This window comes from Spinacia oleracea, chromosome 5, assembly GCF_020520425.1.
Source record: "Spinacia oleracea cultivar Varoflay chromosome 5, BTI_SOV_V1, whole genome shotgun sequence".
In the NCBI taxonomy this organism is placed as follows: Eukaryota; Viridiplantae; Streptophyta; class Magnoliopsida; order Caryophyllales; family Amaranthaceae; genus Spinacia; species Spinacia oleracea.
Window position 1 is genome coordinate 8732598 of NC_079491.1, and position 142465 is coordinate 8875062.

At 35.6% G+C, this 142465-nt stretch overlaps 14 protein-coding genes, 3 long non-coding RNA genes and 2 pseudogenes across 22 annotated transcripts; 9 read left to right on the top strand and 10 right to left on the bottom strand.

The window, feature by feature from the left end:
- Nucleotides 1-3417: 3417 nt before the first annotated feature.
- LOC130461302 (uncharacterized) lies at nt 3418-4314 on the bottom strand. Its single transcript, XM_056829339.1, has one exon. It carries the CDS (start codon nt 4312-4314, stop codon nt 3418-3420), a length of 897 nt encoding a protein of 298 aa, XP_056685317.1.
- Nucleotides 4315-8397: 4083 nt separating this feature from the next.
- Nucleotides 8398-12690, top strand: LOC110794491 (anaphase-promoting complex subunit 8). Its single transcript, XM_021999473.2, has 4 exons — nt 8398-8650; nt 9126-9435; nt 10841-12091; nt 12194-12690. The coding sequence occupies exons 1-4, from the start codon at nt 8565-8567 to the stop codon at nt 12296-12298; spliced, it is 1752 nt and encodes a 583-aa protein (XP_021855165.1). The 5' UTR covers nt 8398-8564; the 3' UTR covers nt 12299-12690.
- Nucleotides 12691-13735: 1045 nt separating this feature from the next.
- LOC110794489 (uncharacterized) lies at nt 13736-14553 on the bottom strand. Its single transcript, XM_021999471.2, has 2 exons — nt 14157-14553; nt 13736-14064 (listed from the first exon to the last, which is right to left on the bottom strand). Exons 1-2 carry the CDS (start codon nt 14276-14278, stop codon nt 13911-13913), a joined length of 276 nt encoding a protein of 91 aa, XP_021855163.1. The 5' UTR covers nt 14279-14553; the 3' UTR covers nt 13736-13910.
- Nucleotides 14554-15208: 655 nt separating this feature from the next.
- Nucleotides 15209-20988, bottom strand: LOC110794490 (uncharacterized). Its single transcript, XM_021999472.2, has 6 exons — nt 20176-20988; nt 18719-18770; nt 16262-16351; nt 15898-15962; nt 15615-15779; nt 15209-15520 (listed from the first exon to the last, which is right to left on the bottom strand). The coding sequence occupies exons 1-6, from the start codon at nt 20911-20913 to the stop codon at nt 15464-15466; spliced, it is 1167 nt and encodes a 388-aa protein (XP_021855164.1). The 5' UTR covers nt 20914-20988; the 3' UTR covers nt 15209-15463.
- A 6490-nt stretch (nt 20989-27478) lies between these two features.
- Nucleotides 27479-30050, top strand: LOC110794488 (two-component response regulator ARR17). Of its 3 annotated transcripts, none has more exons than XM_056830278.1 (5): nt 27479-27773; nt 27923-28002; nt 28094-28171; nt 28783-28856; nt 29781-30050. In XM_056830278.1, exons 1-5 carry the CDS (start codon nt 27665-27667, stop codon nt 30034-30036), a joined length of 597 nt encoding a protein of 198 aa, XP_056686256.1. In that variant the 5' UTR covers nt 27479-27664; the 3' UTR covers nt 30037-30050. The 3 variants fall into 3 exon arrangements, with proteins under 3 accessions (XP_056686256.1, XP_056686257.1, XP_021855162.1); XM_021999470.2 differs by having other exon boundaries at nt 27492-27773; nt 28786-28856; XM_056830279.1 differs by lacking the exon at nt 28094-28171 and having other exon boundaries at nt 27481-27773; nt 28786-28856.
- Nucleotides 30051-30140: 90 nt separating this feature from the next.
- LOC110794487 (ABC transporter C family member 3) lies at nt 30141-38118 on the bottom strand. 2 transcript variants are annotated; one of them, XM_021999469.2, is made up of 11 exons: nt 37378-38118; nt 35937-35998; nt 33300-35134; nt 33121-33207; nt 32391-33020; nt 32130-32294; nt 31735-32026; nt 31137-31657; nt 30984-31047; nt 30644-30883; nt 30141-30547 (listed from the first exon to the last, which is right to left on the bottom strand). In XM_021999469.2, exons 2-11 carry the CDS (start codon nt 35944-35946, stop codon nt 30438-30440), a joined length of 3954 nt encoding a protein of 1317 aa, XP_021855161.1. In that variant the 5' UTR covers nt 35947-35998; nt 37378-38118; the 3' UTR covers nt 30141-30437. The 2 variants fall into 2 exon arrangements, with proteins under 2 accessions (XP_021855161.1, XP_056686253.1); XM_056830275.1 differs by having other exon boundaries at nt 35937-36038.
- Nucleotides 38119-39127: 1009 nt separating this feature from the next.
- On the bottom strand, nt 39128-50936 carry LOC110794449 (ABC transporter C family member 3). The gene is made up of 10 exons (XM_056830276.1): nt 50603-50936; nt 47938-49775; nt 47771-47857; nt 43546-44157; nt 43123-43287; nt 40878-41169; nt 40224-40744; nt 39846-39909; nt 39518-39757; nt 39128-39408 (listed from the first exon to the last, which is right to left on the bottom strand). The coding sequence occupies exons 2-10, from the start codon at nt 49189-49191 to the stop codon at nt 39293-39295; spliced, it is 3351 nt and encodes a 1116-aa protein (XP_056686254.1). The 5' UTR covers nt 49192-49775; nt 50603-50936; the 3' UTR covers nt 39128-39292.
- A 796-nt stretch (nt 50937-51732) lies between these two features.
- LOC130461960 (uncharacterized) lies at nt 51733-56443 on the bottom strand. Its single transcript, XM_056830277.1, has 3 exons — nt 55843-56443; nt 52469-52900; nt 51733-52377 (listed from the first exon to the last, which is right to left on the bottom strand). Exons 2-3 carry the CDS (start codon nt 52898-52900, stop codon nt 51796-51798), a joined length of 1014 nt encoding a protein of 337 aa, XP_056686255.1. The 5' UTR covers nt 55843-56443; the 3' UTR covers nt 51733-51795.
- On the top strand, nt 55464-62113 carry LOC110794448 (ABC transporter C family member 3). Its single transcript, XM_056829340.1, has 11 exons — nt 55464-55586; nt 57004-58923; nt 59013-59099; nt 59187-59244; nt 59332-59819; nt 60029-60193; nt 60276-60567; nt 60650-61170; nt 61275-61338; nt 61440-61679; nt 61798-62113. Exons 1-11 carry the CDS (start codon nt 55464-55466, stop codon nt 61890-61892), a joined length of 4053 nt encoding a protein of 1350 aa, XP_056685318.1. The 3' UTR covers nt 61893-62113.
- A 3919-nt stretch (nt 62114-66032) lies between these two features.
- LOC130462081 (uncharacterized) lies at nt 66033-66829 on the bottom strand. Its single transcript, XR_008922214.1, has 2 exons — nt 66689-66829; nt 66033-66562 (listed from the first exon to the last, which is right to left on the bottom strand). It is a non-coding gene; the product is annotated as an uncharacterized lncRNA (long non-coding RNA).
- On the top strand, nt 66300-68425 carry LOC110794485 (protein EDS1L). The gene is made up of 3 exons (XM_021999467.2): nt 66300-66633; nt 66731-67504; nt 67594-68425. Exons 1-3 carry the CDS (start codon nt 66313-66315, stop codon nt 68308-68310), a joined length of 1812 nt encoding a protein of 603 aa, XP_021855159.1. The 5' UTR covers nt 66300-66312; the 3' UTR covers nt 68311-68425.
- A 5999-nt stretch (nt 68426-74424) lies between these two features.
- Nucleotides 74425-76262, bottom strand: LOC110794484 (uncharacterized). The gene is made up of 3 exons (XM_021999466.2): nt 76012-76262; nt 75826-75892; nt 74425-75679 (listed from the first exon to the last, which is right to left on the bottom strand). Exons 1-3 carry the CDS (start codon nt 76078-76080, stop codon nt 74727-74729), a joined length of 1089 nt encoding a protein of 362 aa, XP_021855158.2. The 5' UTR covers nt 76081-76262; the 3' UTR covers nt 74425-74726.
- Nucleotides 76263-81447: 5185 nt separating this feature from the next.
- On the top strand, nt 81448-95591 carry LOC110794483 (uncharacterized; annotated as a pseudogene).
- An 80-nt stretch (nt 95592-95671) lies between these two features.
- On the top strand, nt 95672-96255 carry LOC110794482 (SKP1-like protein 1A; annotated as a pseudogene).
- Nucleotides 96256-102519: 6264 nt separating this feature from the next.
- On the top strand, nt 102520-105988 carry LOC130460603 (uncharacterized). Its single transcript, XR_008920458.1, has 5 exons — nt 102520-102616; nt 103039-103111; nt 103212-103280; nt 103426-103533; nt 105888-105988. It is a non-coding gene; the product is annotated as an uncharacterized lncRNA (long non-coding RNA).
- A 13786-nt stretch (nt 105989-119774) lies between these two features.
- LOC110794481 (TORTIFOLIA1-like protein 3) lies at nt 119775-124096 on the top strand. Its single transcript, XM_021999464.2, has 5 exons — nt 119775-120747; nt 120842-120950; nt 121455-121999; nt 122172-122645; nt 123506-124096. Exons 1-4 carry the CDS (start codon nt 119950-119952, stop codon nt 122604-122606), a joined length of 1887 nt encoding a protein of 628 aa, XP_021855156.1. The 5' UTR covers nt 119775-119949; the 3' UTR covers nt 122607-122645; nt 123506-124096.
- A 1538-nt stretch (nt 124097-125634) lies between these two features.
- Nucleotides 125635-137905, top strand: LOC110794509 (GDSL esterase/lipase At5g14450). 3 transcript variants are annotated; one of them, XM_056829074.1, is made up of 6 exons: nt 125635-126112; nt 127786-127995; nt 128084-128256; nt 128511-128784; nt 129154-129431; nt 137731-137905. In XM_056829074.1, exons 1-5 carry the CDS (start codon nt 125872-125874, stop codon nt 129402-129404), a joined length of 1149 nt encoding a protein of 382 aa, XP_056685052.1. In that variant the 5' UTR covers nt 125635-125871; the 3' UTR covers nt 129405-129431; nt 137731-137905. The 3 variants fall into 3 exon arrangements, with proteins under 3 accessions (XP_056685052.1, XP_056685053.1, XP_021855177.1); XM_056829075.1 differs by lacking the exon at nt 137731-137905 and adding an exon at nt 132987-133003; XM_021999485.2 differs by lacking the exon at nt 137731-137905 and having other exon boundaries at nt 125636-126112; nt 129154-129631.
- LOC110794480 (uncharacterized) lies at nt 130683-134509 on the bottom strand. The gene is made up of 2 exons (XR_002535027.2): nt 134215-134509; nt 130683-131001 (listed from the first exon to the last, which is right to left on the bottom strand). It is a non-coding gene; the product is annotated as an uncharacterized lncRNA (long non-coding RNA).
- Nucleotides 137906-138168: 263 nt separating the features above from the next.
- On the bottom strand, nt 138169-140312 carry LOC130460855 (uncharacterized). The gene is made up of 2 exons (XM_056828530.1): nt 140144-140312; nt 138169-139870 (listed from the first exon to the last, which is right to left on the bottom strand). Exons 1-2 carry the CDS (start codon nt 140212-140214, stop codon nt 138364-138366), a joined length of 1578 nt encoding a protein of 525 aa, XP_056684508.1. The 5' UTR covers nt 140215-140312; the 3' UTR covers nt 138169-138363.
- Nucleotides 140313-142465: the final 2153 nt, after the last annotated feature.

A 142465-nucleotide genomic window follows, 5' to 3' on the forward strand; every position in this document is an offset into this window, starting at 1 on the left:
TGCTTAAGTAGGAGATGTTATTAAAGAAGTTACCTACTTAATTAGGAGGCATTAATACTGAAACTGTCTTTGGGAAAGTAAATAGCTGTACCTTTCTTTTCTTTGTATTTGCATATAAAAAGGGATTGTACGTAATGAATGAAAGACAACACAAGATTAAGTTGAATCTTATCACAAGCTCATAATTATTTCTTTATATCTCACTTCCGTCAATTTAATCACTTAAGTTGTCTAACACTCCCAATATGGCTTCTTCGTCTACAATATTGTTTTTATTTGGAATCTTAACCGTGATCCGAGTTTGCGGCTCGGCTCACGATCATCCCTCAACATCTCTGGCGGTTGATTTTTCTAAAGGACGACAAATACTTCCCTGTCAATTTTTCGGCATTTTTTTCGAGGTACATACTTATATACTCAAATTGCAACTCTTAATCATACTAGAGTAATTAACATCTCCGATTGCACCCTCAATTTGCCGAGCTACCATATACTTTGTCTTATGGACCACAACTTCAAGAATTTTCAACCATCATCAAAGCCTTCCCACTACGTCTCATCTCTCTCACCATTTGATACCCTTATATTGATCATATGATCATTTGGTTTTTTGTTGGAACTTTTACCATTTTTCAGGTTTGTAAGATATATACTTCCTCCGTTCCTAAATAGTTGCACCATTTTGACTTTTGACACTATTCACTTGTCTTGCTAGCTTTGACCTCAATTTTCTACTAATAAATAAAATTAAAAATTATTATACAAATTAAGTATTATTAGGTTTGTCTTAATATATATTTTAAATATATCAACTTTTTAAAAATTTACTAATGCATAACTATAAGTATTGATGGTCAAACTTATGCGTTGGCAAACGTGAAAGTCAAAACAGTGCAACTATTTAGGAACGGAGGAAGTATAACGCTGACTTACAATTATCATGCAACGTTATTACGTATGTGCTCCGTTTTTTGTATACGACTGAAACGGTGAAAAGTTATTATATATTCTCTTCTTACAAAATAACTGTAATATATGTGCAATATATAAAATATTACAAACTTTTATATAAGGCGGTATTACATAAAAAATCACCTTGATGTCATATAAGTTAAGCAATGAAATCAATTAGTTAAACGCTTGAACTAATTAGTTAAACACTGAAACAAATTAGTTAAACAATGGAAATAATTAGTTAAGCATAGAACTAATTAGTTAACCAATATAACCAATTAGTTAACCAATATAACCAATTAGTTAACCAATATAACCAATTAGTTAAACAATCAAAGTGGTCTTTCCGGTAAGGTGATCTTACACAAAAATTGCCGATAAAATATATACATGTAATAAATATGAAATACTATCTATTTTCAATTTTCATTATACTGGAACATCGTGCAAGAAAATCTACTTGGGACAGGTTGTTCATGATCAACTTTATACGTTGTTTACTAACGCGAAACATGTGAATAATTAAAAATATTTCTAATTTATAAATTGTTATTTACGAGTAATTAATAGGATTACTCCGTACTATGTAAACAAATTTAATAATATGTATTGTACGGGTCCTGAATTAGTTGTGTATTATTTCTGTGTGTTTAATGTCACTCTAATCGTTAATATTCGAATTAATGAGAACAAGTAAATGAATCTAAACAATATCTAACGTATATACTTCATTAAAAAAAAGTGTAAAAAATATATAGAGTATGCACTTATACGATGTATAAATAAATTTATTTAATTTATTTTTCACCGGATGCATGTAATATCTTTCTGTAATATTTGGAATCTTAAAATTTTGGAGTCTTTTAATTTTGTACTCCGTATTTTTGTTAGTGATATATTAGTAGATATGGAGTCCAAGATGGTGACTTATGTTTGCATTGCTGTTATTAATATTCATAAAACATTGACATTTTTTAAAATTATGTCTTTTTCTTTATTACTCCTATCCCTTTCTGAATGCAAAAACTCAATCTTTGATAGATAAATCACAAATTCTTATTTACAATGGGCGTACAATAAATAGTGTACACCGAAGTAAAAGTTAACTCAAAATGCTTAAAAGTTAAGCTTATATATGTAAAAGTTATCTATTTTTAAGTGATTAATTTTTTCATTTTAGTAAAACTTTTTTCTTCAAAATCACTTATAATGTATAAAATTAATCATTTAATCATTTCTATCAACTTTTTTTTAACTAATATAAAAGTTAATCAAAACTAGGTTAAAGTTACGAAAAAAGGGGTAAAAGTTATCTTACAGTACAATAAATTTATTGTACACCTTGTGCGCGCAAGACCTTTTGAAGATAAATACGCTATAGTTAACATTGTACGTAATAGAGAGAGCCTTGATACGCAAAAATGTATCCAAAGCCTCTTTATCCAATTCCGATCCCCGAATGCAGAGAACACAAATTAGATGACCTTATATCCGAATGTCCTTATTATTATTATTATTATTTTTTATTATTATTATTATAAAAAAGAAGAGATTACACAAAGTTGGATGGGAGCCTAGCCACTAATTGGGCTCCGACACCCTTATTCAAAGTAAAACACAATCGTTGAAAAAGAAAAGAACGAATGTTAGCAGTAGCCGTGTTACTCTGAGCAACCCTTGCGACCCTAGCCATGAACTCGAGGGCATCACACCCCAGTTCTCCAAGAGTGGAGAAAGCAAAAGTGATAAAACCATATCCGTGACCTATGCACTTCGCTTCATACTTCTTCTTCTTCCTGGCAACAACATTAGCGACAGCAACCCCAGGAGCAAAAGCATCAACTCCCGGCCAGGTGAATGGAGAGATACCCGTGACATCTAAGCAGACATTTTTTCCTTTGTCCCAAGAGTAGACGAGAAGGTCTGCAGGTCGAAGATCTTTCCCTTCATCAGACAGAAACCCCAAAGGCACCTCCTTCTGCACAACAACCCCAGCCTGCGAACAAATATCCCCTAACACATCTCGAACCAAGTTATGGCGGAATTTCAGGCCAACATCATTACCACAATGCACTGCGTGATCCCCGAAACGATCTATGATTTTGGAAGAGCAACAAGGACAAGTAAAGTCAGGAGGAATTAAAGAAACATAGGAATCGCAAGGCAATAGCACAAAACACACCTGAATTGTCTTGGGTGCATCGTCTGCCCTAACCCCTCAATTGGGAGTGCTCTCAAGAAGTCTAAGGAGTGTGCCGCTCGGTTGCTAATGAGTATAGCCTTTTCTCTGGAACTCGGGTTGTGCTGTCCCATCATCTTCTTCTCTACCACATCAAAGTACATTGTAGCCAACTTTTTCATAAACGGGGGGCTGGTACCACACGGCAGAGATCGAGAGGATCAAAATGACACAAATCCCGAAAGCTATTTAAAGTTAAATCACAAGCAAGGCCCAAAACAGAGTCACCACCATGCCCAAGCAGTGCGCCTGTTCTGGAGATCAAGAGACTGGAGACGCGAGGCAACAAACGCATATACAGAAGAAGCCTGCGCGGTGTAGACCCCGAAACCACCAAACCGAAAAGGTAGAGTGCCACAACGCCACTGCCAATCTCCAAAGCCAGCACCACCATCCACAGTAATATCTTGAAGAACCTTCCTTAAGGCGAGATCAAAGGAAATAGGAGCAGACCCGAGCATATGCGGCGGACAAGTCCGTAAAGAGAAGTACAAACGACTAACACCCACACAACTCCGCAAAAGAAGCAGCTCCGATTGAGGATCATTAAGCCCAGCCACGACCTCCATCAAACCCACAGTCCTAGCGACCCTGTCCTCTATCAAGCGGCTGCAAAAGTCAGCATCCAAGCTAATAGGCCCACCCAGAAGCTTGACTCCATCCCTGGGGCGGGCAATACTAGGAGGAAAAAGTGTGGAATCGTAGCTCCTCGGATCAGGAGTAGGCCAAAAGATTTCCGTTTTCTCAACATTTAAATGCAACCCCATTGTCGGACCCTCAGTAGTGATCACCTGCAAAGCCGAGGAAACCAAAGTAGTGTCCCCAATAATGGTACCGTCGTCGAGGTACCAAGCCATGAAATCAAGATTGCATTTTTCGTGGATCAGATGGACAAGTGGATGCAAGGTGAGCGCAAACAACAAAGGCCCCAAAGGATCACCCTGCTGAACCCCCTGGGAAGATAACAAGATAGAACCCTCATAATACAACCTAGCAGGCCGTGCATAACAGAATTCAACCCAAGGAGCGAGCGAAGGACACCGACGTCGGACTTCTCTAAGCATAGTACTACGATCTATCATGTTAAAGGCATTGCTAAAATCAACCAGAAGCATAGACATGCCGCTCACATCCCCCTTGGCCTCGACCAACCTGTTACGATCTATCATAATATTATTATTATTATTATTATTATTATTATTATTATTGTTTAATACTACTTTAATTTTAAACCCGTGCGATTCAAAAATTTATATTAAATATTTTACTTTATTAATATTAAATAAGATGACAAATTTGTTTTAGTTTTTTTAGTTTTTTTTTAATATATTGTTAGATAAGTGTGTAGAATGGTTGTTAATTTATCATCCTTTGTGGAAGTTGGTTAATTTATTATGACACAAACTCTAGCCTTTTGACCTTAATGTCTATGTTAATTATTATTATTATTATTATTATTATTATTATTATTATTATTATTATTATTATTATTATTATTATTTCTTGTCTTTTAAGCTGCTAATGTGGTAGTAATGCGAATGTATATAAGAAAATTAACTGAATAAATGCATATTCCCTCTGTCCCAGGTTACTTATACCATTTTGACTTTTTATACAATTTACTTTGACCAATTTTTTGCTAGCAACACATAATAAATTTATTATGTAATATGTTGTTGCCTTATCATATACTACCTCCGTTTCTGAAATTTCTTTACGCTTTGGAAAATATGTCTAAAGTATGAAAAGTTTGACCGTAAATTCTCACTATCATATACATCAAAACATTATATGTAAGATCTTGTTAGATTGGTCTCCGTATGTAGTTTAAGAATATCAAATTTTTATAATTTTTTCACATACGAAATTGGATATATTTGTAGTTAAATATTGCATTGGAGTCCATGCAAATAGTAACTGTAAAGAACTTTATGAAACGGAGGTAGTATATATTTTTAAAATATACTTTCCCCGTTTCAAAAAAGTTGCAACACTTTGATTAGGACGTTTGCCAAGACGTAACTTTGACCATAAATATCTCTAATTCTTCTTCTTTCTGAATCTTAAAATTTAATATTATGAAAATACACAATTAAATCTATATATCCACCAATATTTTACTTATAACATTCACTTTTTGTAAATTAGTAAAAATACATGGTCAAAGTTAGTACATGAATAGTGACAAAACTAAAAAAGTTGCAATTTTTACGAAACCGGGGAAGTATAAACTTTTTATATTTTTTGCTAATAGGTACTACCTCCATTTCATTAAGATATTTACGGTTACTATTTACACAAATATTAAAAAAAAATGAAAAAGTTAGTTGAATATAATAAAATATGGATAAAGAAAGAGAAATGGGTAAAAAGATGTGCGAGTGTAAGAGAAAAATGAATAAACTGAGTGAAAATTATAATTTTGTGGAGGTAAAAAGAATAAGATAGTGATCTTTGTACCAAAAAATAGTTCGAATAAAACAAAATGTAAAGAATATTATGAAACAAACTAAACAGAAAACTATAAACATCATTTTAAAATGAGGTAATATATAAAGATATTGAGGATCAAAGTTGTACATAGACAAACGGATCCAATCAAATTACATGGTGCAAGTAATTTGAGACAGAGCGAGTACTACACTCATAAACAATAATATATACAATTATACACATTGTGCGGTAGCAAAATAGAAAGGCCAAAACTTCAAATGAAGTTATGTACGTTCTTGAATTTACATTGGTCCCGTCAAAAAAAAAGAATTTACATTTACATTGGTAATAAATAACATACCTCTAGGTTCTTTTGTTGAATAACTACAAAAACAACATGATAAATTATTAGCATAATACTCTCTCTGTCCCAGAATACTCGCACCGGTTGAAGTCGATATGCTTGTCAATGCACAACTTTGACCACCAATATCTTTAACTACATATTATAAAAACTTATAAAATATTAATATTTTGAAAATATATGTTAAGATGAAGTCAACAATATATTATATGCTAACTTTTGTTTTCATATACTAGAAATAAAATAGGGTCATAGTGAATTATGTGAATAGTGTAAAAAGTCAAACCAGTGCGTGTATTCCGGGACGAAGGGAGTAATGATTTACGTAGTACGTACGTAGTAGTACATAAAATGTAACCAAGTACGTAGAAATGCTTAGTAAATAAAATTTGTATGATCAACGAAGTTACGACTTTGCTGGTTCAAACTACAATCAATGACAAAGTAAACAAATATAGTACGACGTAACTACATACTACTCCCTCCGTCCTTAATACTCGCACCGGTCAAATCAGTGCGGAGTTGAAGACATTTAAATTGACTTATTAACTTAATGGGTGTTAGTTGATAGTGGGGTGTTTTTTAATATAGTTGGTGGGAAATTGGTAAGAGGTGGAGAGTGGTGAGTGGGGGTGTGAATTTTTAAATGATTTTTTGTAGGGAATAGGGGTGTAGCCGTGTAGGTGGGGTTAGTAAGTAAGTGTGAGAAATAATATAATATGGTATAAATTTCCATTTATAGAAGCGGTGCAAGCATTAAGGGACGGCCCAAAAAGGAAAGCGGTGCGAGTATTAAGGGATGGAGGGAGTATAATTGATGTACGTTTCAGCTTTGGTTATCGGATGGTTTATGGTTAATTGTTTGTGAATTTCTTTATATTATGTTTATTTATGTTATGCCAATATATACCCGTTTTTATGTATTCCTTGCAACTAACATGAATATAATTTTGTCCAATTTTACATTACCTAGACATAAATAAATTGAATGAAATTTTTATGTCCATGTGTGCCAACATTGAATCAAAATAAGTTTAATTTTTAAACTTATAAATATATTATAGTCCGTCAATGGACCCTTTTTTTGGGACAATTTTGCCTCTTTTTCCCCCCTTGTGAGATGTAAAAAAGCTTTACGATGTGACAAGCAAAAATTAACTTTAGCTAATAAAAGTCATTTTAATTTAATATTAGGTGAATTGAACAAGGCATAACTTTACAAGTATCCACCCTTGCATACAATAATCATTTTTCATACAACACCAATGAGGCTTTTACGGAATTAGAGGTCAAGGGCAATATTAACCCCTTAAACTCATTCCCAAACTTCAAACTATGCCATCAATTTTCCACTACTTTTTTCTATTCAAATTTATACAAGACTCTTTCTACTTTTACACTTATCCAGTTATTCACATACTCATTCCAAACTCACTTAAACTCCTCAAAACAATTATAAGTCTAGATGATGCGTCATCATGTCTTTGCTTAATAGAATAATCACATGTCACTTTTTTCATCCTCGTGTAATCCATGTGCATGCTCGCTCTACCAAGAACAAACAAGAGTGTTGAAATGAGTTTGTATTTTCAAGACTTAACGCTATTCTTGTATAGACCTAGCCCACAATAATATTAGTAGGGATCTAAAGCTAATAATTTTCTCTAGAAGCCCCTTTACATTCATATTTACTTTTATTGTTCACATGATGAATGTAATAAATTAAACACCAACTTTCTTAGATTCGACCAATAACCATTTTTTGAATCAAAGTTACCTTTTAAAGTGAAACTTGACTTAAAATCACATTATTCAAGCACAACTTGCACTAACAACAAAAATTTGGCACCTTTTTTTTTTTACCCTAATAAACATGCCAAAATAAATTAGAAGCAAGTTGTTGGCTTTCTTCTTTAGGACGGTCCATAATAAATATAGTGTGGACCAATAAATTATTCCCTCCGTATTTTATTCAGTGATACAATTTACTTATCAGGTCAATTTTAATAAGTATTTCACTTTTTATTTTTGGCATGCCATGATCTCCACTCCCAACTATGTTAATCTTTCTCTCTCTTTTATTGGGCAACACTTACTCACATCTCTTTTTTTACTACAATAAATAATTCACTTACAATCAATTTCTTACAATAAATAATACTCTAACTTACTACCTCACTTCCATCTTGTTTTAATACAATCAACTCACCCTCCTAAACCCTCTGATCAAAGTGTATTACTTAATAAGATACGGAGGGAGTATTGTACAAGACCATTAAAATCTTACACCAAGACTCCTTCAAAGACTTGGGATAAACACACCGTAAGAATGATGGCTTGTGTAATAGATCTCGGTTTCGAATATCTCCCTCAAAACAAAAACAAAAAAACCTATAAAAAAATATTCAGCTGTTAAATTTGAATCAAAATAAACCTGACAGACTTTTAAAATTAAAATTCAAAAGCAAGGCGCGGCCGTCACCCGTTGCTCACTCACTTCACTCTCCCTTGTCTTCATCAAATCAAAACTGCAGTTCCATTCAAATTCAATTCCCTTCATTTTCTTCAAAAACAATGGATTCTAAAGAAACTTGTCGAAACGAACTCCGACTTGCAATTCGTCAACTCACCAATCGCGGCCTCTATTCCGCTTCCAGATGGTCAGTCTTCTCTCTAATTTTGTCACCTAAATTCAATAATACTTCTATGCATCTTTGTGGTGAATTTTCTGGGGTTAAGATCTTCATAGGTTCTTACTAATTCAGTGCAAGATTTAATTTTTGGAACAATTTGATTATTGCTAAGTAGTTTTGGTATTTTTCGATTTATTGGGCATGGCGTAAATTTCATAGATCTTATCTCTAATTTCAATATTCTTGCTATTTGATTGCTTGAAAATTGGTGAATTGACTGTTCTTGATTATTCCTGTTGATTTTGTTGTGTAATTTCATGTGGGGTTGGTGAAACTGTGAATTAGTCTTCTCCGTTTGGTTTTGCTCACCAACTGTTTGATGAAATTCCTCTAAAAGGGCTCCTAGCTCTTGTATTTTCTGTCTACATTTGCTTGCATGATCAAATTCAATAAAAAGGAACTAAATTTGGTGATAATGTGGAACTGGGATTATGATTTCCAGGGCAGCTGAACAGTTGATAGGTATTGAGCAAGACCCGGCAAAGTTTACACCGTCTCATACTCGATTTCAACGAGGTAGCTCTAGTATTCGCCGTAGATTTAGAACCAATGACCCGACTTCGACGCCTAGTCCCAGTGTTTCTTTTGCCTCTACACCAATGCCAGAGGAGGATGATGATATTGTGGACAGTGATTTTTACCTTTTGGCTAAGTCATACTTCGATTGTAAGGAGTATAGGAGAGCTGCCCATGTACTTCGAGACCAGGCTGGACGGAAATCTTTGTTCTTGCGATGTTACTCCTTATATTTGGTATGCTTTGCTCCCAGACTTTTAGCTTAATGTTTTCTGTTAGTATAAGCTGCTGAACAAGTATAAAATTGATTTTGGTTTATGAACTTCACTTTTGGGGTTATCATTTCTTTAGTCCTTGGTTGCGAGCTTGTGACTTGGGAGTAGTTGTGTAGCAGGTTGGATACAGGTGTTCAAGTGTCATATCCTTGCTCTAGTATAGTGGTATCTTTAATTCTTTATCCAATATAGTCATTTGAGAAACCTAGAACACTCGAAGTTATCAGCCTATCAGGCACAAATTGCAGTGAAAATATCAGGCATTAAATTAGAGACCTTGCTTTCTCAACTTTGTATGTGTATAGTGTCGTACCAAAGCAAGTATGAGATGAGATATGTAAACAGCCACTTTCCTTTCCTTAAAGTACTAGAAGAGCATTGAGCTGCTGGGACCCTAGTGATTTACAGTATATAATAGGAGTAGGTGACATCTACCCAAATAATGGAATATGTAGATTGTCTTCTTTTTTGCCCATGAAGTCGGATACAAACGGCAGAATATACGGAGTAGAAGAGTAGAGTGTGTAGACCATTTGTGAATCCTTGGTATTAAGAGTGTGATGTTGAAGCTTTAGATTAAACATGTCATCATTCAGGGATGCCATGTTAAGAGCACTGATAGGCATCAGTCTCTATGTTTACGTAGGCAGGATAAATTATGGATTAACGCCTTTCTACATGACATCTATGTCCATTTTCAACGAAGTTGCAAGGATCAATACTCTAAAACCTTTTCTTTCGGTTGCAAGGGAATGAATAACCACAGTGGGCAAAGCTACTGGAGACTCTTAAAATTCACCGGAGTACTGGAATAGTAATTTCCCTGCCATCTCAATTATGTTAGCAAACCTGAGAATGAGTGAAAAAAGTGTCCACTTTGCGATCCACCAATTTGAGTTTGCACTTGCAAGGCTGCAACCAATATTGTATCTTGGACTGATGCTGGACCCGTTGAATAATTTACCACGAAAAGATACATATCTTGTTATTCTTGTGTTCTAAATACTCGAGTATAGTCTATCAGAGCAGGACCATGATGTGAGAAATATCATACTTCGATCCTAGGTTTAGATTACACGGACAAACAAGTATGCCAGTATAATTATGTCCCGTCTCCTGTGGGAAGAAGTTGGATTCTGTCAGTCTGTGTTTGTTATATAATTGCTTTCTGTATTTTGTCTATGATCATCTCACAATTATTATATTGCGTTGAAGAAAATGTGTAAATCAAGACTATTTGTTTTCTCAAATTGGCTAATTAGGGATAAAGCTGTGTCTAGATCTTGCAACAGCAAGATGTTTGTATGTTTGTTGTGTTCATCTCAATTCGCTGACTTCCCAATTTCTTCTTAAATATCATGTAAAGGCTGGGGAGAAGCGGAAGGAGGAAGAGATAATAGAGCTGGACGGGCCTTTAGGGAAAAGTAATGTTGTAAATCGTGAATTGGTTTCTCTTGAAAGGGAACTATCCATGCTGCGAAAAAGAGGTGTTCTGGATCCATTTGGGCTGTACTTGTATGGTCTAGTGCTAAAAGACAAGGGAAATGAGAATCTTGCTCGCGCTATCCTAGTGGAGTCTGTAAATAGCTATCCATGGAATTGGAATGCATGGTCGGCATTGCAAACACTGTGCACCACGGTTGACATGTTGAACAGTCTTAATCTCAATAACCATTGGATGAAAGACTTCTTTCTTGCTAAAGCTTATGAAGAACTTAGGATGCACAAGGAATCCTTGGATAAGTATGAGCAGCTCCAGAAAACTTTTTCGTTTAGCAGCTACATACAGTCCCGGATGGCTAATGTGCAATATCATTTAAGAGAATTTGACCAAGTAGAACTCATCTTTGAGGAATTATTAAGAAATGATCCATACCGAATTGAAGACATGGACATGTATTCTAACGTGCTGTATGCAAAGGAAGCATTCTCTGCTCTTAGTTATCTAGCCCACAATGTATTCCTGACTGACAAATATAGACCTCAATCATGTTGCATCATTGGTAATTATTACAGTTCTAAAGGCCAACATGAGAAATCAGTTTTGTATTTCAGGAGGGCTCTCAAGTTAGACAAAAACTATTTATCTGCCTGGACTCTAATGGGCCATGAGTATGTTGAGATGCAGAACACAGCAGCTGCAGTGGATGCATATCGTAGGGCTGTTGACATAAATCCGTGTGATTACAGAGCATGGTATGGTTTAGGGCAAGCATATGAAATGATGGTAATGCCTCATTATGCTCTGTATTACTTCAAAAAATCAGTGTTCTTGCAGCCAAATGATCCGAGGTTGTGGATTGCAATGGCTCATTGTTATGAGAGTGACCATCTTCGTATGTTTGAGGAGGCAATAAAGTGTTATAAACGAGCCGCGAATCGACAAGACACCGAGGCGATTGCTATTAACAGACTGGCAAAATTATATGATCAGCTAGGGCATCATGCAGAGGCTGCATTTTACTACAAGAAAGATTTAGACAGAATGGAGGCAGACGAAAGGGAAGGACCAAACTTGATTGATGCTTTGATGTTTCTTGCTAAATATTATAGAGCCCAGAAAAGGTTTGAAGAAGCAGAGATCTATTGCACCCGGTTGTTGGATTACACCGGACCTGTGAGTTATCCTAACATTTAAATCCTCTCATTTTCCAATGATTGTTAAATTCTTAAATTAGATCTATAATGTTGATCATGTTTTTGTTCCCTAATGTTGCAGGAAAAAGAAACAGCAAAGGGTCTACTTAGATCTATGAAAATGGCGCAATCTGGTATCCCACCCATGGATGTCGAGCATTTTCCACCATATGACCCTCATTCCTGAATGCTGATTGCAGATATATTTTTGTATCATGGCAAAGCTTCTTTTGCTGTACACATCATTCTGTATATGCATTTAGTAATTTTATTCATGGTAGATGGAATCTTACAATTGAGTTTTGTAATTTGTAGCCGTTAGGAATCTTTTCAAGAACATAATCGAAAGTAGTTTTAGGATCTATACATTATTATTTGAACAGCTTGATTCTGATAATTTCGTGTTCCTCCCAAGAGGCTGAGGATCAAACTTAGTTTTGGGTAACTTTTAACCTGTTCTGGTTAACTTTGTACATTACAAAGTTATGATTGTGCGTGTAACTAGTTAGAATTCCTCCCAAGGCTTAGCCAAGAGATTAGAATTTTCTAATTAAATTGAGTTATGGTTATGTCTCTGAATCTTTTGATAATTTGATGAAAAAACTGGTTTGTTTGTCATTATTTCTGTGGATTTCAGTTAACTGACATGGATCATCAAGCTTCCAAGTCTCAATCTTTCACAGATGATCTCCTGTTGGAAATTTTCTGCAGACTACCATCCTGTGAATCAGTCACCCTGCGCAAATGTGTGTGCAGGCAGTGGTTCAATGTAATATCTGAACCTGGATTCGCTATGTGATTTATTGCTCGTAAAATTAATGATCAGTTGTCCAAGAATTGCGATTAGGGGTGAGAAAAATGAAGAGGAAACTCCATGAAGCAGTTCACCTCCAACAAGACAGTCAGAAATCAGAATACCTAGTTTTAGCTCCCTGCATCATCTAGTAAAAAAAACTGCCTAAGCAAATTGCTAAATGTAAATTGCTACAGAGAACAGTTGAAAGCAGTTTGTAGCATTGACAATCTTCAGCAACATTATGGTGTTTCGTTCCCCTGGTAGCTGTCACCATCACCACTCCCGCAAATTACCTAGTTTGAGCAGTCATGTCCACCGCGAGGCTAATCCAGCGGCGATAGTGTCAATAATTGTACCTTTTCTTGCCCAAATTCCAACTCTGTTATTAAGTTGAATTCAGGACTTCATGATCTTATATTCTTTAGTAGTACGTATTATGTATAAAACTGCAAGTTTTCGTTTATGTTGGTTAGTCTTGGTCATCTTGATCCCGACCTGCTAGCCCAGCCAAAATAAACGACGGGTTTTGTGCTGACTTTTAAGCCCGTTTCCGGCACGACCCATTTTTTGTTTACAGGCAACTCAAAACTGAAATTTTGGTTATAAAATTAGCCATGCGTGAAGTTTGGCCTGATTAGTGGGTACGGGCACTAAAAATGACCCGAAATTTGACTCGACCCGAGATAATGGGCTGAATTTTTAAGCCATGTGTACGGCCCGCCTTTTGATCAGTTCTAAGTTACTTGGTGCAATTGTGCAAAGGATGGAAACATGCTAAGGTTGCTACAATGTGGATTTTTTCAATTATTGTCCAGTATAGAGAAAAAAGAAACCAAAACAAACAGCAAGTGAGTTTAAATTCCAACTTGATTGGATACAATGGAGAAAAGTTTGTTTATCAAATCATGGGGTAACGCTGTAGTCTAATGATCACATATTACAACAGAAAAAAACGGGACTGAACTCTGAAGGCAGCTTAGCTAGCTTTCAAGAATCAGATCAGCTACGATGATTTTGGATCTGCGAAAAAGCTGTTGATAGAAGGCATGATCTCCGGTGTCTTGTTACGAACATATTTCCTGAGGAAATGCTCAGTGTATTTCTCCCCCTCTGAAAAATTATCCAGAACTCCAGCTGCTCTGTTCTCCTTGCTAACTCTGGTTTAACCAAAACAACATCAGCAAAACTGTTACACTACGATCAATTAACAAGAAAATAAAAACGTAGGAATGAATAATATAAAAAGTACCTGACTTCAGGGTTGATGCAGATGTTACGGACGAGCTGAAAACCACAGATACCAACAGCAACTCCAACTGCAGCAAACAGAGGATAAACCTCTGGTTTCAACCACCGATTCACAGAGCCCATTTCCGGGGTTGGAGAATGGCCGCCGATCGGACTAAGTTAAATGCAGGTGATTGTATGAGAGAGAGAATGCAGAGATGGAGTAATACAGTTGAGGGGGGATGAATTTGTAGAGGGAAAGAATACAGTTGGTGCTAAACTGTCAGTCAGAATTTACCAATTTCCGATTTTCGAGGCGGCAAGGATTCTCCCAATCAGTGAGTTACAAGTAAGGAAAAGTAGTTGTACCAGAGCCGCTCATTGGTTGCTACTTGCTACCAAAACATGGGGCGGGCAACTTGCGTTTGAATCCACACGCAAAGCAAAGCAAAGCGCCGCCCATGCCTGAACTTTCCATGAAGATTAAGATAACACATGTATTATGTAGGGTATTTTTGTAAAGTATCACATGGTTAAGTAAATAAAGTGGAACAAATACGGACAATGTGACAACTAAATCTGAAAGGAGGGATAATTGATAATCTTATCAAGGTGCATCAATTAACTTAGATCTCATCACAAGGTGAGTCGGGCACGGGTGGGACCAAAATTTCAACCTATGATGTCAGGACGGGCCAAGTCAATTTTAAATAAAATTTTAGTTTTTCATTGCCTAAAACCACCCAAAAAGTTTTTAAATCATAAGCGCCGGAAAAATGGGACTAAAAAATCTGCCCCAGACCCGGTATTTATCGGGCCGGGCCTCACGGGCATGTCTCAAAATGATTAGGTCTAAATTAACTTCAAGCACACGCAACCAAGAGTGTGCCCCTAGTTTCAGCCAACTACAAAAACATGATACCTTTGCATGCACATTGCTGAAGATGTCAGAATGAATTTGTAAAAGACTAAAACGTAAGCACCATAAATAGCCATATTAGAATGGGTTACTCTCCTATATGATTACCCAATGTCAGAGAGATGAACGCGTCTTGTAAAAGAGAGAGAAAGAGAGAAAGAAAATGACTGGAATTTACCATTAACCAGCTCCTCAAAAGATCAGATGGTATTAACATAACATAGCAGTAAAAATATAACCCATTTCAGAAATCGACTTTACAGTAAAGAATTGACATGTTGAACATTAGCCAATCTGATAGCAAATGATATGTAATCCTCCATAGCAGCACTGAATCAACATCTATATGTGTTCCGCGAAATGTTCCTCAGAGACAGTTTAACAAAAGCTTTTGAGGTAATTGCCGGAAATCATCCAACATTTCTGCGAGCGCGATCTCGCCAAGAACCTTGTTGCTTTGAAAGTACCTGTATGTGATTACAGAATTCATGTTTTTTTCGCCAAAATATCACTTTTCTTTGAATAAAACAACTAGAAAGTGGTTTGACTTGGGAAACCTACCTTCTCATTTATGAGACCGCTAGCTGGGTTGTCATCTTTAATCTCTTCGTTTTCATTCTCACTCCCTCTCTCTTCTCCACTTTCCGCTGCATACGATGGACCGGAAGCTGGGACTCCAAACATGGCCTCATCATGAGCATCCTTGATTTTATCCTCACTTTTTGCCTTCAATGTGACAAGAAATACAGAGGCGACAATACTTTAAATAAAAGTTGGGTTCATCTTCAGATTCAAGATTTTACTGACAAAAAACAACAGAAATATGACCACAATTCAAACATACCTCCAAAGATCTGAACCGGAAGGTTTTACCAATATTCTTGACCAGTGCCACATCATCATCAGCAGCTACAGGCAGGAAACAAATACACTCTTAGACTTAACAAACACAACTTCACATCAAATATATGATAGCACATAACAGGAAGACGAGGATATCATTCCCGCGGAACCTCCTATATGCACAACAAATAATAAGCTCAGAAAACATGTGTTTTACAAGAATAAATTATCCATACAGAGAACGCAAGACAGTAACTATTATATATCAATTTCAATCCTTGGAGCCTGCCTCTGATGCAGAACCAACATCCTTTGTCACTACATCGAGTCCCTGAATTTTGGACGATCAAAGAGTATACATTTACCTTCAATTTCCTCATCATCTACAGGGGCATCTTTGTTAAATTCAAACCGCTCCCATTGTGAACTAGTACCCATCTTAGTATCCTTCTCAGCTGCAGGAAAAATAAAGAAACACAAATCAAATTCTTGTATTCAACTGCAAGCAACTTAGAGACTCAAACAATATGAGGAGATAGCTCAGACCCCTAAGCTATAACTACAAACATTATACCACATACACGATGTTTATAACAATAATTTGATCTCGTTACTAATATTTTCCAAGTCTATCTTTTCCCTACAACTCCAAAACTTTCCTATCCCCTTTTAGCCTTCGAGGCTAGAGGTAAGGTAAACAAGATTAGCATTCAAGACCTGCATGAGTCTTATCCAAGTGTAATCCAAATGTAAGGGTTCAAAATCTCAAGAATGCTTGGGCATCATGGAATTTGGAGTATCAAACTTTATCTTTTGGATAAAACAGATGGTTGTGGAGTCGTGGACCCAATGCTGGGATAAACAAGGGCGCACCAAGGAGTGAGCTATCCGACTTTCAATAGGGTCCGGGAACCCATTAAACCATCATTTCAGATATATGATCTATAATTCTATATGGCCTCAGGGTAAAAAGGATTTTCGATGAACACAAAAGTCAAGGATCAAGGTCTGAGCTTGGATTTCCCAGCCAAAACTGCTTATCAGGATAGGATATGGAAAACAAGGTAGTACTTATGGCCAAGGCCAGGTCTGGAGAAATGCAGATTTATCTTGGTAATCAAGATTCAATACAACTATGTGGCTGACAGACATTCATTACATCTCTTGGCCATTTAATGTCCCAGAACACATGACTTATTACTTATTAGCTTTAGGCTAACAAAACATGTCAATTGCAAATATCTATTGTAGTAAATAATGAACTGGACATTATCCTTCTAGAAAAGAATAGATAGTCTACTCTCGATGCATCTTATAGATCAAGTCCAACAAAACAGTGAAATGTGATCACCCAATATCTGTACTGAGATTATGCAAAATTGAAGTTTCTCCAATGTCAAGATACCAATCTCACTCAAATCATGTAGCAATGCTTTGCTAAGAAAATGAACATGAAATGAGTTTCACAAAGAGCACTACAATTCAAAAAGCAGCTAAGTTGTACCATACAGGGATATGAATCAAAATACAACACCCCAACAGACGCATCCAATCCACTTCACCAAAATGGATAGATGTGAAAAATCTTAAATGGATGCCAAAAGAATATTGATTAGATGATCATTATTATGGTTGAATGGGAAACAATTTCATCATGCATTAACCAGACAGGTATTTGTTTCATGTACGACATTCCTTGCAGCTGAACTCTATAAAACATACCTAAAAGGGGCGAGGAATTGTGTTAAGGGCTGAAGTAATAATCCCTCCTACTGTCCTACAAACTGCCCTCTTTTCTAATTTGGGCTGTCTCTTAATTTAATCCTTTAGGTACAGATATGCATCATCCTGAAGATAAAGAAATACATATCTATCACTAAACCAAGGTCCCACAGCGGACCACATGAGGAATCGGGACCGATCTTCATCAATTCTTCTCTCCCTGTGATTTGTGCAGTCTCTCATCATCCACACGGATGCTGTTGGTTTTCCCACCCAAAGAGACAGTAAAAAAAAGCTAAACCCAGGTTGCAATCCCACCATACTAATTCTAGGGGGATTTATTACTTACTACTTGGGTGAATTTGATGTGATGTCATAGAAAAGAAGAGTCCAACAAGACGGGGGGGGGGGGGGGGGGGGGGGAGGTACAGAAGCTTTCATCAGCATAGAGACCATCGACAAAGGAAAAAAAACCCTTCCTAGATGTCAACTGAAATTGGACTGGATATCTTGCAAGGTTCACTGACAGGTCTTATTCTCAAAAGTGCAATTGCAGCGACAAAGGATAAGAGCAAGAAGGTGAATTTTCATCTTTTGATAAAGAAAAAATCGACTGTTGGTGGTCCTGTTTTTCTTTATATCGATTTGAAAGTTCTAACTAAATATACAGCACACTGTATACAGACACAGCCAACGTTCCGGAGGTCAAAAAAATATTAGGAATGATCTATTAGGAAGAAACATATGAATAGGAAGATATAACGCCATAAGTAACATTCCTTGACATCAAACAATGACAAGTGCCTTAAATAATACAATATGATTACTAACCAACGATAGCTAATAGTAAAATATGTAAAGGCGTATGACATAGACAAAAAAAAAAAAGAGAGAGAATAATTATCAGTGAAGCTTAGATTGGTACATTAGTGCATGTGACTACTGTCTCAGAGTCCCTAGGTAATTGACAGTTCATAATTTCTTTTGAAGTGTAGGAGGAGACAAAATCAACTCTCATGCATACTCCTACACCAGCTAATATCAGGCAAGTAAACTAATCCAGACCAAGATTAAGACAACTAACAGAAGTCAGGTAATACCTGTTTGTGAAAGCTGAAGTTTCATCTTAGCTTTGACTCTTTCTGCAGGTGTCTATTACAATCAAGTGAAGAATGAAGTATATCATTCACACTGCTCAATGACATGAAAAAAATTTCCTAAAGATATTAATGCAAAGAGGCAGAAGATACATATAGAAAATAGCAGGAAGACAATGTAAGATTACCCCGGCCCCCATTCCCTGACCATGCTCATTAATGAAAGAGCAGGCTTACTTATCAGAGATGTTTCAGGAAGACAATTGGCGCTTTAACCCTTTATAAAATCTGATTTATCAAGAAATCTCATGATCTCATCTCGCAGATGTCAAATGGATTGCTCTAGTGCAATCATCCATCAAACAAATAGAACTCATCATTTGACCTAATTCCTGAGAAACCTAATACGTTTGCTTAGTTAATTTCATCCACCATATACCAAAAGTACTGAAGGCTACAGAATGAGGAAGTAACATCATGTAAAAGGTCAATCAAACAAAAGAAAAATGTCGAGAGTATACACTGATTTAGCAAAACAAAGGACCTTATCCTGCTGGCTTAAGAGAGTGGTGCAACATGGAATATAGATAAGCAAATAACTGATAGTTCCAGTCTTATTCCTTCATAAACAAATCTCTCCATAACCAGGCCAAATCCTAGCAACGACTTATAGACAAGCAGAAAACCAGGACCACGTCAAGCCCTGAAAATAGCAACCTAAATAAGGTGATATATAAAAAGAATAGAGTGGAGAATTCGAAATAGAGCTAGGGCGAGTTCATCCTATAAGCTGATTTCATTGTAGGGGAACTCCGGAAGTGACATGCATTGTCTAGCCGTTCATAAAAAAAGGCTTCTTTTCGTTGGTATGTAGTAAGGTAATTGGCCAAAGAAACTTGTTACAAAATGCATACACATCAGACTCAAAAATGGCAGAATCTTAAGTCTTAAACAATGCCCGCATTGAGCAATAGATAAATTTCCATGGATGTCAAATGAGACAAAGATCAAGGCTTTAGAAGGTTGCAAGGATTCAACTGCAATTAGGTGTGAGGTAGAAACCTACTATGAACAAAAGTCACTCAAGCATATTACTGCTTCATGAAGACCTGAAGAAACTGAATTAATACTTCAGACATCAGTAACAGCTGAGAAAACCCTGATAAATCAATCAACAAGGAAGAAAATTAACTCCCGCATTATGCAAAGTTTATTCAAACCCTAAATGGAGTATCACCTTGAACTCCTTGAAGTTCTCAAATAAAAAGAAAGACAACGAAAAACCCAATTGAGCAAAACAAACAATGCAGTAATATCAAAGATCTTAAGTTCTGAATTCAACAAGAACAAGCAGTATTAATAAGCAAATAAATCAACTAATCATGATCACAAAAGACTAACTAATGCAATGTTTCAATCAAAACTGAAAAATGGCTCTTTAAGTATAATAAACCACTTACCATCTTATTATACCCATCAATTAACATAGCATAATCAACTACACCATTACCCTCTTTCTTCATCACTCTCCCTTCTTTTCCACCACCTTCTCTTCCTTTCTCGGACCGTCTTCGATCCCTCGGCGAAGAACTCCTACTCCTCCTCTTCCTAGACCTTCTTTCATCATCAGAGTAACTTCTCTCCCTACTCCTCCTTCTCCCCCTCCTCTCCCTACTCCGCTCGTTACCCGAACCACGGTGCCGCCTTCCTAGCCTCTCTCGCTCCTCATCATCCCCACCACCACCACCCCTCCTCCTTTCCCTGCTCCTGCTCCTACTTCTACTCCTCCCCCTCCTCCTCTCCCTGCTCCTACTTCTACTCCTCCCCTCCCTCGAATCCTTCTCCCTATCTCTCTCTCTGCTCCTGCTTCTCCTTCTATCCCGGCTAACCCTAACCCTAATTTCCTCACTCGGGGCGTCAATTGAGGTTGTGGGAGCCTTCTTTTTGAGCTTATTTTGGATATTCTCGAGCTGGGTTTTCTTGTCAATGTCGTTTTCCTTTGTGGGGCTTGAAGCTCTGACGAAATTGCTCAGAAATGAGGATGAAGAAGGTAAGGCTGAACCCCTTGATGGTGGGTCGTTGGAGGAGGTGGTGGTTGTTGCGGATGAGGAGAAGCCGAGTCCTTGCTTGAATCGGGCTGCGCCACTTCCTTTCTGAGTTAACTCGTCGTAATACGCCGCTGCTTTCTCTTCCTCCATTGTTGAAATTTCTCTGAAGCTTGAAACTTTTTGAGAGGAAAACAGAAGAAGGGAAAAAAAATAACGGTTTCTTTACTAGCAAATAGGATGGTGCAGGGGTGTGCAGTGCTCTTGGTGCACTGGTGTCCAAACGACATGCAATAAATATAAAACACGGATATCTTGTTGAATCCGGAAAAGAAAAGAACAAATGTTGTTTTTTTTGATAAAAAAAGAACAAACGTTGTTCTTTTGTTAAAATAAAGAACAAACGTTGTTCTTTTGTTAAAAAAAAGAACAATGACTGCTCTGTCCCTTTTTTTTCGTTCTTTTATTTTTCACTCCGTTTTTCTGGTATATATACCTTCTTTTTTATAATTTTCGAATCAGAATTTGTGAAGAGGAGAGAGAAAAACTATGGAAATGAGAGAGAAACTGTGAAGAGGAGAGAGAAAGTAATGGAAAATTCTCAGATATTGGTTGATTTTTCTACTTCAATATCAAATTCTATTGATTCTTCTTCTTCAAATTTGAATTCCTCTGCTGATAATCCGATTTGTGAAGGTAATTTTTCAATTTTTTAAAACGAATTACTTATTTATGATGATTTTGATTTCCATGTTCATTATTTTCAGCATTTCAATTTATTTTGATTTTTTTGATCATTTCGATTTCCGCATTTCTCAATAACCCTGATTAATGTATTTTGATTCTATATTTTGATAATTTTGATGATTAATGTATCTTGATTATATATTTCTGATGCTTTTGATTTCTGTTCTTTTTTCGATTTTATATGTTCTTTTAGTCTTATCTTTTGTTCTTTTATATATTGGTTCTCATATATGTATTAAGAGATTGTAATAATACAAAATAATTATTGAACATGTTGTTCTTTTTTGCTTTAGCTTGTTGTTCTTTGTTCTTTTTGCTTTAGCTTGTTGTTCTTTTGATATTACACACTTCAGATCAAATTGTTCTTTTACCATTTTTGTTGTTCTTTTATTTTGTTTGTTGTTCTTTTTTCACATGGTTAAAATAAGTGTTCTACATGATATGTTCTTTTCTGCTATTTTTAATGTTCTTTTTCTTTACTTTATTATGTTCTTTTATGCTCTATTGTTGTTCGTTTTTTTATTGGTAATGTTGTTTTACATGGTTAAAATAAGTGTTCTACGTGATATGTTCTTTTCTGTATTTATAATGTTCTTTTTCTTTATTTATAATGTTCTTGTTCTTTCAGCTGTTTTTGAAGATTTAACATCATTTGTTGCGGGTCAAGTAAAAGCTTCTTTTGCTCTTCAATACTGTACTTTTTGAAAAAAGAACAAACATAAAAGAACATTAAGATTTATATCTAATAAACATAAAAGAACAGAACAACAAAACCCAAAAAAAAAAAAAAACAAGTGTACCGTTCTTATCATGAACGTGGCTTGTATTTCTTCTCCTTCCCCCTCTTTTTTTTTATTTTTTTTTATTTTTCATTTTCTATATATATAATATTTCTCCTATTGGATTCATAACTTCTCATTTTAGAAACACATTCTTGAGAGAGAAAGAGGAGAGCTTTTAGTTTCTCCCAACAAAAGAGAGATTTTATGAGAGAGAAAGTTCAAAACAAATTTTCTCCTCCTTCTTTCTCTGAAATGTGATTTTAAAATTTCGCTATTTTTTGAATTTTTTTATTCATTCAAAGAGGTTTATGTTGTTGATGAAGGTGCATCGGATGATTAAGGTAAATTTCCTCGTTCTTAATTCTATGTTCTTTTTAAATTTTAATGTTCTTTTCTTATAACTTTCTATTTTCGTGGCATCAAAACAGTGTGTTCTTTTTTAGAATCAGCAATTGTTCTTTTTACATATTTATAGTGTTGTTTTCAGATATCTTTTGATAAATAAAATAACGGAATTAGAACATAAATTGGTTGAAAAAGAACATTTCCAGAACTTAAAAGAACAAGAAAAAATATAGATCTGGTTTTAAAGTTCATCAAAGGTTCGTCGTTTTATTTTTTAATTAGAACATAAATTGGTTGGAAAAGAACATTTCCAGAACTTAAAAGAACAAGAAAAATTATAAATCTGGTTTTAAAGTTCATCAAAGGTTCGTCGTTTTATTTTTTAATTAGAACATACTGTAAATTGGTTGGAAAAGAACATTTCCAGAACTTAAAAGAACAAGAAAAAATATAACTGCTTTTTATATTTGTACTTTTTGTCTGATTTGTCAATATTAGTGTTCTTTTTGTTAGTGTTCTTTTTGTTAATGTTCTTTTTGTTAATGTTCTTTTGTTAATGTTCTTTTTTTTTGCGGTTTTTATTTTTGTTGCGTTTTATTGTTATTTATGTGCGTTTTGGGACAGGTGCACCAAGAGCACCATGCACACCCCTGCACAATCTGAGCGTTGTTCTTTACTAACTGGGGTAGTGGGGTGTTCATTTAATCTGAATTGAATTTTGGTTTTAATTATTGAGTCCTATCCGATATTAATTTTTACCAAATTCAAGAGCGATTTCTTACTATAATACTATAAGACATTAAATTTTTCGAAATGTGTCCAACTTTTTAATAAAAATTACGGAGTATTATGTACAATCCACATAATCAACGAAAATTAATCTTTTCCGTCAAATGAATTGGCGAATTACCAAAGTAGTGTGTATATAAAACTGGAGAAACAAAAGGTCAAATGGCGCACCAGGCAACAAGTATACTCAAAAACTTTGTACTCATCTTCTTGTTGTTACAAACCAAAACTTTATTTCTTAAATTCTTTCGTTATTGGAGGATAAACCTCCTTGTAATTCTCTTTAACTTTTTAATTTTAACGTATCATGCTTGCATAAAAAAAAATAAAAAAAATCCTTCATGGCGTTCTGCCACCCATTCCCTTCCCCATCTCTACAACCACTACTCTTCATCGTGAACCAAAAGTCGGCAACACATTCTTATCCAAGTAGAATTCGATAACTCCGAAACCCAAATTAAAAATCAACATTTTTATCCAATTTTTGTTAATAAATGCAATAAAAGAATTACAAATTGACCCAATTTTGACCCGCAATCTTGTACAAAGTATAAGAATCGGAGGTTGATGAATTATAAAAATGGAGGGTGATGAGTAGATTTTTTAAAATACTTGTACTTCGTATATGTTTAGACTAAATCTAACAAGCAAGACTCCACATAACTATCTTCTTATAAAATGGCAAACAAACTGTTTTTGCCAACTTATAAGTTGGAACAATTTGACGACTTTGGGCATATTTTTTCTGGGTGCTAAAGAGGATACAATCCAAATAAAAGACGAAACCAAAAAAACAAGTACAACTAAACTAATGAGGAATGAGGCGTGGGAAAGCCACCCCTCTAATGTCATCGTCTAAAATACTAGCAAGAGCAATAAGAATATCCTCTAGGATCATGATCCTTTGAGGTTGAGCCACTCCTTGATTAGCTAGCCAGTCGGTCGCACGATTAACCTCCCGATAAACATGGACCACCTTGACTTCCCATCCAGCTTTGTTAATCAATGAACGACAATGGTTTATTAGGTGATGAGCACATTATCAGAACTCTTTAATGCTTGCACACATGCTAGATTATCTAGTTGGTTTATTAATTTACTCACTTGAAGCTCACGGGCAAGCTCCAAGCCATGGCCAAGAGCCATCATCTCCGCCCTAAAGCATGACAAATTCCAAAGTTGGAGGGCTTGCTGGTTAGATTATGTCAAAATATATTAATGAGAATTTTTAATTCTTATGTTATCAATCAAGCAACTTGAATAATCCTACAAGTTTAACCAGGGAAATAATTTCCCTTGAAATACAACTTCATATGTAAATTAAATTTATATGTCAACTAAATAAGCCTTTAGTATGAGTGCACTACTATGACTCTAAGAGACTATGAGTTAGAGCATCAATAAGGGGAGACTCTTATTTTGGTGATTCTTAGTTTCTCTCCTATGTCCATATAAGCTTCAACTCCAAATAAGAGCCCCTCTCAAAAATTGTGGAAATGGACCAACTCTTAACACTAGCTCTTATACTCTCTTGCCCTCTTTTTTAATTTTATTTTTATATAAAAACAATGATGTGGCACTAGCTCTTATTTATAAGAGGTAGCTCTTATTTCAGAAATTTCTCTTACAATCTCCAAATAAGAGACTCCCATTACACACCTAAGAGCTAGCTCTTATTTTTTCTATCTCCTTAAGAGTCATCTAAGAGACTCCCCTTATTCATGCTTAAGTACTCCGCAACAATATCATTCAGACCATGATTAGTCAATATCTAAACAAACACGATTGCATCTTGACATATACTATTATAAAACAAGATAATGACTAGTGTTCCACAAGAAAAATTTCACTATCAATATCCAAATCCAACAAAATTGGAGAATTTTCTCTAAACAATACTTGCAAACTTGCACCTTTCTTCACCCAACCTCTCTTAATTAGTAATATTAAATTAGGCTCTGTTATATTCACTTATTTTAGAAAAAATAAGTTCACATAAATAAATAAGATAAATTCAAGAAAAATAAGAGCAAACCTAGTATAATTTATAACTAATATAGGTTTTAATAAGTCCATATAAGATAAGTTTAAGAAAAATAAGTGAAAATCAAATGAATAGAAATCATCTTTAGTGAAGTTGTGCCGTTTCAACTCTTTTGGGGGTTACGAATAAGCAATGAGGCAATACAAGTATACTAGTATTATTTAATAACATGGATCTTTTATATTCAGATGTCATATTTTCATTTTTCTATCTTTTTTTTTGTTTCTTCGAAGGGGTTGCATTTATCCTTTTAATTTATGATATTATATCGTCTTTGACCTTCCAATCATTTTTTTTGGTCGAATGTGTCAATACAATTTGTTTAAATTATAATAAGCATTTCATCAAAATTTAAGGAAAATACGACGCACTTTGTATAAAAATTAAATTTTTATATTTTTTGGCAATTACACGGGCCATAAAGCCCACAATAACTATTTACAATTGCAACTCTGGGAGATCGGAAGAGAGATTCGGACATATGACCAGTAATCCGTGGACTATGGACCGTGGTGCACATAGAACATGGTTATGTGCACCAAAAGAACATATATGCATAAGCAAAAAAAAATGACACTACGGCAAAAGAACATGCGATATAATATTTCACTTTTTTGTTATAAAATAAATATATTATTTTACTATTTATTAAAAATCTAAATAAAAAAAAAGAAAATTTGTAATTATTAATCCAACCTTTGCCCGGTTTTCTTTAATTAAGCCTACCTATGCGATATTTCTAAATAATCCAACCTTTATGACCCAACTACTATTATTAAGCCTGGATGACCGGTTACCTGCTACAAAGTCAAGGAAAATTTGTAATTATTAATCCAACCTTTGCCCGATTTTCTTTAATTAAGCCTACCTATGCGATATTTCTAAATAATCCAACCTTTATGACCCAACTACTATTATTAAGCCTAGATAACCGGTTACCTGCTACAAAGTCAACGTTAAAAACGTTGACAACCTAAAGTTGGCTTTCCTCCTAAAATATTGGACACGTCATCATCACTTGCCACCTAAACAAAGATTTCATTTTTTTTTCAAAAAACCCTTAACCCTTCTCTTCTCTGTACGGTGTTTCAATTCCTCTCTCCTCCATTACTGCTGCTTCAACCACAATTGTACTGGTTCATGACATCATCAACGATTTTCTTATGGAAATAGGTGACTTCATCCACGCGCATTGAAATTTCGTCTCTAAAATCGTACAATTGAAGGTGAACTTACGAACCTTAGCGTTTTTGTTCCTTTTTTGGTAAATTTTGAATTTTGGGCTTCCTTGATGGTCAGTTCGTAAAAATCCGAGCTGTTGCAATAATATAGTTTTTTTTTTATGTTATGGGATATTGGTTATTGTGGTCTTGTTGAAAATTTAGAAAGAAAAAAAAAACCTTGAATTTGAAGAAGATCCAGATCCAACAGGCAATTGCTTTACCCCAGCCATAGCAATTGCTGATTATTTTTGATGAACTTCGAATGGAGAGGTATGACCGTATGAGGGATCGACAATGGTGGAGAAGAGGTAGAAGAGAAATAATGGAGAGGAGTGCAGAGATGAAGCAAAAAATCGCAGAGGAGAGAGGAACGAAAATTAAAATAGCAATTAAAGAAAATAAGGGGAAAAAATATAAAAAATTATAATTGTTATATGCCACGTAAGAGTGAATACCGCCTATAGCAGATTAGTAACTTGTTAGGCTTAATAATAGTAGTTGGGTCATAAAGGTTGGATTATTTAGAAATATCGCATAGGTAGGCTTAATTAAAGAAAATCGGGCAAAGATTGGATTAATAATTACAAATTTTCCTAAAAAAAAATACGCATATTCTTTTCTCATAACCAGATATTTTTTCAATTATATACTAGTGTTCTTAATGGGACAATCTTCTAAATTAGACGGTTAAAAAAAAGTTGGACGACCGTATTAGAGAAAAAATCACAGAAAATCTGATTTTCCGAATCTCCAGTTTTGTCAGTTTATGCCACCCACAAATACTGCAGACTATAAATACTTCAATCCTTCCATTTTTTCTATTTTCTCTCTCTCTTCCTCAAGAAATCAAACAACAGAAATCCCACCAAAAAAAACAAGGCTCATTTTTCTCCAAAAATCCCAACAATTATTTTCCCAAAATTCTGTCTAAAAGTTAATCCATTCTGCAAAGATTAATCACGAAATTTACAAAAATGTCTGAGAAATTTGATGAAGCTTCAGAAATTCATGTTCTAGTTGTAGATGATAGCATTGTAGACAGGAAGCTTGCTGAAAGACTCCTACAGAGTTGTTCTTGCAAAGGTATACCGAAAACACAAACAAGAATTATTTCAAAGTTTTCTTCCATTGTTGATTTTTGGGTTTTAACTTCCTATTTTGGTAAATGGGTTAGTATTGATTTTGTGACAGTTTCTAAAAATGGGTTGTTGTTTTTTGGAAAAATTGTGCAGTGACAGTGATGGAAACTGCGAAAAAGGCATTACAGTTTCTTGGTTTGGATGAAGAGAACAGTTCAGCTGGGTGTACTACTGTATGTGGAATTTCAGCTCAATTTTCCTTCTTCTTTCTCCATTAGTTTTTATTTGATAATTTTATTTGATAATTTTGTTATGATGTATTAGGGTTTGAAGGTGCATTTGATTTTCTCTGATTATTCCATGCCTGAAGTTACTGGATATGATCTGCTGAAAAAGATTAAGGTTATCTTCAATTTCTGTGATTTCCCCTTGCAATTACTTGTTTGTTTGTAGCATAAACTCAATACAATTTCCTGTTATGTGTTACTCGGGTACTCGTGTTCAAATGTCCAACTCGGCTATTTTATGAAAATCACCCTTGATTTTGGCCCAAATTAAGTGTTCAAGTAACACAATTCTAGCTGATTGGTGAAGTTTTTGCTGGATATGATTTGCTCAAAATGATTAAGGCTGTCTTTGCTTCTTTGAATCTTTCTTTCGATTTCCACGATTTCCCTTTGCAGTTACCTGTTTGTTTGTGGCATATTCTCAATATAATTTCTGTTCTACTGTGTCAGACACTTGATTTCCCATAACTTTTGGCCCAAATAAAGTGTTGAAGTGTCATATACTGTTAGAGGATTCCCCACGGGCACTAAGGTGAAATGACGAGTCTGAGTTACACAATTCTGTTTGCTGAAGTTGTTGCTGGAAAATTAACCAGTTTAAGCTTTGGTAATACGCCTTTATGTAGATAATTTGGAACTAATTATACCAAAACTAGCATGAAGCAGCATGAATTATAGTTTCCTGCCTTCCACAGTTTCTTAATGTGATTATTCTTGTTTTTCTAGCAGGAATCATCAACATTTAAGGATGTCCCTGTGGTGATAATGTCTTCTGAGGACATCCCTACTCGAATCACTAGGTATGATTTTACTTGGAACAACTCAATTTGGAAAAAAACATGAATTCAGGGAGTGATTTCGTAAAATCTGATCTGTTCTGTTTCATCAGACAAGAAATGTTATCCTGTCTGACTTAGGACAAGCATGAATGCACGAACATCAGTCGTAACCTTAACTGGCATTTGTTTATCTTTGTCAAATATCGGAAATAGCATACCTAAGATTTGCTAATCTTCTTGATAGTGATGTAAACACTATATAAGATAATATAATAGTGATATGGTCCTATGGTCAATGGCTTTTACACCCACCTTTTCCATTTGTTTATCTTATGTTGTAGCATTTTGTTTCTTGTACCTACCTGATCTGATGTCCTTGCTGATTGTTTTGGTATTAGTTGACTTTAATCCATTCAACGAGATATTTTAGAACTATTATATATAACGATATGCTAAGATCTGGTGACTCTTATAATCAGGTTCCACTAAGTTAAGGTATTAAGTAGCTATTAAGAGCAGGATATTCTATAAGCACAAAGAATAATCCTTAATCTATTCAAGTCAATCACTGATTATCATAAGAAAACAACAAAATCTATATATGAACTTTCTTTATCATATAAGAAAATATCTACAAGGGAAGGTTTCTTCCGTACAATGAATTTTTAAAAAACGTTGATAAACAGAAGAAAACGTGGTTTACACTTTGTTTTTTAGCACTTAATTACCTTGACTTATGCTAAAATTTAGGACGACTCACATTTCCGTTTATGTTTATTTGGATAAGAAAGTCATATCACTTTGCCAATACTCTGCCTCTGATGGACTGTTAGTTATATAGGATTGATGGTTATATATTGATAATAATCGAGTTTTGAGCTTAACTGAACTTAACTGAACTCATCTGCAATCCTTAACAATGTTCTTCTGCTGTGCTTCACTCAGATGCTTGGAGATGGGAGCAAAAGAATATTTACTAAAACCTGTGAAACTGTCAGATGTGAAGCGCATAATAGAATCCATCAGGAGTTCTGGTGATTCAAATGAAGTTAAGGAAAGTGCTATTAACCAAAGATTTCTACTGGGAAAAGATCTGTGTTCATCACCAAAATCATGGCCACCAAGGTGCGTGTGCAGAACAAGGCCTCTCATGTTTCGTAACAGAAGCTCAGAGTATCCTTCAGAGTTGTCGCAGCACTAACCAGTCATTCTCTGTGGTTTTCCTGTGCCTAAAAAGAGAGTTTTTTGTGTGAATATGATCAACTGTAAATGAAGAGAAAAGGAGGAAAATCCCAGGGACAAAACTTCAAAGTCTATCCAGAAAAATTGATGTTTTCTTTTTCTGTACACAAAACATTACTCTGACTGTTTTTTTCTGTATACAAAACAGTAGATGGCAAGTAATTCTTGGCTAAGTACATTTTGAGATATTTCTTGTGAATTTGCTTTATTCTTGTTATTGTAGTTGGTAACATTGACAGCCCAACTTCTAGTGGCCTAACTACGTCTGACTTGTCTGAGAAATATGCAAAAACCAAGTTAACTACTGAATGAAGCACCATTATACAGGCAGCAGTTAATGAAGATGACTGGTTTTGTAACTTATGTATGTGAATTAAAGGATCTTGATGTATACTCTGCTACAAGTTTTGAAAATGAAGATGACTGGTTTTGTAACAACCTCGTAGGAGAATCATGTTCTTCGACAAGCCCTACAAAATGCAGTACAGAGAAATGAACCATCAGATAAAATTAATAAACATAAAAGCTTTTTCATATTTCTGTGGAAAAAATGGATCTGAACTTACCATTGCTGAGAAGCAAGACCATGTCACTGTCAAGAACAGAAGTGATACGGTGGGCAATAGTGATAAGGGTACATTCAAAAAAATGATGTTTCAGAGTTTGTTGAATCAGGTTATCAGTGTTTGTGTCAACTGAAGCGGTTGCTTCATCGAGGATCAACACCTTACTTTTCTTGAGTAGTACTCGTCCAAGACAAACTAGTTGTCTTTGACCCATGCTCCAATTTTCCCCGTCTTCATGAACTGTTGGGAAAAAAACAGTGTAATTACTGATTAGTATGACTTCAGAAACTTATGTTTCATAAATTAAATTGGAAGTTTGATTGGAAGAAAGTTAACAAACCATTCGAGTCCAGTTTACGTTCCATCTTCCTAACTTCACTTCCAAGTTGACACTTATCCAAAGCCTATGAGTATAAATAAAACATTCGAATTAACAAGCTATAGTTATAGTATTTGATCAGAAATCGAAAGGTATAGTAATTAAGACACTTACATCCCATATTTGTGCATCTGAGTACTGCTCAAGCGGATCCAAATTACTCCGTATAGTTCCCTGAAACATGGTTGGATCTTGAGGAATGATGCTTAACCTTGACCTCAAATCTCGGAGTCCAATGGATGAGATATCAATACCATCAATGACAATACTACCAGTTGTAGGTTCAATTACGCGGAAAAGTGCTTGTATTAGAGTTGATTTCCCACTTCCTGTTCTTCCAACAATACCGGTTTTCAACCCACCTGGAAAAGTACATGTCACACCATGTAGCACTAGAGGCAAATGTGGAGCATACTGAATCTGCAAATTATGGATGCTGATTTCTCCTGTTGACGGCCATGAACTATCTGGTCTGTTTTCTTGTATGATAAGAGGAGCTTCACTAGGAATGTTCGTGTACTGAAGAATTCTTTCAACTGATATCATTTTGTTTTCCCAATGGCATAAACACCGTATTACTCCTGCTAGTTTACTGTTTAGAGTGAGTCCATATGTCACAGCTAATCCTGCAATTGCTGTACATGAAAATAAACTTGTAAAGATTTGTGTGTTGCACGAGTTCTAAACTAGTTGTAACAATATAAATACATACCAGGATCTATGCTTTGTCTAAAGTACATAGAGAGAACCAAAAGGAACGCAAAGGTAATACAAGAGATTGCATCAAGCCGTAACATTAGCCATTTCATCGCAGCAGCAAGTTGGAACTCAGGGCAAGAATATGCATCCACTATTTTCATATAATTTGGCTGGAATCTTGACTCTTGATCAAAGCTTCTTATAGTTGTTATTCCAGAAATTGTTTCAGCAAAATATTGTATAACTGGAGCTTCACATACTAGACTCAATCGCGTTAGTTCTCTTGATGCAGGCATATAGTATTGCTGCATATGATTAATATATGTTTCAGAACATGGTTTTAATCAGCTTTGACATTAAACCAAGGGGTTTTAATAGTGGAATCTGGTAAATAGTTGAAAGTATTACCTGATACCAGATTGAGGCAAAAACCAAGGGGATGAATACAACCAAAACTTCCCAGGCAACTATAGACATAACAGCAATAATACCCAGAAGTTGGATTGTCAGGGAAATAAGCCTCTCAAGTAGGGAAGGAATTCGAGTCTCCACAGCGCTTTGATCAGTTGAACACTATAAATATGGGAGAAAATGCATTTAACCAGTCTGTAAAATAAGGTTGAGACAAGTAAACTACTGTTGTAGAGAAGTAGAGGAATGATTACTTACTCGGCTGAGAATTCTTCCAGCAGGTGTAGCATCAAAGAATGACATAGGAGCACGGAAAATGGTCTGAAGCATTTTTCTGAAAAGTATTATTGCAGTTTTATATCCCGTAGCTACAACAAGCGACTCCACAACAAGGGTGCAGAAACAGATTCCAATACCAAGGGATGCATAGACTGTCATTAGTGTAGAACCACTAACAACAGGCTTTACATCCTTTGATGGCGGTGTTGCCCATGCCAACCAATAATTGCTACCTATCTGTAGAATTTGTAACATGATTGAGGCCATAATCACAAGAATCACCAAAGCTCCACCATATGCAGTTGTTATGTATTTCCAATAGACTGAAAACTCGACTCTACCCCTCTCTCTTTCTTCTTCTTTAACAAGCTGTGCTGCAGGAACTGCTAAATCAGCATCTCCCTGTTCATCATCTACTTCACCATTTGTATTTTCTTTATTACTAACGATACTCTTAGTATTTTCTGCAGAAATAGGTGCAGAATTACTGGAATCAAGTGTAGATGACAGAGCTGCATTTTGTGCACCTACAAGTTGTATAAATTCTGACCCTGGGATGAGAAGGTCATCATACTTTCCAGCTTGCACAATCCTTCCATTTTTCATGACCTTGCAAGAAATTCAAAAGATTATCAAACAGTTAACTAGGGGACTTGATGATCCTAAAATAACTAAAATGTAGCAAAGAAGACTATATTACTTAACTCACCATAATCAGATCAGCAGCATTCAGGAATTCGACTTGATGAGTTACATAAATTACAGTTTTCTCGCTCAGAAGACCAAGCAAAACTTCCTGTTATCCAAAATCAGACAGTATTTCCATATCAGAAATCAGAAATCAGAAAGTAGTACTTTTCAAATCAGAACTTCAATAATCTTTTTTACCTTGAATAAATGGGAACCAGTATGAGCATCCACAGCACTAAAAGGATCATCAAATAGATAGATATCCGCATCCTGGTAGAGAGCACGAGCAATCTGTATTCTTTGTTTCTGCCCGCCACTTAAGTTGATACCTCTTGCACCAATAACAGTTTGATCACCAAATGAAAGGATCTCCAAATCCTTCTTAAGACAACATGCTTCAAGTATTTGATCATATCTTTGTCGGTCCATATCTTTCCCAAACAGTATGTTTTCTTGAACCGTACCACTCTGTATCCATGGTGATTGAGCAACATAGGCCTTTTTCCCACACAACTTGACTTCCCCTGAAATCATAGGCATTTCACCCAGAATGCAAGAAAGTAAACTCGATTTCCCTGAACCAACTGTACCACATATGCCAACCTTCATAACATGAGAAATTTTCAAGTTTATGTCTTTTAACGCTGCTGTAGTATTAGCAGATGAAGAAGAAGAAGAAGCAACATCATCCCAAGTGAAGTTCCCATCAACAATCTCAACTGATGTATCAGAACTTTCCAACGGAAGCTTCTGTAAACCATCATGTCGAAGCTCATTGAGAGAAAGAAAAGACGCGATTCTACCAAGGGAAACCTTTGCTTGGACAACCAAGGATACTGTATCAGGGAGTACTAACACAGGCTCTCTAAGAATCCGAAATGTAGCAAGTGCAGACAAGATTTGCCCCATTGAAAGCGGGTTACCCATGTATATACATGAACCAAAAGTGACCAATGCTACTAAAGTTGGACCTATACCAAAGAAAAAATCTATAACAACTGAACTATATAGATATTTCTTAAACCATTGCATCTCCACTTCCCTTAGTTGAAGAATCTTTGACAGAAAACTCATCTCCCAACCTTGAAACCTAAGAACTCTCATCTTACTTAAAGTCTCGATTGTCATCTTCATTCTATTATCCTTGGATTTCATTAGTTGTTTTTGAAACTTCTTCTGCCAAGTCATGAATATAGAGTTCGCCACCATAAAAACCAGTGTGACAACGAAAGCACCAAAAGATGCAAGGAGTCCCAACTTGTTGTATAAAAGTAGTAAGGCTAAACCGATTTGGAGAAAGATTAACCATGGATCATGCAAATATACAACAAAACTCTGTATTTTCTCAACATCAACAGCCACCGCGTTAATTAGTTCTCCACTACTAGACTGTTCCCCTTGCAATTGTGATGAATGAGAGGGAAGGGTTAAACTCTTACTATAAATCATGACAGTAGTCACTGCTCGAAGCCTAATTCCAATCTGTTGCATCCTAAAATTCCAATGTCTGAGTATGAAAACTTCAAGAAAACTCGCGGAACAAAAGGTTAAAGCAAGAATATAGCCTTGATTTCTGAATTCCTCTTTACCATTAAGGCATTGAACGAAGCTGTCAATAAGATAAGGAGCTACATAACGAGCTAGTGTGTGTATTATTGCTACAAGAGCAGTCCAAAGAATTTCTTTCCAAGCTGATAAGAAGTATGCCTTTGCAAGCCCAAACTCAGTAATATTAACAACTCTATTACTATCACCAACATTATCACGATTACCAAGAAGGTTAGTTTGAAACAATGGGAATGCTCCAAACACACTATTAGAAGGGCCTAATTGAGGGATATCATCAAGTTCTAAGGTCTTTTTCTCGACTCCTAATGCAAGTAAAGGAGTTATCCAAGAGAAAAAGACTGTACGGAAAATACCAGCATTTTCGTAAGGAGTTACAGTATCACATCCTTTGGCATTGGCCTTACCATGATTTAGAAGAGGCTTTTCAAGATCAGAGACGAATTCATTCTCAGTTTTTACAGAGCCTACACAACATAACATGAAATCGAACAATCAATATGACAGGAATTATTAGAGGTAGACTACACCCATTTGCATATTTTGCTGTCTCCAATGCAGACAATTGTTTGAACATTGATATTATTAAAATTTACATTGACACGAATCTAATAAAATAACACTTGATTAAAAACATTCTTGTTTATAAGCTACCATAGACGTTAGAGTACGTGACATAATACACTTGACATAATACACTAAACAACGGTCACACAAGGATAACTAAGAAAGTCTGACTGAGTATACTGGATAACTTTTACCCATTTTTTCTCAATTTTTAATATGCTTTGATTAACTTTTACATTATAAAAATAATTGATAGATAAATATTTTAAGGGTTGATTGATTAATTTTATGCATTATTATTAGAGATTTTGAAGAAAATAATTTTTGTTAAAATGAAAATTTTTATCACTAAAAAATAGATAACTGTTACAGTTTTACCTATATAGAAAGCGTAATTTTTATGTAGTTTGAGTAATTGAGTTAACTTTTACTCCGATATACAATATGAGTGATCTTTATTGAATTATACCACACAGGCACACATACGTTGTACACAAAGTGTGAGACAAATGTTTCGAACTCTTTATTATATCACCCTAACTGAGAATTTTAAGTGACTAAAGTTCATGAACTAGACAGTTAACGTACCGAAAATCACACAATTGGAATTAGATAAACATTTAACTCGGCCGTATAAACAAAAGATCCATACGGCTAAAAAAAGAAACAATCAATTTCAATGAATAAAGTGAGAGAAAATACCTTTGACCATGGTAAATTATTTAACGACGGGAATATCAAATAATTTGAGATGTCCTATAACGCTGCATTAGAGTGTAGAGATTGAGTTATGACTTAGGAGTCCTTTCAAAAAAGAAAAAAAAGATGGAGTTCAGACTTAAGAGGGGTAAAAATCAAAACAAGTAAAATTGATTTTTTTTCTTTTTCTTTTTAGAAATAATTATGAAGTTATTATCAGAAATCAACCGTTTAAAAATATTTTGATCATAAACTCTTAATATTGTTAAAAAGAATTCGAACTGTTCAAGACTTCTTAATTCGAATATGCAATCACTAATTAAGATAATTTATTCGTTTATAAATATCGCACCATTTTAATTTTTACACTATTTACGTTGTACTATCTTTCACTGTCTTTTGTACTTGTATCGTAATGTTTAGGTAAGAAATATATAATCATATTGTTATATTCTTATCGATATGTATATACTCCCTCCGTATTTATTTAAGAGATACACTTGGCCGGGGGCACGGGTATTAAGAAGAAGAATTGAATGAAATAAAATAATAAAGCAAGTGGGGTTTCATAGATATTTTAATAAGTAAATAAGTAGGGACCATGTCATTTTGGGGGGTGGGAGGTGGGGTAGGTTTCAAAAATGATTTGTTTAATAGGATGGTAGGTCATAAGGTAAATTAGATGATGGGGTTGATAAGTAACCAAATATGATAAGTGTATCTTTTAAATAAATACGGCCGAAAAAAACAAGTGTATATCTTAAATAAATATGGAGGGAGTATTTTTCAAACATCAAATTTTTTATAATTTTTACTTATATATAATAATCTGCATATGTATAGTCAAAGTATTCGTTAAGAACCAATTGTCTGTTGGGTCAGTGGTGGTTGGGGCTGAACTTGGTAGGGAGAACTCGTGTTCGATCTCCCACAACAACAATTGGGAGGGGACTGGAACCTATCCACCCAGAACTCACCCCGAATCCGGATTAGGCCTAAGGGAGAACGGGTGCTAACACCAAAAAAAAAAAAATCGTTAAGAATAATCAACATACTCCAATATTACTCCCCCGTCTCTTTTTGTTCTTTACGTTTGATATTTTTCACGCATTTGAACGGTTAATTAATTTGCTCGAGATTCCTCAATATTTTTATTTAAACAAGATAAATTACATTTATTTGTAATGTTTACACTTTTATCAAAATTATGATATTGGGAAATGAGAAAAAATTAATGTCTCAATAAAAAAGTGAGAAAGATTAAATGACCCAATGAATTTAATTGATTAAAATGATAATTGGACACACATTTTGATAGAATACTACTCCAATAATTCATTTGTGTGATAATATAAATAGAAATATAAAAAACATTTTTAAATACCAAAAAAAGAAAACGTAAAGAACAAAAAGAGACCAAGGGAATAATATGTTAAGAAAATACCTTGTGACAGCCGGCCACCAACAGTGATCAAATTCCTCCAATATTTAAGGAAATACCTTGTGGTCCGTGGCAGGCGCCCACCAACAGTGATCAAATTCCAAAAAACTGAAAATTTCTCCCGCAAAAGAATTTTATCACTAATTCACTATAAAACAAAAGCTTTACTAACACCCTCCACCACTGGATTTGGTCATTCAACCACCACTCCACCGTCGTGTCTCTTAACCTCTCTTCGCTTTAACCTCGCCGGAATACTCTTCCGTTTTCCTCATCAACCTCCAAAACCTTACTTGATAACGAAAAAGAAATCTCCGATCAAATCAACAAAACACAGCAATTAATCGGCAAACAAAAACCAATAATTTTTTAGATAAAAGACGAGCAGTTCACAGTTCGAACAGAGAGAAAGATAAGTAAGTAGCATCAATGGAACTATGATTTGAGATCTTGAGGAGAGAGACTGAGAGATTCTGATTGTATGGAATAGAAAGCCTATTTGTTAGAATTGGTGGTTCTCATTAGAAAGTAGAAACACCTTTAAGAATCCACTCTCATTAACCCTGCCTTTAACAGCCCTAATCACTTATAAAATTAATTTATAAAATTAAAGAATTGAAGATGTAAGCAATATATTATATATAGCACCAAAAGACAGTATTGTTTTTATTTTTCTTCAATTCTTATTCTTTTTTTGTTAGAGTGAATGATAGAGAGGAGGAGAAGAAGAACAATACTATTCCACAATCTTAGTCAAACTAAGCGTGCTTATTTTTTTCTTATCTTTTAAGTAGCTTTGAATTGTGTTCCGGATAAGGAATGGGAACAACGGACTGTAGAGTATACAGCCTTGAAAGAAGGCTACCTTAACTTCTTGTATTTTTTCAACGGACTGTAGAGTAGCAAGCTTCTGCTGAGATCGCCTACTTGGATCCGTACAATAGAATGGATTAACTAGCCTCGGGGTGGTTTGAGGATCCCCAATGCCTAAATAAGATTACTGAATGTAGTTAAGGGATAATCAATCAGTAAGTAAGAAGTTTGTTTAAGTGTTTTGTACCTCATAGGTTCTTCTTATATAGACAAATCAAGTTGTATGGTCAAGTAAATCCCTCCTCGTAGGATGGTGACTTGCCTGATAGTGACCTATGGGAGATCGAAGATCACGTGGCACTATGAAAATGCCGGTAAGGCTTAACATAGTACGCTGGTAAGGAATGATTACCTATAATGACCGAATTACCTGCAAGTTAGTTTTACTTACGGGGAGTTATGCCGGTATGCATTAATGCCGGTAGAACACCCCGTACGAATTGTCTATGGAATTAATATTGGAGTGAAACTCCAACAATGGTTCGATCTGTGCTGTGCTAGGCTATGCTGATTGACTTCTCGTCAAACTTGATACTTCGCATTTGTTAAGACATCCCGTTGGAAACACAAGTAATGTATTAGGATTTTTGCAAAGTTGTATACTTCGTATATTATTATCTAGAGATCCCCCTTTGGTCTTGTAAGAAGCTATCCTCTAATAAACTGGTCTTCTAATTAAGGATATTTGGATGTTGGTTCTTAAGCAGCCTAGCAAGCCTTGGTCTTACCACAATGTTAATTAGTTTCCCTTTTCTATGTCCTCGTACCTATGTAATACGAAGTATTATTATCAGGTTTATGAAATCAAGGTTGAATTGGTCTATGTTAGCATCAACATGCTCGGTTTCTGCTTGTAAAATGCGGGCGTCCAATAACGATATTGCATTTAAATCTATGTATAATTCGTATAAATGATTGTAACCTGAGTTTCAATGTTACTAATCAAAACAGATTTACACATTGGAATCATGAAGTGTATCTACTTGGCAAAATTGTGGTACATTTAGATAGAGTTGACCAAATTCCTGTGAGTCAACTTTTGTTCTCAAAGGTGTGTATTTGAATCCGAGGACCTTGTTGTATATTCTGCTACCAATTGTGAGAATGAGGATAACTTGTTTTGTAACAACCTCGTCGGAGAATCATACTCCTCAACCACCCCTACAAAAAGGATTGCAAAAACAGGACAATGAATAAATAAATACACATATCGATTTAGGTCGTGTTGTACGTGGAATAAATTAAGGAAAGTATAATTTGATCAATTTACCGTGACTGAGAAGCAAAACCATGTCACTGTCAAGAACTGAAGTGATGCGATGCGCAATGGTAATGACGGTACAATTAGAGAAATGGTGTTTAAGTGTTTGTTGGATGAGATTATCAGTGGTTGTGTCCACTGAAGCAGTTGCTTCATCGAGTACCAGCACCTTACTCTTCTTGAGTATTACGCGTCCTAGACAAACTAGTTGTCTTTGTCCCATGCTCCAATTCTCTCCGTTTTCAGTAACTGCAAAAAGGTTAATCGTAAACAAAGTGTGAAAAAAAAAAAACAATTTCACAATTTATTATCACGATTGAAGGGGACTCAAACAAACCATTGGAGTCCAATTTTCTCTCCATCTTTCGTACTTCATCTCCAAGTTGGCACTTATCCAAGGTCTGCAAGTATATTTAAAAGCAATAAAGTTAGCATTCATGGGTTGTTCTCAAATGGTGTGTGTGTGCGCGCGTGGGAATGTTAAAGGCATGCCATTTATACAAATGTTGACTTTGTACATGTTGAGTTGTTGACTTTACTTAGTTGAGACTTTGGCGCCAAAATCAGAATATTTGTAACTGATTTCTGATTTTGGCGCCAAAGTATTAAATAAGCAAAAACAATATTACAAAGTCAACGATTGTTATATGGCATGCCCTTAAAAGGGGAGGGGGTATATATGCATGTACGGATGCACCTAAGAATTTGTACGAACCTCCCATATTTGTTTATCGGTGTACTGCTCAAGTGGATCCAAATTGCTTCGTATAGTTCCTTGAAACATGGTTGGATCTTGAGGAATGATGCTTAGTTTTGACCTTAAATCTTGGAGTCCAATAGATGAGATATCAATACCATCAATAACAATACGACCGGATGTAGGTTCCACAATCCTAAACAAAGCCTGTACTAGAGTTGATTTACCACTGCCCGTTCGTCCAACAACACCGGTTTTCATTCCTCCCGGAAAAGTGCATGTCACACCATGTAGCACGAGTGGCAAATGTGGAGCATACCGGATTTGTAAATTTTGAATACTTATCTCACCACATGACGGCCAAGAACAATCCGGTCTGTTTGCTTGTATTATAAGAGGACCCTCAGAATCAATAGACATGTACTGAAGAATTCTCTCTACAGATACCATTCTGGTTTCCCAATTGCACACACACCATATCACATCAGATAGCGTACCTTTTAAGGTGAGCCCGTATGTCACAGCTAAGCCAGCAATTGCTGTACATGAAAAACATAATACATACTCAGTCAACTTCCAAAAGCTTCGCTTTAGCGACTACATCTCCTTAATGCAAGCACTAAGCGTACTCTGTTATGAACTACAAAGAAAACAAAAGGTCGCAGTACATACCAGGATGTATCCGTCCTGCAAAGTACAGAGAGAGTACCAAAAGGAAAGCATATGTAATACAAGCGAATGCATCCAACCGTAACATTAGCCATTTCATTGAAGCGGCAGCATAAAATTGAGGGCGAGAATATGCATCAACTATTTTCATATAGTTTGGCTGGAAACTTGACTGTTGATCAAAGCTACGAATAGTTGTTATTCCGGAAATTGTTTCAGAAAAGTTCTGAATAGCCGGAGCTTCACATACTCCGCCTAATCGTGACAGTTCTCTCGAGGAAGGCATACAATATCTCTGCGTAAGAATGAAAAAAAATGAAGAAACTGATGTATCAACAATTGATACTGATAGTTTCATCTCAAAAGTACGAATAATACTCTGTAATAGTTATATAGTTCATATCTTAAACTAAAAACCTTTCAAAGTCTGCTACTGCATAGCATGTATCTTAATTCGTCTATAACAAATTCAAAAAATCAAGTAGTTTTTTCACTGAATGCATTAAGATCAGTACTTCAGAGTACAACAGTCCCATGACAAAACAGTTTTATATGTACACAGATTCTTGAGTCCGTACACAAGGAATGGTATATGTAGGTGCATGGGTGAGGTGTGTTCAAGATTAATGGGTTGTTTGGGTTCACAGTCCATGCACTCTGCTAGAATGCTAGCAGCCAAATGTCTTTTGTGTGTAGAAAAGACCATAGAATTGATGAGTGCAAAGAAGTAGGTGCGCGAAAACTTATATAACAAAACTACAACTCTTAATTCGTACATGTGGAAATTGGAATTGATGGATAACACATTCAACTGTGAAGAAACCTCTTATGGCTCATAGCTTGGATTTTGCAATCTACCTAAAAGGTGATTACGAGCCTTAATTTGCAAGGTTTTTAGGGGGGCCCTGAAGAACATGTGACTCCTTTATAGGGTTGGTTGTATAACCTCACATCAGACGTTAAGGCCTTTATTTTTTCTTCAAGTTATATACCAGGCCAAGAGCTTCTTCTGGCTAGTCCTGATTTATCTGCTCATCGGATTAATCTAAGATTCTAAGCTCATTTGTGAGCGCGTGTATAGTCAAGGGTTTCCTCATGCGGATATTACCTAACTGTGTCCTTTTGACCCTATTGTTAGCTGCAAGCTTTTGTCATGGTGATCAAAAGACGATAGAAGTCATTGGTATTAGTGAATGTGCTGATTGTCAGCAGAACAATAAAGCACAGCCATGCTTTTGAAGGTATAATAAGCTAACGCGTTGTCATTTTAGTTTCTGCTTCTGTTATATATGTCTGTTTCTGATATAAAGAGGTGTTATATATGCAGGGCTTAGAGTTTCCATTGACTGCAACCTTGCGAATGGTGAGGTGAAAACAAGAGGGGAAGGGAAGCTTCATAAAGATGGGAAGTTTAGAGTAGATTTTCCACATGAGCTTGTAGGAAATGGGAAGAAATTGAAGGAAGAATTTTATGCACAACTTTACGGTGCATCGGATATACCATGCCCTGCTCAAAGTTGGCCTTTGTTTCTGAATCTGATGGGAAACCCACATTTAGCCCAATTGGAAAACTGAAATTCTCACCAATAACCTGCACATTTGCCTTCTTGTGGCCTTACTTCAAGTATCTGCCTTTTCACAAGAAGTCTTTCTCAAAGTGGCCATTCACCTTCCCTAAGGTTCCCTGCCCTCCATTTTTCAGGAAATATTTTTCAAGAACCATTCTTCTCCATCCAGAAATTCAAGAAATTGTTCCAACATTTCCCCATATACAAGGAGCATCACCTTTGAGTACTGGAGTGAATATAAGTCATTATTGTTTTTTCTGTTTCGTTCCTAGTACTTGTACCATGTTCCGGCTACAGCATATATATCTTTTGTTCCATCTGTTTTTTGCCAATGAAATTTGTTTGTGATATTATTTGTTGGAATTCGTTTTGTGCTCAAAGATGAATTTTGATCATTGAGTAAAGCTTCAGTACTTAGTTTTTTTTTTTTTTATGTCTCTTTTATTCAAATTTATCCCAAGCAAACAATTAGTGAGAAATGATTGTATGCGTTGTAGCAACTAGCAAGAGATCCTAAAAGAGGATGGTAAGTCTGGACATGTCCTGATGTCAAAACACAGGGTTTTTTCCATATAAAAAAGGCGAGTTTGATCCAAGACAGTTAATAATGTTAGTGTGGATCGAACAATAATATGCTCAAGCTCAACAAGTTAAAACATTCAGTAGAAAAGCGCTATTACCTGATACCAGATGACGGTGAATAATAAGGGGATAAAAATGACTAAAACTTGCCAGGCCACAGTAGACATCACAGCAATGATTCCCAGAAGTTGGATGGAGTGGAAGACGAGGTTTCCTAGTAAGGATGGAATTTCCGTCTCCACAGCAGTTTGATCTGTTGAACACTAAACGGGAGGAAGTGGATCGAATCAGTTAGTAAATAAAAAGATTGAACAACCAAATACTCTGACGATTAAGGCTTTGTTCTCTTCACCTTAGACCAAACAAGAAAAATCAGACCAGATTAGACCACAAAAAACAAAAAACACTCACAGAAACATTCAGATCATACCCCAGAAACTAGAAAAATAAGACCAGGTAAGGTGAAGAGAACAAGGCCTAATAGTCATTAGTTGAGTATGGGTACATGAATGATCACTTACTCTGGTGAGAATCCTTCCAGTAGGCGTAGCATCAAAAAAGGACATAGGAGCATGGAAGATTCTTTGAAGCATATTTCCAAAGAGTATGGTAGCAGTTTTATATCCTGTGACTAGAGTAAGAATGTCTCCAATAATGATTAACAAGCATATACCAATAGCCAAGGATGTATAGACAATCATAAACGTCGACCCACTAACAGTAGGTCTGACAGCCTCTGATGAAGGAGCTGCCCATGTTAACCAGTAGTTGCTTCCAATCTGGAGAATTTGTAAGAGAATTTGGGCCAGAATTGTAAGAAGCACCAGAGCTCCTCCACATACAGTTGTAATGTACTTCCAGTAGACCGGAAAACCAACACTACCTATCTCTCTTTCTTCATCTTTTACGAGCTGTGCTGCAGGTGGCGAACCAGCAGCAACACCTCCGTCATTTGCTGCTGCAGCTTCATGACTTCCAGCAGCAGCATCTGCAGGAACTGATGTTGTCATGGTATTGGAATTGAGTGTCGAGAGAGCTGTATTTTGTGCGCCTACAAGTTGCATTAAATCTGACCCTTGAAACAGAATGTCATCATACTTTCCAACTTGTGAAATCCTTCCGTTTTTCATGACCTTGCAAGAAATTACTTAGGTTATTAGGTGACATAAGATGAGCATAAGTTAAATTGTTCCAGGTATATCAAGTTAAATGATGAGAGTATTCATTGGTGGCAAAATCTAGCTTAGCTCATCACTTTCATCGGGAAAAGAGATTGAGCATATATTGGTGATATATGCCTTACATCTGTTTTATTTGGAGTTATATCACTAGCTTAGGTTATACAACTAACTTATAACCCATAGAGTGTTTCTGCTAGTATTCATATATCAAATATATATATATATCTCCATCCAGGATTAATAATCATGTTTACGAAAATAATGTTGCTTTATACTTGTAAAATGTCACAATGTCGATTATCACTACTTAAAAAAAGTGCTAGAGATATCAATGATAGAATTACACATGCAACAATTAATTAAGGAGCAAATTGTTTGTATTTCTAATATCATACCTTTAGAAATATCTCTAATTTCAAGCTAAGTTCCCCCTCAAAAAAATACTTTTATTTTAAGTATATACGAAATATTTGAGAAAATACACGGCAAACCTATATCGAATGAAGGGAGTATTTTAATTTTTTTTGATGCAAGCTCGAAAGGATATATTAAAGGAAAATTAACATTATTAATCTCAAATATGGGTGGTCTTCCAATATTAATCCCAATTAACGCTTATTCCAGATTAATCCTAATTATGTGCTTCCCCTTCTTTAAACAGTTTAGGGTTAACAGGTTACCTCTAAAACCGGTCACCTACAATTTTCCCTCCTTCCTTCAGTAAATGCGTACCTCTCTCTCCTCTGTCATTTTTGTTTCTTACTTTCTCATTTTTGCTTACCTTTCTTTCCAGTCTATGTTCAGGCACTTGTAACCGCCTATCACCTATTGATAGTCTTTGGTTTTAAAATGTCAGGAATTTAATCATCTGACACCTAATGTGAGGGATTTTGAAGACGGTTACCCAACACTTGGATATAGATCTCCGATATATGGAAAATTCATCTTGGGGTTTACAATGATTTATTTCTTGGTTCTACTAACTCCTCCACCCTGGTGAACCTGGGAGGGTTTGGGTGCTGTGAAGACCTGGCCTGTTTACTGTGAGTATTATGGTCAAAATGATGCTCATTTAAGAACTGAACTTAGTTATGGTTAATTTAGCTTCTTTGGCAATGATATCAGTGTTTCTGGATTGTTATGGGGCACTTTGACAGCGTGTTGAATATAGTTGAGGGTTGAGTTCAAATGTTAGTCTGAGGTACTCTTGAAGCAGTGTTGAAAAAAGCGCAAAGTGCACTAAAGCGATATGAGTCCTAGAGCTTAAGCGTAAAGCGCAAGCGCAAAGCGCGAGCTTCATCGAAGTGAAGCGCACTTTTTAAGAATTCAAGATTTCTTTACCATTATGGATATATATCTTACTAAAATAACCACAAAAACACATAAACATCATATTTTCTTCCCTAGTGCTCCTTGTTTTAACAAAATAAAGCATATAACATAGTGTTTATCATGTAATATCCACTAGGAAACAAATATACTTCTATTTTCAAAAGAATATGTCATCTTCTTTTTTCTTTTCTTTTGGACTCTTTGCCCACTTTCTATTGTTAAGGATTAATAGGCTGTGGTCCAATAGACAATAACAACATATAAAAAAAACTTTTAACGTGATTTTTTTTTTAAAAAGAAGATTTTCAATGAAGCTCAAAAAAGCGCGCTTCTTAAGCTTTTTGCGCTTCATAAGCTTAAGTGCGCTTCGGTGCGCTTTTTCACAAACTCTTTGCTCAGACCTAATTAAGCCCTCTGAGCTTCGAGCTTCAGCGCTTAAGCGCGCTTTTTTAAACACTGTCTTGAAGCTACAGTAAACTTCCTCACAGGGCCCAATAAACAGCTAGGAACTAACAGAATTCACGGCAAAATTGACAGCTTGCTATTGAGCAACGCTTGGGAACAGTCAATTGTTTATTTCTTACTTAGAGGTTGTTTGATCATAAGTTCATAACCCTGGAATTTGTTAATTGTCAGTCGACAACGCTTCCTGGTAAATTCCCATTTTGGTACTTTAATGTGCGTCTTAAGGTCCTGGTTTTCTGGGTAGGGTTAAGGATGTATGGATCAGTGTGGCAAGAACTAGGATGTTTCAATTAGTCCCTAAGTTGAAAGATGTAATAACTATGCTGAAATCTTACAAGAAGGAGCACTTCTCTGATATTCAAAGTCAAGCTAATAATGATTACTGTAAATATAGATATATATTGCATCAGTATAGAGCTTTATCTTTGTTTGGGGAAGTTTTCTGAGGCAGAGATATAAGATTGAGTGGTTAAGAGAAGGGAATCCGAAATACCCGTTACTTTCATGCTATTCTTAAACTCAGAAAGAAATATAGGCAAATTTCAACAATTTATTATGATCCATTGATCCGGTTAATAAATCATTAACCCCAACTCATCCCTCATGCTTTTATTGAGTGTTACAAAAGCTCGCTTGGTGAGGCAGGGTAAATCATTAACCCCAAGGTATCCCTCATTAACCCTGCTAGGCTGCTGTGAATGTGTATTTGGTGAGGCAGGGTAAAGAAACTTCTTAACCCCTCCCTTTTTGCTGGTGAGGTTAAGTAAACAATCTTCTCAACTCTAGAAAATAAGAGGCCAGGGGTGGATGGATTTGGTAGTCAATTCTAAAAGGAGTGTTGGCAAACTGTTGGTGAGGATGTTGTGGTGACATTTGACAACCTTCCCAGTCTCCATATTTCAATGAAGTGGTATAAGGAAGGTCGGAAGGAGAAGGAAGGAGAATGCAGCAAAATAGAGGAATAAGGAAGGAAAAATCTGAAATGGAAGAAGAAGAGAAGTTCGAAAATTTCACAGTAAGAATGAAGAAGAAGAACAATGGGGTGGGACCCACAATTAATGAGGTTTACCGGTTAAAACAGGTTTTTAAATTTTAAAGATTGTTTAAAGAAGGGGAAGCACATAATTAGGATTAATCTGGAATAATTCATTAATTGGAATTAATATTGGAAGACCACTCATAGTTGGGATTAATAATGTTAATTTTTCCTATATTAAAAGATAGAATTAAAGTTTACAAGATAAGTTCAAGGCGGCTTATCCTCCAATAATACATCCGCAACAAACCCCATGGGTTGTTCAAAAATAGCTAATGTATAATCTGTAATATTTAATTTGGTTACTGCATATATTACTCATAACTTTTTAGTATAATTGCACAACTGTACAAGTGCGTGCTTGTTCATATCAACTTATAGTTGATAATTATGGATAATTTTTCGTTTTTGTGTCAAATTTTAATTTAACCTAAATAGTGCAGTAGATATGAATTATGTCAATTTAACAAGTCTATTACGGACTATATAGACTTATCCAAGTACAACATATCATATAACTTTAGAAATCTCCTATTCTATCAAAATTAACAAAATGTGACTAAGAGTCATTGAAACCTTCCATATAGTTGAAAAATGTATAGATGAAGTCAAAGTGCCAAACAATTAGTTTGCAAGTTCTCTTCAATAGATCAACCATGCACCATGTTCATAAATCATAATAGTGTGGAAGACATGAAATGATGCACAATTAGATTGTATTACTGAACTTACCACAATTAGATCAGCAGCGTTTAAGAACTCGACTTGATGAGTAACATAAATAACAGTTTTTCTGCTCAGTAGACCAAGCAAAACTTCCTGTCACCCAAAATCAAAGATCAATATAAACATCAGTTATTCTGCTAGAACACAATACAAGTCAAATGGGATGCCATTACCTTGAATAAATGGGAGCCTGTGTGAGCATCAAGAGCACTAAAAGGGTCATCAAATAAATAGATATCTGCATCATGGTAGAGAGCGCGAGCTATTTGTATCCTTTGTTTTTGTCCACCACTTAAGTTGATACCTTTCTCACCAATAACAGTTTGATCGCCAAATGAGAGTATATCGAGGTCCTCCTTGAGACAACAAGCTTCGAGTACTTGATCATATCTTTCTTGATCCATGTTCTTCCCAAATAGAATATTCTCTCGAACTGTACTACTCTGTATCCAAGGTGACTGAGCAACATAGGCCTTTGTTCCACACAACCTGACTGCCCCTGAGATCTTCGGCATTTCACCCAGAATGCAAGATAACAAGCTCGACTTTCCTGCACCTACAGTACCACATATGCCAACCTTCATCCCATGAGAAACTTCGAAGTTTATGTCTTTTAATACTAATGTAGTAGTAGGCAAAGAAATATCATCCCAAGTGAAGTTCCCATCAACAATATCAACTGCTGTATCAGAACTACCTAATGGAAGCTTTTGTATGACATCGTCTTGGATCTCATCAACGGAAAGGAAAGAGGCAATTCTGCCAAGGGAAACCTTGGCTTGGATTAGCACAGACAGTGTGTCAGGGAGGAGGAAGATTGGCTCTCGAAGGACACGAAAGGTTGCAAGTGCAGATAGAATCTTCCCCATTTCAAGTGGGATACCCATGTATATACAAGAACCAAAAGCAACCAGAGCCACACATGTTGGACCAACTCCAAAGAAAAACTCCATAACCGCGGTACTAAACATACGTTTCTTTAACCATTGCATTTCAACCTTTCTGAGCTGAACAATCTTTGACAGAAAACTCAATTCCCATCCCTGGAATTTAAGAACCCTCATATTCCTCAGAGTTTCCATAGTCACTTTCATTCTGTTGTCCTTAGACTCCATTAGTCTTGTTTGACATTTATCTTGCCAGGCAACAAAAACAGAATTTGATAACATAAAAACTACTGTCACAACGAAAGCACCAACAGATGCAAAGAACCCCAAATTCCTGTATAATAACAGCAAGGCCAAACCAATTTGCAAAAAGATTAACCATATATCATGCATGTACACAGTGAAACTCCGAATTGCCTCCACATCAACAGCCACAGCATTGATAAGTTCTCCTCCACTACCACCACTAGCTTGGCCCTCGCCGCCTTGCAATTGCGATGAGGACCAACAGGGAAGTCTTAAACTCTTGTTGTAGAGCATTACTGTTGTCACTGCACGGAACCTAATTCCAACATGTTGCAATATAAAGATCCAATGTCTCCATATAAAACCCTCAAGATAAGTCGCAGAACAGAAGATCAAAGCAAGAATATAGCCTTGATATTCGAAACTTTCTATCCCATTAAGACATTGAACAAAACTGTCAATGAGATATGGAACAACATAACGAGCTAATGTGCATGCGATCCCCAAAAAAGCCGTCCAAATAATTTCTTTCCAAGCTAACAAGAAATACGCCTTGGCAAGACCATATTCAGTAGTAACAACAACATTATCATCGTGATTAAGGAGCCTATTTTGGAACAAGGGAAATGCTCGAAATACACTATTAGAAATGCCTAGTTGAGGGATGTCGTCGAGGTCTAAAGTTGATTTCTCAACCCCCAATGCAAGTAAAGGAGTTAACCAAGAGAAAGTAAGACGACTCAAAAGACTAGCACTTTCATAAGGAGTCGCGGTATAATTAGAACCTCCGGCGGCCGCCTTAGCCGCCTTATTATTAGTATGCTCTAAAAGTGGTTCTTCAAGATTAGGGATATCTTGGCTCACACTTTCCAAGGTTCCTACACAACATACCAAAGGCAATGAACATATAAAAAACTCATCAAATACATAAAGTTCCGCCCAGAAAGCATATCAAGGGGTATTTTCGTTAATAAATTATCAAAATATATTGTACCGATATTAAGCATAAAGTGTTTTTATAATTAAAAAAATCTACATTTTTCTATTCTTTTTAAATATCAATTAGACTATATATTCAAATTTTAGATTGTACGTAATTCATTTTATATTTACAATAGCATATTTAACCGCTAGGAGATTGTTTAGAAATTTCTCAAATACATACAGATAAAATCAATTAATTAAGTGGCGGAAGAGCATAATTTGGAATCGAAATTAAGTTATTCATGATTTAACACATTTAATCAAGACTGGTCACATGAATTTCAAATAAACATCACAAATTAAAAAAAAAAAAAAAAAAAATCAAAAAGAAATCGAGACAAATACCTTGGGCCATTGTTGGTAGTTAATTGTGTTGGTATGATTAATGATGATTAAGCTATGATGATTAAGCCATGAAGTTCTAGAGTTACCGTAGTGTTCTTGACAAATATTAAGAGAGCCCTGGTGTTAAAATCGGTCCGACAGATAGTTTATATACAAAATAGGAAATCAAGATACACAAGGAAACTAAATCACCAAGATGTATTTATACGAATAATATTAATTCCAATAATATACGAAGTATCTCCCAAATAGGCAACTTGTGCAAAATCACAAATTTCAAAACTCAAATTCAAGCGTTCGAACTTCCAACCCTTAAATTGTAGCTGTAATGGCCTAAAAAATCAGAACGAAGAGAATGGAGTTTTACTTCAATTACCTTTGCCGAGCCATGGAATTCGGTTATTAGAGTTCGCCAAGCCTCCTTCGATGTTTTTCCAGAGGCAATTCGTGAGTCACTCACTGATTGCTCCAGATCTTCAATAATTTCCCATAGCTCTTGCGATTTGAGGAGGGTTTTCATGTTGATTGACCAAAACTCATCAAAAACTGGAATTAGTGGCTGGGAATTGGTGGAAATTCCGTTTGTTGCCATGCTTTCGCTCAATTGTGGTATTGATTACTCACTCACCCCAAAGAAGCTCTCAATACAAACAATGGCTTATGACTGCGGTCTGCCGTGCCGGCTTGTTTCTCTCACAGTCTCTCCCACTTTACACTTTTTTCTTTTCTTTTTTTTTTTTTTTTTGAAAGAGAGAAAGAAGCTGCGGTTTTTTTCCGGTAATTTTTTTGTAAGACCGCTGCTTAACTAATTGGTTTTATTGCTTAACTAATTAGTTTTAGTGCTTGACTAATCATTTTCAGTTCTTAACTAATTAATGTCACTGTTTAACTAATTGATATCATTGCTTAATTTATATGACACTAAAACGGTCTTTTGTGTAAGACCGCCTTATATAATACTATTTTTGGAGTAGTTATAAAGTGAAGTAGTTTGTATCTTTTTTTTGGGTACTCTCTCAAAAAATAAAAAGGTGATACGGAAAATCCAAGACTGTGTTTGATTAATGAAAAGAAAGTGGACAAAGAAATGTGAGCGATTTTCTTCAATATTGCTTAAAGTTGTAATAATATTTAAAATACTCCACTTTATAACTTATTTTTCATTATACCGTGCACGTCAGCTAGGTAACCAAAAAACTATGTTTTCTCTCCAGTTCTTGAACCGCCAATTCGATTGGCGGTTTGGTTTAAGGAGAAACCGCCATTTGAATTGGTAGTTTAATTGGCTAAACCGCCAACTCAAATGGCGGTTTCACCTTAAACCAACCCGCCATTTGAATTGGCGAAAAAATGGGCTGAAATATTCCTGCCAAACAGTAAACCTGCAAACAACTCCAAGACCTCCATCAACCTCTACAAATCAACTCCAACAAACTCCACAAATCATACCAACCAACCAAATCATAACACTTGGGCAACAAAATAGAAACTTGCAAACAAAAAACGTTTCGTTACACATGAGTTTCTAAAAGTTCCAAAAGTTCCAATACAAGCAAAAAGAACAAAAGACTACACATAAGTTTCTAACGGCAATTGGCTCGGGACGATGACTATGAGAGTTATCTTCTTGTCGCCAGTAAGTGATAAGCTGCAAAGGAGGAGATGAAATAACTTGTGGTGTAGTAGGAGATGTAGTACGGCCATGAGGAGGAGTAAATGGTGGAGGGCGTGGAGGAGAAGGTGGTGGAGGGCGTAGAGGAGGAGTAAGTGAAGGAGGGCGTGGATGAGGAGATTGTGGAGGGCGTAGAGGAGGAGTAAGCGATGGAGGGTGTGGAGGAGGTGGGGGAGGTGTGCACGTGGTGGTCGAAAACCACGCCCTCGAGAAACATGATGAGTATGAGGACGCACCGATCGAGTGATCTGTATACTATGTGAGGTGGAGGAGGTGTCGGGTGTAAACTGAGACGAGGCTAAATCATAATGTTGGAGGATATGGTCTTGCCCCACTCTTGATAAGGTGTCAATGCGAGATGAACACAAGTTGTGTAACGTAACACGAGTTTTTTTTAAAAAGGTCAAAGAGGGGGGTAGCTCTCGCGCAGAATCCACAGCTCGAGTGCATCTTGAGGCAAGATCAGCCAATGCATGTGACTACAAAAAGGAATGTGAAGCAACAATAAGTATTCAACATTAGTTATGAATATAAACATTATATATGAAAATGGAATAGGGATTATTTTACCAAAATAATATCAGAGAAAGACGGTTGATAATGAGTGGTGGGGGGTGATCGTGTAACGGGAGTAATGAGGAGTCTAGTGATACTACAATACCAATCCATATACTCCTTCATCCTCTCACGATGACCAGCAAAAGGAGTGCCTTGAACAATCTGACTTTCACGATCACGCCACTCCTCCACATATTTGCGATGCAACTCTTCAAATTTCTTGTTTTTATGTCGTCGATCCACATTATAAAGATTAACACTCGTGTCACACGCAATGGGAAGTGATTGTTCCAATCCATACTGGCGCATAACTAGATTTGGGTAGTGGTACTCAATAATGTCAAAGCAAATCAACGGTAAAACTGAGCGCCATATATCTCTATCACATCTACAAATCTCGGGTAGTAAACCAAGTACCGTCTCTGTATATGACTGCCAAGTCATCTACAATAAGTAAAAAGTGAGTATTAATTAAACAATTTAGGTGAATTTAGGCTATTTTAGGCGAATTTATGTTGTTTTAGGTGAATCGAGGCGATTTTAGCTGAATTTAGGCTATTTAGGTGGATTTAGGCTATTTTAGCCATGTACTATGGGGTTGTTTGGTTGGAGAAGGGAAAAGGGAAAGAGAATGAAAAAGGGAGTCAAGGAGAATGGATGAAAACCCTTTGTTTAAGAATGGTGTTTTCTTTTAGTTAAAATGAGTCACTGCATCTTAAATTAGACCATCAAAATATACAACGTTAGTTTATGATGATATCATCAGCTTACACTCCATGTGGAACAAAAATACAGCCATCCATGGCACAATCACTACTTGAAGATAGAGTTTCCAAAAAAGAAATGTCATTAGTAGATGAGATAAGACTAGACTTGCATGGGGGGTGAATAAATAATACTACGTATAAATAATAAATACTTTGTAATCAATAATACTCCCTCCGTCCCTTAATACTCGCACCGGTTTGACCAGTGCGAAATTTAAGACATTTGAATTAACTTATTAATTTAATGGGTGTTAGTTGATAGTGGGGTATCTTTTTTTTAATATAGTTAGTGGGAAATGTGTAAGAGGTGAGGAGTGGTGAGTGGGGGTGTGAACTTTTAAATGATTTCTTTAGGGAATAGGGGTGTAGTGGGGTTAGTAAGAAAGTGTGAGAAATAATATAAGTATAAATTTCCATTTATAGAAATAGTGCAAGTATTAAGGGACGACCCGAAAAGGAAAGCGGTGCGAGTATTAAGTGACGAAGGGAGTAATAAATAATAAATAATACGTAAAAATAATATATAATAAATATTTAATATAATATTTAATATATAAAATATAAAATATAACAAATAACAAATAATAAATAATTATTAAAAAATAATAAATAAAATATTATGAACCATCTCTAAAGAAGCCTAGAAGACCTAGGTCCCTGGTTAGTGGTTAGTGGTTACTGAACCACAAGCTCAACTGGTTAATTTCCCTTTTCTACGTCCTCATACCTATGAAATATGTTTAAGTTTATGAGATCAACGTTGATTTCATCTAGGTTGGAATGAGCATGCTCGGGTTTTTGCTTGTTCATGAGTTTGTATATTTCATCTATATCCTCCAGAGTCACTAAATCGACATTTTTCAACTTGTCAGTTAGCAGGGTATAAATCATGTTGGCGTTTCTCTGGAACACCGAATCATCATACTTGAGCTTGTTCCCTTGTATGTGGTAAGGGGGTTCATTGACAGAATGGTGCATTGGCGATATTTGGGTGGCATTTAATATTGTAGAGTAGAAATCCAGAAGGGAAGGAGATGGGAGACACTCTGTTGAAATGGCTAAGGAAAACAAGGACAGAAACCAGAAAATCATCGAGATGATGAGTTAATTGGGACTTGGGAGATAATAACTAAGAAAAGTAAATTGTGAATCGGGAGATATTAAGCAAGGCAAGGTAAAAGAGCAGAGAGATAAAGGCTTCTATAAATAGTGTTGAACTTAGATATGTAGTTATATATGCTTAGTTAATTAGCTAGGTTAGTTGCAAATTAAAATATTGTGTTTGATTTTTTAATGGCACTAAAAAGGTAACCTGGAAATGCAAATTGAAATGTTGTGTTTGATTTTCTAATGACACTCAAAGATAGCATGAAAGTGCAAATAGAAAGGTCGTGTTTGATTTTCTAATGACACTAAAAGATTGCATGAAAAAAAAAAAAGAATGTGCTAGTTGGTAAACAAATCAAACAATCTTGATTCATCGATATGATTTAATAATATTTTTTTATACCGCTCCAACACTTTTTTTTCACATGTAAAATCAGAAATTGAGTTTATAGATAAAGATTCACTAAAACAAAGAGATAAATTGAGTATGAGATCAACAACACATGTACACATTAGAAGACAATTAAAATTCTAAATTCATCCTTTTCAGTTGCAAACCACTTGTTTAAAATCTTAATCAAACTAAGAGAACAAAAGAGTGTAAGGAAGCTTAAGGTTCTTTAAGTGTAAAACAAATGAATCATCAAATACCAACGTAACTCATGATAAACTGTGAAAAAAAGGTAGATTGTGACTTTGTGAGGGTTGTCAAATCAATAGGTACCAAATGTAACTAAAGATGGATGAGGGCTAGGCTGGCCCGAGACCCAATCAGGCCCGGCATGGGCACGAATTTGAGGACAGTATTTTTTTGAAAAAAAGCACGATAAGGCACGACATGATAAGACACACTAAATTTTGTAAATTTAGGCTTATATACAACGGCCCGTCACGTGGGTCTGGGTCCCATTTTGAAATTTTCGGCCGGCAACCACGCGACCATCTTTAGCTGCAACTCCCTCGGAAGGGAGTCCAGAAGAGAAACTTAAGATTACATTATACAAACCAGCAACAAAGCCAACAATCCTGATTTATCAACATATTCTTACATAACTTGTACTTGATTTAAGTGGATATATCCATAATCCATTACAATTTCTTAACTTGAGGAAGTCCAATTAAGCACTTTGAATATGGATTACAATCTTCATATCGTGACTAGTTACTCGATCGGGGAGAAGAGTGTGCGCGTAAACGCCACTTTAGGCAGAAACTATGACAATTCTCTATGCTCTGAAGGAAGCTCAACCCTCAAGGTATGTCCACAATATTTTGCTCTTTTCGCATCAATTACTAAAGCATTCGTACATCAAAAAAATCTGAAATCAAACTAACTATTCAATCTAAAAATTGATTCATTGCTTCTTATTCGCCATAATTACATCAATTAAAAATAAGGATGTCTGAGAAATAACTCCAAATTACCCAATCTACGTTTTTGAAACCCTAACTCTAGAAATTAGGGTTTTGGAATGTATCTAATTTCACCCAAATAGCATCAGTCAGACTAACCTCAACAATTGCAATTTGGGATATTTCCCAATATCGTTTTCCGGTGACGACGGCAGTCAGCGCGGTGTTACCCTCCTTCTTCACGCCTCTTCCCTTTCCCTGTTCTCGCGCCAATCTTTTTCCTCTTTTCTTCGATTTTTTTCCCTCCTTTGTTGTTTTTTTTTTGGCGCGAATATTCCTCCTTTCTCTAAAAGACAAAAAAAACAATAAAAAAAAACTTTTATTAATAATGAGGTCTAAAAGTTAAATCAATCATCATTCGCCATACTAAGCCTTTATTTGGTTGGGAGAAATTGGAAAGAGAAAAAAAAGGAAAGGAAAAATAACGTTTCTTATATATGGTTTAAAAAATTATATGGGAAGTGGAAGGAAATGAAGGAAATTGGAAGGAAACCTCCCTGTATAAAAGTTTTACTTTTCTTTCCTTTCAAAATTGGAGGAATTTGGAAGGAAAGAACAAATTAAGTCTGTCAAACAAAATATTAAATCTTAAACTCACGTTTTTTCTTTCCTTTCCTTCCTTTACTAATGTTGTACACTTGTACCAAATATGGGATTCCTATCATTTTCATTTATCGTACCAAACATGGGAAAATATATTTTATTTCCTTTCCTTTCTCACCCTTTCTCACCCTTTCTCTTCTCTTCCCTTCCTTTACCAATATTGAACCAAATAAAGCCTAACACAAACAACTAACAACAATGGCAGAAGGCATTTCTTTTAATTTTTGGGTTTTTTGCGATGTTTAATTGAAATTCATGTGTTGCAAATCGTTTTCCATGCAAACCGTTTGATTTGATTTTACTAGGATTGATGCTTGTAAATCCCCAGAGTTTATGATTTGATGGCATTTTCAAGTGATGCCCATTATTCTCTATTCGGCTGTTCCCTAGGTTTATGTTTAAAGTTCGTTGTACATGATTTTGTAATATATATGATTATATATGTCTTGTCAAACTAGTAACGTGACTACCAAAGTGGGACGAATAGAGAAATCTATAATGCCCGTCTTTATTCCGCCATAGTTTATGATACTTCCTCTGTTTTTTACTTTATTCAGCTATAGAGAAATCTTTAATGTGTGCAAAACTAGTAACTTGACTACCAAGTTGACATATTTTGACTTTAATTTGTGCTGTTGTACATGATTTTATAATAATTTACAATCAGTCCCAAATTTTATATACAGAATCTTTTCTTACACTTTGTTATGTTGTGTAGGATCCTTGAATAGTCCGAATATTGAAGAACCACTTTTGGATCATGGTAATCTTAACCCCAAAATCAGAGGCTGTGATACTGTAACTCCTTACGAAGATGCCGGTATTTTCCGTACAGTCTTTTTCTCTTGGATTACTCCTTTACTCACATTAGCAGCTGAGAAAAAGACCTTAGAACTTGATGATATCCCTCAATTAGGCCCTTCTAATAGTGTTTTTGGAGCATTCCCATTGTTCCAAACTAACCTTCTTGATAATCGTGATAATGTTGGTGATATTAATAGTAATAGTAGTAATAGAGTTGTTAATATTACTGAGTTTGGGCTTGCAAAGGCATACTTCTTGTCAACTTGGAAGGAAATTCTTTGGACAGCTATCCTAGCCTTAATTTACACAGTAGCTCGTTATGTAGCTCCATATCTTATTGACAGCTTTGTTCAATGCCTTACTGGGATAGAGGAATTCAAAAACCAAGGCTATGTTCTTGCTCTGACATTTTGTGCAGCGACTTTTCTTGAGTTTTTTATACGCAGACATTGGATATTTAAGATGCAACAGATTGGAATTAGGCTTCGAGGAGTGACAACTGTAATGCTCTATAACAAGAGTTTGACTCTTCCTTCTTGGTTGCAAGGCGACCAAGGTAGTAGTAGTAGTGGTGGTGGTGGTGGCAAAGGTGGAGAACTTATTAATGCTTTGGCTGTTGATGTTGAAACAATCCAAGGTTTCATTGTGTATTTGCATGATACTTGGTTAATCTTTCTCCAAATCGGTTTAGCTTTACTAATTTTATACAAGAAGTTAGGACTTATTGCCTCTGTTGGTGCATTTGTTGTGACATTGATCTTTATGGGAGCAAACTATGTGTTTATGTCATGGCAGGAGAAGTTTCAAAAGAAACTAATGGAATCTAAGGATAATAGAATGAAGATGACAATCGAGACTTTAAGGAATATGAGAGTTCTTAGGTTTCAAGGATGGGAAATGAGTTTTTTGTCTAAGATTCTTCAGCGAAAAGTGGAGATGCAATGGTTGAAGAAATATCTATATAGTTTAGTAGTCATAGGTTTTTTCTTTGGGATAGGTCCGACTTTAGTAGCCTTGGTCACTTTTGGTTCATGTATATACATGGGTATCCCACTTTCAATGGGCCAAATCTTGTCTGCACTTGCTACCTTTCGTGTTCTTCGAGAGCCAATCTTCCTCCTCCCAGATACAGTATCTTTGTTAGTCCAAGCAAAGGTTTCCCTTGGTAGAATCGCCTCTTTTCTTTCTCTCGATGAGCTCCAAGATGATGGTTTACAGAAGCTTCCATTGGGGAGTTCTGATGCAGCAGTTGAGATAGTTAATGGGAACTTCACTTGGAATGATGTTGATGTTTCTTCATCTGCTACTACTACTAGTACTGCAGCAGCATTAAAAGACATAAACTTGAAAGTTTCTCATGGTATGAAGGTTGGTATATGTGGTACAGTTGGTTCAGGGAAATCAAGTTTACTTTCTTGCATTCTGGGTGAAATGCCTAGGATCTCAGGGGTGGTCAAGTTGTGTGGGTCAAAGGCTTATGTTGCGCAGTCACCATGGATACAGAGTGGTACAGTTCAAGAGAACATACTGTTTGGGAAAGATATGGACCGACAAAGATATGATCAAGTACTCGAAGCATGTTGTCTTAAGAAGGATTTGGAGATCCTTTCATTTGGTGATCAAACTGTTATTGGTGAGAGAGGTATCAACTTAAGTGGCGGACAGAAGCAAAGAATACAGATTGCTCGCGCACTCTACCAGGATGCGGATATCTATCTATTTGATGATCCTTTTAGTGCTCTGGACGCTCATACTGGTTCTCATTTATTCAAGGTAAACAAGACTGTTGAAGTTCTGATTTGAAAAAGTACTACTTTCTGATTCCTGATTCCTGATTTCTGATTTCTGATTTTGGATAACAGGAAGTTTTGCTTGGTCTTCTGAGGGAGAAAACTGTTATTTATGTTACTCATCAAGTCGAATTCCTGAATGCTGCTGATCTGATTATGGTGAGTTCACTAATATAGTCTATTTTTGTTTATTTTAGGATCATCAAATTCCCCAAGTATTTGATAATCTTTTGAATTTCTTGCAAGGTAATGAAAAATGGAAGGACTGTACAAGTTGGAAAGTATGATGACATTCTCGTTCCAGGTTCCGATTTTATGCAACTTGTAGGTGCACAAAATGCAGCTCTGTCGTCTACACTTGATTCTAACAGCACGGCACCTATTTCTGCAGACAATACTAAGAGTATCATCAGTAATAATGAAAATGTGAATGGTGAAGTAGATGATGACAGGGGATCTGCTGGTTTATCAGCACCTGCAGCAGCACAGCTTGTTAAAGAAGAAGAAAGAGAGAGGGGTAGAGTCGGGTTTTCAGTCTATCGGAAATACATCACTACTACCTATGGAGGAGTTCTGGTGATTCTTATGATTATGGCCTCAATCATGTTACAAATTCTACAGATAGGGAGCAATTACTGGTTAGCATGGGGAACGCCGTCATCAAAGGATGTACAGCCTGTTGTCAGTGAATCTACACTAATGACAGTCTATGCATCCTTGGCTTTTGGCATATGTTTCTGCACCCTTGTTGCAGATTCGCTTGTTGTAGCTACAGGATATAAAACTGCAACCATACTTTTCAGAAAAATGCTTGAGACCATTTTCCGCGCTCCTATGTCATTCTTTGATGCTACACCTGCTGGAAGAATTCTCAACAGAGTAAGTGATCAATCATCAACCCTTTTATGTTAGTTTCTGTTCAAACTATGTTATAACATTTCCTGTCTTTTTGGTCCGAAATGAAGTGTCAAAGTGTCCATGCCAAGGGTATAACATACAGATTCAACTGTTTTTTTAACAGAGAACTAAATTCAACTGTTTCAACTGTTTTTTTTACTAACTAGTTTGATTCACCTCCTCCCATATAGTGCTCAACTGATCAAACTGCCCTGGAGACTCGAATCCCAACCCTACTTGATGGCTTTATTTCCCTAACAATCAAACTTGTGGGGACTATTGCTGTGATGTCCACAGTTGCCTGGGAAGTTTTGGTCATTTTCATCCCCTTGATTATCGCCTCCATCTGGTATCAGGTAATTCATTTACACTGCCTTAATTTTCTATGTCTGCAATAACTTGCGATAATGTAACAAATTAACCCTTTATCATATGCAGCAATACTATATGCCTGCTTCGAGAGAACTATCAAGATTGAGCCGAGTATCTGAAGCTCCGGTCATTCAGTATTTTTCTGAAACAATTTCTGGAATAACAACTATAAGGAGCTTTGATCAACAGTCAAGATTCCAGCCAAGTTATATGAAAATAGTGGATGCATATTCTCGCCCTGAGTTCCAAATTGCTGCTGCAATGAAATGGCTTTTGTTACGGCTGGATGCATTTGCTTGTATTACATTTGCCTTCCTTTTGGTTCTCTCTATGTACTTTAGGGAAACAATAGATCCTGGTATGTATTTATATTGTTACAACTAGTTTAGAAATCGTGCAACACACAAATGCTTACAAGTTTATTTTTCCCTTTGTAACAGCAATTGCAGGATTAGCTGTGACATATGGACTCACCTTAAACGGTACACTATCTGGAGTAATATGGTGTTTAAGCCATTTTGAAACCAAAATGATATCAGTGGAGAGAATTCTTCAATACATGTCCATTCCTAGTGAAGCTCCTCTTATCATACAAGAAAACAGGCCAGATAGTTCATGGCCGTCAAGAGGAGAAATCAGTATCCATAATTTGCAGGTTCAGTATGCTCCACATTTACCTCTTGTGTTACATGGTGTGACATGTACTTTTCCGGGTGGGAAGAAAACCGGTATTGTTGGAAGAACAGGAAGTGGGAAATCAACTCTAATACAAGCACTTTTCCGGGTAGTTGAACCTACAACTGGCCGTATTGTCATTGATGGTATTGATATCTCATCTATTGGACTCCAAGATTTGAGGTCGAGGTTAAGCATCATCCCTCAAGATCCAACCATGTTTCAAGGAACTATACGGAGTAATTTGGATCCACTCGAACAGTACACAGATAAACAGATTTGGGAGGTAATTTGTTGTGTTTGTTTCCTTTGCTTTAACTGTAATGGTTTAAGGAGTTATTCATAATCTTTCAACATTTGCTAACTCTGAATATATTTCATTACTTGCAGACTTTGGATAAGTGCCAACTTGGAGATGAAGTCAGGAAGATGGAAAAGAAATTGGATTCAAATGGTCTGTAGATATCTCAGAACTTAGCTCGTGACTTGATTTATACAAACATTATTTTATATCAATCTGTTCAATTGTTTTTTTTGGTGTAAATTTTGATACAGTTCATGAAAATGGAGAGAACTGGAGCGTGGGTCAAAGACAACTAATATGCCTAGGGAGAGTATTACTGAAGAAAACCAAGGTGTTAGTCCTTGATGAAGCAACTGCCTCAGTAGACATAGTTACTGATAATTCAATCCAACAGACTCTTAAACACCACTTTTCTGAATGTACACTTGTTACAATTGCCCATCGCATCACGTCTATCCTTGACAGTGATATGGTCTTGCTTCTGAGTCGTGGTAAACTCTCGATTGATAGCTTTTACTTCGTGTTATTCTTACAGACTAGAAAGTAAAAAATTACCTTTACCTGTTCCTCATATATGCATTGTATTTTCCAAAACTGTTTTTTTTACAGGGGTGGTTGAGGAGTATGATTCTCCTGCGAAGTTGCTACAGAACAAGTCATCCTCATTTGCACAACTGGTAGCAGAGTATAAAACAAGATCCTGATAAAATTTAGATGTTAAAGAGGCTGATGACTAATGATAGGAATATCATTCTTTCCTGGTAGTACTACCAGTGGCATTGTATTGTATCTATATTTTGACAGGAAGAGTATTCATAGTGTTATTAGTATCAGTTCAACGAAAAGTACAAAGTAAAATGAAGTTGAATTTTGACATGATAGCTGAGGTTGGAAATACATGGATTTTTTTTAAAGATTATATAATCCAAAATAGTGTAACAAAATCGTTTAAATGGACTATATTTGCATAATAGGAAGTATGTTCTTTTTTAAAACATTAAGGAAAAGTATTCATAAAATACAATGTTAAAAAACTGGAAAGGATTACCCTTGTACTTTGGTTTCTGACAAGGGCACACTTACTATGAATTGACTTGTCAATAGTACGCTAATTAAACTAATGACTTCCAAATACAGGTAATCATTAGGATTAGAAATAAAAAAATTATGAAAACCAATTAAATGCCAAAAATTATGAAAGTGGTGATACATATGGTTTGTTGAATTTGATATCACTTTAATGGGATTAAATTGTGAAAGACTCATACAAAATCATAGAGAATCGGAATTGAAAACCATCTTCTAACTTAGCTATAACTCATAATAAAACAAAACAATCTCTAACATAATTAGGGACTGAAAACATAAATAAAAATTCCTTAAAAAACTACGAATTGAAATGCATGAAAAGAAAATTCCGACTCAAACACCAGATAAAACCACGAAAACCCATTTAAATAAATGGTATAAAGGAGTCACCTATTTGGCTTACACAACTAACATGTTAATTGACTTTAACATGGACATGATCTTTCAGAAAGCAAGATGGCTAGTAAAGTGTCACAAGTAGGGGTGTCAAATCGGGTCATCGGTTCGGTTTCGGTTCGGGTTCATCGGTTCGGGTTGAAACCGGTTCATTTTACTATCGGTTCGGGTCGGGTCGGGTTGAAAATTAAACGGTTCGGTTCGGGTTCGGGTTATGTAGTGCGGGTTCATATCGGGTCGGGTTCATACCGGGTCGGATTCATATTGGGTCGGTTTCATGCCGGGTCGGTTTCATATCGGGTCGGGTCATATTTGGTCGGGTAAAAAACGGGTTAAGTCGGTTTCATATCGGTTCAGGTTATAATCGGGTCGGGTTCATATCGGGTCGGGTTCATATCGGACCGGGTCAGATCGGGTCGGATTGTAGTCGGGTTGGGTCAATTCGGTTCGGTTCGGTTCGTTAACGGGTTTAGCTGGATTGTAATCGGGTCGGGTTCATATCGGGTCGGGTTTATATCGGGTTGGGTTCGTGTTTAGTCAGATCAATTCGGATACAAATTACAAAAAATGTCGGGTTATTATTAAAATCACAATTTTCAATGCGCTTATATTATAATATCTACATTATTGAAGCAAAGTGAAAAGGTAAAAGAGCCCATACAATTTGATTACGTGATTTATAACTAATGTTATTTTTTTTTTTGACGAACAGCTAATGTAGTAATGTTCGCTATCCAATTAATTTCATAAACTTAATTAAGAAAAGTCAGTCGATGTCTTTTACTATGTCCTGTAGTATTTACCAATCATATTATTCAAATGGAATCAAAATAATCTATGCCCTCCCCTACCATGTAAGAGTATTATGAAACATGTATTGATGAACTAAATACTGATAACGTAGTAATTAATAATGGACAATGATGAAGTAATACGTAATGAATTTGTAAATTTTGTAAATACAAGTTTGTCATACATTCATGCATATTGGTTTAAACAGCAACGAGCCTAACATGTTCAACAACGGAACGAGACAAACAAGTTCAATTGTTAATGAATTAAGTCGATTCAATTAAAACAACATACCTTTTTGATTAGTTCTCGGGTTATAAGCTGGTATTGAATTAGATCAATATAGTTTAATGATCGATTAGACGATTAGTCAGTTGAATACGAGTCAATAAAAGAGTGTAAGACTAATAAAACAATACAAATTCATGAGTTTTATACTTTTATAACATTGTCAAGAATTAAGGAATATAACATTCTATATTTTATTACTCTAATAAGCTAATAACTGATGAATTGATGATTATAATTATTTTGAACTAAAAGTCCACAGAACTATAACTATGTAAGGATATAAATCTGTAACGATATAGTGTACTTATATAAGTATATAACTTTGTGAGATTATTAGTTTAGAACTATCTAATTAATTCTATATATTTATGAGATTATAAGTTTACAAGTATATAACTATGTATGACAGTAATTATATAACTATGTGAATATATAAATAACTTTATGAGACTATAGATCCGTTTACATCTATTTAATTGTACAAGACTATAACTATACAGTTAGGGGTGCTAACGAGCCAGTACGGCTCGCAAACTATTCGGATTTGGCTTGGTCAAAGCTTGGCTCGGAGGGGGTTGATTCGGTTTGTAATCCAACTTGGGCCTTAAATAATACTCCACTACACACTAAAGTCCCACATTGGTTAAGAAAACAAGCACCAATCTTATTTTCTTTATAAATAGCTACTACTCCTCCCCTCAGCATAGAGTTTGATTTTGTACCACATTGGTTGGAAAAAACTCTTGTACTCTATTTTCTTCACAAAAGGAATGAAGTATATTTTAAAATATTTGATTATTCTTGAATTAAACTAATTAATAATTTATTATTTAAATGCACTTAGAGTCTTGTTGTTATAATAATATTTCCTTTCATTGTTTGAATTTTTTTAAATAAACATGAAGTCCCACATTGTAACTTCAGTGAAGTTAAGATTGAAACCAAGTTATATAAGAATATGTAGGGTGAATTTTTCTCTTAAACAAACATGGAGTCCCACATCGAAATTTTAGCCAATGCTAAGAGGGAAACCAAGTTATAAAAACATACGAAATATGTAGGATGACTTAAACAAAACATGGAGTCCCACATTGAAAACATAGCAATGCTAAGAGTGAAACCAAATTATAAAAGCATATGGTGGGTAGCTTTAGTTTTTGACTTGAGCCTAAGCCCAACTTTTTCAAACTAAGTTTTGAGCCCGGACTCAAGCCCAGCTTGGACTCAAGCCGAGTCCAAATATTGGAGGCTTGTCGTGCTTGACATCCACTAGTTTCGAGCCGAGCCGTGCCTTAGCATGTTCGGTGTTGGTTTGGCTTGTTAACATCCCTACCATACAGTAATATATCCTATTGGAAATATATGTTCAGTTACTCGTTTGATTAACAACCGTTCAAACAAAATCTAATAATTTTATTATAACACGTAAAAGAAACAAAATCTAATAATTTTATTATAACACGTAAAAGAAATTTGTAAACTGTAATCTTTTAATTCCAATCATCATAATTTTATTTTTTCCTTGATTTTTAATTTAGTTGATTTTATTAATATAATTATCTCGCATTAGGAATTAAGACATAAATATTCATTCCAAGTGCAGCAACACAATAAAGAGCTTGCAAGTTGGTGACAAAACTCGTAATTAGGACTTCATAATACGGAGTAATTGGCTGATGAATTCGTTTAATTCATTTGATATCTTAGCATTTCGGCTCTGTTTGGTATGGCGGAAAACATTTCAAGTTAAAACTTATTTTCGAGGCGGGTTATAAACGGTTTGAATTAAACGGGTAGTAAACGGGTTACGGTTGTAAACGGTTCGGGTTGAAAAAGTTCGGGTTGTAAACGGTTCGGGTTGAAACAGTCCGGGTTGTAAACGGTTCGGGTTGATACAGTTCGGGTTGTGAACGGGTTTTTCCCGGGTCGAAACGGTTCGGGTTGAAATAAATCGGGTCATTAACGATTTTCGGGTCCATTCGGTTCGGGTAGGAACGGTTCGGGTTGACGCGTGGCGGTTTGTTATCGGGTATCGGGTCTTAATCGGGTTAATGTTTTCGAGACGGTTCGGGTTCGGGTTAAATATTATCGGTTCGGTTTAGTTTCGGGTTCCAATTAACGGGTTATTAACGGTTCGGGTTCTTAACGATACGGATTAACCCAGCGGGTTCAACGGTTCGGGTTGAGAATTGACAGCCCTAGTCACAAGTCCAAGTCAAGCTCTTATAGACCACAAATTTGACTAACTTATACAAGCATGTAAGTGGAAAGTGGGGGATGTGGGTAACCGAAGAATTTTCCACGAAAACAACCATTCTTCTAATCATTTTATGACCACAGCAATAGCACAAAGTCTCTTATCAAGTCAATGCAAGTAAAATGACAAATATACCCTACAAAATCGGCCTTTCCCGTTCTTACAAGAAGAACGTTACAAATTTACAATAATAATTAACATCCCACTACTAAACAAACCAATACCCATCAGTCCATCACCAAAAACGAAAACAGTTTTCTCTACTCTCTTCCTCTTAGAGAAAAACTTCCAGTATAGGTATGGCAGGAGAGCAAATCGGGTTAAGCGGAGAGTTAATCGGAAGAGCTTCCGCCGTAGCCATAAAAGCTCACAAGTCATCTTCTGGTAAGCCTTATATATGTGAGAAATCTAGGAGCTCATCATCAGAAGTGATCTTTGGATTCACAGGAACTTGGGATTTGGGTGACTGGTTTACGCATAAGCCATTTGGAGAGGCAAAGATCAACCTTAATCTCTTCCCTTCTCTCAGAACCATTGGCAGCAACGAAGCTGCGACAGTAAACCAAGCATTTCTTCAAAGATTTGAAGCAATATTGACAAAAACATCACTGAAAAATGAGGTATGATCGTATGAAATTAAGTAGCTTGTATTATCAAGAATTTATTTTATATTACCTGTAAATACACGAACAGTTAACTGAGTGGATTGATTCTCAGGTGGAAAAAGCTGCAGCAGAGAAACAGATAGTGTTTACAGGACATTCCTCAGGTGCAGCAACAGCCATATTCGCAACTCTGTGGTTCTTAGAATCCCGGAACCATATTCCACCTCGTTGTATAACCTTCGGTTCACCTCTTGTGGGTGACAAAATTTTAACTCATGCTATGAACCGAGAACATTGGAGTCAATATTTCACACACTTCATCATGAGATATGACATCGTTCCTCGAATTTCCCTCACTTCCCTTCCTTCTATAGAAGGAGAATTGCAGCCAATTCTACATTACTACAATCCAAAATCTCCCTTTTATGCAAGTGATTCTGTTGGAAGAACGGAAGAAGCTTCCCTGTTTGTACTGAAAGTAATGAGAAATATTTCATTACTGACCAGTCGTCTAGCCTGCAAATTCATGGGGTGTACAAACTTCTTGTTGGAAAACGTGACCAATTTCATTGAACTAAGCCCTTACAAACCTTTTGGAACCTATGTGTTCTGCACTGGAAATGGAAAATTTGTCACTGTAAAAAATCCAGATGCCATTCTCCAAATTTTGTTTTACTGCCTTCAGCTAGGGTCTGAATCTGAGTGGGATGAGGTAGCACAGAGAAGCCTGAAAGAGCATTTAATCTATGAATATGAATTACTCAAGAGCGTGGAAGTGCCAAGTGTAGCTTACTTGGAGCATCTGGTAGATCTGCCTTTATCAACAGAAAACATGGGAGAAAGTGAAAATTTCACCATATCTGGTGCTCTGAATGACCTAGGCTTGGTGAGTCCTAGACTACTCTCTCTTCTCACTTTTTGAATGTTTTCCTCCATTTTATGCAGTTGCTAACTAAAAGCTGGTTGATATTCCAGAGTGAAAGAGCCATACTGTGTCTTCGAGCTGCAGGGGAGCTAGAAAAACAGAAAGCTAGAAACCAAATCAAGATCAATGGCAACAAAACCAAAATCAGAGATGTGCTGAATATGCTTGAAAGATATCAAGCAAGTTGTGAGGTTCGTAAAATAGGATACTATGATGCCTTTAAGATGCAAAAGCACACTGAAGACTTCCAGAACAATATAAGGAGATTGGAACTAGCAGGCATATGGGATGAGATAATAGAGATGTTGAAAAGAAATGAATTACCTGACGAGTTTGAGGGGCAGAAAGAGTGGATTGAGATTGGTACCAGGTACAGGCGCCTTGTTGAGCCTTTGGATATAGCCAACTACTACCGGCATTTGAAAAATGAGGATACTGGGTCTTACATGGGAAAAGGTAGACCATCACGTTACATTTATATACAAAAATGGCGTGAGCATGTGGAGAAAATGGAGGCTGAACCCGTTCCAGAATCCTGCTTCTGGGCTGAGGTTGAGGAGCTTTGCATTAGTACCTGCAATACGCAGTTCTCTGGAGATGTCAGGGAGAGAGTTTACCGTCTTGAAATAAATGTATCATTATGGGCCCGGAATGAGCTGCTAGGCAAAGATGTATTCCTGAATGAATCCTCCTTTGTCCAATGGTGGAAGAGGCTTCCCATCCAGCATAGATTAGTATCATGCATCAGGGATCTATTTCATGAATAATAAGTATTCCTACACCAGTATTCAAATCCTATTCAGTGTCTGCAATATGCAAGAATACAATTTACATGTAATGCTTTAAAAAAAAATTACTTTTTTCTGCCTTCCCTGTAACAAACAGGCAACAAGCTTGGCACTCCAGAGATCCATAGCAATTAGAAATCTGTACCAATAGAAGATAGAGTTCAGATCTGAAAGCAGTCGATGACGTATTTTTAACAGTTTATAGTAACAATAACTAGAGAACTGAATTCAGAATCTGAAAAGTAGCACGCAAAATTAGAACATATATGGACACTGTAGCTTAGGCTATAAATTCCATATGGCAGATTCCTTCTGGCTAAAAAATCTTCGATCTCCAGCAGCATTAAACAAACACTAAAAGAAGAAGCAAAGTATGTTTTCAGCTCGCTTGTTTACGAAAAAGCAACATTCAAGATAAGGCAAATGATACATTGGCACGGTAATGATGAGAATTAAAAGGGGATGTAGCTCCCTTCCCAAGCCATGAGCATGGGGGTTGAACTTTGTGCAGATAACCCCACAACTTAGTAACTTTCCTTGTCTCCCCATCCCCGCTTAACTAATACCCCCAACCCAAAGCCTAGCCTGATCTTCAGGATATATTTTATTTTGGTAAGCTTCAGGTAGGACAGGCCTTGCGCTGCCAGCAGAGAAACAAATAGGCTAAACAAGCCCGTATCAGCACACTATACATCACCATAAAACTGGAAATAAATTTACCTATTTGTGAACCAATCCTTATCAACATCAGAAGATTTTCCTAGGCATAATGTGAGCATCTACTTCAGACATTCCCTTTTATCTTCTGTCACAACCTTTTGGCTCAATAATGCCTAATTTTCGGTTTCCAAGCTGTGTACACAGCAGAAGAAATAACAACTAACCAATTCCTCTCTATGAATCCGCCTACAAGTATCAGATAATGTTGACCACTGACCAGAGGTGCTCAACCTATCTTTTATGCATTTCAAGCACTGAGAGTTGAACTGACACTTAAAGAATAAGTGCTCATGAGATTCTGTCAGCTCTCTGCAAATAACTCAATAATTGTCTTCAGCCACACCAATCTTGGCCAACCTCTCTTCAACCACTTTGTTGCAACCCAAGTAATAAAGTAATAAACTAATGCCTTGTATGGTAATAAACTCGCAGATTTTTCCAGTCAACTCTAACTGAATCACCTCTCAGCAAACAATAAGTTCTCTGGAATGAAAACTTAACTTGATTTTTCAACTGTACTTGAGTATTTCCTTGACTTCACATACTCTTTTCCAATACAAACTGCAGACTTCAGGAGGCTGCAGTTCCCCCATTCCTGTGAGAGTAATATATCCATCTGCTTTATTGCGAGTGCCCATACATGTTTTCCCATATCAGCTTTGTTCCATTGCGAGTGCCAATACATGTTTTCCCATACACCCACACCAAGGCCCCCAAAATTCTTCGGCAAAACAGCACTTCCCCAATATAACTGCACCAGGAATTAAATTCACTGCTTCTGCTGTTGGTATGTACGCATTCACGCAACAGCAGATATTCCCACTTACAGGCTCTGAAAACAGAACTAAGCAACACATTATCACCTTTCACCAGCAAGCAGGATACCACCACAACGAAAACATTAACCCAATAGCAAAACTAAACCAAAATCAAGCACGCATGACTTGGTCACAATCATTGCTGAAAGCCTGTAACATCACAAGCGATCATATGTAGGTGCACAATCAGTCACTAAACGGTGGACGAAAAGTGAGGTGTCAGCTGTCAGCTGTCAGAAGATTGGTATAGCACCAAATATTCCCCAAGGAAAAAAATATCAACAATTATCATACTGTGTTGCTAACCTCAGTTATTTGCTATCCGTTAATAAGAGGAGGTTGGCGTAGTCTCTGCTTTTGTTTACTGGACCAAATTCAAGCGTGACCATACAAACTAATATACTAAAAAGATGACATCAAAACAAGGTAGCACAACTATAACTGTTAGTTTCCTTTCTCTGCAAACTATGATAATATTGCCATAAGCCATTCACAATATGATAACACTCTTCGATCTCATGACATAAATCACTTCTACTATGTAACCACAACGAATCTGACAAGAGTCACAAGATGCATGTTCATGTCTTATGTTGATTTTGGAGCAGTTGCCTTGTGCACAACATTTTAAACAGCTTATCTCATACTCTCATACGCAACATACCAAATCTATTAATCAATTGAAGGTTGACAGGGAAAATCAAAATGGATAAACAATGAAGAAGACCATGTCACTTGTACAAGCACCAGAATTTGCATTGTGATAACGTAATATCACATATATAAAGTGTGAAATAAATAAGGCCACAATGCAGGCAAGTCACCTGTAAAAGAAAGTTTGATTCAACATCTTCACTTCCCAAGTTCTATTCTCTGTAACTCAGAGGTCATAGGCATTTCTTCACACCCAGGTCAGGAACAGGAAAAAGCGCAACCTGGGCCAGGTGTAAATAAGGCCACAATGCAGGCAAGTCACCTCTAAAAGAAAGTTTGATTCAACAACTTCACTTCCCAAGTTCTATTCTCTGTAACTCAGAAGTCATAGGCATTTCTTCACACCCCAGGTCAGAAACAGGAAAAAGCGCAACCAGGGCCAGGTGTAATAAGGTATGGAAACTACCACAGCAATGTTCAGAAAAAAGTTGATAAACTATTTTGGATACACGTTACTGAACTTGTATTTCGCTTCAAATATCCGTGTTAAAAGCTGACATTCACATAAGCTAAATAGTTTGCACTTCATTTGGTCCAAAAGCATGCAGACTTCCATTTTTTAAAAAGGAGTGACACTTAGACATGTGCCCATACACGTCCAACACCAGTAGCTTAGTTTGAGTAAAATATTGGAAACTACAATCAAATTTCTGAATAAACACACAAGGCTACAACAGAAGCAGCATCAATGTCTAGCATGAGGGTACAGGAGCAATAATTCAGAGTCAATAGCTCAATACTTTTGACACAGATTGGAAGGAAGAACGTCAAGTGGTCAGAAGATTACAAAAACAAGTGAGCCAGCAAACTACTTAGGAACTCAAAGAATTAAGATTTCAGAACCATATTCCAAACAAATTTTATTTGGCTATCAAAATGGTCAGCAGAATAGAAGATCAATCCATCATAGCTTTCCAAAACATAAAGTAGTCAAAAGTATCCTTCACTATCCAAGGATCCAACTTCTCAAGGATAATTTCCATGCAAAATATACTACATGTATTAACATTTTCCTACGCTGAAAAAAATCAGCTCGCGAATTATGTAACTTACCTGAATAAAGTAACACAGTTATATATCATGCTTCCCAAATTATATTATGATGCCCCAAAAAGATCTTCAAGCTTTACGACAATTCAAATTGGGAGGAACATCAAAACCACAGTTAGAGAAAAAATAGGATATAAACACCTTTCGGCACCAGTCACTTCTTAAAAATGACAGCTAAAGAAATAATTACTATGAGAGCTATTTTGGTGCACAATCTAGCCATGAAATTTCAACATGAAAGAAAGCTTTACATGCAATAATATCAGCATGTATGTGAGTCTACAGTATATCATGCATATTTGCATTACAAGTTACAAATAATGAAAATATACCTTCATAAGTACTTGGATGCAGGAAAGTGTGACCAGGAAACAACAATCAAAATTCAAGAACTGTTACATTCATGAATCAAGCAGTTCAAGTTTTTCTCAGTCAAAAAAATCTCTTTTTTTTTAATAGAACTGATGTCAAAAATGTATAAACAATCTTTAAAACTACGCAGTGAAGAAACCAAATAAAGAACATAGACAACAATAGCAGCCTTTCAACTTAAATATAAGCTGCTCTAGAAATAAGTTACACTAACTGCCTTTTAGCTGGCAATCTCCAGGACTAAAGTTTCCTACTCTGCCTCATTTATGCTTCTCTGATTCAAGTTCTTCCAATTCATCCTTCTTCTAGTACTAGTATTTGTTTCCTCCAGATCTCCTAATACAAGTAATTCTATTATTGTTGTTCAGCAACATCTTAAAAGATGACATGCTTTTCCAAGCTTAAAATGAAGCCTACATCTTTGACACCCTCAGGTAGTCAGGCCCCAATCTAACAGAATGTTGAATATATTTTTTGAGATAACTACTAGATGCTTCAGGAACAGTTCTTATAACTGGAGAACAACAGTATTACCCTTCATGCTGCAAGGTTCCATACAAGTGACACAACATAAGTAATGGATCAATAATAACTGAAACAATTTCTTCAAAACCAAGGATCAACCTCCATACCAAACCAAACAGTCAAACTGCAGGAATTAATGATGATGATTAAAAAAAATTACTAATAGCAGTAAATTAGTAATAATAACAAATAGCCCGGGAAAAATAAAATCAGACAAATTCCATGATAATTTATATGAGAAAACTCAGATGAATGGCCATAGGCTTTGTGATTGATCCTTCCTTACAGCTCCTAGATTCATAATTTCATCCTCAAGATTCATAAGCCAAACTTCTCTTTTTCAGAGTTCTCACTATATTATGACTAACATCATTGACCTTGCATGTTAAGAACCTAAAGCAAAATCACTGACAATAGACAATAAAAAGCCAGGACAACAAATTTATCTTCTCCAATCCTTAAGTTCAATAAAACCAGAAGTAACACCTTCAAATTCCATCTACTCCATTCACCTATTGCCAGATTTAAGTACTGACTATCTTGATTTTTTTTTTTTAAGATATGATCTCTGCTTTCCTACGACGATTCATGTTAGCCGACCCCAAAACATTTTGGGATTAAGGCTTTGTTAACACCCATACACCTTCCTTAAAATTAGTGCTGCACAATAGCAGTCTCCATTAACCCCATACACCTATTCACAGATTTACAAATGTCATGCTCTCCGCCTTCCTTAAAATTAGTGCTGCACAATAGCAGTCTGATGTAGTAACCGTCAATGAGAAGCCATCATCAATAGCAGAGTAAAAGTGTACATGATCCTGCTTGGCACACAATAGGCACTCAATTTTTAATTGACATACTGACTTTGCAACATAGCAGTGATCATTCATCATTGTGTAGTTACAGCCACAGGCAGGAAATTTTCACAATACGTATCAGTTTTTTTTCTCGTCCCTGTTTTATGAGCAAGAGCAACAGGCCATCTAGATATAAGGGTTCTGAATTTTTCCAAACAGATGCAATCTTCTTCAAGCTGATAGAATATTTCCAGGAAGCTCCACTTAAGTTTCTCTAGAAAACATCTAATCGAGAAGGTAATATAACGCAAAAAATGAGTATTGAAGTTAAATAATAAGTCATGTTATCAAATTTGATATGACAAGCACGAGAAAAAGCTCATTCTATGACAACTTTTTAAGATGGAAGGTTCATGGTCTTAACAAGTTATCCTAGCTGTTCACAGGTCAAATCACTACTTCATAGTTCATAGTAAAGCATTAAACAATAAAAACACCATCCCTTTCAGGTCATGTAATCAAATTTGATATGCCTCAACATGTTCACTGTGGATACAAATCATTATTTACTGAAAGAATGGCAAGGGCAGTTGTCCCTAAGAATAGCACACAGCTTCCAACGAAGTACATAAGTTGTACTTTGTTTTTTTTCTTTTTTCTTTGTTTTTTTGATAAGAAATATAAGTTGTACTTTTGACTCGTGATTTTGAAGATACCAGAACACTCGTGGGGAAAAAGGAAAAAAAATACATCTTCCCACATGTTATGTGCATATACCATTTCTATATTCAACTAGTTGGAGTATTGGAACAAGCCTTCACAAAAATAAACACAAATAGTGTGAAAAGGAGTAAATAAAATACTTCAGAAACAAAATAAAATGAAATACAGAGAAGGAAATCAGCAAATTGAGAAGTAAACGTACTAGGCCGTAGAGAAGGATCTCAACTTCCTGATGTGATGAAACGGACATCAAATTCTCTCCCGGTGAGATGGAACAGGGATCATATTCTCTCCGGCGCGTAAAGAAATAAGTAGCTAACATCAAAACATGGATCAAATAGTATGTTGCTAACATAAAAGGCAAAAACAAATAGAGAATAGACAAGATTGTAATGAACTTTAATGTATTCAATTTCTGTACCCACTTATCTATTCACATACTAGCATCCATTTCCTCTACAATCAGCAAAAGCACCACACAGATTAGGACCAAACTCTCTATATTCAAGCCAGCTCAATAACTCGGTGCTTAAAACCACAAGCTTTTATACCCACATCTACGAACTAGAATCAGGCTAGAAGAACAAAACACTGATAGACATCACAAAGTAAAAACTGAGAGAGTTCCACCATACATAAGCTGAGCCCAAAAAGAAAAAGACAACTTCATCTCCTAAACCCTTGAACATGACATGCTACAAGAGCGAGCCAAACGAATTGTTAGACTACCACCGGACACACTGGCCTCCTTCTCTAGTGGTTCTGAAGCATACTCCTTCCTGCATCCAGGACAACGGGCATCCGCCTCAAGGATCCGCTTGTGACAAAAAAGGCACAAATGGAACCCGCAAGGACAAGGGAGAAAACTTGAGTCTGTCAAGTCCAAATCCTCACAGCATATAGGGCACGATGTAGGCACACGAGGAGTCGTATTACGACCCCAAGGGTTTGTAAACCCTTGAAGCCTCTCTGCACCAGATGGAAAACTCCGCTGTTTCTCCAAATTAGGTAAACTCTGAGGCCTAAAAGCATCATCCGGCCTCCAAGCTCTGCCATTCTCGCTACCCCTGCCCAAAATTCCAACCCTGTCGCTCTTCAATATCTCCACTTGGGCATCCACATTCTCACAGCTGGGATGCTGAGCTCCAGAACTCAACCCAACTGTGGTTTCTCGCTCAGGGAAAAGATTAGCATTCTGATAATGACCCTGATTAGCATCGGGAGCACCTACCAAAGCATCTGCAGCAGCCTCCCAATCATCCAAACACCCATCATCCTCATCCTCATCACCATTACCATCCTCTTCTTCTGAAATGCTCCCCGAAAAGCACCCACCACGGCTACTGAAGCTAGAAGTACTGCTGCTGCTGCTACCAGTATAAGTAGTCCCTGAATCATTCTCCCTAGAAATGCTACTTGTCGGGCTATTTGACGGGGACGATTCAGAGTCACTGTCATGGTGGTTGATCTCCTCCACTCTCGGGCTTTGCACTTTTAAATCATTACAGCATTTGGCCACCTTCTTTCGAGTTTCAATCACCGGCCCATTGAATTGACCACCACCACCACCACCAGATGAAACAACAACAGGAACATTCATTTCCTCCTTGCAATTCTTATTCTTAACTATTGAAACGAAAATCACAAAATCAATCAGCCAATCAATACAAGATAAACATCAAACACTAACCGATAACTAACATATAAAAGAAAAATACAGAAATTGTACAAAATCAAAAAATAAAAATAAAATAAAAAAATGAATGCAGCACCTTGCGAAAGCCACTGTTCACGGCGAGCATCAAGCTTACACTGCTTCAATTTCGCCGACCTATTCGCCTGTTAAATCAAAAACTCCATTGTCAGACCAAAATCAAACCAATTACATGCAATCGAAAACATAAACCGAAAAATAAAAATTCAAATTGAAGAGATAAAAAAAAATAGTAATTAATTACCCTCTTCTTCTTGCCGAAATCCTTAGAAACATTGGGAATCGATGCATTGATGATTGAATCAGACACCATGGTTGAAGATAAACCTCGAATTTGATTGAAATCAAAAACCCTAATTTCCGATTTTATTTTTTGACGACGAAGAAAATTAAAAAAATATCTGATGGAAAAATGTATTGGTGAAGAGAGAGAATGGATAACGGAAACTGCTCTGCTCCTCTCGCTACCCTTTTTGAGTTTTTTCTTACTCGTTTGCAAATTCTTTCAACCATATATATAATATCTTTTATTCCCATTATACCCTCGGTTTTATCTGTATTTACTGCTCACCCTTTGTGGTTAAATAGGGTGTTTTTACAGTTTTGATGGGTTGATTGGGGTGAACGACGTCGTATGTTGATATGGGGGTTTGACTTCTGTGAATGGTGTTAGTTGTGCTTGGTCCCCAAGGTAACTATTGGGTTGAAGGGTATTTTTGGGAAATCATAATTCTGAGTCTTTTTTATTTTGTGGGTAAATTGGATTGAGGACAAAATGTAAATAAATGTTTAATTTGTGAGAATCTTTGTGGATTTCCTCTACAAAATCTAAGTGGATTTGATTTGCATTTTGCAAGGTTGAATTTATTCCACCAAAACTAGAGGAAAAATAAAAGGGAAATGAAATATGAGATGGAGTTCGAAACAACAATTAGCTAATGGTTAATGACATTTAGTTGTCAAAGAAAAATGGTGAATGATTGGCCAGTTATTACACAATCTTATTTTTACATTAATTAGCGATAAAGTTGTACGTTGTCATGTGTCTTTTTATCCACAAAAAACAAAAACAACTCAAAAGTTATAATTTATAATTATCAAAGATACGGAAAGATACGAAAAGTGTAATTTATAAATATCTGTTAAGTTGAGAAATATAATAAATTTATATAGGAAATACCATATTCAGTGAATGAGATAAAATGATAAAAATAAAAAATAAAAACAAAATTTAAAAGGAAAATTATACCAATGAAAATTTGCACTACATATAACATAATATCACATTTTGAATTTTTTTTCTATTGAAATATCGAGTTAACATTATCTTAAAGGACTATAATTATAAAATGTGACATAGCATTTATTTTGCATTATTGGGAAATTAGGGAGAAAAGGGAGAGAGGGAAAGAGAAAGAGAGAACCTAAAAACAGTCAGTTATTGAATAGGCATAATATATACACATACATATATCATACGTAGTATAAGATAAAGGTATAATGGGCATCCACACTAATATATGTTTTATAACATGCATGTATATATGAGTGTCAAAGAACTCAATGAAAAAAATATTATTTTTGTAGTGTTTGCCTTGAAACAATATTACTCCTTATACAAATAGAATGGTTTAAAAATAAGAATATAACTTGATGAAGGATGCCAATAATTTTATCTCAATATTCTATTTCCTCCTCAATGCATATATTATTAGTCGTTGATTTAGGAAATGGGACATTCATTTCTTTAAGGAAATAAGGGAGAATTTATCTTAACTTGTTTTCTACCAAGTACTCCCTCCATTCCTTTTTGTTGTTCCCATTTCCTTTTTTGGCATTTCTTTTTGTTGTACTCATGCTGAATCTTTACTATTTTTAGCTATGATTTTTTTACCAATTTACCCTAAGATTCCCCATTATTTACCAAAAAACCCTAAGATTCTACCCTTTTTCCACCCTCTTTTTCCCCACCACCCTTATTTAATTATTTTCCCACCCCCCATAACCCCACCCACTACCCGTCTCTTTCACTCCTCTCACCTCTTTCGGATGTCTCTCTCTCTCTTCATTTTCTTACTCTCTCTCTTCACTCTCTCTTCATTTTCTTATCTCTCAGTCTCTCTCTTCATTCTCTCTTCATCCGTTTCTCTCCTCCTCTCAACTTTTCACTCTCTCTCCTCCAAAACAACTCTCCATTCTTCAGATCTAAAAACGAGATCACTGCTACCACTGCAACCAAACCTCCGCCGCATGTATTATGGCTTTAGATCGTGAAATTCGACCATAAAAACTCTAGATCTAGAGTTTTCATGGCCGAATTTGACCTCTAAATCCTCAAAATCGTGAGTGATACTAAGGATCAAGTGAGTATTAATTTATTTTTGTGCGTGTTTTTGTCGAATTTTTGGGTGATTTTTGTCGAAAATTTGGGTTGATTTTGGTCGTTATTTTGGCTGATTTTTTGGGTTAAATTTGGTTAAATTTGGTGGTTGATTTTGGGTATAATTTTCTCGAATTTCAAGGTTTAATTTTCTGTTTTTTAGTCGAATGTCTGGGTTTAATTTTCTCGAATTAATTTTGAGATGGCTGATTTCGATATTTTGACGAATTTCTTGGTTAATTTTTATTGAATTTTTGGGTTGATTTTGGTCGGGTTTTTTGGTTGATTTATGTCGAATTTTTTTGGTTGATTTTGGTCGAATTTTGTTGATTTTTTGGGTTGATTGTGGTCGGATTTTTGTCAAATTTTTTTGGTTGATTTTGGTCGAATTTTGTGGGTTGATTGTGGTTGGATTTTTGGGTTGATTTTGGTCGAATTTTTGGGCTGGTTGTTGTCGAATTTCTGGGTTAATTTTGGTTGAATTGCTTGTCGAATTTCTAGGTTGATTAATTCGAATTTTTGGGTTGATTTGGGCGAAATTTTGGGTTGATTTTCTCGAATTTTTGGGTTGTTTTGGTCAAATTTCTGGGTTTAATTTTGGGTTGAATAAATCTAGAATTTCTGGGTTGAATTTTGGGATGAATTTTGGGTGTAATTTTCATCTGGGTTTATTTATGTCGAACTTCTGGGTTCATTGTACCGAAATTTTGGGTTTATTTATGTCAAATTTTCTTGATTGTTTGTTTTGTTTGTTGATTTGTTGATTTCAAATCTGGTTTTTTTGTTCGAATTTAATTTTGGTTTTTTGTTCAAATTTAATCTTGGTTTTTTTGTTCGAAATCTTGATTGTTGATTTGGTCGAATTATTGATTGTTTGTTGAATGTTTTGGTTTGATTTTTCTTGATTTTTTTGGTTTGAATTAAACTGGTTTTTTTGTTGTTGTTAATAATAAAATATCTCCTATTTATCTTATTTCTTTAATATTTTCTCTCTCCTTCCTTTATTTTAAATATATAATCTCTTACACATAATCATTATTCTTACACCCAATCATTACTCATATCCCAATACAAATAAAGATTCAGTTTTCTTAAAAAACCCCCAACATTCCTTATGGGAACAACATAAAGGAATGGAGGGAGTAGTATTTTTTATTGACAGGGAAAAAAAGAATTTATTTAGTACCCAATTTTGGGAGAACCACGCCATTACCGTCATTGTTGAAATTGGAATCTTTATACATATGATTTCATTGCAAACATATCCCATTTATAATAACTTTATTTCTTTTAGCAAATTGGGTAGAGCTTTTGTTTAACACCCTAGTAAATCACTGGAAATATAATTCTTAATGGTTGTTATAGTATATGTACATTTAAAAAAAGTGATATATAAATATAAATTTTTGTGTGTGTAATCAACGTCTTATATGTAGGCTCTATTTGGTTTTGCGGAAAACATTTCCAGCGAAAATTAATTTTCATGTAAAATATTTTTCAAAGAAAAACAAAAATCCAAATTAGTTTTCTTTTTTAGGTTTCTCACAATGAAATTCACAGAGGAAAGGAAAATGGGACTAGATGGGCGAGGGTTGATGGGGAAGAGAGAAGAGAGAAGAGGGGAGTAAGGAGGGAGAACAATTTCTCTTCCTTTAAAACAGAAAATGTTCAAGTCATTTTCTATCGCCGGACATTGTTTTGCTGATTTAACTGTTTGTCAAAATAAACAACATATACTTGAAAAAGGGAAAAATCAATTTTCAAGAAAACATTTACCCCAAACCAAACACTCCCTTAATTAAAACAAATTGCCCTACCCAAACCTAAAGATGATTGTGGGCCGACCCAACCCAAGACGCGACACAAAAAGCCTGGCCTGCCCACGAAGTCGTTGGCTGTATATTTTTTAAAAAGTACAATAAATCACACTAAATTTACTAATTTTAGGCTTAGACACGACATGCCCTCACACCAGAAGACACGTGGATTTGGACCACATTTAGAATTTCTAACCCAACTGACCTGTTGCAAGCGGTCCGACCTAAAGCCTGGCATACAAGCAAGGGCTGTCAAATCGGGTTATCGATCGGTTACATGTTGCGTATAATCGGATAATATAGTTGTGCGAGGTCATTTTATTTATGCGAATTTAACGTGAGATTTTTTTTTTCCAGATCACTTCACTTTTTGTTAAAAATCAGTTAAATCGGATCAGTTCTTTACCCAATGCCAATGCTTTGGGCGGGCCAAAAACTACTCCGTTGTTAAGAAAAACTGAAGAAAGACAGCCAGTAGCACTAGCAACCCAGCTTCAGTGCCGCACTGCTCGACAGTCGAAACTTCAACTGACTCCAAACATCGTTCTCCTTCCTAATCCGCTGCTCATTTTCGCGCTCTTTCTCCTGAACTTTCAATTTCAATGCTCTAATCCCCCGAAATTCTTACATTATTATCCAATAAACCCTAAATTATTTGGCCGAATTGCTTCGCTGCTTTGGTTCGTAGCTATTGGTATCATCAAAAGCTTCTGGTGTCGTATCATCAAAATTGCGCGAGTGCATTTGAAATTTAGCCCAATTGCAAATTACTGGTATCATCGATCTTGTTTGATTATTTCTAGTTTTATTTGCTCAATTTTTTTTATTTTTTGCGTTTTTTTGCTGGAATTTGGTCGATTTTTTTTGACATTATTTGTTTGTTTATGATTTGAAATCGCATGTATTGTAAATAAATACATTATGATGAACTGCCTTTGGAATGCTATTCTGATTTGTGAATAAATTCATGATATTTACCTTAGTTTACTGATTGTTGGATGAATTTTGGGAAATAGTATGCTTTTTTCTAAGTACTTAGATTCACGCTAAAGCTTGATTCTACCGTGTGTATGTTAAAAAGCGCATTAGTTCAGTACTTTTGAAGCAAACAGATCATAAAGTGGAATTCAGAAATTTGTAATTTTGTCGGTATAAGGTGCTTATTACTGTTGTTATGTGATTAGATAGCATGTACAGTGGTAGGAGTTGGATGCCCAAGGGAGCTGTAGGCTACAACTAACTTCCCGAAATGATGTTACCCTGTGTATGTTAAAAAGCGCATTAGTTCAATACTTTCTATTTGCTTTCAAGGACACAGTCTCTAATTCTTGGGGCTAATGAGAGGTGTCCTTGTTTGAAGTGTCAAATTTAATTTGACCATGATTGGGAGACAATACATGCTCATCTTTTCCGAGTAGGAATAGAGTCCGACTACAATCCATGGATATTCCATGGAGAAGAACAATACCTTTACATGGGAGACATGGAAATGTACGAGGAGGAAGGTGATGGGTTTAATGATGAAGGTTCTCTCATATTGGAGGAGATGACCGTTTTGGAGAGTTGTTTTACAAATTTAGTGCCGGAGAATTTGAACGATAGAGATGAAGAGGATAGAGAATTAGAGACAATGCTGTGATTCCTTATAAATTTCATAGATTGATGAAAGATGCATAAAAATACCTATTTCAGGTTGTAAAACCTTTTCAAGGCTAAAATTTCATTTTGACTCTCTTAGACCTTAAGGTTAGTGGACACTGGAGTGATAAGTCATTTAGTAGGCTGCTTAGTGCATTCCAAAAGGTCTTAAAGAGCTCCCATGAAGCCAAGAAGTACACAAAAGATTATGGGTTGAATTATGTGATGATCCATGCTTGTGTAAATCATTGCATTGAACCAAACTATTACTAACTAGCATTCTCATTTTAATATCAACTTTACTACTCATATTAATCACAAGTTTGCAACAACATACATACCCTTTTCAAATTTGTACCAAGCTACCAACAACTTACATACCCAGCTTCTCAAATTTGTCCCAAGCTACCGACTACGTGTTCTTCGTTTATGAAATTGAATAAGTGGTGGTAAGTTGTATGAGTGAGAGGGACAATGGTGCTTGGTGGTGAGGAGAAATATGGGAGAAAAAAGCTGGACGTAGCTACACTATTCCAACCCCCATCATCTCCCAACTATTAACTCATACTTAGCTAGTTTGAATTCCCAATTTCACATTCTTCATTTAGAATGAACTTGAGAAGATATGTTTAATTCAATTTTGATGTCTTCATATTTCAATTTGGAAAATTGAATGTTTTGATTGCACCTTGTTATTGTAACTTGTAAGAGTAAGTCATAAGCCTTAATGTAGTAGGTTTCGTCAAATTTTCACCTAAAAAATGATACTCCCTCAATTTTTGTTCTTGTACCCATTTACTATAGACTCTTGTGTTTGAGGACTGGTGAGTGGGGGTAAGAAAAAGGTGGAAAAAGTTAGGGAGATGTAATTAATTAATGGTAATAGTGGTAAAGTAGGAGAGAGATGATGAAAAAGTGTAATTATTATGGGGAAAGGGTAAGTTGGTACTTTTTTTTGGCAAAAGTAGAATAAAGTTGACATTGGTAGAACAAACAACCACCTCTTTGGAAAGTGGGTACATAAAAGAAAACGGAGGGAGTATTTTTTTTCATTTTACGCGTCTCATGTTTTCACTTTACAACAAAATATTATAGGTGATTTTAGACAGAAGAACTTTTCTGAATTATATTATACTTGACTGTAAAATCTCTTTTGTAAAGGGTTTGAATCATACTTAACTTTACTTTTATAGTTTTCTTATTATATTTAACTTATTATGGTGATGTAATTGATTTTTTTAAAAGTAATTATCAGATTTTTTGTTAAATAAATAAGGAGTATTGAAATAAGTCCAAGGAAATAAGATGGTAAATATAATGAGGATAAAAAATCAATTTCAAAAGAGTGAACCAAACCATACATATTGGACATTGAATCCATTCCATTTCTAAACCAAGCGCCTTTATATTTGTATGGGGTTTAGAATTCTTTCCTCCTAGCCTCCTAGGTATGGATCTCCATACCATTCCATTCCAGTTTTATGAACCAAACGACCCCTTATTTTGTCGAAGATGGTATCTTCTTAACTTGCTTTCTTTTGCAGTTGTACAAGAGATCTGGCCAGTTAGAACGCGCTATTATAATCTTGGAGGGCTACCTTATCAAGCATCCTTCTGACGCTGATCTAACTGTGGTTGATACGTTGGCTTTATTCTTCGTAGAAAGCAATTCATATACTAAAGCTCTTCAGCACATTGAGCATGCAAAGAAGGACTGTCGTTTAGTGGAAGAGTTTCCTTTATGTCTGAGAGTAAAAGAAGGAATTTGCCATGCTCATCTTGGGAATATGGAGAAAGCAGAGGTATGTTTATTTATAAATACTGCAAGCATTAGGTTATGAACATAGGTGTATCTGCTTTCTGGCTGCTTGAATGCTTAGCTACGTCTAAAGATCTACTAGTGCGTTCTTCTCTGATATGTATGCTGTACAGCTGTAGTGTGCCTTTGATTCTCTTCATTGCACACTTTTAACGAATAACTCTGGAGGACTCCTTTTGGATTGTCATTGAGCCATTGAGTCTTGGACCCTTGAACACCTATGAGGGAAGTATTTTGTTTCAGAGATGGATAATATTTACTGGCTTAATCCTTTTGGGCTACTTTTAGGTGTATGTGGTGGGAGAGAATTAATAGTTACTTTCTTGGGGAATTCCTGTTCTGAACTATGTATTTGATCGCAGATTCCCTACTTGGTTCTTTTCACAATTTGACTACTTGGGTTTTAGGGATTGATGGACTCAATGTGCCAATTGCCAAGGAGTGTCTTATCTGACCCGATTTTTTAAAATTTTGGAAGTTCTGTTGTATTAGAATTTATAATGGTGAATCCTATGGATGAACCAATAATTTGATTGTTTCAAATGCTGCGCGTCTTAGTAGTTAGTAGACTAGAATAAGAAAGCTGAAAATAACGGTATAAAACAGAAGTTCTCCATAGGAAATTTTGCCACTTTGGTATTGCAAGTGTCCTCAAATAAACAAAGTCATTGCTGAGCAAGGATATATATTTTTTTTTAATTTTTTTTTAAAAAGTACATTTTATTGCAAGGAAGATCTTTAAAGGCTTCTAAATATTAGTGACACACTGACACTTACAATGTATTTTTTCAGTGGTTATATGGTAAATTGGTAATCAACTATTGGATATTTGGATCAGAGATGGATGGTCTATTGTTGAACTATTTTGGTTTTTTAATACGGAGTATGCAAAAATCAAGAATTATAGCGTCATGAGCCACTTCTAAATACGAAGTAGTTGAAGATGGTTGCTGATTTTCTGTTTTACTTTATTTTGCTGTTATTTCATTGAGTAGACTTCCTTGTTATAGATTATCCTGACAGGACATTCTTTTATTTTTCCTTTGACCCCAGTTAAAATTCACGAATCCACCACTACTTCTAACGTATCACTTGGGTTACTTGTAACTAGTGTTTATGCGTATGATGCGTGCATGCCATTTAATATGAAAAACTGAAAAGATAAATAATTGTGTAGATGATTTATTTATTTTTGGTTTGAAATGATCTTTCCAAAGATACATGATGTTTTTTTTCCATTTAATTTTTTTTTAAACCTTAATAAGGGTATAATAGAAATTTCAAAAAGGGACACCAAGTCCTCAAGAGTTAGCTTATAATAGAGATACTTGAATTGAATTGGAGAAACGTCGTATATTCTACTTTTTCTATTTTTCTCTCTCTTATGATCTTACTTTAATCTAAAATGAGTTATTAATCAGGGGAAGTTCAGGTTATGGGTCACTAGTATCTTGGCTGGCAGCAATCTTTCCCTATTCTTCCTTTTAGAATTTATTGCTCATTTCTCTACACAGTTTCCAGTCACAAGATCGTTGTCCAATTACCGTCATTCTACATCCCGCAGATTAGATCACGGACACATGTGTACAATGTTCACCGTGCACCAAAAGAACACGTGCATATTTGAAAGAACAAGACTTTATGATAGTTGAACACGAGATAGTTTTCTTATGTCGTTACAAGATTAAAATTAACATATCCCTTGTTCTTTACATATGTACAATGAGCATCGTGCACATGTGTCCGCAGTCCATGCTTATCTTGTTTCCTCTCTAGTGACATGATAAGAGGCTCCAACTGGCAGATGACCTGATGTTGCCGATTCTTTTGAGTGTTGGATTGTAGTATTCCTTTTCTGCTTTCGATTTTAGAAAATCACACACAATGTGCATATATTCAGAGGAGTACGGCCTTTTGTGGAATGTTTAGGATCTCCAGTTCTCCACACTGTTGAAGTTCCTTATGTTGAGGTGTTGAGCCTTTGAATTTCATATCTGTTCTCCAGTGAAACCCAAATACACAATGGTGGAAAAGAAGAAGGGTCCATTACTCCATTTTCAAGACAGGAGAATCCTTTTATCAGTTACCTATCTATTTCACTCTAAGCTTCTTATGTAGCTCTTGTGTGGGCAACTTTTTTTTTTCTAGAGATTGCATTTCACGGAGACACAAGTTTCCAATAAATCATGCTTATTTCATGACTTGGAGATCTTACGTAATGATTTAAATGATATTATTGGATTATTTTCCCACTAAATCCTTCCAATGGTGTACAGATTTGTTTCACTCTTCTGCAAAGGGAAAATGCGGAACAGCAGATGGTCTATACAATGGCAGTGGCAAACTCATTTGTGAATCTGCACCAACACAAGATGGCATTGAAGTACTACCTGATGTTAGAGGGCTGTGTCTAAAAAAATGTATGATTACTTACTACTATCCCCGGAGTTTACCGTCATCGCTGTCTAAAATTTTCTTCTTTTATTTTGCTTGTGCTAGCCGGCTTAGTTGTGTTATTATATTTATAATTTATAATATTATTAAAACTCAATGGCAAGTCATGCCGTCCAACACGTGTTGCTCCATGTCATGTCATGCAGTGTCTACTACAATTATCTCTTCACATTTTTTTTAAAAAAAGTCTCTGACAAGATTTGAACCCATAACCTATGAAATCATTTATTTTACAAATACAAGAAAAATTAAAATGCATCGAAACAATGGAAAACTATGCAGATCAGTTAAATTAATTTTAGTTCTCATGATCTCATCAAACCGTTATATCTTCAGCTCATCGAAAATTTAAAAATATGTCAACAATTTTGTCAGTTAAATTAATTTTAGTTTTCTTCAAACCATTAATCTTATATTATCTGCAATAACTTGGGACATCCTCGGGCCAATACCTAGTTCTTATTTATGTGCCAAATGTCAAACTTAGCTATTTTAATGAGAAGTCTCAATGTTTTTAGTTCAAAATGAAGTGTAAGAGCCAAAAAAAAAAAAAAGGGTAAGAGCCCATAACTATATTAGAGTGTCGAGGGTCCAAGATGGGTACTTGAGGTGAACTGAAGACTCTCAGTGATATAGGCTTTGAGCTATACATACATGATACATCTGGTTTCCTGCAATCCTGCCCCAACTTGAGTGAGAGACTGGTTAGAGGGTATTGGAGTAATGATGTATGCTTAGTTGATTATAGTAAGTAGTATATTCCCATGAGTTTCTTGAGGGTAAGTGGGCCATGTGTTTTGTATTTTATGACGTCGTAGCCTAATCGAAGTATTATAAACGTAAGAAATTAATAGGTTGTATTATGCACTTAGATAAGTAGCAAATAATGGAGGGACTTGTGCTTGTAGTCCAGTGGATCAAGATTTAGGAGGGGCCAAAGACTCAAAGTTCAACGAGCTTTGAATGTTGATAATGGGAAATGAAACATACAAAAGGCTGTTTAAAGGTAAAGCAAGTTTGTGTCATTATCTTTAAAGTGCCAAAACAATGTTGGAGTTGTACCTTATTACGAAATCCTCGAGAGCTACATGAGATGCGAAATTTTATTTTTTATAATTTGCTTGGCTAATTCTATACTTTAGCTTTTCCAAGATTATTGCGTTTCATTTTGTTAGGAACCAGTAAGTTTGAAAATCGCTCACTGCTACTCGGTATTGAAAAAGGCTGCTTCAGCTATCCAGTTCTTTTACAAAGGTTTGCAACTTTTCTGAAACTCTTTTCCTACATATCTTTAAGCTTATAGCCTTGTAGGCATGAATTTAATCAATATAGTGCCTAGTTTTAAGAACTGGACCAATCTGTTTCACAACTTGAGTCGAATTGAGCTAATCGTATTACACACTGTCATTAGTGCAAATCTAATCAACCCTAATTTCTTTGTTAGATTAATTTGAGATTTTGGAACTCGGTTTCAATAACCGTGTCATATTTGAGTCAATGTTTGAATCGTTTGAAACAAGTTGGGATGAATTAGGTGCCAGGATTTCCTCTGATCTTGTCGATAATAGTTGGGTTAAACCGAGTTTATTTTTTTTCGTAGAGCAGAGCTAAATAGCTAATAACAGCTTGAGTTGAATCGAGCTTTTAGTTTCTATTGGTGTCGGATCAATGAAACTCATGTAAGTTTCAGATTTTTAGCGGCTTAGGTCAATGATAGGACCGGCTTGGATCAGGTTTGGGATTTTCTTGGGTTTGGTCAGTAATAGGTGGGTTACGTCAATAATAGGTTAAGTTGAATAGAGTTTCGGTTCTTCTTGGTTAGGTGCGATTTAGATTTTTGTATCCAATAATACTGAATTTTTGGGTGTTTGGTAAATGGTTGGGTTTGGTTCAATTTCGAGTTGACCAATTTCTCAGGTTTTATCAGGTTGGGTTATTCTTGATTTCAGGTAGGTTTCTCATGTCGAGTCAGCTTCAGTTCTATCAGAAAGTATGTCAACCTTCAACTTGACAATCTTGCCACCACCTTAACAAATTAGTCTTTTAAATCTGAAAGAGAGACGCAGTCTTACCTTCAACTTCGACCTTATTGAATAGGATGATGGAGAAACAATCAGAATTCACCAAATCAATCAAGTTAGCACCAAGTTTGGAACTCTATGAGCAATTCATTAGTACAAAAATGTTCACAATCATAATTTCAGGAGTAAAAAACGCAAAACTATTCATACCCACCTAATTTAATTTGTAATGGTGATGAGTGATATTTTTTCCCCCTTCATTACTGTAAGTCTAGAACTATCCAAAACACTGATTGAAAAAGAAATTACAAATGAAATATTTTAAGATTTACACTAAACTACATGCATTATGCCCTAATGAATATCTGCGTCAGTTCAAAATGTTTTTGAGCTGTTATTGACTAGACCTAAGGAAAACCCGGAACTTAGTTTGAAGCTTACAGTGACTAGGCAACAATGACCGCATTGTAAAGATCGCAATCAATCCAGTTCTAGCATTGTCACTCAATTTTAATGGTTTTTGAGCCTATGGACCGCGATATTAGGTTCCTACAGGCACAAGTCCATCTACATTACTTGCGACCATAGACAAGATTTGAAACCTACAAAGTACAAACTGTACGTCAAATTCACGGAGTAACTGTAACCTCTTGAGTGGTTGATCTTTGAATTGGAGTACTGGACTAACCACTTTTTTTGAGGTGATCACTGGTAAGTCTCAATGAGCGTCACACAAGATATTTTCTACACTTGTACTAGTTTTCTTCTTCTTTGGGATCAGATTCAGTCCTTGTTTCCCTCTACAACAATGCCTTAAGTATTTCAACCCCATCTCCCCCTTGCAGGACAGGCTCTTATTTTTTCATGAAATGTTATTAACTAATATTGCGCCTATACCATTTCAATTTTGACACGGTAGATTTATATTCTTAGCCATCCTAAAACTAATATGCCAATTTCTAAATTTTGTAATTAAGCGTTGAGTTTCTATGTTACCTTGAGTGTGACATGGCAGAAATGTAAAATTTGAATAGTGGAATTAGTTATGGCATTTTAACTTAATTTCTTTAAAGATGATCCAAGTCAAATGCAGTCAATATTTAGGGACAGCTTGCTTATCAGTTTTGATTGTATTGTAGAGTTACAAGTTTAAAAGTCTCAATTTGTTAGACATTGCCTTGTATCTAAGATTCTACGGCATTGGTTGCAATATCCACCATTGAGACTGCTATGTCTAATGTGGAATTCTGTTTTAGCTAAGAGTGTCTTATGTTGTGATATTTGCAACTGGAATATATTGCTTGTTAGTAACTAGTCTCTCATTTCAGGATTACAAGCAAGTGAAGATGATATTGATGCTTGTTTAACTCTGGCTTCTCTTCTCCTCGAGGAAAACAGAGAAGAAGAAGCGGTTGAATTGCTTTCGCCTCCACCTAACCCAGGTAGTGATGTACCAGCATGTTGCACTGCTTTTCCTGATGAAAATTTTGGGGATCAGAGTTAGGTGACATCCTCTCATGTGAAATAATTCCCTTTTTCCAGTGTTATCAGAGGACATGCATGCAGATAGATCAGAACCTTGGTGGCTTAAGGTGAAAGTAAAGTTGAAATTATCTCATATTTATAGAACTAAAGGGATGCTTGAGGCCTTTGTTGAAGTGATCTACCCCATTGTCCATGAATCACTAACGATTCATTCGATGCATCCGAAGGTACTTTTCTCTGAAATAGTAGTTTCTGGAAGTTTCATCTCTTGTTCATGCAACCATACAACTAGACACTCAAGTGTGCACTTGCTTGTATCCACACCTGTGGTCAATCATGCATGTATATCAGTATGCTAACATACTTGCATAGTTGCATGACACATGCATCTATGTGGAAATTGTGTATATTTTTGAGGAAAGTTCTACACCTAATACTCTAATAGGCTAGTAATAAAATGCTGTGAGCTGATTTGTCTTTCCATGTTTATGTATGGTAAATTGTTTTTCTTTTCCTTTGCTATTGACATGCTAATTAAACATGAACAACCATCCCTTAGTGGGGATAATACATAGGGCTTGGGAAGGTAAAGTTCTGTAAAATCTTATTCCAACTGGTTTTGGGATTAGTACACAGATTTTTTCTGAAACACTCGTTCGAGTCAGTTTTCATCATGCAAATTTTATTAATGATGGCCTTATTGGTTAAGTGCTTCTACTGAACATGGATGTGGTTGGAAAACTATAATATATTGACAAATTAAATGAAAAAGCACGAAGCATAAAAAGAAGGAAATGATGACGGTTGACTAGAAATGTGAGGAACGGCGATTTGTTCCCCCCCTTGTACAGATTGATGTTGATTATGAACATATGGTAAAGTCTAGACCTAGATAACACTCATAGCAGTGAGTGTGGAATTGTGAGGAAGTTTTTGTTCACTTGGTGTTTGAGTTAAAATTCAAAAAATAAGATTGTTTTGTGATATCAATCCTTTCCTATGGCCTTCCTTTCCTTGCCGCCATTTCCTGAATTCTGGCTGTGCTTCAGTTACCGAATAATACCTTGTCATAGATTGTTGCTACTGTTGTTAGTGAATAATATACCCCTTGCCGTAAGTATGCTTGATAGTTCTTCTATGAAACTGCTGGTTTTGTTTGCATTCACAAAACTTGGTTAGGTTGTTTAGTTTTAGGATAAAAGAGAAAGGAGCAAGGGAGAGAAGGGAGGTTAAAAGTAGGGATGCTGCTTGCTGTGTGATCCTCTTGATTTAGTGATACCAAGATCGATGGTAGTTAATTGGTGTTCATTAGAAGAGGGAATGAGGGAAACGAGAACAGGGGTTGTGAATCTTTTGTCTTGTCCAATAGGTTAGGGAAATTTGGGCTCTCAATTCCTGATGAGATACGTTGACTAGGATTGTATTTAGGTTGGACTCATTTAACTAGGAGCTGTCTTGATCAGTCCATATATGAACATACAATTATATGTACATTTACCCTTGTGGCTGTGTTTTTGTGTGCATTGTTTGTTTGTTCATGTGAGTTTTTTATGGAATCCTAGACAATTACCCATTACTTATACCAGGCTACCAGCAACTAAGAGATCTCAAGCAACTTTCACTTCCATTTTCTTTTTTATCAGGGCCATGATTTTGCTTCAGGTTTCTTTACACTCAGCCGGTAAATAACTAAATACAGACTTGTTGTAACCTCTTTATTGGTTATGCATAACTTTCGGCATAGCAGAGTACCTTATATCTATCTTTGTATTTGCCGGATGCTATGACTATTGTTGTCACACTATCTACCGATACGCATAACCACATCACATTATTTTTATAAACTATGTTGGCCTCTTTTCAATGTGTTTTAGGCAAAACAGAGGAAAAAACTCTCAATGAATGACCTATCTGAGAGAGTTAAAGTTCTTGGTGAGAATCAAACTGATTCTGTCTTGGGGTAATTTTAGAAGACCAGCTCCCAAAAATGAGTTGTAAGTAGTGCATCCATTGCTCTGAATCATACTGGAAATATTCTCTTCAACTCTGGTGAATATGAGGATTTACACTTCCATAACAATATTATATTCATATTTTATGTTTATGTTCTGCTTAAACATTTTTACGTCATCAGTGTGTTTACACTGACAGATTGTTTTCTGCTACTATTCACCTACAATTTTCTGTTTGGGTAATTGAACCCTGTAGCTTTATATAGGATTGTAGAACATGATTCTTATTTTTATTCCCCCCCCCCCCCCTGCATCTGTGGCACAGTGGCAGTGATGTATATATACTTATTCGGTATTTGTGCTCTCTATACTACGTGTTTGGTAGTTTCCTGCAATGTCTTCAAAGTTGAAGTTTGTGAATACAGATTAATTGGTGTAGGCCCTCAGAAAATTATTATTTGTATGAAAAGGAAAAATGAACTGCTCTTTCTTCTATGGTCGAATTACAGGTTGAAAGCTAATAAGGCTGCAAAGTTGCTTAAAAAGAGGGCAACATCTAAAGAAAAGAAGATATCTGCTGCTATGGCTGCTGGACATGATTTGGAAAGTAATGATTCAGGAGATGAAGTTCCGGTAAAAATGAATTTCACCTTGGAACTTAAATCTCTCTTGGTGAGAAATTCTGTTTTTTTAATTACTCATTACACTTTTGTTTGGGATGTGTTCAGCAACAACCACTGAAGGAGCCTCCATTTCCCGATCTCTTCAAGGACGAGGAACATTATAACCTCATTTCAGATGTCAGTCTTTATATCGTGAGTTCGTGACTGTTTGACTAAGTTATATTTTTTATTTTGTTTTGATACCAGTGCTACTAGCCTACACACTTGCTAAACTTCATTTTCTTCAGTACTTTCTAGGATGTTGTATACTTCATCTGTCTGAATACGCCTTTCTCGCTCTACATCATTGATTTTACTGCTCTCACAATGCCTGATTTAGACATATTAGGAAATACAATCTACGGGCAGTTAGTGAGTTACTGATAGTTAGTTAATTGACTTTGGGTTTCATTGACACATACCAGCTTATTTCGTAGGGTAGAATTAGCAACCCCTTTAATATGCATTTTGCAGGCTTCTCTCCTAATCCCAATGTCTTCCTCTGTCCCATAATTACAAGGAAATATAGTTATGGATCTTGTTAGAGTTGTTTCAATATGTACTTTCTATATATCAACTTTTCTTTGCTCTTTATATTACCTAAATAAAGATATTGATTGTCAAAAGTGTGCAATGGACACCATAAAAAGGAAAACAGAATGATAATCAGTTTAATTTGTATAATTTGATGTTCTGACGTGTATGCTTTACTGATTTCTTTTTTATTAGTATGTCGTATTATTACAAATCGAGCTGTTTTGAATGGTACAAAAGTTATAACTTTATATATTATGTAGCAAAACTTGTGCTTAATTTAGGTATTGCAAATGTTCTAGCATTTTAATGTAAATTAAACTCTATTTTGTTCATCCTATACTCTATATTTGTACTTCTAAAGAACTAAACTCTGTTTATATGTTTGTAAACTTTAATTTTGACATGGCATGCCTAGTTGGCGCTCTATGTTCCCTAAAACTTCACTTTTATGTATTTGGATAGATATCGTGATACTTATAATGGCTAGTTCTCATTTTCCAAGTTGATCCGTTGATTGGCTGTTCATGTAATGAGTTCTTTTCTCCATCACTTTTTTCTATATTGTGAAGTTTATTGTATGTTTAGTTCTATTGCTCCACTTGTTTGCCTGAACTAATCATCTCTGTGTTGTGTTAGTTATGCACAGCATTGACATCTTTAAGAAGGTATACTGAGGCCTTAGAACTTATAAAGCTCACATTGAAAATAACTTATTGCCTGCTGAGAAAAAGGAGAAATTCCAGTCCCTAGGTGCTCGTAAGTGTTCAACCCAAAATGCAACTCTTCTCTTCACCTTGTCATGAAAAAGGAGAAATTCCAGTCCCTCGGCCAAATATGGTGGACTTTTTTTTTAATCTTACGGAACATTTTATCCTCTTGCTTAGATATCATTTTACTTTACTATCGGGGGGGGGGGGGGGTATGCAGTCTTCTTTTTTTTGCCCGCACTAGAAGGGGAGGCTTCTCGGTTTGCTGTTTCTCATTATTATTGTTATTATTATCATTATTATTTTTAGAGTGATGGGAGAAGGTGAAAAGTCCAGGCAGCCTCAACTCCTAAGTTAATTGTACTGTTCCGCCTGTATCTATTTTTTTGTTGAATGTTGAAACTGGTTAACATTTGTGCATAATTCGTGTGCAATTTTATTTTCCATCTTATTATTGTTTTTCATCTGGCTTTAGATTAGAGAATCGGCTCTCAAAGCATAATAAGTTTCCTGCATCTGTGCATCATATGCGAGTTGAACAGAAGAATTTGGTGCCACCCATGATTATTTCTGGAAATCAGTTTACAATGACCAGTCAACACCAAGTAGCTGCGAGGGAATACTTGGAAGCCAGATTCCCCACTCACCAATCTCTGTGTCGGTACGTTTTATGTAATTGAATTTGAACCTGATTCATGTGAATGCTGATTTTCTCCATTCAACTGATGATTCTTCCTTCGCAGGGACGGCCTTGGTGAATTTATCCCTTGGACATAGACTTCAAAACAAGCATCAGTGTGTTGCACAAGGCTTGACTTTCCTTTACAACAATTTGCGGCTTTCTGAAATTAGCCTGGTGAGCTTTTTTATGCATGCGAAGATATGTTGAGTTGAATACGACCACTTTCCTCTATCTGATCATTCCCTTACTCATGGTACATAGTCATTCTTCTGTTAGATATTGTATTTTGGTAAACTGCATATTGAGGTGAAACTGTGAAAGTATTATTGTGGGAAATCTTGGTGTAGTCTGTCTTGCCACAAAAGTATAGAACCTCCTTCATGGTGAGACCAAAATCTAACGATCCAAAGCTATGGAAGTCTATAGTCTTACATCATTTACACAGTTGCCTGAATATGTCTGTTCGTTATACCATCCTAATTCCTACTCCCTCATCTCATAATATTAGATGCATTAAATAATGTTATGTTTACATTTTAAGTTCTTATATTTCCTTACAAATTTATGGTCAAAATTGAGTGAAGTCAAATTGTAACAACTAAAATGAGATGCAGTAAGAAAAAAACATAATTCCTGTCTTATGTTACTGAAACAGACAGTCTTTGGCAAGTCTTGAGAGAATCACCTGAACACGTCATGGACATTAACAAAACCTAAGATGAACACTTTTAGTCCATATTTGACACGAGTGATCACTACAAGTCTACAAACCATTGATTTAGACATGAATATGTGTATATATATGACCTTTCCAAATAACTAGCTCTTCTCCCCCCCTAAGTTTAGAGCTGAGTTGCTCTGTAGTACTCTTTTCATTCCTTATTATCCGACCCCTTAACAGTTTGTCAGTTTTTATTCCATATATATCATACCAATGCAATATGTTTATCAGTTTGTAATACCAATAGAATAACCACCCTTTAATATGTGTACACAATCTTGAATGTCACCTATATTAGTTATGTGATAAACTGATAATATAGTACTAATCAAAGTCGAGCATGTTTTCAGGAAGCACTGTATAATGTAGCTCGTGCATACCACCACGTAGGACTTGTCACATTAGCAACTACTTACTACGAGAAGGTCCTCGCAATTCCCCAAGAGGACTGTCCCTTACCAGAACTTATGAAAGATCCCACAAAAGGTCTAAAATCCGGCTATTGTGACCTTCTGAGAGAAGCGGCGTACAATTTGCACTTGATCTACGAAAGAAGCGGATCGGTTGATCTGTCTAGGCAAATGTTGAGGGATTATTGCACCCTGTGAGATCTATTCTATCCTCACTGGTAAACTCTTCCTTATTTAGTTCATGTTCATATGAATGTCTGTGCTTTAGATGAAGCGGGGAGAATGAGATCCATCACAGCCCTTTGTGTAGTTATTTAACTATTAGTATTAATGATGAGTTTAAAAAGTAATTTTCGTGGAAATTTTTGCAATGTTGATAGCAATATATTTTCCTCTTAGAAGTAGGATTAAATAATATGTTTAAATAGATTATGACATATTAGGTTAGTTCCTAATCGGATTATAATTAGGACTACAGTTGTAACCCCTATAAATATTGATTAATGAAACACACTACAATCAAATAGGTCTTCACTTTCTTTCTCTTGTTGTTTATCAATCCTCTAGGGTTTTTGTTTTCTTCTCGTTCTTGTTTTTCTTTCTCCTCAAGTAAAACACAACAATGGAAGCTACATCATCGAAGAAGGTGATCCTGAAATCATCCGACAAAGAGGAACTCAACATCTACGAGAAAGTCGTGCACGTAATTGAAGATGATAACTACACGTCGATTATTCCTCTGCTGAATGTGGTCACCAGCATGATCTTGTCAAATGTGATTGAGTACTGTAAGAAGCATGTTTACTCTGCTACTGATGATGATGAAGATGAAGGAGTTAAAGTTGAGCAAGATGATACAATCTTCGATCTCATGTTGGTTGCTGGATATCAAGAGTCTGTTGGACTCGACCTTCCAAACTGTCGCCGATTTGATCAAAGGTTTTGAAAAGCCGAAAGACATTCAATATCGAGAACGACTCCACCCCCGAGGAGGAAGAGGAGATTAGGAGTAAAGAACGTTACGTTACTGCAACCTAGCTTCTCTACAATGTCTGTATATGTAGTAGGACTCACTTTGTAATTATGAATTATTACTAGTAATTACACTAAAAATCGAAATATTTTGTGCATTCGGCTTGTTTAGTACTTGCTTGTTAAAGGATAACTATGCCGGTTTTGCTACTAATGATATCGTTATCTTAATACCTAAGGCCCTAAGCTAGTATTTAATTTCCACACTTTAGGAATATTTTCTGATGTATGTTACACACACAAGTAGTACTATGGTACACATATTATAGGACAGAAGATTAGGCTTATTAATTATATTCAAAGGAATTTATCTATTTAATTATTTTTTAAAATATGTGCTATTGCGCATAATTAAAAACTAGTCGTAATATTGAAAAATTACGTGAAACTAAACTTGTAGCGGGCCACCGGTTTCAACCATCGTCAACAACGACTGCCGGTGAAGAAGGTTGACGAGTTGGGTAGATTCGTGATAAGTTTTTTTTTTTCTTTCTTCTCTTTAACAACAAATTAATTAAAAACCCTAGCTCATGTGCGTCTTTGGCATGGAAGTATCAAGTATGGAGCCTTTGATATGTGCGTTGTTGATAAGAATTCTTTCTTAGACACGTTTGACGAAACAAGAAAAACACCAACATACAACAACAAAGCTATAGTCTAAAAATAATTTCTAGCTCTGACAAAATAAACCATTATGTTTAAGGAACAACCGTCTGCGGAAAAAAAACGAGAATATTAAAAGGATTTGTTAAACAAAGAAAACTTAGAAAATGAAAACGAGGATGCAAGATGAAAGAAAACACAAGGAACACGAAGGCCAATAATGTTATTATATACATAAAACTAGAGAAACAAAAACAAACAGATCATTGTTAAAGTACGTGAAATAAACTTGTAGCCGGCCACCGGTTTCAACCACCGCCAACAACGCTCCGTTAAACGGTGAAGAAGGTTGACGAGATCGATAATGTCGTTGATAAGTTTTTTTCCCCCTTTCACAACAAATTAATAACCTAGCTCATGCATGCATGGCTTGGGCGTCTTTGGATGGTATCAATACCATCATCATGTATGTGAATGATGGTATGATTGAAGAGTGGTCTATGGTGGGCCTTTATGGTGGGCCTTTAGGCCCAAAATAAAGAGTAGTAGTGCACTAGTGCTTTCACCGGCATGAATGTCTCCATTCAATATTGGCCCACTACACTTTTCAACCAATTTCTTGCATTTCAAGTTACCCAAAGATGACAATGTTTAATTTATCACAAGTCACAAAAATAAAGAAAACTCGATTTAAGGTTGGTAAATTTAGGTGACATCCTAAACTTTGGCCTTAATAATTGTCATGAATTTGTTTGCTTTATTAGTTGGGAATTATTTGCTTTAGGTAAATGATTTAATAATTACTTTATGAAAACTAACTTTAATTTTGTCAATTATTCATATTACGCCTTTGATTAATGATTACATTTGTTTTGACTATTAACGAGTAAGTAAATTTATAATATTTTTTTTTAAAAAAAAAAAGGAATACTTGTGAGTTGTGAGGGACTAAAAGATTAAAGCCTTGAAGCAACCTATCCACTTGTTGTTTTAATGTTCTCATCTTAGGGGGTTGCTTTGGGTGTAGTTATTTTTAAATAAAAGTGAATGAATGTAAGAAACTGTAAATTTATACTACAATTTCCGTACGTTATTTCACCTAAAACTAACTTACCTAATCTTGTTGAAGTATATGTCTAACCAATCCACCAATGGCAACATTTCGGAAACTTAGATACGGAGTACTAATTCCTTCGTTCTATAATTATGTTTCAGTTCCTACTTTTCATGCACGTTCACCAATGCACAATTTATTTTATCGGTTTTTTCATGAAATGCCCCCGAGGTTTGCAAAAACGCACCAAATACCCTCGTGTCTTTCGAATCACATAATATACCCCTATTTTTGCCTAAGTTTGCACCAAATACCCCTAATCCGACCTTCCGTTAGTCCTCCGTTAAGTCATGTTTATAATTCACAGAATGCCCCTATTTTTAAACTTATTGCACAATATACACCTATTTGTAAACTAAGTTTCACTAAATATCCAAACTGCTTTTTTTTTTCTTTTCTTTTCTCTCCATCCCTTCCTTCTCTTTTCCTGATCCATCTTCTCCGGTGCACTCCATTGTTCTACAACCGCCAACATAAGAATCAACGTGCAAACAATCAAATTCGAAATATCAATTACTTCCATTCACACTAATTGCCCACAAATTGGACTGAGATTGGAGAAACAAGAAGGGCGGACCCACACTAGTAGAAAAATATTTATTTGCTGCTATGCGTTAGTGGCGTTAATTTAAAAACGCCTCTAACTAAATGATAAAATGGAGGAATCAGGTGAAGGAGCATTCATTGGCGGCGTTAGTTTTAATTATAACGCCTCAAATCGGTGTTAATTTTTAGTTAGCGGCGTCTTCATGTATAACGCTGCAGTGTTCTAGCTTCCAATGCAGGAACAAAATTTCACCCCGCGCATAATTCTTTGTTTAGGTTCTCGTTATTTCATAAAACCTCCTCCCTAAACTGGGTCTGACTTTGAATTCTTTCTTCACCAGCGAGTCTCGCCGGAAAAATGAAGCTTGAGATTCATCTCCACCGTCATTCTCTGGCCTTCGAACTCATATCCACCGTCGCCGTTCTTACTAAAGGTAAATTATGCTTCCACTCGTCTCTCCTCCTCGCCATTTTTTCCGTTCAATTACTATATTCCCCTTGTTTCAGTCTCTCAATTTTACATGAATATGTTTGAATTATCGAATCATTTCTCTCTTGCTCTCCCCTCTCCTCTCTCCCGCTGAAGCTGTAAAACCCTAATTATCAATTTCAAATTTTCGCTTAAAAACCTTAAAAATCCTTCGAATTTGAGGTCAGGTAATTTCGTGTGTCTAATTTATTATGAAAATTTGATTTTTAGGTCAGGTGCTTGGAAGAAAGAGGACCTCAAATTTGATAGAAACACGAGTTTTATTCCAATAAGACATACTTTTACTTGCTAAAACATGAGTTTTACTTTAATTGTCTATTTATATTTTCTGGGTTTGGTTTGAAATGAGTGCAGAAATCAGGGAGGTTGTTGCAACATCAAGTGCTATAATATAATTCAGAAGGTGAATTTTTAAATTGAAGTTATTAATTTTTGTTGTTCTGATAATTAACTTGAGTGAGTTGTTATGGTATCGTTATTTTGTTTCAACTTTCATTATCTCTTGCTGTTGGATCTTTTCAATACACTAAATTATGGTGATTTAGCAAGTACTTAGTTCTACTTTAGGTGATTAAAATTAAACAATCAAATGATTGAGAAAATTTGGACTTATACAACTTTTTCTTGTACGACTACTGATTATGGTGATATAAAGTCTAAAGAATGTATGTACATACTGTAGTATATTAAGTTTTGATATTGTAGTGGTAGTGTTGGACACTGTTGTTTGATTGTTATTGTTGAGGAACATATGAGTTATATTACACGGTTATATTGTTCATTGTTGCTCTTTGGAACTAGACGTCGGCAATACAAGAGTATAGAGTAATACACTTAGCTTAAATCTGAGGTTTCAATCCCCTTGTTTTATAAATGTATCTTGGCGGTGCTTAAATTTTTAGTATCTTTACCAGGAAGGGGAAAAAGTGTCTTGTGGTAGGTGATAAGTCTTGCTACTTCGTTGAATCTTAGCCCAGAAACACACCTGACTAATCAATTTTCAGAAGGCGACAAAGGGTGTGTCCCTCATCTCTCTGTGTAAAGTAGGTCGCAGTTCAGATAGTTGAGTCTGCTCTTTAGCTAGAAGTCTTATTGTGGAAGAAGTTTATTAGAACCTATCTTTATTTATTGTTGGAGGTTGCTAAATTTTGATTGCATACGTAGGAGTATCATACTAGCTCACTGTAGGACAAAAGAACTCAATTACCAGCTTTTCTGGTTTAGTTTTGAGCAGCATATTGTAGAGATTTGAAGAAATTAAACAACTCCTGAAATAGATTGGCATTTGTTGCTTCTGATGTATTGTGATGTTGATGTCTGATGTATTGTTGCTTCTACTATACTGTGTTGTTGCTATCTGTTGTTGTTGTTGTTATACTATGCTGTTATTATGAGATGTTGTTGCTGCTATGCACAATCTGTTGTTGATGTTGTTGTTGTTCTAAGTTGTAGCATCTGCTGTTATGCACAAGTTATTGCTGGTATAGATTTAGATAACTTTTACACTTCTTTTCGTATTATTTATCTACTATGTTTCAGCTAGGAACGTCTTTCTTGGGTGGTCTTTGGCAAGATACAATTACCAATTGGTTGCATGGTGCTGTGTTGTACTTCTGTCTCTAACTTATTACTTTCCATGTCCTACTTAGATGACTCCCAAACTATGGATTTCCCCTTTAATAGCATCCAAAAGCTTCACCTACCTCCTCTCATTAGTTCTAATGTAGGCTAAGCTTTACTGCGGACAAGTCCCAGAATAATTTAGAGCTTTATTATTTGTGATTTGTGACAGCATGCCCCCTTTGCCTTTATGCTCCTAGGTTATTCATGGGTGTTGTATATAACGCCAGTACACTTTGACTACTGTTTACAGGGTTTTATTAGCTTTAAACTGGTTTATATCAGCTGGATAATGGCCTGATATATGAGACTAGCTCTGAGGAGAGCTAATATGACCCTAGGTTTTATTGGCTTTAAACTGATTCAGGTGTTGTCTATTAACTGGTCTTTGCCAGGAGAAGGCTGCTCTGTTTTTTTTTGGTAGAAGATACAAGCACACAAAGGAAGAATCACCCATATTTTCTAGCTTTTTGAGCCAGATCATGGGCAAACTTAACTCTATTTCTACTACATTTGACAATGGAGCAGTGTTCAAAACTATCAGCTATCATTCTAATCTCACTGCAAATTGAAACCAGTTCTAATCTACATTCAGGAAACTCCCTTAATGCTTTAATACTGTTGTACCAATCAGTGAGAATTGTTAAACATCGAACTTGAAGAGATACAGCTTTCTGCATACCAGCCAAAATTGCCTTCATTTTAGATTGTCCAGCATTTACTGCTTGTACTCTCTGACCATCTGCACACACAATTCTTCCATTTACTTCTATACCCCATCCTACTGCAGCAATCATACTCCCTTTCTTCTTTAAGTTTTTCCATGCCCCATCAACAATAAGTACATCTGCATTATCATCAGATAAACCTTTTAGAATCAGCCTGTTTTCATTAGTGCTAGACCAATCTGTTTCTGAATGTGTATTCTTCCTTTTGAAAGTCATGTTGCGCATTCTATCTGCTTCAATTGCTTCTTTCAAAAACACTTGACTTGTTTCAATTATCTGCAATGGATCAAAAGAAGTGCCTCAGAAAATAATACAGTTTATATGAATCCAGATGATGATGCTTCAAAGTTAGTTGATTTTCAGAAGATCATGAACTTTTCTTCTGAATTTGAGACTGTTTTAAAGGAGGTTATGTTCATTTCTGAATCTGATAAGAATGATGAAAGATTAAAGAGAGAAATGCTGGCAAATGCTAGACAGTTGATTCTACGATGTGACTTTACTGTTCCAGAAGTAAGTCTCATTCAACCTGTCTTATATCTTTGTGCTCATCTGCTGGAATTACGTACTAACAATTAGCTCTCAGGAGTTTAGCAGCAAAGGACCTAAGTTCATAAATAACACATACAATGATTGTGCTGTCAATTTGCTTTTTTCGTCAGAGAGGTGTATAGTGTCCCTTGCTGCTTGTCAGTTGATGAAGTTGGTGCATCAAACACTTCAAGTAAGATAGTTATTTCTGGCTATTATTCTGACTTGTTCACTTGTTTATATTATCATTATGTATAATCACACTAAGCTTTCATTTTGGCAAATTATGATGGAATGTGATACATGGATCATTCTGATTAGCGGATAAACCCCATGAAATGTTAAACTTGACATGTTTAAGAGTTACTTCACATGAACATTTTTCTTCACCATTTTATCACAGTTATACCTATTAGTTTTGCTTCGTGAACATTTTGCTTCATTTAGACCCATTAGTTTCTGAAATGGAAACTATTTTGTGTTATGATCATCTATTATGATACAACTAGGTTTATTTTTTTTGACTGTTGGTTAATTAAATAGAAATTGTGTTAGTTGAGATTTTAAGGGGGTTAATTGCAAAATTGCAATGCTACTTTTTTCTTGAAGTATGCTCACTTTTAGGAAGCTTCATTTGCAAATACTGTTATTAGGATTAGGTTATGGTTCTTGGCTTCCTATTGGAGTTACCTGATGCAGTTTTTATACAGTGTGGAACAGGCTTGTCAACTCCCCTGAACACATCTTCTACGCGGCAAATGAAATCTGCAAAAGATCTGGCTGAATATTTGAAAAAATTTCGTGCAGACAACATTGTGAACAATGCTGAATTCATTAGAGAGAGCATTGTTCCAGAAGCTGGGCCTTGGACTATCTTGGGTCAGGTGTAAATTGACTTAGGTACTTGTCTCTTGATTGTTTTGCATGATTTCATGCATAGTTTGCGAGTACAGACGCTGTATATTTTGCAATGTTCCATGTATTGTTTATCTTAACTAAGTTTTAACTAGTATTTGTTCCTCATAACCTTTCCATGCTTGATCCAACTTTTCACAGTCTAGTGGAAAGAAGTGTATTTATAGAGTAAACAAAAGAATGTTCGTGTGTGTTTTCTATTCTTTTGATCCTAGGTATTTAGGATTCATGTCATCTTTTTATTCTATTTTGAGATCTCTGCCTGTGTAGTTTGCATACTAATTGTTGAGCTCCTTGTCACTATTTAGTCATAAAAATTAATGACCCTAATTATATACCGTAATTCTTTAGTCTTCCCAATTTCTTCTTTTCTTTGTTCGTTCCCTTAATTCCTCTGTTTTTCACAGGCTTAAGAGAGCCTGGGATCCTGTTATAACTCCAGGTGCACAAAAGCAACTCAGTTATTACTTTCTGAATGCAGTAAGTACAACCAATACCTGTAAGGTTGTAATTCAAGTACAATGACTCTATTATTTACTTGGTATGACAATTATTTGCTTGAAACTTTCATGGATGGCAGTTTGATAATTGGGGGGGTTTCAACACGAACCCACTATATGCGATACTTCATGAGGTGATTTACTGCCAAGTAAGTTTAGTCTCTATCAGTATAGATTTTTTTTAAAATAATAAAAACAAGCCGCCCGCATGCATACATTGGAGCATAAATGCTTGCTTCTGCATGTCTAGCAAAGATTTCATGATAATCATGATTAATGTTTTCGATTCTGCAGGGTGTTCCATCTCAGTGGGCTGCTCAAAGAATAAGGGAGGCCAACGGAAGCAAGTTTGACGCAATCAAAGCAGCAAAAGAAGGGCGTCCTGTATATTTTACGGGAGAGGTAACTTTCTGGAGATTGTATTTCATAATTATGTAGTGTAGTAAACTAGTAATCATTGGGATATAACGTATGCTCAGTTCTGGTAATGGGCTGAAGCTAATGCTACAACTACAATTATAGTATGTTAGTATTACTTCTGGACTTCAAGGAGATATTTCATATTCTTATCCAAGAATTGACCATAGACTGCTAATAATACCCGAGTGCCTTATTATATTGCTTAACCATGCGAACTGATCGAGCTCTTTGAATTTGATATTTTGATTTAACAAGCACCACACAGAAGTACATGGTTTACAGTTTGTATCTGTTTACTAATTTCTTAACACCACACAAAAGTACATGGTTATGGTTAGTATTGTCATATACTGGAGTTCACATTATATGCATCAATAATTCTTTGATTTCCAATGAACCTAAGATAACAGGTCTTGCATAAAATTAAAAATAGTTGTCTGTTTAAGCATGAAACAGAAAATTTAAATCTCAAATGTTAAAGATAAGAAGGAATGACAGTTTCCTGGGAGAATATTCATATTGGCGCAGTTGAAAGAAACAAAACACAAGCTTTGTTCTGATCAGACTTTCAATTCTGACCAGTTTCAGACTTTCAATTCTGATCAGTTCAAGCTTTGTTCTGATCAGACTTTCAGTTCTGATCAGTTTCAGACTTTCAGTTCTGATCAGTTCAAGCTTTGTTCTGATTAGACTTTCAGTTCTGATTAGTTTTAGACTTTTAGTTGTGATCAGATGCAAGCTTCTGTTTTTGTTTTCAGCTATCTGTACGTTTATCTGACACAGCACATCAGAACACACACACATCACACACACACACCTGAAATACACACAACACACACAAACACACAACACAGGTAACACAGACAGTAGAACACACACACAACATAACACACGCAGCAATTCTATTGCATGTTAGTTCTGGTCAAAGTTGACCAGGATTGACTTTTTTGAGATTTTGGTCAAAGTTGACCAGCGTTGCAGTGTGGAGGTAACCTAATACTAAGTATATTAAAAATTGAAAGGGTTTAGAATACCAATCTAAGTTCACGGGTTAGAGTTGGGAGCAAAAACGACTATAACACTCAAAATATGACCTATAATGATCAATAAAGCCTTAAACGCGCATAACTTGACCAAAGTAGATGAGAATGAGTCTAAGTAACCTAATACTAAGTATATTAAACATTTAAAGGGTTTAGAATACCAATCTAACTTCACGGGTTAGAGTTGGGAGCAAAAATGACTATAACAGTCAAAATATGACCTATAATGATCAATAAAGCCTTAAACGCGCATAACTTGACCAAAGTAGATGAGAATGAGTCTAAGTAACCTAATACTAAGTATATTAAACATTTAAAGGGTTTAGAATACCAATCTAAGTTCGCGGGTTAGAGTTGGGAGCAAAAACGACTATAATAGTCAAAATATGACCTATAATGATCATTAAAGCCTTAAACACGCATAACTTGACCAAAGTAGATGAGAATGAGTCTAAGTAACCTAATACTAAGTATATTAAACATTTAAAGGGTTTAGAATACCAATCTAAGTTCACGGGTTAGAGTTGGGAGCAAAAACGACTATAACAGTTAAATATGACCTATAATGATCAATAAAGCCTTTAACGCGCATAACTTGACCAAAGTAGATGAGAATGAGTCTAAGTAACCTAATACTAAGTATATTAAACATTTAAAGGGTTTATAATACCAATCTAACTTCACGGGTTTGAGTTGGGAGCAAAAACGACTATAACAGTCAAAATATGACCTATAATGATCAATAAAGCCTTAAACGCGCATAACTTGACCAAAGTAGACGAGAATGAGTCTAAGTAACCTAATACTAAGTATATTAAACATTTAAAGGGTTTAGAATACCAATCTAAGTTCACGGGTTAGAGTTGGGAGCAAAAACGACTATAATAGTCAAAATATGACCTATAATGATCAATAAAGCCTTAAACGCACATAACTTAACCAAAGTAGATGAGAATGAGTCTAAGTAACCTAATACTAAGTATATTAAACATTTAAAGGGTTTAGAGTACCAATCTAAGTTCGCGGGTATGACATTTATTGTCATGAATATGACTATAACAGTCAAAATATGACCTTTATTGTTTAAGTGGACTAAGTTTTATTGATGGAAAGACACACGATTTTTGGTTGCTTTATTGTCATGAATAATGTTGTTGTCATGTTGTCAAGGTTCTTGATTCTAAGGGTTTCGCCCTTCCATGCTTAGCCATGGTTCGAGGACCTAGGAGACAACAACTTTTTAGATCATCTAACCGAAGATAACTAATTTTATGATATATATTATTTTGTTAGGTTTGCACATCACTGAGTGGAGATCCTTTCACCGATGAGAAATTTGATGAAATACGAGACAAATGGGCATCATACTTCAACGAACATTGTGTGTAATTAACGCTTCATCGATTTCTTTTTGTGGATGTTTCATGCTATTAAAATCATATATAATTGCCTTATTATATTTTTGGTGCAATTTTGTAACGTATGAAGTGTAAAAGATATAGTTATTATAGACTTGAAACTATTAGGTGGTTTAGTTTTGTAAACATATGATGTTTAACTTATATGTAAAAATCAAAGTTTCTTGGAAGTTATTGGTGGTTGATGACACTTTTGGACGTTGTATAAATGTGGCGTGAGTACAGGTTCTATATTTTTGGGATTGTTGAATATAAAAATAATATATTTATTTATCAAAAAAAGTTACACATTATTTGCGGCGTTTAAACTCCCGCAATTTTACCAAAGTTTGAGGCGTTTAGGTAGAAACGCCGCAATACAATACTATTCATTTGAGGCGTTTTTTCTGCATTACGCCGCAAATGAATGATTAATTTGAGGCGTTTTTTAACGCCGCAAATCAATACCATTCATTTGCTGCCACTCTATTTGCTGCTACGCCTAAAACGCCGCTAATGAATATAAAAGTGACGCCTCAAATGAATGTTTTTCTACTAGTGCCAGAGAAGAACATACGGGATTGAGCTACTTAAAACACAAAGGCTGCAATAATTAAACCACTTTATCAAAGATATTCAGATCAACAACACTTACAACAACATTTACAGAGAATTCCTTAACTAAGTGCTTCATACTATCTTAGTAGTAAGTCAGAAACCTTAGAATTAGAATTCGATTCTGGAAATCCACCACCATAAATCCATAATCAATGTCTGCTTCTACATTGACTCCCAATTTTCTTCAAACAGTCTCCACTCAATTTTACTCACTCTCCCAATTCCGAATTCCCAACACCCTCAACTTCTCGAATTTCATTCAATTGCAAATCAAAATACCCAATTTCGTCAAAATCAGCTTCAATTCTAACCCTAAATGCAGCACTTTTTGACCCTTTTGTGCTTCAAATTGCAGAAACTTTTGAAGACTCTCTCTCCTCTTCATCTTCTTCAACTCCCTTACCTTTGCAGAAACTAAGGGATTCGTCCTTCGAATCCCTTCTTTCTCTATTGCTCGTTGCACTTGAGTGGGTCAATGAATCGACGGTGCAACCGAGGATGTTGAACCCTGGGCCGAGATCGGCCTCCGCCGGCGACCAGAGAACGGAAATCGGACGCCGTCGGCTATCAGAGAGCAGGAGGAAGAACAACTTCGTTTTTTGCACCGCCGCGAAACTTCCGCACCACCGGAGAATCGACAACCTTCCCAATGCGGCCACCGGAGAACGACCACCCTCCGCGAAGCCAAGTCGACCACCATCAACATCTGATTTAAGTGATCCTCCGGATCACTGTCGGCGACCAGAGATCGGCCTCCGCCGGCGACCAGAGAGCGGAGATCGGACGTCGCCGGCGACCAGAGAGCAGGAGGATCTACCCAGAATTACTGGGTTTCGAGTAGGTTGAAGCTTGAAGAACAGGGGAGAGGAGAGAGAAATAGAAGAATATGAGATTTTTTTTTTTGAGTTTTTGTCAAAGGGAAGGTAAGTAAATGGGGTCATAACACAATTAAGGGCAAAATAGTAAAACTCCACTAACGGTAGACTAACGTCGTTAACTGTTAGGTGCATCTCATGAACAATACGGATAAATAGGGGTATATTATGTTAATCGAAACACGCGAGGGTATTTGGTGCGTTTTTGTAAACCTCGGGGGTATTTCATGAAAAAACCGTTATTTTATTTACAATTATATATTAGTAAAAATTATAAAATTTTGATATTCTTAAAGTTTTGTTTGTGACGAATCAAACAAGACCTCACATGAACATGTTCTTTCGTATGTTCTAGATTGATTTAGAAGATTATATCTGGTTGTCATAATGACAAAATTCTGAATTGAAATATCATTATGGAACGGAGGAAGTATGTAATTAACAACATATTACGTACCTCTATCGATCTGTTTTATAAAGATCTTTATAGTTACTATTTGCACAATTATTAAGACAAAAGTAGAAAAAATGTTTGAATACAATAAAATATGGGTAAAGCAAGAGAAATATGTAAAAATGTGGGTGGGTGTAAGAAACAAATGAATAAAATAGGAAAAATAGGTGGAAAATTGTAAATATTGTGGGGTAAAAAGGGCAGTGGCGGATCTAGAAATTGTACCAAGTGGGGTCACTATTACAAAATTACTGAAAAATTAAGTACTTTTTAATACGAATTAATCGAAAATTAACTAAAATTATGCAAATTTTTTCGGCCAAGTGGGGTCAAGTGACCCCACTCAGCATACATTGGATCCGCCAATGAAAAAGGGTAAGGTAGTACATTTTCATGTCAAAAGTAGAATAATGTAAAGTGTAAGAACATTATGAAACGGACTAAAACGGAAAGTGTAAAGATCATTTTGAAACGGATATAACATATTAGTTGTTAATCGATCATGTGATCAGTGTTTCTATTATTCTATAAGGTTCGGTTGTGAGGGGCGCGGCCGAACCAGAAGTTCTACCCTAAGTATATGTAAACTATAATCGATTAATACAAATATATATATGGACCCTAAACACTTGAATTTCCCAACATATACTACTCAAGTAGTACTCTAATTGGGTTTGGAATTATTCGATGGATCGACTACCATGCTTGTTAGTTGTTGTTGCATAGCACATGGGTTGTAAGTTGTAACAATAATTGCATAGAAAGTACCTTACAGGAAACCAACGTCTTCATCTCAGATAGGAAGCTGCCTCCTAGTCAACGAACAATGCATTCACAATATATTGAACAATTAGAAAAGAGTTGTAATTAAAAGACAAATTTGATTGGGAACAAAATTAACACAATCAACTTAAGATTTATGGATAAATTCACCGGGCTAGCAGACTATGCACAAACCTATACAAGAAGAGAGACTGGTCACATAAAAGTATGACGGGGTTCTTTCCTAAAACCAATTGGTGATTACGGAGTACGTAACTAGTCTAATACTCACATGTGGATTAATTATACATTTATACTCTTAACATTCCCCACTTGTTCGTTATTGTTTTTTTTTTTCCCAGAAAACTGAAAAACATAAATATGAAAACCATTTATTTTTTTAAGTTGTCAAAAATAAAATGAAATCACCTTTAATTAAGAGAACATTAGAGACGGATTTTAAAACAATTCCCAAAATTGAGATGAATTACTCAGAGCATGAATCTGTTAAGATCTGACCCATGAAACATCACGTGTGAGAGTCCCACATTGACAAAAGAGAAGAGAATTAATCACTAAATAAGGCCAAGGGGCTACTACCCTTATTGCCATATGGTTTTAAGGTGGAACCTCCTATGATCTTGTTAAGTGGACTCTCTCTCTTGGTGACGGGTGCGGCTCAGATCCGTATTTAACATGGTATCAGAGCCGGGCCCACAGTTGGGACTTTCTTTAATACTCTGGGCCAAATTAAAATGGCACGTGTGAGGGGAAGTGTTAAGACACTCTGGCCCATGAAACATCACATGTGACCGAACTAAAAAGTGGACCTCACACGTAAGAGGGAGTGTTGAAGAAAGTCTTCCCAAAGAACACATGTGAGTGTCCCACATTGAGAAGAGATTAGAGAGTTAATCACTTAATAAGGCTAAGGGGCTACTCCCCTTATTGCCATATGATTTTAAGGTGGAACTTCCTTTGGCCTTGTTAAGTGGACTTTCTCTCTTGATGACGGGTGCGGCCCAAACCCGTATTTAACATTGTATTAGAGCCGGGCCCACGACTTGGACCGTTAATATTCTGGGCCAAATTAAAATGGCACGTGTGAGGGGGAGTGTCGAGAAACGCACTCTGGCCCACGAAACATCACATGTGACCGAACTAAAAAGTGGACCTCACACGTGAGGGGGAGTGTTGAAGAAAGCCTTTCCAAAGAACACATGTGAGTGTCCCACATTGAGAAGAGATGAGAGAGTTAATCACTTAATAAGGCTAAGGGGCTACTCCCCTTATTGCCATATGGTTTTAAGGTGGAACTTCCTTTGGACTTGTTAAGTGGACTTTCTCTCTTGATGACGGGTGCGGCCCAAACCCGTATTTAACATTGTATCAGAGCCGGGCCCACGACTTGGACCGTTAATATTCTGGGCCAAATTAAAATGGCACGTGTGAGGGGGAGTGTCGAGAAACGCACTCTGGCCCACGAAACATCACATGTGACCGAACTAAAAAGTGGACCTCACACGTGAGGGGCAGTGTTGAAGAAAGCCTTCCCAAAGAACACATGTGAGTGTCCCACATTGAGAAGAGATGAGAGAGTTAATCACTTAATAAGGCTAAGGGGCTACTCCCCTTATTGCCATGTGGTTTTAAGGTGGAACTTCCTTTGAACTTGTTAAGTGGACTCTCTCTCTTGATGACGGGTGCGGCCCAGACCCGTATTTAACATGGTATCATAGCGGGGCCCACGACTTGTGGCTCGAACAGTTAATATTCTGGGGCAATTGAATAGGATCCATGTGAGGGAGAGTGTTTGACCCATGAAACATCACATGTGACCCATATTGAAAAGGGACCTCACACGTGATGGGAAGTGTTAAGATCTAACGCATGAAACATCACGTGTGAGAGTCCCACGTTGATAAAAGAGAAGAGAGTTAAACACTTAATAAGGCCAAGAGGCTACTCCCCTTATTGACATATGGTTTTAAGATGGAACCTCCTTTGGACTTGTTAAGTGGACTCTCTCTCTTGATGACGGATGCGACCCAGACCCGTATTTAACAAAATCACTTCAATAAGAATTATCCCAATTTTTCAAAGATAACGTAGCATATTGTAGTATATTTTTGCCGTATAATTCAAGCTTTTTGGTACGTTGACATTTTAAAAAGTTGTAATGAGTAAGAAAAAAACGTAGGCGAGCAAGTCGTAATGATCAACTTTTCTCACGCCCCCAACCATTACGGATATGATCTTCAAATACTCCGTACGAACGTAGATTGATTAACTTGAACTCAATTTGACAAACCTATTTGATACTTCTTAAAGAATATATATGTCATTCATTCTCACCATAGGAGCTCCTTTGGCCTTTTCAAGTGTGTGTTGTAAAATATCCATCATTGAAAAAAAACAAAAACATGTAATTTCATCACAATTTACAAAGGTATGTAAGAATGTACTACTCCCTATTATGGTTGTTGGATATTAGATTAGGACGGTAGTTAGGACCTAATTCAGATATCAACCCATAAGTCCATAACCCATTGATCAATAATTCAATAGCATGCATTAAACGTTTTTGCACAATTAATTTTAATATTGTAACAAGAATTAATGATTCAACATATAATTAGAGGAGTACTCATAATTAGAGCATGAGAGGACTATTTGTCTATTAACAACTTGTAATTGAATTTGGCTAGTATAAGTATTACTATACTTGAAGGATATAGTTTTTTTTTTTCGAATGAGCCACAAGGGCGGGGATGAGAATCGATTCCAGGATCACCTGGAATCGGGATGAAAGCTCTAACCAACTGAGCTATCCATCGCTCTCAACTTCTCAAGGATATAGTTATTATAGTAATAATAAGCGAAAATAAATAGAATCTAATCTGAGACTTTTGGAACAAAAGAAGGCTATATATTGAGCACATTATAGAGAAAACGAGATTTGAATGTAATAGGAGGAACCACATGTTTGATGTTTCACAGTTATTTTTTGTAAACGAAAAATAGTTATGAAAATAAAATAAAGAACAACTATTTTAATTAAAAAAATGGTGGTTATTTTTTACAAAACACATAGTTACAATCATTTAAGTAATCAGAGCATCGTCCGAGCCCAAAACTAGTGCTCATTCTATTTTAAGTTTACTCTATTCTCTTTTTTGACAATTTGCAATTTAAGTACTAAGGAGTACAAGATCACGCAAAATTGAGAAAGAGTACATGCATCATCCAATTAAAATGGAATCGATTTTGTTACCTAACTCAAATCAAGTTGAGTTTATACTTTACAGTACGTTATATCCAATCATATTACGTGCAACCTAGATAACACTCGGCGTCTAGAACACTGAGAGGCTCCAAGCCTCCAACATGCGTATAAAATACAATATATGTGTATAAAATATATGCCGTATACACACGTATTGCACTTATTGAATAAAAGGGCTAAAATATGGAGTATTTATATGTGGTTATTTGAATTACAATTGTACATACATATATACTCCCTCCGTCCCGGAATACTCGACCCGGTTTGACCGGCACAGAGTTTAAGGGACTTGAATTGACTTATTTAATTTAATAGGTAGTAGTTGATAGTGGGGTATTATTTTAATGTAGTTAGTGGGAGGTGGGTTAAGAGGTGGGGTTGGGGGAGAGTAGGGGTTGAATTTTTAATTATTTTTTGTATGGAGTAAGGGGTAGGTGGGTTAATAGGGGTGGAGTGAGAAATAATATAATATTGTTAGAATATTTCCATTTTTAGAAACAGGTCAAGTATTAAGGGACGGCCCGATAAGGAAAACAGGTCAAGTATTCCGGGACGGAGGGAGTAACGATGTTATAAAAATACCTGATTTAATGATTTTGTATTTCTTTCGCCACCCTACACAAGGAAATAGTAGTTTATAGATATTAATATATTATACGGAGTAATTAAGTTTATAACCACTTTCATCAATGCTAATTAAAAAAGACCTCTAGAACGGACGGAGGTAATGAACCATGTACTTTATACAATTATACAGGATTAGTACCACACCTAGCAAAGGTCCATATTTGCAATAACAGATAAACTGTACTTAACGTAAACCATTTAGTGATCCGCATAACTGCACAAGCCTCTAGTTAATTGCCTCGCAGTTGGAGCATTTGTTGAAATAATCCGACAATTAACTTATCCAATTACCAGTAGCTTAATTCAGATGGATTATCAGAGCAATAAGAGCAACGTAACTCCAATGGTTAAAAAATATACTGATCACCAAAAAAATGAACATGTGAGCATGTAGCCCGCCATTGCTGCAACAATGGACATATGCAGCGGTTAAAACCTTGCAGCTATTTTGGGCAGGTAGCTCATAAAAAATGTAGCTCAAATAAATGAAATTTTTAAATTAAATATTATAGGGAGCTACAAGTTATTCTAGCCCACAAATGTGAAAATATGTAGCTTAAATTAATTATAACTAAAAATCTAATGTGGCAAAATTAATCACAACACCTTGTTGCTCACCATTAGAGTTGCTCTAAGGAGTACCAACAACATTCTCACTTTCATTTCCGGTAAAAGACTCGAAGTGAGATATGAAGTCACAATTCATGCAACAATAGAACACGTAGTACGTATGTATATCATTTTGAATAAACGAAAATGATAAAGGTCGCAACATGCGACCTTTAAGCCGTGTCACAATGATGACATGGCATGCTTATGTGTCATGATTTAAATTGGAAACTAAAATATTTAACTTATATAATATATTATACATGTTTCAAAAAAGGTAGAAAAATCTTAATATTCTAATTTGTTTCCTTATTTATATCGTCTACCTTATTTACATATTTTCATAGTAAAAATATTGAATTGATAGTAAAAATATTCTGATGACACATAGTCTACGTGGCGCCTATATGTACCAATTAAACTGCGACACGTAAGATTGTGACAACTAAATGTTGTCGCAACTTGCGACCTTTATCATCACCCTTGAATAAAACGCATAGCCAAACGCGCGCTAATCACTCTTGTGTAATGCCAATCGTTAAAAGTTCTTTTACACAATACCCACTCGATCTATGATTTTTCTCTAAAGTCAAAATCTATACTAATACATTAAAAAGCGTTGTAGAAAACGTCTATGTGCCACGTAATACTCTTCCCTTTACGCCACATCATTCACTCACCAGTCACCAAGTGGTATGTCATGTAATGGATAACCAAAAATCAATACGGTGGGGTTTGAACTCTAGAGTTCATGTCGGGATGATAATTCTCATTACCATCTTAACCAACCACCAATTGTGGTTTATTTCTTCACATTAATTTACAAATAAATGTTAACCTGAAATCTAATCCAACTAAATTTTTATTTGATTTTTTTAATTTCTATGGACTATTTTGAAAAATAAATAAATTAGGACAACTATGAAGAGCATGATGTCATAAATCTCATAAGCATCCACTAGGAATACCTTGAATGCATGGCTGCATATATCTAATTTGGTGTTTATTATTTTGAAGCACTTAGTTCCACTAGAATACAAATTATACAAAGTGTAAGATAATCTAATTGAAAAATTACTTGGCATGATAAATGACGTAGTGTGTCTGTGCAGTTGACGAACTTAATGAATGTTTTCACTTTATAAACATGTATTTCGTCAAATATTGAGCTCGAGAAAAATTTAAAAAATTAACTATTCAATGTAGCGATCGGGACATCGCCAAAGCCACGCACTAGTTAAAATTTAAAATGCGAAAGAGACAATTATTTAAGACCGCAAGGAATTCAATCCAATAAACAACAATCTCTTCTCTTGTAACGAGAATAAAACTGATTTTTAATTTGCGCATCAAAGATGAATTAAAGGATCGAATGTTTTTTTACTATTGCTTCGTTTAGATTATTATCGTAAGGTACGTAAAAGTGGAAGAGAGAAATCCGGAAAAGTAACAACATCAATTGAGGCATTGAAAGATAGATATTGGAAGGCTGGATTGTAACTTATCTTAAGGGAACCAAAATCAAGATTAACAACACTAATCTAAAACTAAAAGGGCGTAATCAGTCAATCAACTGAACTAAACGTTGTTATGTTGCTAACTAACCTAACATAATTCACGCTTAATCAAGAAAAAACCCATCATTGTCTTGTGATCATTTTTTAGCTAACATTGATTGCACACTATCGATCCTCATTGCTTGCATTTTACTACTCACCCTCCACACTTTTAGCTACTTATTAATACTTTTCCCTTGACCTGGTTTGATTTTCCTAATTTCTAGTCTGATCTAATTCTTCTTGGTCTGGTCTGGATTTTGCTGATTTAGTCTGATTGCTTTCTGTGATTTTTTTTTTATTTTTGCTGGTTTGCTTTGGTCTTTTCTGTTTTTCTAGGTATATTATAATTATTTTTTATCTGGTATGAGAATAAGGTGAAGAAACATACCTTACTCAAACAAGTTCATCGAAGAATCAAAATATTAAACATTTGTCGACAATTCTTTTACCTGCGACACCGAATACGTACAATACTTTCCCATATGTTTCCGTTAATTCTTCTCGGTTTCAGTTCAATTTCGTTCCACAAAGTTATGCTCGCATGAGCATGAACATGGCGTTGTTTTTTGTTTTTTCACTCGGATCGGAGGGGACAAAACATGTTACCACACATCAATAATGTATCACACATTACATGTAAAAACAAAAACAAGAAAATAGACAAGTGAGAGAGGGGATGAACAAAGGAGGTGTGTCCTCATTGTAGGTGTTGAAGAATATATAAGAGCCATATCTAAGTACATGAAACATCCAAAAACATTGTTTCATTTGTAAGAGATCCCAAATTCCCAATCTTTTAGGGACCATATTGTATACGTAAGTCGTATTTATATATAGGGTCATGTATCCCATACTTAGTTAATTACCTCGATCGTATACATTGAATTCTTCCTTCTTTTTCGCATTATTATCCCTTGTATGTTGCATTAATACATACACCTTCCTCTAGAATTAAGACTGCCACATGCATGGTCATTGGTCGGATGCAGATGGAATAATCAGTTCGAGTATAACTGGATAATGTTTTGTGCATGATCATTGTGTTCCTGCGTTTGAATTATGATTTTTCTTTTTTTCAGATTACTTCATTTTTTGTCGAATGTGGGTTTGATCGGGTCAGTTTTTAAAAACCCTACCTATAACAATCTTTAATGCATGAAGTTAGGTGAATTCCCCAATTTATGGTCATAAATATGAACATATATTTATATACATTGCCCTAATTTTAACTTCAATATATCGATCCAATCAATCTACTCCCTCCGTCTCTTTTTGTTTTTTACGTTTTCCTTTTTTGGTGTTTCAAAATGTTCTTTACATTTCCTTTTATATCATCACATTAATGATTTAATATTCTATCAAAATTTGTGTCAAATAATTTTTTAACCAATTAAATTCATTGATTATTTAATTTCTCACCCCTTTCTATTAAGATATTTTTTTCTCATATTCCCAATATCATAATTTTGATAAAAGTGAAAACATTATAAATAAACGTAATTTTTCTTATTTAAATAAAAAAAATAGAGGAATCTCAATGCACATTAATTAGTCGTTAATAAACGTGTAAAATGGCAAACGTAAAAAACAAAAAGATAATTAAAAATTGTGCTAGATCTTACGCTCCACGTACTGAAAATTCTTGTGAAGTTTAGTTAATTTGAAAATTCTTGTTACTACTTCTGGCTCCTTGTCAGTTATTAAATGCAATCCATGAGAGTTTGAGCCTAAGGAATTTACTCATATTTTCATGATATATAGGATGTTCATGGAGATTTACCCAGGTAATTCACGCGCAATGAAATTTACCCACGGCCCACAAATACAATTCACATAAAAATCCCATCAAAAGGTCAGGCACGTAATAAAATTTCAAAAGGTCTTGCGCGTACAAGGTGTACAATAAATTTATTGTACACCAAAATAACTTTTATGCAGTTTTTCGTAACTTTAACCTATTTTTCTGTAACTTTTATATTATAAAATAAAAAAGTTGATAGATAAACATTTTAAAGGGTTAAATGATTAATTTATACATTATTAGTGATTTTGAAGAAATAATATTTATTCAAATGAAATAATTGATCATTAAAAAATAGATAACTTTTACACATATAAATGTAACTTTTAAGCATTTTGGGTCAACTTTTACTCCAGTGTACGATATGTATTGTACACCCATTGTAAACAAGAATTTGTGATAAAATTTACCCACGTACCTCAATTCACATTAAAATCCTATTAAATACTCAAACGCGCAATTAAATTTACCCACAAACATAAAAATCTCATATTAATGTACTCCGTTGTTGAATTGGATTGCACTTGTCGTTTTTCTAAATCAAATATCCCATTTTTAATGTTCTTGTGTACGAAGTATGTTATAGGGGCTCGTATGGACAAGCCTGATACTAGCTATTAATTTAATGGGCTCGTATGGGCAATCTTGTTACTAGATATTTATTTAATTTTCGGTTATTTTGTCGACTACGTAGGACTCATCTTTTTCCATCATGTTTGAGTTCTTGTTCTAATTAAGACGTGGTAGTACTATATCTTTTGGTGGGTACACAAATTCTTATTTACAAAGGTTGTACAATAAATATTGTACACCGGAGTAAAAGTTAACTCAAAATGTTTAAAAGTTAAGCTTATATATGTAAAAGTTATCTATTTGTAAGTGATTTTTTTTTTTCATTTTAATAAAACTTATTTCTTCAAAATCACTAATAATGTATAAAATCAATCATTTAACCCTTTAGAATATTTATCTATCAATTTTTTTTTACTAATATAAAAGTTAATCAAAACTAGGTTAAAGTTACAAAAAAATGAGTAAAAGTTATGTTGGTGTACAATAAATTTATTGTACACCTTGTGCGCGCAAGACCTTTTGTGGTAGGTATTATGAAGAACTTTATTGTGGTTTTCTGTAGGTAAGACTCCTTAGCTCACTCTTAATTCTCAAAACAATAGGTATAATTTCCTGGCAATTTATTTGACCAAATTTAATACGAACTACGTAGTACTTTTTACTTCTTCTGGCTCCCCATCAAATTAGAGAATTGTGTATTTATTAAATGCAATGGCCATTTATTTGAGAGTTACGAGTAGTAATATTTCTTAAGAGTTAGTTACATCTTTAGGGGAAGAACTTTATTGTGGTTGTCTCTAGGTTAGCCGTTAGCCTAACTTCAAATTGGTTTAAATTGGGGGTTGAAGTGTTTATGTATGTAATATTGTAAATTTGTAATGTAATGTTTGGATGACATTTTATAAGAATATCATAAGGGTGTAATAGGAATATTTTGTATCATTTTAGCAAATTTAACACGTTAGTAAGAGTGTTATGGAGAATTCATAAGGGGAATTCTAAATTTTGCAGAGTTCATAGTGATTTACTTTCAAGTTTTCAAATTATAAAACGCCAGAAAATGCAGTGTTAGTTCTAAAAAAATATAGTGATCGAGTTTTTTCACTGTACAACCAGACAACCAGTTGTACTTGCACCTTGTAATTATGCATGTATTCACAAATGAATAGTTTTAGTTGTACTTTACAAGGTACAACCACATGTACGTAATGGGAAAAAAATAATCATATAGAGCGTGTCTGTAGCTTTTTGAATATCTCATGGTGTTTAAACCAAGTCAAATTACATTAATTTAGGTAGTAGTGTACTATTGTGGAAAAACTACTGGTGAGTGCAGTTTTTAGATTTTGAAGTAATGTTTGTGAATTGTGATCAATTGTAGCTTTTAGATTTGAAGTAGTGTTTCTCAAAATCTAACAAAAAAAATTCAACCTTGAATTGAAGTCGTCTTACAATTACTCTTCACAAATATGTACCACATTTAAAATTTGATTTTATTTTGTAGTAACTAGTTCGCGCCGATCCTAATTTGACATCCACTCGAACTGATGCTAACCGACATTTACATACAATATGTATTAAGCTAGATCTGTTCGACTTATTTTGACTTATTTCAGAAAAAATAAGTTCAGATAAGTTCAATTAATTTCAGATAAGTTCAGATAAATTCAATTAAGTTCAGATAATATAAGTTCAGAAAAATAATTTTTTTTCGGACAGTTTCAAACACAAATAAGTCTCAGACAGAATAAGTGTTTTCCAGATAATATAAGTTAAGATACTATAGTTCAGTCAAAATAAGTCGAATTGAATGGAGCCTCGGTGATTATAGATAAATTTTTATGGTATATTTTTATTCATCCAATTTACCGTACCAACAATATGACATCCACTTGAACTGGTGCGCGCTAGTCGACATTTACATACAATACGAGTCTGAATAATGAAAAAATAGGTAAAATTAGTGAAAAACTGACAAAGTCTGGCGTGTTCGGCGGTAGCGTTTTGACCTTGTCAAGACGCTACTTGTAGAATTTGTAAGTGTTTGACAAGGTAGCGGTTTAGCTAACAGTTAGCGGTAGAGGTAGCGGTTTTGTAGCTTATGTCAAACGTTAAAATTAGTAGCGGTTAAGGTAGCGGTAACGTTTGACAAATTTATAGTAGTAAAGTTTTAAATAATATTTCAGCTTTTATTTTACGTTACAATATTAACCGCTACTTTTACCGAACACTCATGTTAGTTACTCGCTACTTTGACAGCTAACAGTCACCCGTTGTTATTTATCGCTACCCGTTACTCCAATCGCTACCCACTACTCAACCGCTAATCGATACAACTACTTTTGCCGAACATGACATTAAGATAAAGGTTAAATATGAGGGCAAACTCACCCTAATGTTGCCCTTAATTTTTGCGCCCAAAAAATCAATAACTGTCTCACCAAAGACTCACGTAATCAATAACTACCCACTACCAATCCACCATTAACCAAACATAATCAAAGTTCGTCATACAGTCTAAAAAGTTCTTCAAAACGTCGTCGTATCTCATGGAGCACATGACTCCAACTGACAACTTCACATCCTCTCTTTACAGTTTAAAAAGCCCCCCAAAACTTCACTTTACACCTTACCACAATACAAAAGCAACTCTTCACTTTCTCTCTCCTCCCACCACCGCCCACCACCAATGCCACCGGATATCCTCTCCCCGCCGCCGCCACAACCACCACCATCACCACCCTTGTAATAATCAAATTCACTTATTTCCCTCTCTGTCTACTATCCTTTATCAATGGCGCCTAAACAGTCATCGGCGACAATGTCACGTGATCTTCGCCACCGTGTTCTCACGTGCATGACAAAGCTTTCCGACAGGGATACGCTTTCCCAAGCCGTGTCGGAGCTGGACTCTATCATTCCTACGCTAACCTCCGACACATTCTCTCTGTTCATTAACTCTCTTTCCTCCACATCTACCGCCGACCGCTCCGCCGTACGCGTCTCCTCCCTTAAACTCCTCGCTTCTCTCTCCGCCTTCCATGGTACCTCTCTCTATCCTCACCTGCCCAAACTCATCTCCGCCGTCGTCCGTCGCCTCCGCGATCCTGACTCTGCCGTCCGGTCTTCCGCCGCAACTACCACCGCTTCCTTTGCTCACCACATCAGCCACTCTCTCTCCTCCATTTTCCGCCCTCTCGCGGACTCACTCTCCTCGGAGCAGGACTTCTCCGCGCAATCAGCCGCCGCGATGTGTCTCTCCGCTGCAATTGAATCGTCTCCGGCGCCGGAGACATCTCAGTTACTGAAGGTGTTGCCGAAGTGGATGAAGCTGTTGAAATGCGACGGATTTAAGGCGAAAGCGTCGTTAATTGTGTTGATGAAGAGTGCAATTAGGGTTTGTGAGATTGGAAATTGCAATTTGTTGAGAGATTTAGTGAATTGTTTGATCGAGTATTTGAAATCCGAGGATTGGGCCGCTAGGAAGGCGTCTGCGGATGCGTTGAAGGAGATGGCGGTGGTGGAGAAGGAAAATTTGTCGGAGATGAAGGTTTCTTGCTTGAAGATTATTGAATCTAGAAAATTTGATAAGGTTCGAATTTTTTAAAAAACCATAGAAATTTGTTGATTAGATTTGATTTAATTCTGATCAATTTGTGATTTTTGAATGATGTTTGTTTTTGTAGGTAAAAGCAGTTAGAGAATCAATGAATCAACTGTTGGATGCTTGGAAGGAGGTTCCTGATGTGTTTGATGATGGATCACCACCTCCTCATTCTCAAGAATCTTCCAGAGGTCAATTTCTTGTTCTCTCTCCCTTTTTAATGTTTTGTTAGAAATGTAAATTATGATAAACATATGATTCATTACAGATGGGAGTAGATCATAGTATCATACTCTAGGCGAATTAATTTGATTAGTGTTTTGGGAGCCTCAACCCAAGATAATAATGTAGACGAGATTTTATTCCTTCAAATTCAGTAGTAAACCTAAGTGATTACACTGATCCAAGTACGTATGGGTTTAAGGAGTTTGTTCTAAGGGTTTTATGTTTTGAAATTACATTATGCTAGGTTTAAGAGAGTTGAAATTCTCATGTAGGATTGCTGTTTGCTTTGCTTTAATGATGCATCTCTCTTTTCAATCCGTTTTGCCTGCAAATTTATATGCTGAACTTGGAATATAGATCATGTGCATTTTCTGTATTGAACTTCTGGTGGATTGTGTTGTTATTTGGATGCTCTGTAATGTCTTCGCACCTTCATTCGTCTGATGGGTTTCGATCTATATGGATAACAGATAATACCAGTGATGGACGGTTCCCTGCACGATCTAAAATGTCTAGTGCAGTTGACTCTAATAACACTCCTCAAACAGGCAGAAGCTGTTTTCCGGCTAAGAAATCATCCCCCTCTGATAGTGCTTTGAAAACCACGGCCAGAAACAGAGGTGCTCCTGATGTTACAATTAAGAGGTCAAGCCCACAAGTTTTCAGGAAGCTTGATTCCAAGAAGCTTTCTGCTGTGAATGGTGATGCTAATGATCTTCATGGTTCATCTGTTACACCGGATTATGGAGAAAATTCGGTGGAATATGACGAAGGTGTTCAAAGAAGGGCAGATGTCAGATCTTCGAAGCAAGAAACTAAGCGAGGTCTTTTTAGCAAGAACACTGGTTCGCGTGTGATGCCATGTTCTGAGGATGACTATGAAGCTACTGGAACTGTCAGCAATACTTCTGCGGATGTTTGTAAACACCACAAAGAATTTGAGGATCTTTCTCTTATCCGCAAGCAGCTTGTTCAAATTGAAAACCAACAGTCCAGCTTGATGGATATCCTTCAGGTGATTCTTGGATTACTTGCTTGTTATCTACAGTATTTATTTTTGGTCCTGCCGACATATAACGAAAAGGAACTTCAACTTTTTAGATTTGTTTTATTCTGCTTTTCCTGTAATATGTTTTTATTAGAGGGCATTATTCTTGTGCTAACATTGAATTTCCATTTTGAATCAGAAATTTATTGGAAGCTCACAGGACGGTATGCGTACTCTTGAGACACGTGTACATGGCTTAGAAATGGCCATGGGTGATATCTCCTATGACTTGGCCATGTCAACTGCACGGATGTCCTCTGCCGAAGCCACAAGGAGCTCATGTTGCATGCTGCCTGGTCCAGACTTTTTAAGCTCTAAGTTTTGGAGGAGACCTGATGGCCGTTGCTCAACCTCGCGTTTTTCTTTTGGTGGCACCACTCCTTCGGTTTCAGCTATGCGCAGTATTACCGATAGGAGGCCTGGCGAACCAGTTGGACATGAGAACAGGAGGTTTAGCCTTCGAGGTCCTGGTGGAGTTATCATGAATCCATTGGCTGATATTCATGGTGATTCAAGGGGAGTACCAGAGGTATCAAACAACAGAGTATTGAGGAGCGTACGTAATGTTGCTTGACTTGGTTAATCCTCATCTATAGTCCATTTGATATAAAAGGTAATTTTTTATGTTATCTGTTTCTCATAGCAATGTCTCCTAGTAATCCCTGATGATGATGATTGCTAATTAAATCCCTTGAATTAAGTTTGTATGTTATCTGTTTCTCATAGCAATGTCTCCTAGTAATCCCTGATGATGATGATTGCTAATTAAATCCTATTAAGTTTATATGTTCTTCGAGTTCAGACCTTAGTGCTAGTCCGGACCATCCTCGTGAATTCAGATTAATAGCACTTGTACGCAGCCGCCTGAATTAGTACTCGGTACACGTATGAAGGATCTAAGATCTTTGTTTTTTTTTTTCTCACATGAGGAATAATTTTTACCTAAGGCGAAGAAAGAGATTTTAGTGAATGAAATATCTGTTTTGCCTGGTTGAAGTGGGAAAGTGGCTAATAAGTAATATGAAAGTACTCCACTTCGTAGTAGTAAATTAGTAATAAAATTAGTAATATGCAGCCTTGCCTGGTGTAGCCTAAATTAGTACTTGTATGAAGTAATCTAAGATCTTGTTTTTTTTCTCACATGTTCAAAGCAAGCAAGGAATGATTTTTACCTAAGTTGAAGAATTGTGATGAGGGTGACTGAAGGAATTATGTGATTTGCCTGGTTGAAGAGGGCAAGTGGCTAATAAATAATACTTGGTACTTTCGTAGTAGTAAATTAGTAATATGCAGGATTAGGCTGTTCCATGTGATGTCTCATTAAATATAGTACTAGGTAACATATTTTAGGAGTATGTTATTCTGTCATTCAGTATTCAGCTTCTATTTCTTCTGATTTCTTCTTTGGTTGCTAGTTTGGGCATCTGCTAAATTGTCTTCCAGCTAATATTGTCATTATTGTTTCTTAATCAGATGAGCAGAACATGGATTGGCTACTCCAGTAAGTAACTCTAGCCAACAGTTATATCACATATATTACTGTTGAGAATCAAGTTGATTAAACTACTACGTCTACGTATAATACTTCCGTTTTCGTTGGTTTACGGAGTACTCCGTATTACTAAAGGAAGTTACCGGCCAAGCATAACTTACCACAGAAGCTACTTTTGGGATACGATTATTAGAATGTGTTTATACAGAAGATAGGTACGTTGTTCTCTAGTCGATATACTACTACTGTGTGTTTGTTCATTAGTTGATACGCAACTACTGCTGCTGATTATATGGCGAAGTTTGATTATTGTGGTGCTGTGATTTTTTTGTTTCATGATATCACACAGCTTCATGGGGAAAGCATTCTAGTTTCGGGGTTGTTGTAGACTAGTATTTTTGCTCTAAGCAAATGTAAATCTCAGCTGTTATGATGTTGAGATAAAGCTTAGACAGATCATTCTTGTTCTGTATATATTTGTGCAACTATTTCTAGTGATTAGTAAAATTGCTGACTATATGAGAGTAATGAGACTGGCTCGTTACTTCGTATTTACGGGGTGTTCGGAAAAATCTCTTTGTATTTGTAGCATTAGCAACAATAGCTTTAACTTGTACCACCGTCCACCACCACGAGTAACCGTGAATTGTGATGATGAAGTTCGCGTTACTTAGAAGATCACGTATTCATGTGTCTAAAGTTCTAAACAATGCAGCAACCATCAAAGACGGGCAAGAATATGTGGAGTATTGCCATTTTGATACATTACCTTAGATTTGGGGGTGTGCACCTACTATTTTGACCTCGACTTCTATATTAGAAATCTAGATGACTGGGAAATTTGAATTTGACGTTCAATGTCTAGGTAACTTGAATTTTTGGAGTATTGCCACATTAGTATATTACCATCATTCCAAGTTTCCCACCCACATCTGACATCTCTGTGACCGGTAAGTTCGGACCAAATCAAGGAAAATGTGTTTAGATGAGGTGAACTAAACGGAGTCCATGCGTATCAATATGAGATTCATAGGGATAAACTATTTTCTCAGGTGTTAGGTATCAAACATGTGTATTATAAGATTGTTAGAGATAAACTAATTTCTCACATGTTAGGTATTATAAGTTTTTTTTTTTGACATATCAAAACATATTGGTTGATAGAGAAAAATAAAATGATAAACCTTGTGCACTTTTCTCAATTTCCCCCTAAATTTATCACTTTATTATAAATCTTTATATGTTGGCATGAAATAAAATCATTAAGTATAAGAAAGTGTCTCACATATATCATATATGGAGTTGTCCTTTTTTGGCGCTAAAGACTAAAGAGTAAGGAATCACAAGTGCAGTTTAATTCTAACGTGTCACATTGAAATTTGAACACAGACCTTCATTATTTGCCTCTAAAAACTACTACTCTTATAGATACATGGAACTCTATCAGCATTGATTTAAATATTTAATGATATGTCGTCGTTGGTGTACATATTTGCAACCCTAATACCCAATGCGAGCCCTTGAAGTACATACTCCCTTCGTCCCTTAATACTCGCACCGTTTTGACTGGACACACTTGTCAATGCACAAATTTGACTACCAATATCTTTAACTATATATTATAAAATTTATAAAAATATTAATATTTTGAAAATATATATTAAGATGAACCCAACAATATATTATATACTAACATTTGTTTTCATATACTAGAAATAAAATAGGGTCAAAGTGAATTATGTGAATAGTGGAAAAAGTCAAAACGGTGCAAGTATTAAGGGACAGAGGGAGTAATCAAATTTTAGAGGTAACCTTTTTATTTGCAACTCCGACAAAATCTGAGCTTGAATTTTTTTTATTTTTTTTTTTCCACTCAGTCGCTGATAAAAATGCTTTATAAGTTCAAAATTGGATCTCGGTTAACAAAGTGTACACATTAGAGTGGGACACAGGAGGTTAGAGTTAAAAATGAGTTAGAGACACTAAACATCTTTGTACAATAGGTTGAAGTTCGAATCCTCCACGGTAATTTATTTTACTCTCAAGACTCATGAGTCATGACTCGTTCAGACAATTGAAAAAACACAATAATATTTCCATAAAAAAAGGTAACAAACAACGAGGTCCCTAAAATAGGAGTATCAAAACTCATCGGACAACGTGCCACACCGGCATACTCCACTAGTGAAATCATCAATACTGTCCCCAACTCTTAATTTCCCTCTTTGTTTCAGACCACATTCACAGATTTCACTCCTAACACAACTTTTAAGTACTATATCAAACTAGCAAGATCCCTCTTTCATTCTACACTTAACACGTACTAAATAAAAATAAAATAAAAAAGATGGGGTGTTTAAGAGGTGGCATACTGGTGGTTTTGATGGTGGTGGGAGTGGTGGGGGGTCAGTCGGTGAGAAATAAGCCACCGTGCAAATTCCCAGCGATGTATAACTTCGGAGATTCGAACTCGGATACAGGGGGCATTTCAGCGGCATTTGAACCCATTCGTTTGCCATATGGCCAGACTTTCTTTAAGAAGGCGGCGGGCCGTGATTCCGACGGCCGTGTTCTCCTCGACTTCATTGGTATTTTTTACTTAATTTTTGCTTCCTTATTTTGGTTTGTTCTATGCTACTACCTCCATTTCGAAATAATATGGACACTTTGACTATTGACACTATCAATAAATGTAAGGAAAAATCTAGTCGTGTGGGGTCTTTTTTCTTTTTTCCTATTCGTCTCAGATATATACTTTCGGAATATCAAATTTTTATCATTTTTACGAAAACAAAATTAGAGATATTAATGTCTAAACATTTACATCGATAAGCGTGAAAAGATAAACTGTCCCGTTATTTCGAAACGAAGGGAGTATTTTGGTACTTCCACTGTATATCTTGGTTAATTTACAAGTGTAAATTACTCAACTTGTTTCTATTAATAAGTCTTTAGATTGTGTACGCATTAGTGAGTGACTTTAGTGCATAACCTCATTCGTTTTGAAATAATGATTACACTGGTGTAATTTTTCACTGTTTTTAACACAAACTAGAATATTATATATTACAATTCAAAACATGATGTCTTTACAAAAGTGGGCAAATTGCAAAAACTTGTAGCCCAACATAAACCAACTAACTGCAGCATCTAATATATTACGAGCCCAAAAAACCAAAAACACACTACCCAAAATAACTAATAGCCTTGCAACCGCGAGATTTTCGTTTTCATCCATGACTGACTAGGGACATCAACTCATGCTCAAAAAATTTCACTGGAATTTGTTAAGAAAGTAATTCGTGAGAGAAGTGAAAAACGTAGAATGTTAGCAAGAAAACAATAATAATAAAATGATGTATAGTATTGAAATTTTGTAAGAAAAGGAGTAATTGAAATGTAGCCATTAGAAAACATAGCTTGAGGTTTAGTTATTTTTATATTTCTCAAGTTAGACGGATTGACATGTAATGTGGTAGCTAACCTAGTGATAAGGTAGATACTAGTAGTCATTTGAAATGTACGTATATCTTGGTGGAAATTGATTTGAACTAACATTTCTCACTTGGCGGAAATTGATTTGAACTAACATTTCTCTGCACTATCTTTCCATTTATATAATTAAAAAAAAACTTATATAAGTCTGATAGGGTTTTATCTTAAAACCTTGGTGATAGGTTGAGTAAACTATCAATCTTACTCATCTTTCCTTTTCTTTTTCCATGCGAGAGAAAGAGTCGCAACTCACATATGGGTTATTACTCTTAGCATTTAGAGGCTTTCAACCAAATGGGGTTGACTTGAGTGGTTAAGGCCCTCTTGCTCCTTAACCAAAGTCTCGTGGTCGAGTCCTTAGATATTGAAAAAAAACCACAGCTGAGAGGGATGCTGCCTATCGAGGTATCCATTCAAACTCCCACGGAAAATTAGTCTAATCGTCGAAAACGGTAGAAACTCCTCATAGTAGAACCAAAAATACATTTAGAGGCTTTCAGAGCGCAGTAAATTATTGTTGACAAATTTGTTGAGATTTGACAAAGAGTCTAGACAAGAATGTGGCCTTAACTTACAAAGCAATACGGTAAGGGATAATAAATCAGTTTTGGATTACTGAACCAAATTAAGATCAACAGGATATAGGTGATTTGATGAACACGAAATTATTCACAAATCATTAGGGACTGAGTTTAAGCACCAAGTGTAATTAGTAGCTAGGAAATGATCAATGTTATTCTCCTCAATTTCTCGTTTATGCACGCAGCTGAGCAAGTAGGATTACCATACTTGAGTGCATACTTAAACTCGATTGGAGCAAATTTCAGACACGGTGCTAATTTCGCTACTGGAGGATCTACCATCCGTAGGCAAAACGAGACAATATTTCAGAATGGCATTAGCCCTTTCTCACTTGATGTCCAAATCTGGCATCATGATCAGTTCAAGTCAAGAACCAAGGATCTTTACCAACAAGGTAAAATCATGATTTACAAGTCATAAAATTTGTATTTTGTAACTTGGTGTTTGAATGTGCTTTGTTTGATTTACTTGTTGGAATTCAGTTAAGAGTCCCTTTGAGAAAAGTTTGCTTCCAAGACCTGAGGACTTCTCAAAAGCTCTTTACACATTCGACATTGGCCAAAACGATCTCTCTGTTGCTTTCCGAACAATGAACAATGAACAACTTCGTGCTACTATCCCTAACATCATTTCCCAGTTTTCTTCAGCTGTGCAAGTAAGTTTATAGGATTCACACCAATCCTTACTTAAAACACAGTTAGGGTGCGTTTTCTTCAACTTATAGGACCTGGACTTATCTGAACTTATGGAACTTTATTGAAACTTATTTGAACTTATTAGACCTGAAACTTATTTAAACAAGGTGTAATAAGCTGAAAAGAATGCACCCTTTAAGTTATAGTTTTCTAGCATGTATGACTTGTTATTTTCCCCTAACACAAAGTATGCACATTTCGAATTGTTTGACAGCATTTGTATGAACAAGGAGCAAGGTCATTCTGGATACATAATACCGGTCCAATTGGGTGCTTGCCTGTATCACAATTCTACATTGTAAACCCAAAGCCTGGATTTCTGGATGAATTTGGTTGCATAAAGGGGAATAATGATATGGCTATCCAGTTCAATAAGCAGCTAAAGGATGCTGTTACAAAACTCAGGACACAACTTCCTGAGGCTGCTCTCACATATGTGGATCTTTACTCTGCTAAGTATGGATTGATTAGCAAAACAAAGAGCCAAGGTAATTATGATCACACTTCCTTTACCAAATTTTTTTTTTTTTTGAAATTTTCACTTTAACAGAGTAGTCAAGCCTTTAAATGTCTTCAATCTTCATTGATCTAGATATGCTTAGAAAGAAATTTGCAAAGTGAATCAACAATTTTAAGGATGCGTTCTATTCACCTAATTTTCATTTTTTCTAAACTTATCTTATCTGAACTTATTAAAACTTATTTTAATTATACATTGTACTTGGTCAACCCTTATTTTTCTTAAACTTAACTGAATTTAACGGTAACTTATTTTTCTTGAAGTAAGTGGAAATAAGTTTTAAGCTAACCATATATTCAATCCATTTGTAACTATTCTATTTTCTCTTGGGAAACAGGATGGGCAGACCCAATGAAGGTATGCTGTGGGTACCATGAGAAGTATGACCATGTATGGTGTGGCCAAAAGGGTGTGATATCGAATGGGACGACAATGTTTGGTGCAGTTTGTAAGGACCCTGAATTACATGTGAGTTGGGATGGTGTGCACCATACTGAAGGTGCTAATCACTGGTTTGCTACTCAAATATTCAATGGCTCACTTACCGATCCTCCAACTCCCATCACCCACGCTTGTTACAGGAATTAAGGTTTCTTATTCTGGTGAAGAACTAAGGTATATAATCTTCCTTGAACCGAAAATAAAATTTCTTTTCTTGTGGAGGTTAATGAGAACTTATTAGATGAAGAGCTTATACTAGATTTGAAAAACCTTAAAAGGCACAGGGTTTAGAGTGTTAGACTTCGTTCTGTAATCTGTACTGCTGTTGGACTCGTCTGAAATTGGTCTCTCAAATGATTTTGGTTAAAATATCATGTATGGAAAGTAGTCTGCATTCAGCAAGTGATATAAACACACTGTGTTGTAAAGATGGCTGGAACCGGCCCGGCCTAGACCCGACCTAGCACAAAAAAGCCCAGCCCGACAGGGACACGAAGTCATGGGGGGCTTTTTTTGGAAAAAGCATGACTAAATACGCCAAATTTAGTAAAATAGGGCTTATGCACGACTGTCCGGCCCAACCCGGGTCATGGCCTTGCACGAAAAAAGCCCGACCCGACATGCAAACAAAGTCTAGGCGACAATTTTTTGGAAAAGCACAACAAAGGACACTAAGTTTAGTAAAATTAGGCTTATGCATGACTACCCAGCCCGGCATCGGGCCTAAAACGCCTTTTCGAAATTTATCTCCGATCGTTATAAGTGGGTTTGGTGTGAGCCGGGCCCATTCAGGCCAGTGATCCCCTGGGCTTGGCCCCGGTCCACAACCATCTTTATTGTATTCTACTTAAAAAATTGATTTCTGCGAGCAGTTTCATATCGACCATTACCATCCTTATGTGGGGTTTTTTGAGTGAAATAGTGTTGGATCTGCTTTAGAAAAAAAAAACAGTGAAGCATGTAATTGAAGTTATACTCGCGTCTTAATCACATTACTAGTTCAAGTTATACTATAAACGCGTGTTTTAACCCGAACAAGGAGTATATGTCGGTGTCGGCTACCAATATATCCATATTTGTGAAGTACAGGACAGTTTCCTCTCTAGTAAAGTAAAATCTTGTACGGAGTATTTTCAGGGTAGACCTAGTGACCTAACCACTGTCCATGGAATAAATGTAACGCCTTTCAACTTGCTTCATCGCCATCAGTCCCCTGATTTTCTGCTTCCACGAGTCCTATTCTCTTGGTTAAATCATGGCTCATTGCAACTCCGCCTCAATAAGTGGGGAAGAAATCTTCAGTTGAATATAAAGACAAATTATACACAATAGATCAGTTCTGCATCAATTGGTAGCCAAGAGTGAAAATAACAGTTCATCACTGAGTTGAACAGGAACTTTTTCTAGGTTATGGAATCAAATGACTGAATGCTGTGAATGAATGTAAATAACAAACCGTTAAGGCAATACAATTACAAGTGAATTCGGATTGTGTAAGTTGACGACGCTAAATCCACACGATCAAGGCTTACCAGAAGCATACCGTAAATTTCTGAACTACTGTTTCAAAATCCTATATTTGAACATGTAATCATGTTCAAATATGGTACTTGTCTAACGTGTACAGAGTATTCTTTATGAAAAACTAAACCAAAAAAGGGTCTTTTATTTAGTATATGACCGCAAACTACAAAATTCAGGCCACGGTTTTCTGATCTTCCTGCTGCTCTTCCTCCTTCAATTTCTGCAGCAAAATAAATTCGCACAAAATTCAGGCCACGGTATATGACACCAAACTATAAAACTCAGGACACCCTTACATGTTCAATGTCTAACATGTACAAAGTCAATGGCACAGATTAACATTTTATCCAAATTCAGTTCAAATCATAGACCAGAAACAGTTAACAAACAACAATATAGTTTTAAGTTTTGACATAAGAAAAAATACAATACAATTTCAAAACATGGAAGGGCACAGTGCATGAAATATTCGCTAATCTACAGGACAGAAGATCCAGTCTGTTAAACAATTATACAAACCAACAGAGAGTAGAATCGAACTCCTTGACATTAGACCACAATTACAGGTAAGAAGATGTGTTTGATATGAGGCAAAAAGCCAATACTGAAAGCATGAAACTTAAATGCATTAGGACCTCAAATAATTTGCAACACTTGTTCACTCATAGTACAAAAGATTTCCTACATAACATTTGCACCAGGTCAATGGTGCAACCTTCTCACAATCCCTATACGAGGGGGAGATTTGGGAATGAAATGCTATCCGGATGATGTCGGTTTCCCTAGAACTCTAGAAGACAGATAGCAATTCTAAAATATCGCACTCATACTTTGAACTATAGAGATATAAATATCTCTCTACAAGTAATATAAAGCGTGCCTTTCGGAAATCGTCTCATTCCTGCATAAGGATGAGCTCAATGCTCTCGAGAAAAACAAAATATCTAGTGTGTCTGGAAGGTTTTCCAGAGAAGATCATGGAAGTTACTAAGAACAAATTGACAATGGTGTCTAAGCTACGTTACTTTCTAGCATATATGCTCTAGTTTGTATACCTATTCAAAAAGAGTAATGAAATTCTGAATGGCAAATTATACTGAAGATAAAGATGTTTTGATTAACGAAGTAGAATTACAGAAAAGTAATGAATATTCAAGCATTCGAGAGGCTTGACTCTCCCAATAAACCCTCTAAAAGCTAACTAAAACTCTCCACAATATTTAAATGATTTCCCACTCTTTGATTTGCTATATTTATAGAAATTCTCCCCTAAGTAACTATGTATCCTCTTCTTCAAGCCATTAGGAACTTACTTACAAAGTTACAATGATACTCCCTAAAGTGCCCCCTCTTACTAATATCAATTGATAGCAATACAAAGAAGATATTTTACAAGAGAGACTTGGCATATCAAGTGAGAGAACTAGACCCAAGATAATTGGTCGATTAATTTTGAAGTACATGAAATAACCAGCTTCAAACTGCACTTGAAAGAAATTAGGTGAATATTCACTATGGAAAAGCCAAATGGAGAGTGTAAAATAAGGAAGATCAAGGACTTTGGACCTAATGAACTACTGCCTGCCATATATAACATATATAACAGAGGACTAAAGTATAACTCTGTATGTTTTTCGTCATTTCTTTTTGAGACTAATGGCTTAGTAGGGGATGCATGCTTTAAAGATTAAACGCTTAATCGCTTAAATGACAAAGGGAGAACATTACAAAACAGGAAGGCAGATTCACGCCACCAGGGCAACAAGTAAGAAAAGGTAAGGAATTGCATCTAACTGTGTAATCTAGAGTGGCTAAAAAGGACAGGAAGTTTTAGTTATGCAAGAAAAGAGACCGATAAGAATAGATGCATAGTTGTGCAAAAACTTAATATTCTTACATAGATCAGAAAGGTATTGGCACCAGAAAACTATTCATTTATACAAAATAGCCAATATGTACTCTAACCATTCTTCTACCTTCTAATTTCCAAGATCAAGTAACAAATAATATAAGAAAACTTCAGCAAAAGTTGAACAATGGTCGCCACATTAAGATAGAACTGATTAACTTCACATTTTTACAGGTGAGCCAGTCAGTGAGAAGTTCAATGATGCCATTTGATTTTATTTTTATTTTTAAAAAACAATTAATATTCTGCCCACTTTAGTGATGAAGAATGTTAATTGAATTTAACCAAAATTCCAGGGGAAAGAATTACCTAGAAGCACCATGCCTCATAATGGGTACTAAAGTGAATTTAAGACGAGGACGATCAAGCAAGAGGGCAAGAGGCATAAAGTTTGTGGACCGATATCTACTTATAGACTAAAAAAGCTCTTTATGAAATTAGTGATTGCCAAACTCCTAGCAATTTACAACTAACTTGAAACATAGAGTATGGCAGTCACTAGTCTTGGGATGCAGAGTATCCCTTTGCAAAGCTGTAACTATAATATATTTCCATTTATAGCATGTTAAGCTGTAACTATAATATATTTCCATTTATAGCATGTTAAGCTGTAACAGCTGCTAGCAATACCGCCACTGAGTAAAGAATGGTGGATTCAACAAAAATGCAATATAAACAGTTGCTATTTGGCTATTTTCACTGAAAATACAGCCAAGCTTATCTCCTATGATGAGAAAAAAATTACTCTGATCAACTACTCTCATTTCTTGTCAAACATCAAATTAAAGTGTCTAGACTCTAGAACCCAGCAAGTCAAAACACCTATTTCAAGTAAAGCCATAGTTAATTACAAATAATGAATCCGTCCACGCTCCACGGTAACAAGAATCTCGAAATGAATGGAACAAACTAGAGGTCCATAAATCTTCCTAAAATAAGTAATTGACTTAAAATTGTTCTTATTCATTACATAACAAGTTTGAAACCCTTGTATGAAACATTTTTTATGAATCTGCACTCCCAGAAATAAGCCCATATTCGAATTACAGACGATATCAAGTTCAACAAAAGGAATTAAGCCCTAAACTTAACAATTGCACAAAAGATAGCAAAATTCTACAAAGTAGGAAAGCTTAATTTACAAATTTACAAAACCAGAAGTTTTTTGCCCAACTCCAGTTATCCAACCAACTTATGCAATTTAGGCATTAAAGTCTTAAAATTTCCGTACGATCATGATTCATAGCTAATCGCACAACTAATCAACTGCCCAAATCTCAAAATGAAATAAACATTCAAGAAAATTGAATGAATTTCCGATAAATGCCCAAATTACAACAAATCAGCAGAAAATATTCTATGATTTCTATCCCACCATGATTAAAATTGAAGGATGCCCAGAAAAATTGAAGTTCTTAATCAAACAAGCAAGGGATTTGCAGAAAAAGGGTTTAAAATTCAATCAACAAAAAATGGGAAATATCTTGAGGGTGTTTTGTGGGGAAGGGAGGAGAGAGAAAGTACCGATTGAGCATTATGCCATGCAAGACCTTTGTAGACATTGAGGGAAAAAGTGGTGGTGAGATAGATGGTTGCCAATCCCAGTGTCGCCGTAAAACCCTTGAACGCCCAGTCTCCCACCCTGCTTGCTACACCCATTTCTCCCTGTTCTCTCTCTCTTGAAAAAATTCTCTATTTTTTTTTAACAAACCAGAGGAACACTTTTGCTTGTATTTTTTGGACTCCTACATGCTACATTACATATGGTGATATGGTCAATAGGTCATATGGGCCATTGGGTCGGAGGAACTCTAGTGGCCTGGGCTTGTGGGCCTAACTGGGCCCCACACCAAGCCCACTTGTAACGAACTAGGCTGCTTTTTTTTAGAAAGGGGCCGAGTCCCACGTGCCCTCATGCCGGACATTCATGTCTAATTCTAATTTTTCTAAATAGAGTGTACTTTGGCGTGGCGGGGTCGTACCGTGCTTTGTTGCGTATTTCTTTCCAAAATTAAATGTGGCTTAATCAGACCTAACCTACAATTTCATGCTCATGTCCGGGACGGGCTTTTTTCTTACTTGACCGGGACAAGCCTTGGTCCGGCCCAACCCATATCTATTTGTACGTATTAACACCTATATTCCTATACTTTGCTCGAAAATAATAGACAAACTGAAAAGTACACACCCAAAAAAACACGGTAAAATCACGTCCAACTTGTATAAGATACCCCCATTATATTGAATTGCTGAAAAGTACAACCCCATTGACTTGCTGAAAAGTAAAACCCCGTTAAATTGCTGTAAAGTTTAGCTTTGCAGCCATGGAGGGAGAGAAATGAAAGAACAAGACAAAAGTAAGTAGAAGGAACACTAGTGGAAAAAAGGTCAAGTGTACAACTTAAAATGGGGTTATAGTTGACACTTTTAAGGTGCCATATAATTTTATTTTATTTTTTTGGCAATTGATAAAGCAAAAGGTGCCATATATTAGGGTGACACACTTGATGCATTTACAAATGTGGCACTTATTTGAAAAAGTGCCACTTTTGACACAGACAAAGGTGACACCTTTTAAGGAAAATTGCCACATTTGGCTGTGTCGAAGGTTGCACTTTTATATTTAATATATACGGAGTATAATTTATTTTTCGGATTTTTCATGAAATGCCCCTGAGGTTTGCGTTAATGCACCAAATACCCCTAAACTTTCCAGAATGCACCAAATACCCTTGAGGTTTTAAAAAATGACACAAAGTACCCTTAATGAGCATTTTCCGTCAATTCATTTAAGTCTCCGTTAACATTGAATTTTTTAAATTTTTCTGTTTTTCTTTCTCTTTTCTCTTTCATGTTCCTTTGTTCCTTCTCCTTCCCAAAATCTCAGGGAGTCTGCAAATCAAATTTTTTTTCCTCATTTTTTTTTTCTTTTTTTTTCCTTTTCCTTTATTCTTCTTCCCTACCCTTCTTTCCATGGATCCTTAAATTCGAACAAAAAATTAAAAAAAATGGGTTTCTCTCTCCTCCTCCATGGTTGCGAATTAAGGATTTTTTGGTTGCGAATTTTCTGCTAATTATGAGTGTTTTTTTTGTTGTGAATCATCTGCAAATTAAGGGGTGTTTCTCTTCGATTTTTGTAGATAATATTTCTCAATTTTGGGTGATTTTTTGGGTCGATATTTTGGGTTGATTTTTTGGGTTTGGAAGAAAATAAGAGGAAGAGTTCATTGTGAGCAGCCATGGTAGTCTCCCCCAATCACATTGCAGGCTCCACCACCGTCGTCGCCCGTGTAGGTTGGAGATGGGGTATGTTTTGTTGAAGATTTCGTGAATAATTTTTCCGGGTGCTTATATATAATGGCTGATTTTGTTTGGTTTTGATGGTTGGGTTTTGTGATGATGATGGTGATGGTGAAGAACAGGAGAGAGAAATTGGGCGAGAGTGAGAAAGAAAAAGGGGCGGGTTTTGCGAATTGGAGGAGAGACGGTTAATTAGGGATAGGATGGTGATGGTCATTGCTTGCATGGTGGTTTGAGATGAGAAAGAAGATGATGATGATGAAGATGTCGTATCAAAATTACAAAGGTGAAGATGAAGACAAATGAAGAAGCAAGCAAGCAGAATAGCAGATTCACATTTTGGGGTCAATTTTTTTTGTTTTTTTAATAGCTAATTAGATTGTTTTAGGGGCTTAATTTTTTTAGATAATAGTTAATTAGTTTTTTAGGGGTTTAATTATTTTAATTAAGTATTAATATTAGGATTAGTAGAGAAAATGGTGAGTAAGGGCAAACAAGTAAATTCATACTAACGGGGACTTAACGGAATTGACGGAAAATGCTCATTAAGGGCATTCTGTGTTATTTTTTAAAACCTCAAGGGTATTTGGTGCATTCTGGAAAGTTTAGGGGTATTTGGTGCATTAAGGCAAACCTCAGGGGCATTTCATGAAAAATCCCTTTATTTTTTGACTTTTCAATTCAACAACGATTATATACAAAATAATCCTCCACCTCCACCACAAGCTAATCGTAATCAGGATTTCTCCAAATTGATAAAAAAAATGGCACTTTTATTACAATCACGAACATAAATTCAAATCAAAAGCAACAATTATCAACTAATTTTATATATAAATTAATCACTTCTGAAAATAACAAAGTAATGTACGGAAAATCACTAAAGTACTAGAATTAACTTGTATTTACAAAGAGTTTAAGGTATGTAATTCTCAGTGGAGTAAATATCTCACTTGTCTCGAACTTCATGTACCTCCTCGTTGGTAAATAGCCTCTCCCTCGGGATATTGAAAACCTTACAAAAGAAACTATGATTAAAACAAAAAAAATAATTGAAGTTAGAAATATGGACTACAATAATTGTACATACAAATAAAGATTCGTTTTGAGTAAAATGCAATAAATTTAACTTTCATTTGGTAGTTTAGGAAAATTATAGACAAACTTGTTCTTTCTAACTACCTTCTAACAAATTTAAGGTTATTGGGGATTATCTAGGTCCATTTAGTGTTAGTTGCAATGAATTTCACTTCATTTTGATGGTTAGGGAAAATCATAGTCAATCTTGTTATTTCTAACTAACTTCTAGTAAGTTTAAGGTCCATTACGCTTTCAATTGGGTTCATTTTGAGTTCTTTTACGTGGTTATGCAAAATATAGGCGGACTTCTCATTTCGAACTACCACCTAGCTAATTTAAGGTTCTTTTTACTTCTCTAGGTTAATTTCAAATTATTTGCATTAAATTTGAGTTTCCTTAGGTGGTTATGCAAATTTTACGCATATATCCTTCTTCCTAACTACTCCAGCTTTTAGCTAATGTAAGATTTGTTTGCTTAATGAGATTCATTTTTATTTATTTGCATTAAATTTGACTTTGTATTGATAGTTAAGACATAGTACAGGCGAACTGTGTTGTTAGCATATATACTTGGTTAAAATCAATCTAAACAAGAAGATATACATAAGCCGCTAATTTATTTTTTTATGAATGGAAGATTTCTCACTTTTTTCAATTCAGGTCTGCATGTTTGCTGCTACAGACGGTGTAATACTTCGCCAAAACTTTCCAAGAGTTCTTAGGAAATATTTCAGGTTGCGCACATTGAAGTCCAACAACTAGTTTCATAAAAAAGACAATCTCAACTGAACTTTCTCATGCTATTCTCTCTATTGTCTTACTCCTCCCCTCTTTCTTTTTTACCTCAATGCCAACAGTCACTACTCTACAAAGGAAGTATTACCATTTATTTTGTTTTACATAATTGGTACTCCGTTTACTAAGGAAAATCAGAGTTCGAAAATGATAAAGGTCGCAACATGCGACCTTTAAGCCATGTCACAATGATGACATGGCATGATTATGTGTCATGATTTAAATTGGAAACTAAAATATTTAAGTATTTTAACTTATGTTACAAAAAAATGTAGGAAAATCTTAATATTCTAATTTGTTTCCTTCTTTACATCGACTACCTTATTTACATATTTTCATAGTAAAAATATCGCATTGATAGTAAAAATATTATGATGACGCATAATCTACTTGGCGCTTATATATACCAATTAAATTCCGACACATAAGATTGCAACAACTAAATGTTGTCGCAATTTGCGACCTTTACCATCACCCATCAGAGTTTATTATAACAATTTAAAATGCAGGACTAAACCACAAGGGACAACAATATGAAGAGTACATATGAGTGTTATTTCCCACATCTAACGGCCGGATAGTCTTATCACTCATTCGGAAAACACCAATGTCATGTCCTCCAAGTCCGGCTTTTGTTTCGGCATAATAATATCTTTGATCATCAGTAAAGTATATACAGTTGCAGTCACAACCGGCATCAGTTGCACAAACAGACATTGATGCATTGTTACCCACGAAAAGAGCAACATCTACCAAATCTTCCAACTCCTCCCAAGTCTTGTCTTGAAAGTGAAACTTGTAGACCTTAAAATTAACTGTCCTGTACTGATCAATACCATGACCATCATCGTCTCTGACCATATCCGCATAGTTCTTAACAACATCGAATATTCTTAACACCATAAGAAGATCCTCACCAGAATTAACAATGTAAGTAGTATGGTCAACAAAATCATATTCATGTGGGTGTCTGAGTTGGTTGATGTAACTAAGAGTACAATCATACCATCGTACTTGTTTTTGAACATCTTCAAGGTGAAAATATGCAAGATTTCCATATTGATTCACCAATAGTATTAGCCCTTTACTAGCAAGATATAAGACATCGGTAATCCTACGGCTTGTAACCATTACCATTTCATGTAGAGGAATACTAATTTTTGTCCAATGTGTGTCCCCAGGCTTGGCAATAACAACACCGCAACCGTCAGAATGCAATACGACCACGAGTAAACCACCACTGGTAATTGGTACGTTAAGTAGGACTGCTTTAGTTATGAAATAGGCACGAAGGAAATCAGGAGGACAAGGACTTTTGTAGGGTTTATAAAGATGGCGAGGAGGGAGATTGAGTTGTTCCTTTGTTAGAGGGTTGAAGATATACATGTTATTATCAAGACCATGAGTTGCTATCCAACCATCACCTGATCCCCAACAACTCTTTCCATACAATTTACTACACTCCACATTGTAACTCCTCCCATCCTTGTTCCTCAAATCCACCAACGTTCTTCTTCTTCTCACATTGTTTTCTACACTTGCACTCTCTTCTTTCGATTTATCATCCTCAATTGTCTCATCCTCATCCTCATCAATTGTATCATCATCAATTGTCTCATCCTCATCAATTGTCTCATCCTCAATTGTATCATCATCAACTGTATCATCATTATCAATTGTATCATCATCAATTGTATCATCATCAATAGTATCATAATCATCATCATCATCAATTGGGTCATCATCATAATCATCATCATCATCAATTGGGTCATCCTCCTTGTCGGGAGTGAGCTCCAGATTGCCATCAGTTAGCATAAGCCACGGCATTTGGCAAGCCCACTTTTGTTTGACATTGGCCAAATTGGAAGCGTTGCGCCATGAAAGGCACACACCTGAAAACGCAACCATGTCCACGGCGGAATGCAAGTGGTTTCCTACGATTTCAACCAACAAATCGACCTGTAGTTCAGCCCAATTCACATCATCCATTCTGCATTTTTTCCTGAAAATATTACAATTCAGGTTTAGGATACTGAAATCAAATCACCAATATTGTACCCCGTATATGCAAAATCAAAACTGACGGAGTCATCGAGGAACACAAAAATGGCTGATTCAAGGGGTGAATTTAACCAAAACAAACAATTATATTTTTCAAAATTCAATTACGATTTTATTTGAAACTACAAATTTCTATACAGTTATGCAAATTCATGCTATCGAAAACAAATTAGTTTGATTTTCAACCCCCCCCAAAAAAAACATGAAATTATACCTGGGATTGAAGATAACGTCCTCTGCCTCTCGCTGATTCCAGAAGAGATCACTTTTCAAACAGGGCGGCATGTTCCTTGATCACTGAACTTATTGAACGCGAAAATATAGGACCTTTCTTCTTTGTTCTACTATGGAAAATATGAGTTCTTATTTCACAAAATTCAACCTCAATCCATCACAATTTATAAACGAAGAACCGTTTTCGAGTCGAAGTAGGAACCTTCCATAAAAATAAAAATAAAAATAAAAATAAAAATAAAAATAAAGGCGAATTTGTCAAAAAAGACCTTTTATAACTCAAATTTTGCGAGAAAGGACCTTATATGATTTTTTTTGTGAAAACACACTTTAAACTAATTTTTTTTGCGAGAAAGGACCTAAGAAAAGTTTCCGGCATTGACTGAGTTTTTCCGGCCATTGACTTGCACGTGAGCAGCACGTGTGGCTTAAGTTGACATTGATTTTCCCGAGTCTTGAATTTTCAAATTTGATTTTATTTCAATTTTTTTTTCAACTTTAGGTTTTAAAGCTTAGAATTTTGGAGGAAAATTGAGTGTTATTAGCAAAATAAAGTCACACGTGCAAGTCAATGGCCGAAAAAGCTCAGTCACTGCCGGAAATTTACTTTTGGTTGTCTTTCGCAAAAAAATAATACATTAAGGTGTGATTTTACAAAAAAAAATAATTATATAAGGTCCTTTCTCGCAAAAAAAATTACATTATGGTGTGTTTTCACAAAAAAAATTATATAAGGTCATTTTTCGCAAAGTTTGGGTTATAAAAGATCATTTTTAACAAATTTACCAAAAATAAAAGACTCCGTATAAAAAGAATCAAAGTGTGACAAGGAATATATATTCCCCTAGGTAGTAGCATCACGTGCAATCACTTGGCCGAATTTTTGCTACACTTTCCTAAACAGAATCCATAAACGAATAGGAATTTGACAAATAATTTCCTAAATTTGTCTAGAGGATCAAAACCGTATAAGTACGTACCCAGACAGGCTTAAGCAATTACATAATCAATCAACCCTTTTACCAAACTTTAATCACTTTAGAGATCGATCATAAAATCAAAAACAAACCCTGCAATTAATTTAACATGAAATCAATAATGCAGTCGTCATCATCTTCGAGTGATCATAATCGGTATTCTGCTCTATCTCGAATCATCGACGACGACTTTCAGACGTACGATAATCTTGTTGGTGAAATCAGTACCAATAATGGTTGTTATATGCTTAACACGATGAACGATTTATTGGATCGCAAATTTTTGGCTATACCTGGGTACATCCAAAGCTGGATGTACCCCCATCCAAAACGATGTCGTTTTGTGTTATTTAAAATGAACATTAATATACTGGTACAAAAATGAACATTTACTATTTCGAAAATGAACATTTATTTATTTATTTGGAATGAACATTTACTATTTTGAAAATGAACATTTATTTATTTATTTGGAAATAAACTACAAAAATGAACATTTACTATTTCGGAAATGAACATTAATAATTTATTTGGAATGAACTTTTACTATTTTGGAAATGAACATTTATTTATTTATTTGGAAATAAACAATATAGACGCTTGTAAAAACATAAAAGACCAATGAAATGAACCATTTCATTATGAACATTAACCATATATTTATTGTGAACAAAATAAATAAACAAGAAAGAACAAATAATTCAACAAAAAAGAACAAACAATATAAAAAAGAGCATAAAATTCCAGAAAAAAGAACAACCAATACAACAATTATGAACAACTTTAAGATGAATTTTAAAGCCAACATAAAAGAACAAACAATACAACAAGAAAGAACAAATACTGGTACAAAAATGAATATTTACTATTTCGAAAATGAACATTTATTTATTTATTTGGAATGAACATTTACTATTTTGGAAATGAACATTTATTTATTTATTTGGAAATAAACTACAAAAATGAACATTTACTATTTCGGAAATGAACATTTATTTATTTATTTGAAATGAACATTTACTATTAGGGAAATGAACATTTATTTATTTATATGGAAATAAACAATATAGGCGCTTGTAAAAATATAAAAGACCAATGAAGTGAACAATTTCATTATGAACATTAACCATATATTTATTGTGAACAAACAAATAAACAAGAAAGAACAAATAATTCAACAAAAAAGAACAAACAATATAAAAAAGAACATAAAATTCCATAAAAAAGAACAAACAATACAACAACTATGAACAATTTTATGATGAATTTTAAAGCCAACATGAAAGAACAAACAATACAACAAGAAAGAACAAACAGTACAATAA

Coding starts and splice junctions, on each gene's coding strand:
- LOC130461302 (XM_056829339.1), bottom strand. CDS start 4,314: ATGTCTATGCTTCTGGTTGATTTTAGCAATGCCTTTAACATGATAGAT.
- LOC110794491 (XM_021999473.2), top strand. CDS start 8,565: ATGGATTCTAAAGAAACTTGTCGAAACGAACTCCGACTTGCAATTCGT. Junction 8,651..9,125: donor CTCTATTCCGCTTCCAGATG/GTCAGTCTTCTC, acceptor TATGATTTCCAG/GGCAGCTGAACAGTTGATAG. Junction 12,092..12,193: donor TGTTGGATTACACCGGACCT/GTGAGTTATCCT, acceptor CTAATGTTGCAG/GAAAAAGAAACAGCAAAGGG.
- LOC110794489 (XM_021999471.2), bottom strand. CDS start 14,278: ATGGGCTCTGTGAATCGGTGGTTGAAACCAGAGGTTTATCCTCTGTTT. Junction 14,065..14,156: donor TGCATCAACCCTGAAGTCAG/GTACTTTTTATA, acceptor TGGTTAAACCAG/AGTTAGCAAGGAGAACAGAG.
- LOC110794490 (XM_021999472.2), bottom strand. CDS start 20,913: ATGGAGGAAGAGAAAGCAGCGGCGTATTACGACGAGTTAACTCAGAAA. Junction 18,771..20,175: donor TTGATGGGTATAATAAGATG/GTAAGTGGTTTA, acceptor TGATTGTAATAG/ACACCTGCAGAAAGAGTCAA. Junction 15,521..15,614: donor GCGGTCTCATAAATGAGAAG/GTAGGTTTCCCA, acceptor AATCACATACAG/GTACTTTCAAAGCAACAAGG.
- LOC110794488 (XM_056830278.1), top strand. CDS start 27,665: ATGTCTGAGAAATTTGATGAAGCTTCAGAAATTCATGTTCTAGTTGTA. Junction 28,172..28,782: donor ATCTGCTGAAAAAGATTAAG/GTTATCTTCAAT, acceptor TTGTTTTTCTAG/CAGGAATCATCAACATTTAA. Junction 28,857..29,780: donor ATCCCTACTCGAATCACTAG/GTATGATTTTAC, acceptor TGCTTCACTCAG/ATGCTTGGAGATGGGAGCAA.
- LOC110794487 (XM_021999469.2), bottom strand. Junction 33,208..33,299: donor CTGGTTCCCATTTATTCAAG/GTAAAAAAGATT, acceptor TTTGGATAACAG/GAAGTTTTGCTTGGTCTTCT. Junction 33,021..33,120: donor ATGCTGCTGATCTGATTATG/GTGAGTTAAGTA, acceptor ATTTCTTGCAAG/GTCATGAAAAATGGAAGGAT.
- LOC110794449 (XM_056830276.1), bottom strand. CDS start 49,191: ATGCTCTACAACAAGAGTTTAAGACTTCCCTGTTGGTCCTCATCGCAA. Junction 44,158..47,770: donor ACGCTGCTGATCTAATTGTG/GTAAGTTCAGTA, acceptor ATTTCTTGCAAG/GTCATGAAAAACGGAAGGAT. Junction 39,910..40,223: donor CCGATAAACAAATATGGGAG/GTTCGTACAAAT, acceptor ATATACTTGCAG/ACCTTGGATAAGTGCCAACT.
- LOC130461960 (XM_056830277.1), bottom strand. CDS start 52,900: ATGACTTGGCAGTCATATACAGAGACGGTACTTGGTTTACTACCCGAG. Junction 52,378..52,468: donor CTTTCTCTGATATTATTTTG/GTAAAATAATCC, acceptor TCCTTTTTGTAG/TCACATGCATTGGCTGATCT.
- LOC110794448 (XM_056829340.1), top strand. CDS start 55,464: ATGGATTACAATCTTCATATCGTGACTAGTTACTCGATCGGGGAGAAG. Junction 59,245..59,331: donor TGATGACATTCTCGTTCCAG/GTTCCGATTTTA, acceptor CTATTTCTGCAG/ACAATACTAAGAGTATCATC. Junction 60,568..60,649: donor TAGGGAAACAATAGATCCTG/GTATGTATTTAT, acceptor CCTTTGTAACAG/CAATTGCAGGATTAGCTGTG.
- LOC110794485 (XM_021999467.2), top strand. CDS start 66,313: ATGGCAGGAGAGCAAATCGGGTTAAGCGGAGAGTTAATCGGAAGAGCT. Junction 66,634..66,730: donor AAACATCACTGAAAAATGAG/GTATGATCGTAT, acceptor ATTGATTCTCAG/GTGGAAAAAGCTGCAGCAGA. Junction 67,505..67,593: donor CTCTGAATGACCTAGGCTTG/GTGAGTCCTAGA, acceptor TTGATATTCCAG/AGTGAAAGAGCCATACTGTG.
- LOC110794484 (XM_021999466.2), bottom strand. CDS start 76,080: ATGGTGTCTGATTCAATCATCAATGCATCGATTCCCAATGTTTCTAAG. Junction 75,893..76,011: donor ATTTCGGCAAGAAGAAGAGG/GTAATTAATTAC, acceptor TTGATTTAACAG/GCGAATAGGTCGGCGAAATT. Junction 75,680..75,825: donor TGAACAGTGGCTTTCGCAAG/GTGCTGCATTCA, acceptor TCGTTTCAATAG/TTAAGAATAAGAATTGCAAG.
- LOC110794481 (XM_021999464.2), top strand. CDS start 119,950: ATGGCGCCTAAACAGTCATCGGCGACAATGTCACGTGATCTTCGCCAC. Junction 120,951..121,454: donor TTCTCAAGAATCTTCCAGAG/GTCAATTTCTTG, acceptor TATGGATAACAG/ATAATACCAGTGATGGACGG. Junction 122,000..122,171: donor GCTTGATGGATATCCTTCAG/GTGATTCTTGGA, acceptor ATTTTGAATCAG/AAATTTATTGGAAGCTCACA.
- LOC110794509 (XM_056829074.1), top strand. CDS start 125,872: ATGGGGTGTTTAAGAGGTGGCATACTGGTGGTTTTGATGGTGGTGGGA. Junction 127,996..128,083: donor CAAGGATCTTTACCAACAAG/GTAAAATCATGA, acceptor GTTGGAATTCAG/TTAAGAGTCCCTTTGAGAAA. Junction 128,257..128,510: donor AGTTTTCTTCAGCTGTGCAA/GTAAGTTTATAG, acceptor ATTGTTTGACAG/CATTTGTATGAACAAGGAGC.
- LOC130460855 (XM_056828530.1), bottom strand. CDS start 140,214: ATGCCGCCCTGTTTGAAAAGTGATCTCTTCTGGAATCAGCGAGAGGCA. Junction 139,871..140,143: donor GACGTTATCTTCAATCCCAG/GTATAATTTCAT, acceptor TAATATTTTCAG/GAAAAAATGCAGAATGGATG.